The sequence below is a fragment of the Cyprinus carpio genome, chromosome B6, assembly GCF_018340385.1.
Source record: "Cyprinus carpio isolate SPL01 chromosome B6, ASM1834038v1, whole genome shotgun sequence".
Taxonomy (NCBI): domain Eukaryota; kingdom Metazoa; phylum Chordata; class Actinopteri; order Cypriniformes; family Cyprinidae; genus Cyprinus; species Cyprinus carpio.
The window spans coordinates 20664395-20808573 of NC_056602.1; the positions used below are offsets into that span (position 1 = coordinate 20664395).

The 144179-nt window shown below is 36.3% G+C and overlaps 6 protein-coding genes and 1 long non-coding RNA gene across 11 annotated transcripts in view; 5 read left to right on the plus strand and 2 right to left on the minus strand.

The window, feature by feature from the left end:
- Window positions 1-15885: 15885 nt before the first annotated feature.
- On the plus strand, window positions 15886-63528 carry LOC109075785 (phospholipid-transporting ATPase VA-like). 2 transcript variants are annotated; one of them, XM_042726145.1, is made up of 21 exons: window positions 15886-16661; window positions 26154-26358; window positions 28069-28154; window positions 33625-33731; window positions 34448-34579; window positions 35237-35367; window positions 35605-35857; window positions 36474-36691; window positions 36789-36983; window positions 38325-38886; window positions 43217-43320; window positions 44239-44365; window positions 44799-44983; window positions 46975-47326; window positions 50984-51060; window positions 53255-53380; window positions 54409-54609; window positions 55191-55271; window positions 55464-55568; window positions 56830-57017; window positions 59282-63528. In XM_042726145.1, exons 1-21 carry the CDS (start codon window positions 16234-16236, stop codon window positions 60006-60008), a joined length of 4590 nt encoding a protein of 1529 aa, XP_042582079.1. In that variant the 5' UTR covers window positions 15886-16233; the 3' UTR covers window positions 60009-63528. The 2 variants fall into 2 exon arrangements, with proteins under 2 accessions (XP_042582079.1, XP_042582080.1); XM_042726146.1 differs by having other exon boundaries at window positions 63068-63528.
- A 15055-nt stretch (window positions 63529-78583) lies between these two features.
- LOC109080785 (ubiquitin-protein ligase E3A-like) lies at window positions 78584-90799 on the plus strand. The gene is made up of 11 exons (XM_042726147.1): window positions 78584-78784; window positions 79739-79821; window positions 82032-82345; window positions 84722-85968; window positions 86076-86220; window positions 86439-86644; window positions 87805-87969; window positions 88084-88239; window positions 88338-88411; window positions 88836-88979; window positions 89371-90799. Coding segments are annotated over exons 2-11 (2574 nt in total). The 5' UTR covers window positions 78584-78784; window positions 79739-79819; the 3' UTR covers window positions 89492-90799.
- A 1008-nt stretch (window positions 90800-91807) lies between these two features.
- On the minus strand, window positions 91808-98420 carry LOC109080793 (cyclic nucleotide-gated channel cone photoreceptor subunit alpha-like). Of its 2 annotated transcripts, XM_042726149.1 has the most exons (9): window positions 98018-98420; window positions 96537-96674; window positions 95946-96062; window positions 95504-95679; window positions 95046-95106; window positions 94536-94700; window positions 94311-94412; window positions 94116-94222; window positions 91808-93534 (listed from the first exon to the last, which is right to left on the minus strand). In XM_042726149.1, the coding sequence occupies exons 2-9, from the start codon at window positions 96635-96637 to the stop codon at window positions 92129-92131; spliced, it is 2235 nt and encodes a 744-aa protein (XP_042582083.1). In that variant the 5' UTR covers window positions 96638-96674; window positions 98018-98420; the 3' UTR covers window positions 91808-92128. The 2 variants fall into 2 exon arrangements, with proteins under 2 accessions (XP_042582083.1, XP_042582082.1); XM_042726148.1 differs by lacking the exons at window positions 94536-94700; window positions 95046-95106 and having other exon boundaries at window positions 95503-95679; window positions 98018-98414.
- A 10728-nt stretch (window positions 98421-109148) lies between these two features.
- LOC109080780 (serine/threonine-protein kinase 35-like) lies at window positions 109149-119516 on the plus strand. Its single transcript, XM_042726150.1, has 3 exons — window positions 109149-109848; window positions 112378-113126; window positions 117175-119516. Exons 1-2 carry the CDS (start codon window positions 109386-109388, stop codon window positions 113100-113102), a joined length of 1188 nt encoding a protein of 395 aa, XP_042582084.1. The 5' UTR covers window positions 109149-109385; the 3' UTR covers window positions 113103-113126; window positions 117175-119516.
- Window positions 119517-123327: 3811 nt separating this feature from the next.
- Window positions 123328-132344, plus strand: LOC109080781 (bridging integrator 2-like). 3 transcript variants are annotated; one of them, XM_042726152.1, is made up of 13 exons: window positions 123329-123489; window positions 123594-123765; window positions 124342-124422; window positions 125283-125337; window positions 126235-126329; window positions 126416-126511; window positions 127621-127728; window positions 127814-127899; window positions 128031-128106; window positions 130043-130125; window positions 131002-131578; window positions 131667-131765; window positions 132008-132344. In XM_042726152.1, the coding sequence occupies exons 2-13, from the start codon at window positions 123661-123663 to the stop codon at window positions 132119-132121; spliced, it is 1575 nt and encodes a 524-aa protein (XP_042582086.1). In that variant the 5' UTR covers window positions 123329-123489; window positions 123594-123660; the 3' UTR covers window positions 132122-132344. The 3 variants fall into 3 exon arrangements, with proteins under 3 accessions (XP_018951339.2, XP_042582086.1, XP_042582087.1); XM_019095794.2 differs by having other exon boundaries at window positions 123328-123765; XM_042726153.1 differs by having other exon boundaries at window positions 123329-123769.
- A 1586-nt stretch (window positions 132345-133930) lies between these two features.
- Window positions 133931-137505, plus strand: LOC109080791. Its single transcript, XR_006155026.1, has 2 exons — window positions 133931-135895; window positions 136435-137505. It is a non-coding gene; the product is annotated as an uncharacterized LOC109080791 (long non-coding RNA).
- Window positions 137506-138524: 1019 nt separating this feature from the next.
- The window catches only part of LOC109080789 (histone deacetylase 7-like), an 11189-nt gene continuing 5534 nt past the window's right edge, over window positions 138525-144179 (minus strand). The window contains exons 9-20 of the mRNA XM_042726154.1: window positions 143663-144160; window positions 143187-143320; window positions 142883-143107; window positions 142730-142785; window positions 141992-142079; window positions 141606-141725; window positions 141297-141394; window positions 140990-141108; window positions 139394-139527; window positions 139233-139317; window positions 139006-139144; window positions 138525-138810 (exon numbers count right to left, since the gene is read on the minus strand). Coding sequence (XP_042582088.1) covers window positions 138765-138810; window positions 139006-139144; window positions 139233-139317; window positions 139394-139527; window positions 140990-141108; window positions 141297-141394; window positions 141606-141725; window positions 141992-142079; window positions 142730-142785; window positions 142883-143107; window positions 143187-143320; window positions 143663-144160 — 1742 coding nt within the window. The 3' untranslated portion in view covers window positions 138525-138764. The remainder of the gene's footprint in view (window positions 138811-139005; window positions 139145-139232; window positions 139318-139393; window positions 139528-140989; window positions 141109-141296; window positions 141395-141605; window positions 141726-141991; window positions 142080-142729; window positions 142786-142882; window positions 143108-143186; window positions 143321-143662; window positions 144161-144179) is intronic.

The following is a 144179-nucleotide window of genomic DNA, read 5'->3' on the forward strand; positions in this document are numbered from 1 at the left end:
AAGGTCCAGAAAAGTACGAAAGACATCGTCAGAATAGTCCATCTGCCATCAGTGGTTCAATCTGAATTTTATGAAGTGACGAGAATACTTTTTGTATGCGAAGAAAACAAAAATAATGACTTTATTCAACAATTCGTCCCCTCTGTGTCTCTCCCCATCACCGTAGTGCCATTTTGGAGAATATCCACTGAACGCAAACAGCGTACGCTCTTCTGTGTCAGCCGCGCTGCACAGATGTGCTGTTTTAATTCAAATCAAAGTGTAAAAACATGTAGAAAACGTATCCTTTTGTCCCGGATGACACAGAAGAGTAATCTATGTATCTATCTATCTATCTAGGAGAACTTTTTAGTATTAAAGGCCTTGGAGAACATAAGAAACTAAAAAACAAAAAAAACAAACAAACAAACAAATTGGGAACTTGTAAAAGGTTTTTTTTTTTACTATACATCTGCTAATAATAAAGAAGTTTGACTATGTACAATGATAGTGCTATGGTTATTGGATATAGTCTCATGGTATACTTTGAAATACTCCCAAGTGTCATATTAATACCATTGTTTATGGATATGGCAATAATAAGTGCCATAGTTTATATAAAAACACACTCCATTATTACCATTAGTAACTTTGTGAAGTTATGGGGGCTACATGATTCCAGTAATTTGGATGATCCAATAAAAAAGCACTGGAGAGGCATTAAGAATGTCTTTAAGGTAATGTTTAAAGTCAAAGCTTCAACATGGCTTCTAAAGACAGAAATCCATGCAGTGATAGTTATTTCTCCAGGCTGCATTTGATAAACATTGGCCATAAATCAGGGCCGCATCAATCTAGATTACCCTGACAGTGGCTGAAATACACCCAATAGCAATGATAACATGGATAGCTTCTCTCGTTTCTCTCTATATAAGAGCCAGCCCCGCTCACTTGGAGAAAGTGCGGAGGTGGGCGGAGCGGCTCTCACAGATGGATCTGTCTGAGAGAGCGAGTGGAGGAATGGAAGCTGAGAAAGAAAGCGGAAAAAGAGAGAGCAGATGTATTACCGCATGTCCGAGCACTTGCTTGGGGGAAAAAAATCACCTGTATTGATTGATCTGCTCTTTGCCGGTATGCTTCTTCCACCATATTGTTCTAATCTAATAATGCTCTTAACAGATGTGGCTGATACGGTCTCTCCATTCTGGATTCGGATCGTTTAATGTCTGGTTCATTCCTCCCATCAGTTCTGCTTTAATGGACTCTGAAATTCCATCAGTAAGGCTGTCCTTTCCCATGTTACAATCTAATCTGAAGTGGAGGCATTGTGATCTCAAAGACAGCTGAATACAACACTTAATGCTTTGAATTATATGTAGTGTCCTATTCATTATGTCCTAATAGTTGCTGTTGTTTTTAAGTACAGCTTTTATATTATTTACAGTAACTAATTGGGACATCAGTGGGGGGGAAACAGTTTAGCCTAATTTAAACTACTACCAACTTAAGCTTAATTTTGTTTTTTTATTTAATTATTATTAAATTATTATGATTACTTTTATGTTTTATTTTTCACTGTCATGAAAAGCTTTGGAAGTGTTGTACCATTTTAAAATGGTTATTTCAGGCCAAGAAAAGTTATGGAATAACATCTGAAAAAGTAAGTACAGATGATATTTCATCAGCTAGAAATTGCTCTTTGCAAGGGCAATCTCTGTAAAAGAATTTTTAAAATACTCACGAATGGCTGCAAGTTATGGAAACTAATTGGTCAAAAGTTGCGCAAGCCCCAAATTGTGCTGCTGTCAGGCCAAATATGTACTCTAAGCACATATGTAGGTGCTTCTACCTATCTATGCAAGCTTGATTTCATATGTTGTTTTATTCAAAATGTGTCAAAATGCATTTTTTTTCTGCAACTCTGTGCATGCATTGCATTATCATTGTTGACACAAAAATTGCCAACTTGAACATTAGCATTAACTATCTTCTTCTCCAGTCAGTGTTTTCTCTCATATAGGTGAACTACTCCCATTACAAAAACTCTGCAAGTTAGATAAAGTTAGTTTAACAGCTGGCATGTTTATCCAGCTTATTTTTACCATAAGAACCGACACAGCTATTTTTACCTTCAATATGTTTAGTGTCAGCTGCTTTTAGTTACTTTAGCTGCACAAAAATAGTATGTTATACTACTTGATATTGCAATTTGGTATTTGTTGTTATACACTGGTCTGTAGCACAAATACATTTTAACGTTTACTGCATTTTGTTTTCATTCTAGCTATTTACCTATAATGGCAAATAAATCAAAATTAATCACAGGAAATAGCTTACTTTTGCTTTGAAAAATAAGGTGGATAACTGGCTGAACAATTTGAATAAAAATACATTGTTTGAAATGACATTTAACTGTAATTAATTTACTATAACTAGTTGTTACTGCAAAGATAACGTTAAGTTAAGTAAAGTAAAGTTCAGTCACAAACTCACAATATGTTTGCTAACTTCACATACATTTCTGAGAGTATCGATAAAGTCTTGCAGTAAAAAGGAAACCCAATTCTGAAAAGTTTCAGAACCAACACGCCAAGTTCCAGACAATGCTGATGAACTACATGTTCTTGTCATCTGATGACCAGCTCAGTTGAACCCCACTGCTCATGGCTCACCTCACCCACCACATCCCTTCTCCTGAATGATTGCCCTCCTCTGGATGGAGTTTATTGGTAGGACTGTAATTAGCATGAGCGCGAGTGTAACTGCTGTGCTAATCGGTCTCAGAGCTGTTGTCCCGTTTCTAAGATGTTCTCTCTGGTCGGTTAGAGTGTGTTTGTTTTAATATTTGTGGCAGTGTGGGGCCTCAGATTCCCACACACAGGCAATCATCTGCTGAAGCCCACTCTCCTCAGTTTCTGGGGGTCTAAGATTGGGTTTCTCTTACTCTCTCTCTCTCTCTCTCTGTTTATTTTCTGTTTTCTTAAAGGTGCACTCAGTAATTCTTTTAATTTTAAAAGAGTTCTCTTAGGTCTCTTTTACACCAACCTGTGACCATAAACAGCTTAAATCTGGACTCAGTCAGGTTTAATTACTATGAAGTGCTGTTTGTGCGGCTGTCACTGCTTGTGGAACTTGCCTCAAGCCTAACAGACTTGTAATTTTTTCAAATAATGGGTGAGTTTTTTTTAATGTTTTTTATGTTACTTCATAAAAGCTGGTAGGTCCCAGCTATCACTTTACCAAAGCAGGCAATGTGAAACTGTGACCTGTTATTTATTTCCTACTTTCTCTGCCCCTCATGCCTCTCAGACTTGGAGTGCCTATCTTTGTGACAACAAGCTCAGATGTGTCGACGTGGGTGGTTTCGCATATGTCAGGGTGCAACAGTGGACTCTTCCTCACACTTCACACTCTACCTGAGATTCTGTAGTTTGTACTGTGGCAGTCTGCTTTCTAATATGACAGTGGCTCTGTTCCAAAACAGTGAGCTGCCTGTCTACAGTCTACATAGGCGCATACTTTCTTGAGGCGGCATCTGAAATGCTACCTTATAATGTTTTACATTGGCAGTTATGCTGGTACATGTTCACTCACAATTTTTCAAAGTCATAAATAAAACAAAGATTATTGGAGTATGGACTATTTCGGTATTTCTACTTCAAATTTAATATTTAATTTATTGTGTTTCTTATCAATTATTTGTAAAATTTACTTGCAATTCTGAGAGAAATTTTTTTTCTATACCAAATGTTGTTCAGTGAACCTATAAATCCTGTGGATAAAATATATCAGTGTTGTTGCTCTTAACTACAACTATTACAATTGTTTCCAGTAATTGAAATAAAACTGAAATAAAATAAAATCAATATTGGATGAAAAAGGTGCAATTACATGCATTTGAAACTGAAATAAATGTAGGTTTAAAAAAATGACAAAATCACATAAAATTACTAAAACTTACACTAAGTGGTTGTCTGGAGTATTTTAGAAAAGTTTAGAGGATTTAAGTTCATCTGTAAACATTATTTAATGTATGAAGTAAAAATAAGCTAGTAATATAGTAAAAATCAATAAACTCATTAGCTGGGTTAAATAAAACTTCCAAAAATAAATCTTAAAAAAATAATAATACTAAAATAACACTGAATTAAATTAAATATATGTATTTCAATTAGCTGTACGTCAAACATTCTGGGTTGTTTTTGTCCAAAATTAGTCATGTCTATTAGCCATTCTCAGTTTACTTTTATAAAGAAAGCATGGCTACTACAGTATATGTCTCGCAGAATGCTGAGTACCCATCTGTCAGTAGCCATTGAGTGTGTGTTAACCACATCAACGTGTTCCATGATTAGAACATATGACCAGATGGGAAGCCACTATAGCAGTTGATAATATGAAGATCGCCCACTGTTTGGATTAAAATAGACACCACATTCACCCAATGTGTCCACACAACACCTTCCAGTGGGTGGCACATGTCATATACGGGGCTTATGTCATTCTCATTTCCGAAGAGCCTTCCTTAGCAAGAAAAGGAAAAGAAGAAAATCAATTTACCATGCACTGTTCTGAACATCAGAGATTGTAGTAGTCATTTTAACACATAACCATATGGTTAAATCCTAGTTTACAGATGAGGAGGGGCAAGTGAACAGTAAGAAAAGTGCAAATCAGAGACCTCTAATGACAGAGAGCACAAAGGTCATAGGTCAACGGATAGTGCAGCAGCTTTTATTAATAAAATTAAAATTGCTTGTAGTTAAAGAAATAGTTCACCGCAAAAACCAATCATTATTTACTCACGCTCATGTAATTTATTTTCTTTTGATCAAAGAAAATAACAATTTAAATAAATTTAAATGTAACATGTACAAATGTACACAAATACAAATGTGTCTTGTTTTTAGAGTGTTCAGTATTGGAAAACAAGACAAAAGTACTGAGCAAGATATATTTTTTGTAATACATACAACATTTAATTCCATGACTTTATGAATTTAAGACTTTCCACTTTGATTTAAGATTTTTTTAAGGCCTTGAACTGTGGAAGGGTGAATTAAGAATTTTAAGATCTTTTTAAGGCCCGCATAAACTCTCAACAGCTTCAGTCCTCATTCACTGCAATGGTATGGAACAAAACAACCAGTACAATTCTTCAAAATATGGCGTGCATAGGAGAATTCTAAAAAGGAATTGGGGGGCAGGGGGTTAAGCTATCCCATTTATGTCCCTTATTCCAATGCATGTTAAAGTACTGGGGGGTTAGGACCCCATCAATCGTCTAATCGAATTATATTTCTCATTTCTCTATCATGATTGATGCGTATAGTACTCAATCTCATCAACAGCGTTTTAGAAATGGAAATCAGCACAGTTGATCAGATGCAGAGTGATGGTCACAAGAAAGTCATTAGCAAGCACCCTGCAGAGTGATGTATGAAAAAATATGAACTGCTTTTCCCCAGTGCAAAACTCTTCCTGACATTACTTCCAACTGGCTTTGGATGATGTTAATTGCATTTGGTGCCGAAATGCTCTGGGTGAATCTTGTGAAGCCATCAAATGTCTGCAGATGGCTGTGTGGGCTGATCGGTGGAGAGCGTTGTAAGATGATTTTATTTTTATTTGACTCTTTATCATTGTCTGAAAAGAAATGTTGCATGGTTAGGCACCAGAATAACGCAGTGTAGTTTGTCTCTTTTAAAGCACTGCTGTCAGTTAACCTGTTCTTCTGTGCACGGGGCTGAGTTGTTTGCCATCTCCTTACGATCAGAGTGAAAATAGATGTACGCTTGATATTTACAAGGGGAAGAAATAGCAGTGCGTTTTTCCCATGCCATTAGTCAATTTTATTATTTCATTAGTTTAAAGGGCATTTTCGAGCACCCTCAGATGATATTAGAGCTTCTCCGTGCAGGCAGAGAGTGGCACTTTGTCTCACATATCAACACCATCCAAATCATACTCCTGTCTCCAGGCAACCAGGACCAGATTTAGGAGGATGTTATCTAACTGTTCGGAACCGTTGTAAAGTGTCTGACAGGACCAATGTCCGATTGTGAACTTTCTGCTCCTCCTGGATCTTCCCCACCAGATTAATCTAATATCATAAGAGCTTGTCTCATTGCTGGCTATTACAATTGGCTTTTACCTAGCATTGATTGTTTCGGTAATATTCCCACAACAGCTTGTTGATCGTGGAAGCAGGAAAAGGAATGAGTGGTTTGGGGTTTTTGAAATGCGATGCCCCTTGCGGTGTAACACTTAAGGTGCCAATGGGTTCAAAATAACCTTGTTTCCCTCACTGCACCAAAATGGTCTGCAGCGAATGAGTGAGACAACATAGAATTGAATCTCGCTAAAGAGGTTAACACTTTAAGGTTTAAGACTATAAGAGGTATATTGCTCTGTCTCAAAGCACTCACACATGTACGCTACTAACTTGCTTCTTTTTTTCTTGCACACATGCAAGGGCTGCTTGGAATAGCATGCTAGCATACTAAGCATATTATTTATGCAGTCTATAGTATGTATACTGTGCATACTGCACAGCATATTAAAACCTGGAGGACATTCAGTATGTGTAGTATCCAACAGAAAAGATCTGCACGGAATATACTGTAATATACTATAGTATACTGTATAAACTATAAGTTACATCCATCACAGTCTGTTTTTTTTATTATAATTAATTATCAATAATCATTTTAGTATTCCTAAAATGTAAAATGTGTTACTCAAAATTGGATTAGAAATCAAATAAAAATAAAATAATAACAAATACAAACTTTACATTAAACTTTATTTTACTTTTTAAAAATAAATTTATTTTTAAAACAACATTTTAAAGGAATGTAATGTAAAACTACTTTATGCCTAAAATGTTTGTTGCAATATGCCTATAACAGTATTTTGAAGAAATAATAAACAACATTCAATATATACTGTGCAGTATGCAGTAAGCAGTATGCTAGTATTCTATTCTGCCAAACTCTACTGAGAAAGTGTTGAGTGTACTGGATGGAGTCTAGCTCCCTCTGCTGACTAGCCTTATATCTGTGTGCATAATATACTTGTTATTTCTACTAGACTGCAGCACAACTGAAGTCAGCTATACATCACTTAACCATGTTAGAATGTAAAATATAGAAAACATGGAACAAAAAGACTAATAGAAAAAACAAAACAAGAGTTTTTTTGCAGTATTTTTCTTGTAATTTATCCAAAATATTGAAAATTAATTATAATCATTATTATATTTCAAGCTTTTTTTCAAGGTAATCATGGGCAACCTGCTTTTTACTCGTTCTCTAGATCAAACCTCAGCATGCCTCTCTCTCCTGCTATTTTTGTTCTTGTCACCTGACCGCTCCCCGATAACTCATCTTTAACAGATACTGCTGCATCCTCTTGAGAAAGGCTCAGAAAGCACATCCCAGTGTTTCAAAGCTCTGCTTGTAAAAGAACAGTAGTGATTGGGATGTGAGTGTCCAACGATCAACACAGCCTGCCCTCTGTTACTCATTACAGCACAGCCACAGACAAATGATGAAAACAAAATATGCTCTCATGACACAAAAAAAGTATTGAATTTGTAGGATCATTTATCAAAAGAGCACTTCTGCTACACCACGCATGATACGAAGCCTGAGCTAGAGAAGACTATGATGAACCATGTTGAACTGTTGACTTTGCTGTCAGTGTGGAAAAATTAATGTGCTTGATGTTGTAGATATCTATTTTATAGAGTTTTTTCTCTTTTTCTCATTGTCAGGTAAATAAAAATGGCATTTATCATCTCTTAAGGGACAAATGTTTGCTTTTTGTTTGTGTGGTTCATGGTTTCCCTTATACCAATGTCCCCATAAGTACCATAAACATGAAACCTATTTTTCCTTGTATCTGTGAAATGTATTTTTGTAAAGGGACCTTGAGCTGCAGAAATATAATTAATCTATATAAATAAAACTACTTCTTCTACATTGTGAGGGCAGACAATAATCCTCACAAAGAAAACAGTAGTAAGCATAATAAATAAGGCAGCGGCTATTTGCACTAAGTGATAAGTAATGCTATTAATTGCTATTAAATGCTATTAAGTAATTAGATGCTATTTACACTAAGTGAAAATAGCATATTTTCTTAGCGATGGATGCTATTTACACAGTGCAAATAGCAGCATTTTTTTGTGATATTCTATTTACACTAAGTGCAAATAGCTATAGATTCTATTTAAACTTTTAAAATAGCAGGATTTCCTGCTATTTATACTACTTATTGCAAATAGTGGCAACTATCTGCACCTCAGTATTGTAGTACATTATAAAACACTATGCAATAGTAACTTATTGAATGTAAATTTTAATTTTAATTCAAATTATTTAATGGATGCCACCTTATTGGGACAATAAACCCCTCCCTACACCTACCCTAACCCTACCCGATACTTTATTTTCAACTTTTTGATTATTTCCTTCATTTTAACTTTTCTGATGTGATTTGAAATCTGAAAAGGGAGAAAAAAAGTTTGCCAAAAGGCAGATTCGAACCCAGGTCAATCGTGTCTATAGGTGAACACCACACATTTTACCATTTGCACCACCAAAGCTGACATGTGTCAACTGTCTTTTGTAATTTTCACTAGCCGAATCACACATTTGTGGGTGGAGTTAGTGTAAATAGCCTCTGCCAACAAGGCGGACTATTTGCACTTAGTGTAAATAGACACTCCGAATAAATAATGTCTTTAAAGGGATACTCCACCGCAAAATGAAAATTTTATCATTAATCACTTACCCCCATGTCGTTCCAAACCCGTAAAAGCTTTGTTCGTCTTCGGAACACAATTTACAAACCCGTTTTCAAAAAAGTTGGGACACTGTACAAATTGTGAGTAAAAAAGGAATGGAATAATTTACAAATCTCATAAACTTATATTTTATTCACAATAGAATAAAGATAACATATCAAATGTTGAAAGTGAGACATTTTGAAATCTCATGCCAAATATTGGCTCATTTTGGATTTCATGAGAGCTACACATTCCAAAAAAGTTGGGACAGGTAGCAATAAGAGGCCGGAAAAGTTAAATGTACATATAAGGAACAGCTGGAGGACCAATTTTCAATTTATTAGGTCAACTGGCAACATGATTGGGTATAAAAAGAGCCTCTCAGAGTGGCAGTGTCTCTCAGAAGTCAAGATGGGCAGAGGATCACCAATTCCCCCAATGCTGCGCCGAAAAATAGTGGAGCAATATCAGAAAGGAGTTTCTCAGAGAAAAACTCCAAAGAGTTTGAAGTTATCATCATCTACAGTGCATAATATCATCCAAAGATTCAGAGAATCTGGAACAATCTCTGTGCGCAAGGGCCAAGGCTGGAAAACCATACTGGATGCCCGTGATCTTCGGGCCCTAAGACGGCACTGCTTCACATACAGGAATGCTACTGTAATGGAAATCACAACATGGGCTCAGGAATACTTACAGAAAACATTGTCGGTGAACACAATCCACCGCGCCATTCGCTGTTGCCGGCTAAAACTCTATAGGTCAAAAAAGAAGCCATATCTAAACATGATCAAAAAGCGCAGGCGTTTTTTCTGGGCCAAGGCTCATTTAAAATGGACTGTGGCAAAGTGGAAAACTGTTCTGTGGTCAGACGAATCAAAATTTGAACTTCTTTTTGGAAAACTGGGACGCCGTGTCATCCGGACTAAAGAGGACAAGGACAACCCAAGTTGTTATCAGCGCTCAGTTCAGAAGCCTGCATCTCTGATGGTATGGGGTTGCATGAGTGCGTGTGGCATGAGCAGCTTACACATCTGGAAAGGCACCATCAATGCTGAAAGATACATCCAAGTTCTAGAACAACATATGCTCCCATCCAGATGTCGTCTCTTTCAGGGAAGACCTTGCATTTTCCAACATGACAATGTCAGACCACATACTGCATCAATTACAACATCATGGCTGTGTAGAAGAAGGATCGGGTACTGAAATGGCCAGCCTGCAGTCCAGATCTTTCACCCATAGAAAACATTTGGTGCATCATAAAGAGGAAGATGCGACAAAGAAGACCTAAGACAGTTGAGCAACTAGAAGCCTGTATTAGACAAGAATGGGACAACATTCCTATTCCTAAACTTGAGCAACTTGTCTCCTCAGTCCCCAGACGTTTGCAGACTGTTATAAAAAGAAGAGGAGATGCCCACAGTGGTAAACATGGCCTTGTCCCAACTTTTTGGAGATGTGTTGATGCCATGAAATTTAAAATCAACTTATTTTTCCCTTAAAATTATACATTTTCTCAGTTTAAACATTTGATATGTCATCTATGTTGCATTCTGAATAAAATATTGAAATTTGAAGATTCCATTGCATTGCATTCTGTTTTTATTCACAATTTGTACAGTGTCCCAAGAAGAGCGTATGCATTTTGCATTCAGCGGATATTCTCCAAAATGGCGCTACAGTGATGCGGAGAGACACAGAGGAGACAAATTGTTGCATAAAGTCATGTTTTTGTTTTCTTCGTGTACAAAAAGTATTATCATCGCTTCATAATGTTACGGTTGAACCACTGATGGCAGATGGACTATTCTGACGATGTCTTTCATACTTTTCTGGACCTTGACAGTGTAATTTACTTGGCAGTCTATGGGACAGTCACAAGCCTCCAGGTTTTCATCGAAAATATCTTAAATTGTGTTCTGAAGACGAATAAAGCTTTTATGGGTTTGGAACGACATGTGGGTAAGTGATTAATGGCAAAATTTCCATTTTGGGGTGGAGTATCCCTTTAAAAAAGAACATAAAAATGTGAGGTAAAGGTTTTAGGTTTTATAAAAATGTGATTAGCTCAGTATGCAAACAATAAAAGTTGACAGAAAGTCCTCACCAAGAAAGCAAAACTTTATTAGACACACTCACTTGCAGAATGAAATTAATCATGGCTGTCTGTGAATATAACATTTCTACTGGCATTGGTGAATAAAAATATGAAAAGTATCAAATAGACTACTATTACAACCTTTTCTCCACATGAGTCATCAGTCACATGACAAATGTTCATTAAAACCTGAGCACCAATTAACTAGTTTCTGGGAGTCCCTGCCCCAGCCAAGAGGCTGCTCTATACAATGAAAGTGAAAGGTGACCAAACTCCAAAAATGACAAAAAAACACTCTAAAAGTAGTCATCTACTCTGTCTAGAGTGAGTAAATGCTGACAGAATTTTCATTTTTGGATGGCCTAGCCCTTTAATTTAACAAAGAGTTGGTAGTTAGAGGTTTGAGGAGAGTGCGCATTGTTTTATTTGCTGAAAGGACAAAATCGCACATGCAGGACAAAAAAAAAAAGAAAAGAAAAAGAAAACCACCGTCTATACTGCAGATTCATTACTTGTGCTTAGATTGTGAGCTGCATGAAAGACCAAAATAGAGCTGAATAATATGTGCAAAGCAGTTTTTTGTAGTTGTGCTATATGCGCAATAAGGTGCCAGAGGATGGGACCTTTGTCTTGCCAGTACTTCTGTGTTTAGGACTCATCACAATGTCATCTGGTTCTCTTCACAAAACAGAAGGAGAGCTGAATATCCCCAAAAGGATAGTAAAACCTGAAACTACCTACACTGTGACTTGAGAAATGGCTTAATAAACATACTAAATGCCTTAATATCCATCATTTCTGCTCTGTTCTGAGCACATTAAAGTTAAGCTAACTCATTGATATCTCTCCTGAAAACATTGCAAAGCATCAAATGCATTCTGGTGTGAAATGTGGAGATATTCGCACCACTTACATAAATTTCATGGCTCACTGGTTCATTGTAATGGCTAATTATAATATTAAAAAGCAAATTATGATAAAAAAAAAAATATCAGATGTGAATGACAGTATGTGTAGACAGGTTGCCTGGAGAATTTGCCAAATATAATGGTGGTTAATTTGGAGGAAAATTGTATTCTTAGTAAATCGGGTGTGAATGAACAAATCTGCATTACAGCTAGACTTTTCCCGAGGTTTTTTTTTCCACTTAGGATCTTAAAAGGAAGCAAGTGATTCCCAAACTGTAAAATTGTTCCCTAATGAATAAGACTGAGCCTTAATAATGTGAATCAAGTTTGTGTTTTGTCTTCACCATTAAATCACGTTACCTTTAACGTCAGTCATCATGGTTATGGAGGTACATAGTTATGCTTCGCTGTGATTAGATGACTCAAATGAATCAAACAGCTTTCATTTTAATTAGCCTGTGCTCATACGATTGATGAATGATGTTATAATTTGTTAACACTGGTTATGTGTAAAACGATTAAATCATTGATGAGTGATACAAATGTTTTCAGTTGATGACAGCACAATCTCCAAAACTATCATCACGTGTAAAACAGGCTGTAAAAATGACAACAGCTGTACCACAAGGGGGCAGCTTCTTCAGACAGAACCCAAACACCATCAACAGCTAAATGTTCTAATTCAAGATTCATTCGATCTGCTAAATGAAAATACATAATCCACTTGCTAAGCACAATGATGTAGAGCAGCAAAACAGTGGCAAATGCTGAAACAGGTTTCAAAGGCAGCCGGCAGGCATGGACACTCTAAAGGTTTATTGAAAGTAGAGGCTGCATCTATCCAAAGCTCCAGATCTCAGCAGATTTGCGAGTGCTGGGTCATTTAGCCCTGAGCGCACAGGGCAGGGGGAGATCAATCAGGGCCCTATCCGGCCCACTGTCGTCCTTGATTTGCAGTACCAGCGTCCAGCTGTTGGGTTTGGGAAAAAATAATGGCTGATTGGACTCTGTGGCATCTTGGCATTGGGGAACAATTCAATTTCCCTGTGATGGATGGTCAAAGAGTGCCGGTCCTGAGACACTGCAGCATGCTGCTACAGACCCAACGCAGACATGAAAAACAGTAGCGAGACAAGGGAGCGTTTCCAGGCATTGGAGCTGACTGCCAAAAAGCCACTGCAATGAATCGCTTTTCCCAGATGAGAGAAAGCCATGTGCTGTTTTGACCACAAAAGCCTGGCGAAAGGTTGATTGTGATTCATCTAATTACATTTTCTGGACCTCTAAAAAAGCTTTCCCAAAAATTCTGACATAATTGACAGTAGCGACAAAAAAAAAAAAAAAAAACTCATATAGAGTAATGAATCTCCATCCAAAGCCAATTTCACATGACTTTTTTGAATAAAGCATCATGTTGATGGAGCTGACCTTGCAATTATTGCAATGTGAATGAAGTATTAAATGTTACTGCTTGCCTGTTTATTCAAACAAGAAAAATGTATGTATTCAGACAAATTCAAGCAATTCACATTGCAAAGTTAATTAAATTAATCAAAGCCAGCCATGCAAGCTTTAACTGAATTGGTGTTGAACTGGATTCCAAACAGCCTGTCCAAAGTAAAAATCAGATCCAGTCTATTACCAGCCAGCTATACATACAAGAAGTTTCAGAGTTATTCTAAATGCAATGCTGCTTTTTATTTACACCCAAGAGAGTATATAAAACACCCCAAGCTGAGTTTAAAAAGGCAAAGCATAGTACACTGAAATGCCCTTAAGATAAATAGTTTACAGACAGAATTTTAAAATCTCTGACTTTGCAGGCAGACACATAAATCACCATGTAGCCCAAGCCCTGCAGAAATATCCTTCATTTACACCAGCAGGTACTAAACAGAAGAAAGTATGGGGAAAAAACAATGACCTATGCTCAGAATTTTCATAAAAGAACAAAGAGACACACAGTTACTAATGTATTTGCCTTTGTTGATGTCAAAATGTATTTTTTCCACCTGATCAATAGTGATAGCAACTGGTTTATCTATTTAAACCTAGATGTTACCTCTTGATTTATCGCTTAGATTTTATAGATAACTAGAAATTCAATAGTGTATGCCGCAGACAGATGTCAGAACACAGGGACAACTTGTTTTGTTCCCTTCTCTGCTCAAGGGTATTAGTAGAAAAAAGTTGAAATATCCTGAATGGAATTTGAACCAGTTCTTCCCGTTCGTGGTGCAGAGCTTGTCCCATTATTAACCTACCTTTTCCCGTAATCAAACTTTGCCAATCTGCTTACGCATTTGCAACCGTCTTATATCCACTCACATTAAACAGCTATAATAATCCCCAGTTTGTCTGTCAGTTTGCAATGTGCAAGAAAATTCAGGCCTCAACATACAGTGTTATTGCAAAGTTGTTTTTCTGCATTCTTAAGACAGATGGTCTTATTCAGTCAGAAGATAACAAGGGATAAACAGATCAGAGAGTTTATTAAACTGCACTGGGAATCACGTTCACTTTCGTCTCACTGCAGGCTCCTGAGTCACAGGGAAGCTGATTAACTTGTTTGTGCAACGTTAATATAAACACAACGAATTGTTAATAGTTTCATGGCTACAGGGATCTCCACCAAACAAGGGCGTGGATTTGGTGTGGTCACTATATGTCATGAAACGTTCATGTGCTATTTTTAATTGTACTGAAATATCCACATTTTTGGTGTGGTCTGTTTAATAGTCCTGTGGGGAGGCAACCATCATAAAACCTACTCTACTACTACCAAGAATTTGCAATAGTAAACAATATATCAATCTCTCTATTTTGAGCTTTTTATTTCTATAAGTACATTTTTCAACCACATAAACAAATGTTGCCAATTTGTTCTTATAATTACTTTGAAAAAAATATTAATTTGAACAATTATGGCTCTTTAGAAAATGAATGGATGACAAAAGCACAAGAGTAACTGTAAATAGTGCACAAGACATCATGCAGTACCACATACAGAACACAATACAACTAATATTGTCTGGTCCCTGTGTTTTTGAGGTTCCATTTGTGCTTTGTATTCTATATTTGTCCTTATCTCAGACATTAGTCGATGTCATGTGTATGCTCTTTGTTTCTCGTCTTGTTCTGTCATTTATGGAAGGCTTTTTCAAAAAATTATGGCATTCAGTTTGTGCCAAAAAAAAGTCTTAACTGCTTTGTACAATACATTTGTCTTTGTCTGCTGTTATTGCTGTTGTTTTATCTGTGTCGTCTTCCCTGACTTGCATTCAGCTCGATTTTATGCTTTATAACTTAATGTTCACAGTGAACCTTCTGCAATACATATAACAGATATGAGGACAGGTAAACAAATACAATGTTTAGATATTTTCTCAGTAATGAGTTTTCTCAAACTTTTCAGATGTGTTTATGTTTTTTTTTTTCTATACACTTTAATAAAACTGTAGTCCTTAGGTTTTATATTTAAGCTTTGTCATATTCAGAGTTTTAGGAAGAAACTAAACAGAGATGACAGCGCAAGCAGATGACAGGGAAGATGACACAAATAAAACATAATGATATTGTTATTGCCATATTTGTTAGGTTCCACAGCTCTGTGTTGTCTTCCTCACACAGTAGTTTTTATGCAAATCTCTGTTTCAAATTGTTGCTGTTTCTTATTTTCAGTTTCATAATAGGTAAATTTCAACATCACTTGCCTAAGCAACAATGAATGCAGAAATCTGACTGCTAAAGGTCAGATCTTTAAAGCCAGACTATCTAGTGTCTAGTTCATTTCTGACCCTTCTGCTGTTTATACAGATGTCTACTAAATTAAATTGTGGTTTGCCTTATTCAAAAGGAAATGTTAGGCAAACTGATACTAACTGAGTGAATGAGAGCATATTTTTATCTGTACAATGAAAGTAGTGACTGACGCTGTCATTCTTACAGGTTTTGGTGAATTTACAAGGGGAAACACTTTTTCTCAATGGTAACGCGTGGCACTTCCAGTTAAGATGTTTCATTGGTAGGTGGGAGGAGCTTTATTTGCGTCGGCGGTGACGTTTTTTTTTGGACCTCCTGTGATTGGCTTGTTTTTTTCACCACGGCCTGCGTAAAACACGGCGTGTACAATCATATGGATGGACTTTAAACAAGAACTACTTGTCTGTAGGTTTTTCCTAATGATTTATAGAGCTAAAATGTCTATGTATACTCGCTCGGCCCTGCCTCAAAGCATCTTCAGCTACTGAGGGGGAAAAAAAAAAGATGCCGCTGTAAAACTTTTCAGTGCTACGAGAGAAAGGGAGAGAATTGACACGATGGGTGAGGACGATAAAACAGAGTGAAGAACTTTTCTTACGGGGCCTTCGTCATCAAGGAGGACCAGCATGATTACATAGAAACCATCTTTTATTGGTTCAAGGAAAAGAGACAAAAGTTCTGGGCGAAGTATGGCGCGAGAGACCGGAGAGTCTGGAGAAACGAAAAGTACCAAAGTGAAAAAGCATAAAAGAAGGAAAAGCAAAAAGGAGAGCAAAACCAGGATTGTACACGCCAACATTTTGTATGATCTTACCAAAGGGGGGGATAACCCCAACAGACACTATGCAAACAATAAGATAAAAACCACAAAATACACTCTGCTCTCTTTCCTACCGAAGAACCTCTTCGAGCAATTCCACCGATTTGCCAACGTGTATTTTGTTTTCATAGCCTTACTCAATTTCGTGCCTGTGGTCAATGCTTTTCAACCAGAGTTGGCTCTTGCCCCTGTGGTTTTTATTTTGTCCGTTACCGCTATTAAGGATTTATGGGAAGATTACAGACGACACCGCTCGGATAAAGAAATCAATCATTTGGACTGTCTCGTTTACTGCAGGTAAGCACGTGCTTGAAAACAGACTCGATACAAAGTGCCATAAAACCGTGTGTATGTTTGTTTAGTTTTCCTCATCGAGAAACACAAATGCACTTCTATGACATGATTTTGCCCTGCTGCTAAGGACCTCTGGGCCTGCCTACCTGTTGAACGAGGAGTCTCGGATGTGTCTCATATAGTTAATGCTTTGCCTACCTAAGCGACAACATTTTGAACAGGCACCTGTTGGGGGGTTTCCGCACTATAAAGTTGTAATTCCTGGGTTATTTCGTCTCTTTTTCGTCTCTGTGTGGTTCTTCTGAGATTTCACTCTGAAACGCGGGTTTATCGTTCTTATTTGCATATTTAGGATGTTAGCTATATGGACAAATACAGCACTGGACCACCTGCTTAATACCTGCTTGTCCATTTGTGGACGTGTTGCCACGTAAGTCTGCTGCTTTAGGCGTTTGACATGTATTTCCCATCGTACTTTGATTAAAGCAACATATAAAACTTTTCACTATTATGCGTAAATTGCGTAAATATTTACTGAATGAAGCATTGAGTCAGTTTCTGATTGGTTGTGTGTTGCTAAACAACTTTGAGTTACTTTCTAGCTTACTGTTTGTGTGCCTTTGGCCACTCAATTTAGACCCCGGGTTTAATTAACCCAGGGTTAAAGTGATGCTCACCCCCTTGAAAATGACAAGTGTGGAACGGTTTACCTAGGCGAGGGGGAGTTTAGTCCAGGGTTAAAGTGATGCTCACCCCCTTGAAAATGACAAGTGTGGAACGGTTTACCTAGGCGGGAGGGAGTTTAGTCCTGGGTTAAATGCTGTAAGAAAAACCCTTGGGTCCAAAAATGCGGTCTAGGTTGGCAACTCACTTGATGTAGTGGGGGCTTAGGTTGGGGAGTTTGGGTTGTGGTATTAGTGTGCTGCCTCTATTTTATATTTTGGTACATTTTGTTGTGTGAAACCTCTCACACCACAAAACACCCATACGCACATAGTATGTTACAAGCAAAAGAGAAGCAACAGTGATTGAAGTTTCACACTCTGGGTAAATGATTGCTCTCATAGTGGCTGATGTGGTTGTTCATTTCAGGCCTCAGTGTCACTCATGTATGTCTTCTCTGAATTCCAACGAGTTCCTTGAATATTCATCCACGATTGTCTTTGGAAAGAAGTATAGGCTTGTTGGTATTAGGCATGTTATTAAGTGTAGCTGATCACCTCGGATAAGGTCTTTTATTCACTTGTTGTGTTGAGTGCAGGGTTGTTTTAAGAGGACTTGTTTTATTTTCATTTAAAATGGAAAAAGAAAAATATCAAATTTAAAATATAAGTAAGATCTATAGTAGTATCTCAATTATAATACTATAACAACACTGAGTGAGGGTTTGCTAATTTGCTCATTCGGTCAATTAAGTCAAGGATTCAAACTTTCAAACCTTGAGTGAATGAAGTTCAGTCCTTTTACCTTGTTGGCGTTATGTGTCAAAAACATTACCCCTAATTGTGAAAGTGTGTGTCAGATTATCTAGCCCTGAAGATTAGCTTAGTTTCTGATTAAGTTAGATACTTTTTGCATGCTGTTCAAGTTCAGCTTTGTCCTTGGTGATAAACACAGTGTGCTCATAGTGTTCACCTCCATCAACATGAGCTACAGGTCCTTTAGCAGATAAAACTTGTCAGGAAATTTCATTTTGTACAGAAATGAAGGACGTTGTCATGCATTCTCCTGTATTGCCAGTAAAAAAAAAATAAATGGCCTTGTTTGGAGATCAGCCTGCCTCTCATCTGTGTTTTTGAGGGCTTCCACTTGTTTGTTTGTTTTTTGGAGTCAGAGAGTCAGTCTGGGGACTGTATTTCTTGATGAAAAGCGTCTCTGTCAGCCATGCTAAGGCCATGTATCAGCTCTGTCAAAAGCCACAGTGTTTCTCAGACTCCACAAGCTGAGCTTGTGCTGTATCAGTGTTGCTCTCAAGGCTGGGCTTGATTGAATTTTCTCAAGCAAATGACTATTTTGAAAACTGTTCCTGTTGCTAACAAAGCCACACTGAATTACTGCAGATTGAATTCGCAGTATGATGTCATCCCAGCTGAACCTGATTTGACCTTTTAATGTGATTGCAAAGTTTGTCATGGGAACTCACATATGAATTACTAGTCACTGGTTGGACTGTAAAGGACACATTTCCATTTAGTGCTAATGAGTCTTAATCATTCCAAGTGTGATTTGTACAATGTGACCAGACACTTTTCTTTCTCTAGCAACTCCTCTGGGTTGACAGGATGTTTTTGTGTCTGAAAAATGTTTTCCACGTGTGCGTGGTATCCAGGCACTACACTCTAACTACAGACATCTGGTGCAAGTGTCATGTTACCTGATGTAATGGAAATAACCAAGCGTTTTAATAGCTTGATATAAGAGAGAATTGATATAATTTCTGAATATAAAACGTTTTGATGTTTGACATTGCAGCGTTGTGTGCCTATGAAAATATTTGTTCAACATTTTTCCATTTTGTATTATGTTATTGCACAATGATGTAAAAGTGGATAAAATGATAAAGGAATGTGGACATTACAGAATTTCTTCTGTCTTTCATCGTGCCTTGCATCTTGCATCATCCATGGATTAAATGTTTGACTACACAACTTCAAAACAGCTGAGAAATTATAGAAGTCATTTATTTTAAGTCATGTGGATAATATTATGGATTGTTTTAAAAATATTTTCTCAAGCTTTCTAGGTTGTTGATTTGTCATTGTGTTTGACCTATGAGTTGTGTGTGTGTGTGTGTGTGTGTGTGCGTTTGTACATATACACTATCGTTCAAAAGTTTGAGGTCTGTAATATTTGTTAATGTTTTGTTAAAATCTTCTCTTATGTTTAGAAAGTCTACATTTATTTGATCAAAAATGTGAAATATTATTACAATTCAAAATAGCTGTTTTCTATTTAAAATGTAATTTATTTTTGTGATGGAAAGGCTGAATTTTCAACAGCCGTTACTCCTGTCTTCAGTGTAACATGATCCTTCAGAAATCATAATGTGCCGATTTAAAGGATAGCATTTATTTGAAACAAATATTTTGTAACAATGTCAAAGTCTTTACTATGACATGATCAATTTAATGAATCCTTGTTCTAAATTCCTTTAAAAAATATCAAATCTAAAAGCCTAAATGGAAGTGCATTACCTAATACTGTGTGTCTCATGCTTCTTATAATGTCAGTTTTATTCTAGTTTCAGTTCTCCCTTGCAGTGTGATTTCCAAAACCCTCAAACTTATAAGAAAATCATAAGTGGCCTATAGAAAAAGTATTTTTTCTTCTTATGGTCTCCCTTCATGGTCACCTCCATGTTAAGATTACATGACCAGCCATCTGATACTCTCTTTATCTTTTTCCAGTAATCATACACTTTTTTTTATTTTTATATTTTGTAGATTAAATTAATCAACTGCTAACAGGCCATTTCTACAATATCTTCCAGTGTAATATTGTATCAGCAGCAGCATCTTAAAAGTCCTTGGTTTCATTTTCGTAAGGAGTCTGTTGGTTAGGAAGGCCAAATGGCCAAATGTCACTGAATCTGATCCCTGATTGCTCATTTTTATAAGTTCAGGCTCAAGGTTTAGACTCTAGTCTCTGAGGGCCTTGACATTTTACTGTTGCATGAGACTCACAGAAGGCTGTTTGGCCTGAATGAATCCTGCAAGGTCAGCAAAAACTCTTCTGTATATGGTAGGATATGTATTGTATGCTAGTACAATCAATATGCCGATTGTTTTGTGTGTGCGTGTGAGTCTGTGTGTAGGAAAACCTCCACCTTTGGCCTTAGACATATTTATGAAGCGCAGAGGATGCAGGCACTGTCTGTGATTTCTTGTTATGAGTTGCTTTTCTGTTTTGACATGTTTATGTTCATATTTTCACCATCTTAAATATAAATTAGAGCCTTGTCTGCCAAGCCATAACATTTATCCTTTTGCTAATCGGCTGTGCACATGAAAGAACGTGCATTTCATTCTGACGGTCATCCTGTTCGGACAGAAAGGGCTATTTTGGGGGAGACCTGCACAAATTAAGTTCCTGTTTAGCTTGAGGGTAAACACTACTTGGAGACATATGGATGATTTGTTAACATTGCAGGGTCTCTGAGATGTCAGCACTCAAGGTAGATGCTCATGTAGGACGACAAGAGAAAGGGTTATGTAAGCTCAGGAGACACATAGTGTGGATGATGCACTGAAATGCCTGAAAATGTTTTTTATGTTACAGCAAAGACCAATTGTGAGCATTGTGATAGGGACATCTTGAATCAGTGCTGTTTTCCTTTTATTCATGAAAATTACTAAAACCTTCATAACCTGCCTTTCCAACATTTTGACGTGGCCTATTGTGTGTTTGAGAGCACTATCAAGTGTAACGCGTAAAATAATGCAAGTAATTTTTCAAGAGAGACAGAGGGATCAGGAAAACAATAGAAATGTCTAGAAAGCGAGTGCGTCCCCTCCTTTCCTGTGTTCGGCGGGCAGCAGCGGGATCAAAAGACTTTCTATTGTGTTTCCTGCTGCTCTTTTCAAATGCTTACAACAAAAATATCGCACTGTTTTTATGAAAATCTGTTTACATTGTGACATGGTTTCCTGGGGGATTTTGATATCAATGCTTGTTTTTTTCCTGCGAGAGTTGTTAGAGGACAGGAGGCAGGGATTCAAGGAATTTTGAGCTTTTGCAGGGTGAGATGATTCACGCTCTTTCAAATGGCTCAGGTTCACCTTGAATACTTGAAAATCTCTGGTTCAGGTTTAACATGGATATCTGTATCATAGAAGCCCTCAACGAAGACCTCGACTGTAGTATGAAGGTTGCTGTTTTTGTTTAATTTCCCGAGATTAAGTATTATTAGTCATAAAATTAGGGATGTAACCATATTAATTTCTTATCTTGATTATAGTGACCAAAATTATCATGGTTATCAGTGATCACGGTATATGTGCTGCTGGAAATGTTCAAAAACTACTGACACACAAATCGTTTCACCAAATGTTATATTTAAATTAAAATCAACAAACAACAAATAAAATGACTTTACGTAATCACTAAGATAAAAACATTACCAATGATGTCTGGATTTTTATAGTTAATATATTAGTTACTTATGAACAGTGCATGTTAACTGTTACATGACATTTTAATGTATGTTTTTATTAGTGGTCGACCGATATTGTTTTTTTGACTGCCAATGCCGATATCTTGGAAAGCAGCGGGACCAATATATTATTATTATTATTATTATTTAAGAAATTTGAAATCATTTGACAATGGAATAAAAAATAAATGTGTAAAATAAACACAGTTTTTATAAAAATACTGTATAATTAAAAGGGTAGTAAACACTGTAACTCAGTATTCAGTATTCTGGGATGTTTGTGTGCATTGGGAATCAAATTTTTCAAATAAAGAAAGGGTAACACTCATTTTACATACAGCACACAGTGAAAATGACATGAATATGACAATGGGCAAATGCATAAAGTGCAGCATAATTTGAAATCACGAGTTTAAAGTTCGACTGTCACACAGAGAACACGCGATCATGCTGGATAAAAATGCGCATTTCACAAGATCTCACAGCTGGATTCGACTAAGTTTGCAAGGTTTGTGAAATTAAATGTTCATTAGTTATTCAAAGATTTGTTTAAATTATATAAATGTGTATCTGCCTAATGCTGACGGAAAACGAGAAAGTATTAAAATGTATCCCTTCCTATTACTAATAATATAAAAGCAATCATTATAATACTTTCTGTATACATTAATTCCTTTGTTTAACCGTTCTATTGGATTATTAGACAGACTTTTATCCGTATTAGACAGAACCGTTAACAACGACAGGAAACGAGGGAGAATGTGAGCACTGTGTGAAAATAAAAGTCCCGCCTCGAACAAATCGGCCAAGCAGAAAAACGTATTGATAAGATCGATTTGAAAAATGCCAAATATCGGCCGATATATCGACCTTGGCGATATATATCATTTGACCACTACTTTTTATGTTTATATATGTTTGATAATTTGGTTAAAATATGGTCTTTCTGCAGCTTGTCACATTTTAGCATTGACTAAAATCAATATATATGATATGATGAAATCTTGACAACATTCTGAAGAACATTTTGAACTGAAAATGTGTAAAAAATTAAAACTTGTCAAATAATGATTGCTTTTGTTACAGCAGCAATTTGGCAACCACAGTTTGCCATTGAATTCTCTTCATCGGCTCCCATGAGACTTCTGTCCCACTCAGTTTTTCCATGCACACTAGTTTCTGTCAGTGGTTCGAAGGCTTGCTTTGGGTAGTCTGACTCTGTTCAATAATTGTTTTCTTTGATATTGGATCTTCAGCATTGGCTGTGATGCATTATTGGCTTGTATGCATGGGACAGTTTGGATTTGTAGGAACTGTGTAGACAAAGATCATCCAAAATCTGATCTGCCTTTCAGAGACCAACCTTTGCTTTCTGTTGACTAGATACACCCATAGAAGCCTGTATTCTGGTGAGCAGTTTGTTTTCTCTCGGAAGTCTTGTTGGCGGACCGTTTCCACATTGCGTCTCTGGAGGAAATTACTTTAAAGGGATAGTTCACCCAAAAATGAAAATTCTGTCATCATTTACTCACCCAGTTGGTGGTTACCATTGACTTCCATAGTAGGAAAATAAATACTATGGAAGTCAATGGGAACCACCAACTGTTTGATTACCAGCAATCTTCAAAATATCTTCTTTTATGTTCAACATAAGAAAGCAACTCATACAGGTTTGGAATGACATGAGGGTGAGTAAATGATGACAGAATTTTCATTTTTGGGTGTTAATAAAAATGATTATTGGTTGACCTTTTCTCTAAATGACTAGGGTATAAGGGTTAAATCATGTTCTATATTGTAGCTTTGTTACAGGTTTATAAATAACACAATCTCCTCTTAAAAGAGCACATAGTAGAGTTCATCCTCAGGGCTGAATGTGCTGTAACACGCTGGAAACAAAGCAAAGCCTTTCAAGACATCAGAGACACGATAAAGGCCATATTCTCCAGAATGCTCAAATTAACCTATGCAGCCAAGTGTATTGAAAATATGTGGCTTGGAGGGTTAAAGAAAGAATTTAAATTTCATTATGCATATAAATGCATGTTACAGATCTTATTGGGATCCATCCATTAATATGTTTCTTTTTAACTTTATTTTGTGCATTACATTTAAAAAAAATGCCAACTGGTGAAAATCACCCTGATCACCACCTATTTTTCTCTCTCAATAATCCAAACCTACACCTGAACCTACATCACAATACAGAAAAGGTCTGTCACTACTTCTTTTTTTTTTTTTATTGTGACTTTAAAACTAGATTTGTCATTATATTTATGAAGAGCAAGTTACTGGTACAGATCTATTTCGCTTGATGAAAAAAGTCACCTATATTATTTGAATGCTTATGGTTTCATGATGTCACATCAAAGAATTTAAAATTGGAGTTTGGTGACTTTTAGTTCATATTCCTGTAGCTTGTGTGCTCATGGTCATCCTTGTTTACAAATTTATTATCTCACTAAACTTAATTTTCTCTCTCTCTCGCCGCTCTTTTTTCCATCCATGTATCATTATCTGAGTTATGTATGTTTACAAGCCGCTGCCTCCTCCAAATCCTTAACTTTCAACAGTTTTTACAGTAACCAGAATAATTGATAAAATTAGCTAGATTGTGAATTGCATTATCAGTGTAACATCCTCATGTCCACTCTGGTCTGCCCCTGCTTCCTCTCAATGACATGTTTATATACTTACAGCTGGATGTTGTCCGACCTGTTTGACCCTCAAAGTCATGTGCCTGTAATCAGCAGTACAGTTAAACATAGGTTCAGAGTTGATTTTAAGGTGAAGTGTGTAATTCACATACCTCAAAATAACAGGTGAAAATATGAGTGGTTTTGGCAGTTTTTGTTATTTTGTCATTTATGCGACTTCCTCAAAAGCACTGCAGTGAGGGACATATCACCCTTTTGCCTTTGACAACAACCCTTATAGGATTTTTCCATTGGCTTGTAAGTAAGCTCGGTGACCAACAAAAGTTTATGATTCTCAAACGTTTTGTTCATTATGGTTATCTTGACAAATGAACACCACGTTAATGAATTTTGAAGCCTACAATCATCAGAAGTACACCAAGTTCACCATAATCAAATTACTTCAGTGTCACCACCTAGCCTCTGATAAATGCTTTATTAAAAAAAAAAAAAAGTGAGTAGATGACCTGTGTTAAGTGACTATCTAAGTTTAATGCTCCCAACAGCCTTTATAGTCCCATTTAGCCACTTTTTAGCAACCACATTTTTCAAGCCAAATACAAGCTCTAAAAATCACAAGATGGATGTATTTTTTCATAGAAAAAAAATGTAAAATATCTTGAGCTTGTGTTAACCACATACCTTATTTCAGACATTTAACCCAAAAACCATTCAAAAGACCCATTGATAAAACCGGCTTAAAAAAATACATTCCTGCAGCACTCTATTGTCTGCCAAGAGACTCAAAGAAACCTACTGGTGGCCATCGTTTCACCTCTCCTCCTTTGCCATCAGGTGAATCCTTCTCCTTCCTCTTAAACCATGGAGAATTAGTTCTTCCTATACTTTGTACAACTCTTGAAGCCAAGTTTGTGTAAGAGGTCACCCTACATTCCCGCATGGCAGTAAAAGAGTGCTCTTATGTGTAGAAGGGCGGGAAAAGAAACAGAAGGAAGGTTTGTTCAGCAGCGGCGCTCGAAGAGCCAGAGTCCCTGCAGCCATGTTTGCCAAAGCCCTGTAATATTATTTTTGTCCTCCTGAAATAGGCGTCATGTTGCCCATCATGTTAGGCCAGCACCATGAACACTAACCTCCCAGTTTTGAACACAGCACAGATGTGGTTTGTTTATTGTTCAGTCCTGTGTGGAGTTTGTTTGGTCTTGTTGTTTTTCACTTTGACTGCTTATGGATCCATTCACTGCTAATGCAGAAAACAACACGATCAGTAGAGGCAAGTGTCAAAATACATTTATGGTAAATAAAGCAAATTGAGAAAATTGAACATTTTTCTAGACAGTTATTTTTAAGAGCACAGTTCTCCAGTGGGTAAGAAAATCAGATTCATGTGTGTTGTTTAGTCTGTGCTGTTGAAGTTCCGAAATGTTTTCACCAACGTCTGACTCTGTTTTGTTTCTGTGTTATTATCTCAATCAGTGAATCTGAGGTTTTCTAGATTTCTGGAAAATTTCCATCCATCTTTCAATTGCAACTAAACTTGAACATTAAAATTAAATTAATGATTTAATGATTTGAATATTCAGTGTTAGAAGGCATTAGGATACAATGGCTTCTGTGAAGTAACAAAGCCTCTTTTCTTTGCAACATGATTAAGGGTAAGTTACATTTGTTTTCTTGTGCCGTTTGTAGGAGTGAGAAACGGTATGTGGAGAAATACTGGAAAGAGGTGCGGGTCGGAGACTTCATTCGTTTACGCTGCAACGAGATTCTCCCCGCGGATGTTCTGCTGCTCAGCAGCAGCGACCCTGACCGCCTGTGTCACATTGAGACGGCCACACTGGACGGTGAAACCAACCTCAAGCAGAGGCAGGTGGTGCGCAGCTTTATCGACCTGGTGAGTGTTCAGAACTGTGGTGTGTTTGTTGTGAAATCCCATAAGTTGAGTAAAGAAATGAATAGAAACATGCTGGTGTCAAGAACAGTTAATGTGAGGGTGTGTGTATTCAGATGGTCTGTACTTGCCCACTGAGATAACTTTAGTCATTTCACACCACTCACCAAAGTCAAATATTCATTTCCCTTACTGCTGTTTACCCTTTATGTGTTACGTCTCAAGATGTCAATAAGAGAGTTAATCTGAATAGTTTGACAACAGAAACCAAATTTTAAAGAGTGGTGCAGCCGAAAAATAGTGAATCGTGGAAAAAGTTCCTTCTGCTATTGCTTCATACAAAAATATTAGTTAATAAATCTTGTGCCTAAGCCTGGGCAATAAAACAGTATCGATATTTATTGACGTTACACCTTCTTCAAAAACGATATATAAAATGTTCGATATAGTGCACGATATAGGCACGTGCTATGAGGGACACAGACAGCACACACAAACACGAACATGAGTTCTGTGCCTGCCTGTGCTGAGGAGATTGTGAATAAAAAAATGAATATTAGTCGAATTTAAAATAAACATTTGCATTTGAATATAAAAATAGTACAATCGAATGTTAGGTGTGCGTCAGGGAGCGTCATCAGTGGAGCACGAGATGCGGTGATGATGATGTAAGTGACGTTATAGTTTAATGTTTTGTTAGTCTAGCTAGCCCACGAGATGCGCAGTTGCTGTGTTATTCATTCAAAATATTAGAGAAATATAGTAGCTCAATGCGTAGAAGATCTTGATTAGGTTAAAATCGAAACCAAGCCATTCACACGGAACACATTTTCTAGACAGACAAATATGACTACTGCACTCGCGTGTCACACAAGAGATGTATAGAAAGCCATGCAAAGTTAAAACAGTTGAAACTTTTAGAGAACACGTCACGAATTTGTGGAGTTTTATTCCTTTTCACTGCGTATCATATGCTTTTAACAAGCCAATTTTAAGGCAATCTGTGTGATGGGCGATTCATCTCTTTCGTCTTGTATTAAGCAATGCATAAATATGTGATGCTGTTTTGTTCATAATTGTTTATGCAATTTACAAAATTATATTTGATTTATAGGAGTTAATTTTTTATAGAGTTTTTTTATAGACAGTTATTCCCTTGCATTGACAATGTAATGTACTGCATTTTGCTCACTGCGCCCTTCTGTGGCCTCGGGAAACAAGCCAAATTTTTTTACCTATTTAATCTGCAAATAAAACATTAGAAATGGGATATTTATTAAATGTTTATTTTGTGTTTGACTGTTAAAACAAAAAAAAAAATTGTTGTTAGTCTCAAATTGAGTTAATTTTAAAATACAGTGGTTTAATGTAAACCATTTTTTTTCTAATGCTCTTTGTTTTAAAAAAGGTTATAAAAAATGTCAATAATTATCGATACCGAATGATATGAAACATTATATTGTTGATACTTTTTTTATTTTTTAATAAAAATAATTTTTTAATTAAATAATTTATTATATCGCCCAGCCCTACATGTGTCCTGTATATTCAGAGTCTTCCAAAAGATTTGTATGAGGAATAAACTGAAATTTTGCAACATGAGATTGATTAGATGTCAGGCTTTTCATTTTTGGGTGAACTGTCCATTAATCATTTAATTTTAAATATTTATATGTTCAGATCCCAAATTGCAAATCTGTTTTTCATTTGCAGGACTGTGAGTTTGACCCATTAAAATACAACAGTGTTATTGAATGTGAGAAGCCCAACAATGACCTCAACAGATTTCGTGGATACATGTAAGTATAATGCATTTATGTATTTTAAGTGTATTTACATTATTGCTTAGTTTATGGCCCAACCAACCAAAACCAATTAAACTTCATAGCTCTTCACTCTAAAATCTTCACTTGATCAAATGATTGTATTGTGAATTAGTTTGACCCTGTATATATTGCTAATAACGTAATAACCCATCTGGAAAATTGTACGCCTTCATTATATTCAATGATCATCATTACTATAAACCATTTAGATCTTTCCACTGTTTTGTTTTGCCGGCAGTGATTAAAATTCCATTAGCTGCCGAGATTCAAATAACGGGCTGGATGGTTATTTTGTGACCCACATAGATCCAGTTTAATATAGTTGTAATGGAGAGGCAGTGTGTATTTCCCTTACTCCAGCATTATTCTGGGGACTTTTCAACCTTGTTATTCTACCTAATTATTCTACTGTACCTTATACCACCTCTCACCAGCAGCGTTCTCTGCTGGAGTACTACAGGAATGAGTCTTTGTTTGTAAGTGTTAGGGTAGATGGAAAGAGGCTATAAATAATGCTTTCATGCTGCTGCTGAAGTGGAATGTTTTTCCACTTTTGTTGTAAACTGATGTGTTTAGATGCAAAATTTATTTTCTAAGGGCAAAAATGTGTGATCCTTTCTTATATTATTATTTTTCATATAATTGACTGTAACAATAATTGATGCCATATTTTACTAGGTGTTACTATAGACACTTTTCTAAATATATCAACAAAAATAGAGTACAATACAGTAACAATTTCCCCTCACCACTGTTTCTAACATCTCCTTGCTATATTAGTAAATATTAGGGCTGCCCCTAATAGTCAACTAATCGTTCACTTACGCTCACTTACTCCTGAAATACTACCTCATTTTTGGTCACACAGATAAGAGTAATGCAGCTTTCGAATCTGTAAAGACTTTTTTCTACATTTAATTGTGTGCACTCACAATAACAACAAAACGCGCTTTTGTAAAATAATGAAAGCAAACAGGATGCGCTTTCTGCCGTCTCGGTCTCTTTGAACTTGAGCGCGAAACTCCATGTATGAAATAAAAGCAAGCATATAGTCTTTGTTCTCCCTGTATATTTTATATTTCAGTAGATGCGTGTTATTAAAAAGACATGAAGTTATGTTCCCTAGGTTATGCATTTACACTGTTACAATTAGTGTTGTTTTTGGCGGCCTGTTTTAATTTTAGTTTTAGTCTAGTCTTTGTGTGAAGCTGTCATTTTAGTTTTTATTAGTTTTAGTCACGTTCATACTCTTTTTAGTCTAGTCTAGTTTTAGTCAACGAAAACTGATGACATTTTAGTAATGCCATTCTATTTTACCCAGTCAATATAGTACAAGTACCTAGAAGTATAGACGAAACCAACATTTTATTTTAGCCAAACCCATTTCAAACAAAGTTATCTTATTATATTATTGTTACCTTATAGACTCAAGAATACATCCATTCCAGACACGGAAGACGCTCTGATTTGAATTTACAACATTTATTTTACCAACCAAACATGTTAGAAGTACACACACATAAATTTAAATAAAATAAATAAAAACAATAAATAAAATAAAATCTGCTAATTTTTCTCCCAAAGATGAACCCCGGCTGGCTGGCCATTGGTCCCTTTCTCTGTGTCAAGGCTGATTTATACTCAACGCGTCCGCAAGTTTGCTTGGGTGAGCGCGGAAAATATGACGTCATCGCGGTGTTGCCGGAAGTTCGCTTTGAGTGCATGCTAACTAATTTCTTGTGGCGGAGTGCACAGCATTTTTTGTAACTTTCCGCATAACGCCGCATCCAAACATGCACGAGTTCAGGGCAATTCTAGCCGAACATGCACATCTGTTCCGGCGTTTGTGTGAAACAGAAGCAGTTTAATATGAAGTTCAAACTCGATAAGGTGAAGGGGACATTTTTTTTGTTGCATAGTTTGTCCAAGACTTCTTATTTGAAGTACGTTTTATTTTTATAGTATAAAATAGAATTAGAATTAATTTAGCATTAATCATACACTATTTGCTTAAAGTTGTCTTGTGTTTGATGCGAAATACAGCCAATAGTTTAAGATTGTTTTAAGTTTGTACATAAAGAAATTATTAATTCATCAACTCATTCAGCACAAGACTTGTACTGGCCATACTGGCAAATGACTTCTCACCGGTGATTCCCGATGGTTTTAGAGGACAGTTACTCCTCGTCACTCCCCTGTCGTTTCAAAGAATAGTACAACGGCGAACGCAACAAGTATAAAAGCCTCGTCCATTTGGGAAGCAGCGTTTGCAGTCAGCGGAGCCAGGCGAAAGTATAAATCCTGCTTAACTTTGTTTGTTGTCATCTTCTTAATAATGCCGCGAGGAAGTGACGTCGGTCGCGTCTTGGCAGTGCGACCTGATGCAGCCCTGAAGTGAGATGCAGGAAACAGAAATACTGGAAAATAATAATAACGCAACTAAACGAGACAAAATAATGTTATAACATTTTGTTTCATCTCGTTTTCGTCAACAAAAATGAAGAGACATTTTAGCATAGTTTTTACTTTGTAAACCACATTTAGTCACGTTTTTATTCATCAAAAATATTGCATTATACATTTAATTATAGTCATCGTCACATGACCAGCATTTACGTTGCGTCTCGTCTTGTTTTTGTCACGTGATAAAAGATCGTTGACCACGATATTTAGTCATCATTTTCATTGACAAAAGCAACACTAGTTACAACACTAACACTAGTTTTTTTTCTCTTTTAAAAGCATTATTTTAAAGTACAATTCTATAAATTTAACAAAGTACAAAGCTGAGAGATAAAATTATTATATTTTTAAAAAGTGAACTCTTCAAGGATAAGTTTTGCTGTATTTTTTAAGTTGTGTTCTGATTTAGAGTATGGGGTGGTCTTGATATTGGTCAATTACCAAGCTATAGTATATGCAATATGATAATTGAAAGTGGATATTTATAGAAGTAGCCTCATTAAATTCTAAGAAGCACCTTCTAATTTCTTGACCTTTAAGGTTTATAATGTCAAATTACATTCTAAAACTGTCAGTCATTTTACCATCAAGTCTGTATCTGACAGTATAGGTCAATTTATCTGATGGGATATTTAAAATCCTCCAAAATCTTCTTTAAATCACTTTTTCAAACTGGAAAATGCCCCTGTTTCATAAAGTGGTGCCAGGAATCCTTGTATTCTCACTTTTTAAAAAGGCTTGTTAATCTGGTATTTAGACTTTCAAAGTGATTGTATTGTCTTAAAGTCTTAAATTGTGGCTAATGCATACAGGTCAAAGGCTTGAGATTAGCATACATAATATATTTGAGCAGACTGCTGTAGCAGTAGTAAAACAAGTGCCTTAGCCAGGGCTGTGTAGGTTGAAGTATATGTCCCGTGTTTAGATGAAAACCTGCTGCACATGGTATGGTAATGACACCCGGGCCAGTGAGTCAGCTGACAGGAACAAGAAGGATTATGACATTTATTTCCCTGGATGATGGAGAACAGATGCTTCTGGTGTGCTGCCAGAATTTGTTTTTGTCAAAGTGGCTTACCGGAGCAAAAGGGGGTACATAATGCATGGTGGGCGCCAAGGACTGTGTCTTGTTGGAGCGACAGCTTATTGCGTTAAAATATCATCCCAGCTGGCGAATATTTGCAGTGCATGCTTAGGAGATGATACCTAAAGGGCATGGGCATGTTGTTTTGGTCCAGTCACCTTAATGGTAAATATTATGTAACTAATATGCCCTTCAAGTGGAGTAAAAAATATTGTAATTTTGATTTAAATTTTTAATTTAGTTGCAGTTATTTTGTTGTCTTGTTCACAATATATTTCTTTTGTTTTGTTTAGGCTACTTCTGTGTTACGTGTCTTGAATGCATGACATACCGTAATATAATGAATGCCTGAGATACTTGATGACTTTCTTCTGTAAAACAGAATAGAAGATGTTTTAAAGAATTGTGAATGCTGGCCCCAGTGACTTGCATTCAAGATCTATCTATCTATCTATCTATCTATCTATCTATCTATCTATCTATCTATCTGTCTATCTATCTATCTGTCTATCTATCTGTCTGTCTGTCTGTCTGTCTATCTGTCTATCTGTCTGTCTGTCTTTTTAATATTAAAATGTTATAACCAGTTTCTTATAATCACCAGGGTTGTTTATTTGTTTAAAAAAAAAAAAAACTTAATATTGCGAAATAAATACAACTGTTCTCCATTTTAATATATAAAAAATTCCAAATATTGTTAAAAAGTCAGCTTTGCCATCACAGGAACAAACTACATTTCACAACCAACTTAAACCGAAAAGTTATTTTAAATTGTAATAATATTTCACAATATTAGCTGTTTTACTGTGTTTTTAAATATAACAAATATATAATAAAAGCCTAAAAGATATAATAGTAAGACTTTTTTCAATTTTGAGTGAACTATGCTTGTACGAGCCCCCTAAAAAAATGAAATATGATGTATTATTTGCAGTTTAGATCTTGATTACAATACATTTTATTCCATCAGAATACATAAATTATATTTATATAAGAGAAAGATGCTTTTTGGAGGCATATGATATACAGTTATTACATTTACCATCAAGGCCTAACTGGACCATTCTTGACTGGCTATACTTTGAGCTAAGAAATAGGCAGATGGCTCTGAGGTAAACCAGAACTGTGATTGACAGCATGGGGTGTACATACAGCTTATATATCAGGTCTGGGTATGAACCAGGGCCAAGCTCAAAGATAAATGCACTACTATGGAATAAAAAACCAGAAACTTGCCAGAGACCTTGTCAGATAATTTGACAAAGGAAAAGTTCAGCAACAGCAAACAGCTTTTTAACTAAAGTTCAGCAACAGCAAACAGCTTTTTAACTAACAGATGTAATCCTGAATTTAGCACTAGGATTAGTGCTTGCATTAAAGCTTATTGAGCTCCCTCCACAGGTGTTTAGCATTCAGCGCTAAACATGCAATATCACTAGTTAATTTGCATTTTATCAGGAAGCTTAGCCCTGGGGCCTTTTGAACCTTTTCCTTTTCCCGATGTTGACCTTCAGATCGGAGGTCTCGTTGGATTTAAGATTTCATTCCCCGCAACTCCTTCGCTCTCATTTATCCTGCGAATCTTTTTACTTTGCTCGGTTCTTTTATGACACGGCTTTGGGATTTTACAAAAAGTGCTGCATTGACTGAATGTGAGATCCAGTTGGCCCTGTGGACTGTCAAATATGATGGATCGATGTGGTCATCAACAATAAGGGATGGAGAATTATGTGGATATCCCTTGGCAATATCCACATCATACGGTTGCTGTTAGCTTCCAGTCTAATGAAGTTCTAGCAAATGAGGAATTCAGATTGGAGGTAGATTATGTGTAATCCTCACAGATATGTTGTGTTACAAGTGTGATAAATGAAACCTGCATGGTGTATATGACAGAATCCATCGCAGTGGGAAGAGAGACGGGCTGTACAAAGACAATCTGCTGCTCAGGGGCTGCACCATCCGCAACACAGAGGAGGCTGTAGGAATCATCATTTATGCAGGTACGCTGCTTCTTTTCAAACCAGGACTGGAAATGTCCACTACGGTAGTTTAATTTGACATGCTGTCCACTAAAGTGTCATTTCCATCACATTTCAAATGATGTATTATGTCAAAAAGTGCTCTTTTATCTTAGTAATTTCATCACATCACAAAAGAGGGCAATTCATTTTTTTTTTTTATTTTTTTTTATAAATTTACAGTTATGGTTGATTGGGAAATGATGCTGTTTTATTGGAGATTACGTACTTGTAAATATTCTATTAAAAATTATTTACCATCTTTTTTTCTTTACATGCATCTCAAGTATGCAGTTTACTGACAAATTTGTTAAAAGTACACTAACTTTTGATTATGGATTGTGAAGGAAATAAAAACTGTTGGACAATTGTAATTTGTGTTAAATCATTTTCACACAATATCTATATTTTATCATTAGTATGTAATTATTTTTTATTTTTCCCTTATTTTGAAATTTTTCACATTTTCTCCAAGAATTTAAAAAAAAAAAAAAACTTTACAAATAGCATTTAGAAGGAATCAAAAAGGTATGGTAAATACTTAGTATTAAGACAAACAAAAAGAACAAAATTGCTAAATTTGTGTGATTTGTGATTTTCATGTTTACATAGAAATTGTTTGATGGCTGGTCATCTGACAGGTGCAGCTCATGTTAATATAACAAAAAGTGAGTGTTTTGCTTTGCACTGATTCTTAGGTCATGAAACAAAAGCAATGCTGAACAACAACGGCCCTCGTTATAAACGCAGCAAACTGGAGCGGCAGATGAACGTAGATGTGTTCTGGTGTGTCATCATACTTCTGGTCATGTGCCTCTTTTCCGCCATCGGTACGTAAAGCTTGGCATCTTGGCAGTTTTTCTTAAAAGTTATTAATGCTGTCATAACTGAAATTTTTGTGAGGTGTGCATATAATGGCTATTTTAAAATGTCATATGTGGCTCATCCAAACTATCCATATAATATTACTTACTATTGTGTTAGTTACTGTTTTAAGTTTTTTTTTTTTTTTTTTTTTTTTCTTTCTTCTTCTTCTTTTTCTGTAGCGGTTTTTAACTAAAGTGTTACGTAATGTGAAGCTCTTTTGCTGATTCATTTGTTATGAATAATCTTATATTTTGTATTAAGTCCCAAATTAAAACCAAAAAAAAATCAAACAAGATGAAGTTAAATTATTTAATGAAGCATTTGGAGATCTTGTTAACAATCTTGTTATTTTAATGTATAAACCATTTTTAATTCCTTTTTCAGTGAAAGATTTATATTTTTATACGTTTTACCACAATAAAAATACTTCTTCGGTGTCTGATTGAATGAATCTGATTTGAGGAAGCATTTTAGAGGAAGCAGTGATTTGTTTTGGTTTAATTCAACATTTTTAGATTCCTTACATCTTCAGTAAAAAAAAAAAAAAAAAAAAAAATAGATTCCATTTTATTTTACCATGCCTTATACAGTCAAGTGTTTGTCTCTGAAACCTCCTCTAGGACATGGCCTGTGGATGTTCCAGTATGGAGATAAGAGGCCTGTCTTTGACGTCCTGAGCCCAGAGGGAACAGAATTATCTCCAGTGGTCTCAGCCATTTATCTCTTCCTGACCATGATTATAGTTTTGCAGGTGAAAAGCAAGTGGTGTAAGGGGAATGTTACCATGTGCTTCAGATTAACATTGATTCTCTGTATGTAGAAGAAATCTAATTCTTTTAGATTTAAAGTCACCATGGAATTAAATAATGACTCCTTTTTAATTTTGGATGAACGTTTCCTTTAATTGCCATCTGGTTTGTAGGCTCAGCAGTAGTTGAAATGATGAACTTATAACAAACCTCTCTACTTCTCTTTTTCTCTGATGCAGGTGCTGATCCCAATCTCGCTCTTTGTTTCCATTGAAATAGTGAAGATATGCCAGGTGTACTTTATCCATCAGGACATGGAGCTGTACGATGAGGAAACAGACTCTCACCTCCAGTGCAGGGCTCTGAACATCACAGAAGACCTGGGCCAGATGCAGTACATTTTCTCTGATAAGACCGGCACGCTCACGGAAAACAAGATGGTGTTTCGCCGTTGTACTGTGGCAGGAGTCGAGTACTCGCATGATGCCAATGGTTAGGATTCTCAGCATCTGCAGTGCTAAAGCAAGGGCCAGTGTAGTTCGTTCCACACCATTAATTCTCTGTAAATGAGCAATATGTTGTATAAATAATAGGGCTGTCAATCATGTAAAATATTAATAGAGTTAATTACATGATATGCCAATTAATGTAATTAATCATAGTGATCACAATTAATGGCATATATCAAAAAGCCCGCAAATGTAGATCATTCAAATACATGTAGCAGAATTAGGTCACACTTTATTTCAGGGACCAATTCTCACTATTAACTGACTATTAACTATGACTTTTTCTCAATATATTCTCATTTATAGTTAGTAAGGTAGTTGTTAACTTTAGATATGGGTTAAATTATACTCATGCAGAATAAGGAATTAATATGTGTTTTATAATAATTATAAACCGCCAATACACTAGTATTACACATGCTAATAAGCAACCAATTAGTAGTGAGAGTGAATGAATTAATGTATATGTAGTTCACTTTGTCTATAGCCTGTGACCCAGTAAGGTAGCTCAGATTAAACAATAGCATGAGGAAAAAGTGCCTGAAGCCTTAGTTCTTCAATGTACAGCCCAAATGTTTCAAAGAATGTCTGTCCCACAGCGAGGAGGCTTGCTATGTACCAGGAAATGGATTCAGAGGAGGAGGAATGTACATCTCATGGTGGAACTCTCCCACGGCGGGACAGCGTCACCAGCCATCAGAGTGGAAAAGTGGTGTTGCGATCACAGAGCACCAAATCTCACCGTCGCACGGGAAGCAGAGCCGAAGCCAAACGGGCCAGCATTCTGTCCAAACACACTGCCTTCAGCAGTCCCATGGTTAGAAAATGTATCTTCTCCACCTTAAGCTGTACATGTATTGCTCAGTATCCCAATGCTTAATGATATTTGCTCTTTTATTTTATCGGTTTGACAGGAAAAGGACATTACTCCAGATCCCCAGCTCATGGATAAAGTCAATGAGTGCAGCAGTCAGATGGAGTTCATGCGTTTTCACAGTCAGTCCTTGAACCAGATCCCCCCTGACCTGTGTGACGTCTTCGACTTTTTCATTGCTCTCACTATCTGCAACACTGTGGTTGTGTCCTCACCCAATCAGCCCCGGCAGAAGGTAAGCAGACCGACCACCAGGAATTAACTGAGACTGACATTCGCAACCTACTTTACGTCAGTAATGTGACACAATTCAGGACATTCCCTTGAGAAGAAGTCAGTGCAGAAAGTAAATAGTTTTATAGTCATTTCAATCCTGTTGGCTTTTTTTCAGGTATCATGCTTCACTAACGGCTGTTGAGGTCATGGATATCGGTTAAATAGTGGTTTAAAATTGAGATTCGTTTTAATCTGAGGACAACTGAAGTGTCTCATGTCAGATTTTGATCACACAAATTTCTTAATGTCTTGTGTGTGGGTTGTGTCGTTTTTTTTTGGCCGCAGTTAACTTCCTTTGGTGGTTTTCTGCTATGAGAATTGGGGCAACTTCCTGTTTCTGTGTAAAAGATGTTTATGGTCTATCCTTGAAATGTGTAATGTTGCCCTCTACTAATTTATGGCATGAGATGCCCTCAAAATCCACCCTTTCTGTTTCCATTCCATGTGTATGTGAGATCAAGCAGATACTGCGATCAAAGATATGTCCTCCCTTCATAATACAAGTCTGATCTTGAGCCGAGTGATTTGCATTTGGTGTTTGATTAAATTGATGGCTGCCTGAAGTTCTGCCATAATTCTTTTGCATTAACTTGCAGTTTCTCTATCACAATTATTTTAATTAAACCTCTCTTCTGACAGTGATTGTGCATAAATTTGTTAAACACAAGCTAAATGAAATCTTTAATAAATAAATAGATAAATATATAAATAAGCTTGAATTAAAATGTAATGCATCAAACCAAATAGCATCTACAAACAAATTAATAGCTCTTCTTAGAACAAATTTCACTTTTCTTAAACCATTTTTGAGATTATTTTGAACCATTTGTTCGCAAGGTGATTATTAGTGGATTCTGTTCACACCAGTGTTCTTTTAGTGTCTAGTTGAAAATTAAATTTTATTTTAGTTTTCTGGTTTAATGTTAATTTTAGTTAATATTGTTGTTAATTTTGATCTCACGTTTGTGTTTTTGTCATTTTTATCTTATTTTTGTTGTTTTTAAATACGTCTATATGGTTTTTATTAATTAAAAAAATATATATTTTTTTATTTAGTCTTGTAAATCTTTCTTTTAAAATAAACGGCTCTTGGTTTGATATTTTATTTGAGTTCAAAGTGCAGTGTGCTTAAGTATTTAAAAAATTCTTGAGGTCATTGTATGTGCGATTAAAATTTTTTTTGCCTTGCCATCTATTATGGAATGATTTACAAATCATCCTCCTAGTTGGCTGCAGTATTAAATGCACACAAATATTTAAGGAGTTTTGTTTTGACAAATGTTCCTTGGATCTTATCAAGGTGCGTCGCTATGAGTTGAAGTCTCCAGTGAAGACCATTGAGGACTTCATCAAGCGCTTCACTCCGAGCCGCCTGACCTCTGGCTCCAACAACAGCAGCTCCTCCAGTCTGGCCACCAACCGCTCGTCCTCCCATAAAGTGGGCTGCAGCATGCTGTCCTCCCCCTCGGCCGAGAGCACACTCACAAAGCTGAAGGAGGAGAAGCGTCCGGAGCATGACCTGCAGCATGCCTTCAGCCCCGTCCCACCCAACTTTGATAAAACAAAAGCTTTGGCTCAGGATGAATGCGAGCTCAGATATGAGGCAGAGTCACCGGACGAGGCAGCGTTGGTTTATGCAGCCCGGGCCTATAAGTGTGCTCTTGTCGGCCGTTTACCGGATCAGGTGACCGTGGAGCTTCCACACTTGGGCAAGCTGAGCTTCGAGCTTCTGCACACACTGGGGTTTGATTCCACAAGAAAAAGGATGTCAGTGGTGGTAAAACACCCGCTGACTGAGCAAATCACAGTTTACACCAAGGGTGCCGATTCAGTCATCATGGATTTGATCAGACCAGCCACAGGTATGCTACCATTGATGAGCACATTGTTCCCACACTTATCTAGGGTTCAACATTTTAGCTGCTCTGATGCATAATACGGATGCATTGCAGTGTATATTTAAAATATGAAGTTTACATGCTTATAGTGATGCAGGTTTGAGTCTGGCTCATGTCATGTCCCAATCCCAATGCCCCTTTCTCTCCCTCCATTTCAAATACATGTACATGTTTATATACGTATATGTACATGTATTTTCATTTAAAAGATTGTGCTTATTGGAGTCGGTAAGATGCATTTATTTGATCAAAAAGTTTGTGAAATATTATGTCAAATATAATTTAAAAAAAAAATACAAATATAATTCTATAATTTAGAATAACTGTTTTCTGTTTTAATATATTTATGATGACAGCTGAATTTTTAACAGCCATTAAACTAGTCTTCAAGGTCTCATGATCCTTCAGAAATCATTCTAATATGCTAATTTAGTGCTTAAGTCAAGAAACATTTTTTATTAATATCAATGTTGAAAACAGCTGTGCTGCTTAATATTTTTGTTGGAAAAAATTGTGATACTTTGTTTTTTTTTTACTTTAGGATCTTAAGATGAAAAAAAAAAAAACTTAAGAAATGCTTTTGTCACTTTTGATCAATTTAAAGCATCCTTTCTTTAATAAAAGTATCCAGTATTTCTTTAAAAAGAAAAATAGTTTATAACTGCCTTGAGTGGTGTATTTTTTTCCCATTAATTCACCTACCCATTGTCAATTATTTCTTTATTATTTTTACAGATATGACAAAAGCAGCATAACTCATAACATCTTGTTGAAAAGTTCATCTTATTGAAAGTTTGAAGCTGTATCTTGTAGCTTCTAAAAGACACTTTCTGTGAATTTCACTTTTTGAATTATTCCTTTTATTTTTAATGGCTCTCCTCTTTTATATTTGGAATTCAGATTAACAAACGCCTGGCATGCTGTCAAACCTTCCCCCTTATGAAATGAATCAAATATTCTGGGTTAGTTTATTTTGATGTTCAGTGTTGATTATGCTTTAGAACGCTTGTTGATCATAATAAAGTTTTAATGAAGTCTGTTTTTTTCCCGTGCCCTAGTTAGACGGCGCATGAGGCCTATTCCAGCAGAATTAATGAATAACGGCTCACGGCCAAATGGCCAAAAGTCATCTGATTTCTTCAGAACACTGAATGGATATATTTTTTGTTTTCCAAGAAATTGAAAGAAAGATAGCCAACGTCTAGTAAGAGCAGACAGTGAGACAGTTTGATTTTTCAAGGAAATGTTTTGAATTTTTCATGTCTTTGGAGTGCTTAAAATGGCCTCTGGATTTTGATGTACACTGTTGATCTATGCTGGTAGACATAGTCAGCATGGTAAGGCCAATACGCCCCCTTCACCCAAACATCTTCTGGATGGCTTCCAGATTGTTCTTGGCTCTTGATGTATAGCCAAGGGTTTTAGTGGTAATAAACTATCCTAATGGCATAGGTAGACTGGCTTATTAGTATTCCAGGCACGAGAACAGCTCCAGTGGCAGTTTTCTCTAATGCTGTGTACATAAATGACTGAACAGAAGTACTACATGCACAGCCCTGTGCTTTATATCTAAATGGCATAGAATAGTTCAAATGCGGTCTGGTTGCTCATCTTTTTGGAGGAAAGAGCAGAATAAATCAGTAAATGGATTTTTTTCAGTGTTATTTCTTTCTTTAGCATTTTTTTCAGTATGTTACAGATTAGAAGAGAGAAATATTTGTCACTTGTTTCATAAAAACAAAAATCACATTGTTGTAATGTGTTTTTATTACCTTAATATAGCAATTGAAAAAGGTTTATAAGCAGTTTTTGTAAAATATGAACATAATTCTCATGTTCAAAAGTGTGTATATTTGAACAGTAATATTTGACTGTCATAGGCTACTGTTCTAAACAGACAAACGTATGGTTGTGTTACCAACACCCTTCCCTTGGGTGGAATTTTCTAGTTTCCTGGTGCATTTGAAAGATTGACTAATATTTTTCAAACCACAAAAAATTTAAATAAAAAAGAGGAATAAATAAGAATTTATTTGAAGCAACATTGCATAATCAGAATCAGAAAGAGCTTTATTGCCAAATATGCTTGCGCATACAAGGAATTTGTTTTAGTGACATAAGCTTCCAGTACAACAACAGCACACAGAGAAAAAAAAAATTGCAAATAAATAAATTGTATGAGCAGTTGTGCTATAGATGATAATGGAATAGAATAGAGTAAGATGCAGAGATGTACTTGGATGGAGGGGTAACAAATAAATATAAGGATATTGCACATTTAATATATTTAGTGTACCTCATCTTACTACTGCACTGACAGATTTTGTCCCTTGTGTTTAATTTGTTATATTTAAAATATGTTATGTATTTGCTGTATGAAAAGAAAACTGTAGAATAAGAAGTGGAGTAAGACAAAACAAATATTCAGGCAAAAGTATACAAGTACAAGTCTTAATAAAATACAATGTTGTTTCTCAAGTACATTCCTTTCCTTTCAAGGAGTTTTACATTGGTACCTGTAAATAATAAAATTAAAATACTTAAAACCTTAAAGTCAGCATGATACTTGTTTTAGATCTTATTGTGAGCGATTCATCCATGTTTTTTTTTTTTTTTTTAATGTCATAACTTTCTTTCAGCATTTAAAAACCTGCCTTACCACAATCTCCCAAGAGCTCACAATAATTTTTGGGTGCAATGCTCATATCTCAAAATCCAATCAACAACCAATGAATTGAAATCTCTAGTCTACTTTTTTTTCAAAAAAAAAAAAAAAAAAAAAATAGTCACAATACAGAAATAAATCTGTGGTTGAGTCTAATTTTTAACATGTTTAAGAATGGCTATACATGTTTGTTTGTTTGTTTGTTTGTTTGTTTGCTTCTAAGATTATAGCGAATATCTTGCCCCATAGATTTCCAATGAAAGTGCATTAAAGATTTGTGCAGTTGAGATTGAGACTTTTTCAGCTATATGGACAATAAGCTAGTGCCATTGCGAGTAGTTATGTCATTTCCTCTTTCTGCCATGTGTTTAGCTGGCAGCCTGGAAATATGTTTAAAAACCCCAGGTTTATTAGTGTCCAACCTATGTTAGCATGAAATTGCACGCACACACCCAGACTGTGCCTCACTACAGACTATGAACTGTTGTAAGTGTATATTCCCGTACTTTAGGCGCTAGAGTCACTGTTCACCTCTGGGTGTGGGCTTCCAATTAACACAGCAGACCAACTGAAGGAACAGTCACTCCATTCAGAAGCAGTGGGATGTTTGCCATGCTTGTCTAATGACACAATGCACAAAAAACAGACTACAGGTGCCAGCCTGAGCCACACCGCTTTCGAGTCTTTGACAAGAAAATGGTTACAACTTCATTGACATAAAGCGGTCTTGACCGGGCAACCATAAAGATTTGGAAAAACAAACAGTACCTTTGTGTTTCCAGTCATTATGTAACATGTTAAAATGAAGCACATATACAAAAAATATTCCAAAGTGTGCTCCATTACCAATGTTGGAAAGGACACCATGTTTTGCTAAGGGAATGGCAATCATTTCTGTTTCTGTGATCATTTTTGTTTCTGTGAGTAGCTGCCTCTCTGGTTAAATTCCAAGACATACTTTTACTTACTTTTGTACATACTTCATACTACTCCTTTTGTGTTGCTAGTGGTTTAAAAATTATGTTGCATATGTTATGAAAGACTTTAATACACTTTTCCTTTTCACTCTTTGAAGGGTCATGTCAGGGCATGATGTGGGGATTTACTTTATCTATAGGTTTATTAAGAACATTTAATACCTGAGTCTATGCATCAGTCTCTGGAAAAACACGTCCAGTCGTCCCACAGTTGCAGGGGTGGTGATGAATCATTCGGTGAAAATGTGAGGTTTGGCACTCTCGTCCCCTCGTCTTGGCTGATGGTCATCCATGTTGGGAAGTGATCATCTCAAACAGTTTGTTCTGCTCTACCTGCCAGGAAGCAATGCACTGAGCAATAACACAGGAGCGATAAACTTCAAAATGCTCCGTAGCCAGCTTATCCAGTCAACCTGTCAAAACACTCTGCCATCTTGATTAAATCTAATGGCCTTGTTCAGGAAGCCAATGGCAACATAGAGAACCATCCTTAAGGAGGCTGAAGTGATTAGTTTAGCTGTCTGCTAACAGTATGTGTTTTTCAAACTGTGTGTGTTTAATACTTGTTTAGGAAATCCTTCTCTAAATGTTAGAATATTTTGATGGATTGTCTAATTATCTTTTTGGTTTTCTTTGTGTTTTTGTATTGCAGATGATTGCAAAGGAAAACGACAAAGGAAAATCTTGTATAAAACTCAAAACTACTTAAATCTTTATGCTGCAGATGGTCTCAGGACACTCTGTATCGCCAAAAAGGTAACACGGACTCTCAGTAACAATTAGAATTTTTTTTATATATATGATATAATGTAATCTTACACAACTAATGTATTTGAATTACATTCATTCTGATATATATTTAATATGAATCTTTAATCAGTTGACAGCACTCATTTTTATTTTGTCATTTACACTTTTGGGTGGACTTTACTGGATAAAAACAAAGTGTTTGTGTTGAAAATGTACAAGTGTTTTTGCATCGATGGTTTACAAGTCTGTGAGATTTTTCCCAGAATGCTGATCTGTGTGACAGATCTCTCACTCTCTGTCCATCTTTTTCTCATCTCTCTTCTTTCTCCACATCTCATGGATAGTAATTTATGCTCTCGCGTTCTTCTCTGACTTGTTAACTCAGTGTCTTGAGCTCCTTATGGGAGTCTGGTTGCCATATGATGTGATAAGATGTGTTGTTCTTGTTTTTTTTTCCCCCAATTTTTCAACAAACCTTCACATGCTTCCTTAAATCTTCAGACACAGATTTCTGCTGCTGTGGTCTAACATTACCTATGTAATTTTAATAAAAGTATGAATTCTATCTTTTCTTCTTTTTGGCATGCTTCATTATCACTGTTGCTAAACAGTCACCTTAAAAGAAGGGAAGCCTTGAACAGCTTGCATACAATTATTTTTCACACAGCTAAGTGTGAATTCATACATAAATGGAGCTGCTTAAAGTTTAACAAGCCTCTTATTGTGTTAGTTTTATTTTCTCCACCTGCACCCAGAATACCTTATTGCATTGTTCTCTCTTTTTCCTTTTTTCACGCATCCCTTTGAAGCTAGAAAAATGTTTTGAAATATTGTGACAACCAGTGCCTTATCAAAACTCATTTATTGCAAATAATACTGATGTTGCACCTCTCTCAGTGATGTGATTGTATTTGTTTGGTCCAGGTTCTCAGTAAGGAGGAGTATGCCAGTTGGCTACAACTCCACCTGGAAGCCGAGACAGCCATACAGAGGAGGGAGGAGCTGCTTTTTGAGTCTGCATTACGACTAGAGACCAACCTCCAACTTCTGGGTAATAATAGTTCCTAAAACACTCTTAGTCCATCAAGGACTAATTTGCACCTGGTGTAAAAGGGATGGTCACCCAAGAATAAAAATTGTCATAATTTATGTCATTCCAAACCTGTATGAGTTTCTTTCTTCTTCTGAACACAAGAGAAGATACTTTGAAGAATGTAGGTAACCAAACAGTTGCTAGTCCCCATTGACTTTCATAGTAATTTTTCCATGGAATTCAATGGGGACCAGCAACTGTTTGGTTACCAGCATTCTTCAGGATATTTTCTTTTATGTTCAGCAAAAGAAAGCAAGTCATGCAAGCTTGAAACAACTTGACAGTCAGTAAACAATGACAGAATTTTCATTTTTGGGTGAACTATCCTATTAATATCTAGAGGTTCTTAAGAACAGACACTTAAAATCTTTCTGTCTGTCTTTTCAAAAAGGAGCAACTGGTGTTGAGGACAGACTTCAGGATGGGGTTCCCGAGACCATCGCCTCTCTGAGGAAAGCAGGCCTTCAGATCTGGGTGCTGACAGGAGATAAACAAGAGACTGCCATCAACATTGCTTATGCCTGCAAACTGCTGGACCCAGAGGAGGAGATAATCACTCTTAATGCTGACTCACAGGTATACCCAGCATGCACTGCTACAGTCTCTCTTCATGGGCTCTGCTATTTCTCCTCACTTCCTTCTCCCTCTGAATGCTGACTGAGTAAGACACAGTCTACATCTAATGACTGTTTTGATAAACAATTTATCTGTTGATTACTTCTGCAGTTAATCATTTGGTCAGATTACTCTTCTCCAAACAATATGAAGTTGAAGGCCACAAATAATCACTGAACTGAACTGAAAGATTTGATTTGCTTGAAGTGTTTCAGAATTCCCAACACTACAGGGAACTGTTTCTCACATGCCTTATTAAAACAGTAACTATTACTCTCAAGCTGCCCACTCCAGCTGACAACTTTCTTGCAACTACAGAGTTTGGAAGATGTTTGATATCAGTTCTCACAAGGGGTTAAAAAGCCTTTTATAATTATATTATATCTTTGGTGTAGATTCTGTTTGATCTTGTATTTAATAATTCATTCTCTGATTTGATTATTGTTCTTGTTTTGCTTTTTGCAACCAGGAATGACAGAAATGTCTGAAGGTATTGTCCATAACTTGTAGGTCTGATTGTTCCACTTTAAAATACAAACTGTAGTTCTATTTCTCCCACTATTGTACTATTTTTTTTTTTTTTTTCTTTTTTTTTTTTTTCCTCAGCCATCTACCATATGAGTGTTTTATGGGCACTTTAATCTCCCAAGGGCTGGTTACTTATTTTTTAAATATTATTATTATTATTATTATTAATAATAATAATAATAATATAACTAACCAATCCCAACACTTTTCTCTTGGGATGGCTCTGTTTATCCTTCTTTGTTATTTTTTTTGTCAAATGGCATCTTTAGTAAGTTTAATTATCGGCAACTGCTGTTAACATTTTCTGTTTTTACACTGACAGCACTGAGAACAAAAGCAGCAGGCACACAATAAATTATGCAAAAAATTAATGTTGATTAATTTTCAAGTTCTAATTAAGTATGTGTAACCTGTGTTATCTTCAAATTAAAGTCAGTCATGACCATTTTTATATTTATGGGATATTGCAGTGTTTATTATAAATAATTTGCCCATGCACAGATCTTTAATCATTACTTTAAATAGACTTTTTTAAATAGTGATATTGCATATATTGGCTTTTTATCAGCTAACCTGTTCTCTAAGATATCAGTTATCAAAAGTCCATATCTGGCCACCACAAATGAAAATATTTTGTAAGGTAATTTATTTCGACCTAAAGGACCAAAAGTGTCTATAGTTAAAAAAACACCCATATATCAAACTGTTTGCATATTCCCCTGCATGTCCACTATTAGACTGTTGATGTTTCCCTCACAGAACAGCTGAACTGTTTTGAATGAGCTCTCATGATGTTTCATGATTTTGTCTCCTTGGAGAACACGTGATGCATCCATGAGTTTTGTTTTGAAAAACCACACTGGCAAAGAGCTGTCATACTGGAATGTATTAATCACCGACTTGCTGTATTAGTAAGAACAAATGTTTATTTGCTTAAAGGGATAGTTCACCCAAAATAAAAATGGTCATCATCATAGTCTCGCCTTTGCATCATTACAAAGCTGTATGACTTTCTTTCTTTCTGTGGAACAAAAGAAGATATTTCGAAAAATGTTGGGAACCAAGCTGTTTGGATTACTTTTGAAGACATTTTGAGAATAACAGTCTCATTGATTTTTGTTTCACTTAAAGTCATAGAGGTTTGGAATCACATGAGGGTGACTAATCAATGACAACATTTTCATTTTTGGGTGGAGTATCCCTTTAATAAAAGTGATTTGGTACAGTAAATGTTATATAATTTATACCATAATTGTGATCTGTTTTGTTGCATTTCCGAGCAGAGGCATCTTCCTTTTTTTTTTTTTTTTTTTTTTTTAATGGGAATGGGGGTAATTTCTCTGTTTGCCAGATGTTGTTTAACTCTCGACGTCCTTTTATGACCTTCCAGATTTTTTTTTTGTTTGTTTGTGAACTCTTACTAGGAGGCCTGTGCTGTATTGCTCAAGAACAGTCTGCAGTACATCCAGAAGAAGTTCCTTTGCAACCCTCGACCAGATCCTCAAGCAACTAGAGACTATGCTGGCATCCACTTCTCTTCTCCAATGTGTTCCCCGGCCTCCTCTGGCCACTCCAGCCCCTTCCTGGTGCACCGGCTAGGGCTTGTGATCGACGGTCGAACCTTGGCCTACGCACTGGACAAGAGTTTGGAGGACGACTTCCTGGCTGTGGCTCGAAGTTGCAGGTCCGTTCTATGCTGTCGCTCGACGCCCCTGCAGAAGAGCATGGTGGTCAAGTTAGTGCGTAACAAGCTCAAGGTCATGACGCTGGCAATAGGTAAGTGGTTGGATGTGTTTGGTTGTTTTTTAATCTAGTGTTTTTTTGCAAATTCTTAATCTCAAGTGAGTTTTTAACAGTGTTTCATTTAGCTGAATTTGTTGCATGAAAAAAGTGCAAGTGATGACTCCCTAGTGGCCATAAACATCACACAACTGCAGCTAAGATAATACACACAAATGAACTTCACTGTGTTCCACAGTACTAATGCTAGTGACTGTGTTTAAAGGAATAGCTCCCCCAGAATTGAAGAGTCACCCTCACTGTCTTCCATGCAATTACATAACCAGAGCCTCGAGAAGCTCCAGAAAGGACACCAATGAGCACCATTAAAATAGTCTATGTGAGGAAAAATTGTCAATCCAACAAAGTCTATCCTAATAATTGAAAGATTTTTCTTTTAATCCCTACTTTCAAAAGAAAACATGAATAGTTTGGACACTACCTTTCAAAAGCTTTTTGAATTTTTTCTCAGAAAATGTGTTAAATTGATCAAAAGTGATGGTAAAGACATTTATATCACTAGGCAAATATTTTATTCAGAAGGTCCATTCATACATGTTTTAAAAAAGACTCATGAGGGGGAAAAAAGTATGAAATTTTGTCCGAACAAAATGGGTTTTCGCTTAAAATCTTTGAATGTGCCCAAGTTTGTCCTTGAGTGGTATGTTTTAAATGATTCACAAAGCTCATGTGAATGATTCCTTTCTGAATCTAGCAAAGGAGTTCCGCTCACTGATTCAGTGCATAATAATGTACCACTTTTCTGAAACGTTTGTATCTTTTTGAAGCTTGAAAGCTTGTCTCCATTCACTGTAATTGCATGGAAAATTGTGATCAGTACAAAACATGTCCTCAAACGGATTTGAGAAGACATGAGGGTGAGTAAAGGATGACTGAGTTCTCATTTTTGCCTGAACTGTCCCTTTAACTCTTTCCCCACCATTGATAGTTATCTCGTAATTTAGAAGACAACGCTTCCCCGCCAAAGACAAGTTTTTACAGCTTTTCATGTTTTCACTGTTATACACTAGGGGGTGCTATTACACATCTTCTGAACGAGTACAAAACCTCTCAAACAAAAAACATGTGAACAGGATGGAAAAACTAGCAATCTCTTATGTAAACAGATGCATTTGATAAATAATGTGATCAGCAATAGACAGCATATAAATGAAAACTGCATAATGTTACAAAGTAAAATGATGATCCAGGAAGTGGTATATGGCTGTGCAAGCTTTGGAGGTGTTGATGGAAGCGATTTACTGGATTTATGCTTTGATAATCCTACTGAATATTATCCAGGTGTAGTTTTTGATAAAAATTAGATTTTCTCACCATTTTGCTCAAAATTATAATTTTTTTTAAACCTACCTACCTATATGCCATTGTTGATATAAAAAAAAAGAATGCTTTAAGCTAGAATAAAACAGATTTTTTGTTTTAAAGTAGAGGCTTTGATCTTTATTTTGGTGTATTGCATTTTAAAATATTTATATAGCAAAATATACTGTAGGACATCAAATTTTAGTGAAAATCATCAAAATCACTGGCGGTGGCTGGCATGTTTTTTTTTTTTTTTTAAATGCTGGTGGGGAAAGAGTTAAACAATAACTGGTTGTTTCTTTATAAGATGCCCAAAATGGGTAAAATTGGTAGCATAGATGTTCTTTTTTTGGTTGTTTCTCGTACTTTTTGATTGACAAGTTGTATTTGGAAATTAATGGTCTCCGGTGTTGCCAAGTAAACATTTCAGTGGTGACTGGACAGCACATGTCTGTCCTTTCCCCAGCGCAAAATGCCACATTTACAAGCCTACGCAGCACTCTAGCTAATTATCCAGATGGCTTTAGGGAGAGAGAGAGAGATGCAAGGTGCATCAAGACTGAGCCACCTGCATGCAGAAAGAGCAGGTTACCTCAGGTCATTCCCTCCGCCTTGATAAAGATTTTGTAATTCATTTATGTCTCATGGAAAGACAGGAGCAGGTTTTTATTAAACATTAACACTGTCATTTTGGATGGGAATGAGAGAGGGAGTGCTCAAACGACCCTCAGTGGTGCTGTAAATAAACTCCTTAGCCCTGAAATTGACAGACTTCTTTACAGAAAAAAATAGAGCCTTGCCGTCTTCACCACATGACTCTAATGAATGGACATTTATGGTGTACAGACACGTTCGCAGCAGATGTTACCGGTTCTCACGCTAAGCATATTTGCTTTGTTGGTGTACTTCAAATAAAGGTGGTCTTGTTGAATTTGGCTGCCATGTTTGTTTGTTTCAGTTTGGACAAAGTCTCAGCAGGCTATTACTTTTCTATATACTTCAAAGCGTACTAGCTTTTTAGCTTGAAAGTCAGCTTTTGATGATAGCTTGGGGTCAAGTCAGCACTGTGCCTTATGCCTCAGGCAGCAGAGGATGATTTTAAAAACCTCCTCAAGGCAAATTCAAAGGTCCAAGATAAACATCTTTGAACACACATTATGTTATCTGAAGTACACTCTGCCTCTCACCAGACAGAATGTTGTCAGTTTGCAGTTCGTAATCATGTAATTGTGTTGTCACATTGCTGTCATAATGGCCACACCTTTCATTCTTATGTTTATATACAGGGGCGGTCAGACTAGATTTTAATTATTAAAAAAAAAAGGTAAATTTTTTTTGTGCTTATTTTTATTTTATTTCACTCTAACTGCTCCAGGAGCCCTTTTTTTTAGTGATATCCACCAAATTTGCTGTAGTTCTTCAATCTGTTTTAGCTCTGGGTTTTTTTTTTATGTCTAACTCAACTAAGTTTTCCTGTGATCAGATATTTTGAATATTATGTCTCTGTTTTGACTTGATTGCTTACTACTTCTAACTGTTTGGACTGAGGCTTTGCATGCAGCAGACAATCAGAAATATTCAAGAGTTATGAATGTTTTGAGTCTGTTTCATAATGTTAATGATTTCAAACTCCAGCAATCAAACACAAACAACCTTTTATCCCACTCTAACTAACTACTAGTCTGCTTACTGCTATATAACCATTAAAAGTGAAGGCTTTTTTTTTCTTTCTTTCAGATAGGTCTTAAAGCCAACATTTTTGTCTTTATGCCCTTTTCTGTTTGAGGTTTCAGTTTAATAGTTTAACAGTGTGCCTCATTTAGTTTAAGTAGGGCTTAATTGAAGTTTAAAACTTTAATTATATAGAACAAGATGAAACAAAGCCAACATATTTGATTTTCAGTCAAGAAGTTAATTTGAAGCGTTTAGATACTTTGCTAGTTGAGCATTCCTTTACCAATTTGCAGCTCAGACTTAAACTTGAACTGATGAATGAAATGCAGACTTTAGCATGACTGCCCCCTCTTTGGGTTCTTGTGTGATTTGAGTTTGTAGTAAGCATTTTTCAGATGTGTAAAAGGTGACACTGATGTAAAGTCATGTCACCCTGCTAATGCACTGTCATTCCAGTTAATTTCAGAAACCACAGCTTGTTTCTGGGCTCTTTTGTGGATAATTTATGTTGTTTGTTTTTGCCAGCAGAGCACTTTGCTGCTGACGCAATATTTGCATTAATGCAGGCTGACATTGTGCAGAGTGAAACAGAATTGATAACTCACTTGCCCCTCTTTCTCACACTCTTTTTGTGTCTGTTTTTCTCATTCATCCTAGGTGACGGAGCTAATGATGTTAGTATGATCCAAGTGGCTGATGTAGGGGTGGGGATCTCTGGACAGGAGGGCATGCAGGTAAGGAGAAACTAAAAAGATGGAAGTAATGCTGATAAAGGTGTTTGAAAGGGGATTGGGGAGGCATACATTGTGGCCACACTTTACGCTCTGCCTTAAGTGTAAAGTACAAGAGGAATGAACATTGCAAAGCAGGACTGCAGAGTTAATGCACCATGGTTCTGGATATACATAATTCATGTTTTATGAAGATGTTTTGGCCAAGATACAGAGACAGCCTGTACTCAGACAGTTAAGAAATGGTACCTTACACCAGTGGTTCACAACCCAATTATACAGCATAAATTATGCGTTTTACTGCATAAATTACAGAGTTTGAACACAATTTATGTTTTTGTTTTTATATTAATGTGCAGTGCTAAATAACAGCTATCACAATTTGATTTTATGTGCTTGACACATCTGACAAATGCTCTAGTCCTTATATAATATTATTTTTAATAGTCTTTTGCTCATCAAGTCTTCATTTATTTTAACAAAAATACAGTTTTAAAACTGCAATATTTTTTCAATTTAAAATAATTATTTAATTAATAAAGTTTTCTGTTTCAATATTTTTGAAAATGTTATTTATTTTGCTTAAGAAACATTTATAATCAGTGTCGAAGACCGTTAACTATTATTGACTGCTAACTATTTTATGGAAATTGATAAAAAAAAAAATCTGTATTTTTTGATCAATTGATTTTTCAAAAGAACAGAAGAATGTTAATTTTGTAATTATAATTGTCTTTATTCACTTTAGATGAGTTTAATGCATCCTTTTTGAAAAAGTATTATTTTCCTTAAAATTTTGAATGGTAGTGTTAAGTGTACATGTATTCAGTATAAATTGCATACAGTTACTTGTAGGTGAATTTTGAAACCGCTGTTAAAAAAAATAATAAAATAAAAAAGCTAGAAAGTTGCTTGATTTTAGCCAATATTTTTAGTTTTTACAATAAAGAAGTTTGGTGCTGTATTAAATTGCTACATGATTTGAAATCTGGGTTCTAAAGCAGAACTATTTGGAAAAACTGACTCTTCCCTTGATATATTGACCCATGCCTTTTCTTAAGGACAGTTTACCTAAATGTACTGTGTGCAGTGGCAGCAGTTTTGCTTTGTATGGGCCACATGCAGCATATGGTTCCTTCAGCAGATCATTTATAAAGCGCCCTCCTCTTGTTCATCTCTGGGAACAGCCTATCTCCTTCTGGTTTCTCAGAAAATCTCTACTTTGCCCGCAAATAGCTTACCCACCCCCCCCAGCTCTGTTCTTAGTGGCATGCCTACATAATACACATTCTGTTAAGGTGAGAAGAGGGACAGGAAGCGCCATGAGATCATCTGTTTGACACACTGTCTCATGCGCCACGCAGATTAATTAATTCAGCGAAAGATCTGGACGTAATGAGGCACCACTCTTCACTGTGTGCCAAAGTGCTCTTCTTATCTGAGATCATGTTGAGGTCAGCGCTTGGTATTAACAACCCTAATGAGAATCTGTTTATGACTCTGTCCCATAGACCATAATTTACCAAACATAGTAGGGTAACAACTGATCTCACCTGTTGTTTTTTTTTTTTTTTTTTTTTTTTGCTTTCATGATGTGGAAAGAATGACAACGAGGATGGAGAACATTGCTGATGGTGGTGTCAGGCCTATCGTAACTGATTAAAATCCCAAACGCAATTAGAGGCGACAAAGCAGTATCTGTCATTCTGATAGATGACATGTTAACTGCCTGACGCATGCAACTGTCGAAAACATATGATAAAGAATAGATGGGTGATGGACGGGGGATCATTTTCACCAGATTCCAGTCAGAAAGGCTTTTCATAATTCTTTTATGCAAAAATGTGTTTTGTCACCAGGCTGATGTTAATCTTTTGTCTTATGAATGTATATGGATGCCATGCCACCATGTTTGTGTGTCTCACTTGATAGATCTTGGGCCTCAAGGCAGATGTCATATGAATGTGGTTGAATGCTTTAACTCAATGGGACAACATGTAACATTATAGGAAAGGAGTGCATTTTTTTACCTTCCTGATTATTTAACATGTATACTTTTGCACAATCATAACATACTTTTGTACAAGCCTATTCATGCACTAGTGTGGTCCATTGCTATGTTAAAATAGTTTTAATTGTAAAGAAACTTGTATTAACATTTATTGTCTTCACTGTTCTGTTCACATTGTTTTCATAGGCAGTAATGGCCAGTGACTTTGCCCTGCCACGGTTTCGATACCTGCAGAAGCTGCTCTTGGTTCACGGCCATTGGTGTTACTCTCGTCTCGCCAACATGATCCTCTACTTCTTCTACAAAAATGCTGTGAGACCCTGCTAATTTCTGATTATAGTTAGCATTATTATACAGGTTATTAGCTACTGTAAAAGGACTTTGAAAAACAATATGGCAGGAATAATACATATATGTACAAAAATAAACTCTCAGACGGTGATCAGTATTGTATCATACTGAATTAAGGTTTATTTTGTAGTAATGACAAGCTTGCTGGATATTATCATGCTTACTGCATGGCTAAGAGATACATAAATAGGAATTAAACATTGATTTGATTTGGAAATATTTGATTATTTGAAAAAGAGAATGAGTGCTAGAAGTTAAATTCACTTTTTTTTGAATATCTTAAATCTTTGTCATCTGTATCATCCAGCGCTAATCACAATTAGTAAAGTTCAAATGAACATTCTGATGTGTTAAAATTTTGTTTAACGTTAAATTGTTTAACATTACTTTTATACTGTTTAACCATTAAACATTAAATTACACAATTAAACAATTACACCATACATGAACAGCATAAATTAAATTATTATTGTGACCGAAAAGGCTATTAAAAGTGTAATGTAAATGGTAAATAAATACCCATGAACAGCCAATGTTTAATAATTAAATATGAGTTTATATATTTGGTTTGTTAATGAATTTGTCTTATGTTCTTTAAAATATAACTTATGTTGCTAAAAGTATTAATGCTTCAAACCTACAGATACTTCAGCCATTATATTAAAAAAATTTTTTGGCTCAATCTTTATTCAAATAGAGTATTCCAGAGAGCCGTGTAATAATGCATCCAGTTTAACAGGTTGAAATTTCATGATGTGAATAGTTTATCGCTAGAAGCTCTTAAACGTTGTTGTCTGTTCTTCATATACTTTTTGATTAATGAAGATCTATTCTTGGGGAGGTCCTAGAACTGTCTTGGACATAATGAAGATGCATGACTTATAATGAGGCAACAGCTGCCGACCTCATTGTAGAATTTTTTTTTTTTTTTTGTCTTTTCTCACCTTTTTTTCTCCTCTATTGTCTTTTGTCTTTCTCTCTTACCCTAGATGTTCGTTGCCCTCATCTTCTGGTATCAGTTCTACTGTGGGTTCTCTGGGTCATCCATGGTTGATCAGTGGTACCTGATCTTCTTCAACCTGATGTTCTCCGCATTCCCTCAGCTCGTCACCGGCACCCTGGACAAAGATGTGTCAGCAGAAACCCTGCAGGAGTTGCCGCAGCTCTACATGAATGGACAAAACTCAGAGGTACATGCTGATTGGATAGAACATAATTACACCATCCGTGAACTGCATAAATTCAATTATAATTGGGAGCGAAAAGGCTATTGAAAGTGTAATGTAAATGGTAAATAAAAACCCATGAACAGCGTTTTGCCATGTGTATTCACACATGAGTTGCCTGCGGTTTGCACCGTCAGCGCTTCCTATATAAGCAGATGAAGTATATTACCCTTGCAGCGCTTGCCATAGTTATTGCTTTGATTGTTTTTTGCTGACTGGTTTCAAAATGGGTCTTTTATTCTGTGCTGAGTTTCATGAGGGAGAAAACAGCACAAGCAAGAGCAAACATTTTATAAAAACCACTAATCGTCTTGAGAGTGATGAAATTTTGCAACCTGGGATAATTAAACTGCAGCGGTTGCCTCTGCTTTGCTAACCATACGCCTCTGCAGAGGTCTTCCTTTGACTTGATTTATTCAGAAACCATTTATTTGCGTTCAGTGACTACATTAATGGAACATCTAATGACATTATAACAAGACATGGTTGTCTGGAATAGTGGAATGGTTTGTGCCTGGATCTGATTGTTTGAATTTCTTTTACAGGAATATAAACCCTACATGTTCTGGATGAACATGATTGATGCCTTCTACCAAAGCCTCATCTGTTTCTTCATCCCTTACTTTGTAAGTGTGATTAGAATGTTCTGAGTATTCGCTAAAATTTCCATGCAAAATCCATGGCTCTTCAAGTAAAATAAAAAATTAAGGTAACCAAATAATTAAAATATTTAAATTCATGGCACAATTTAGAAATCTAAAGAACTACAGAATTCTGTAAGTAATCAACAGTGTTGTGTGCATGTCATATATTTGCAGACTTACGTTGACTCTGATGTGGATTTGTTTACATGGGGCACTCCCATCACCACCTTGGCACTCTTCACCATTTTGCTGCACTTAGGCATAGAAACCAAAACCTGGGTGAGTCTTGTTTTATATTATGCTAAATGTAATAGGATGTAGTGGCTAAAACTCAGTCATACTCACTCCTAAAACTCAATCTTCATGGTTCTTCTGCACTAACCCATTTACTTCATACGTCATTGTTGCTTAAACTTCCTCTAAAACAATCTGTTAGGGTGTCGCAGTATGTATGAGTATATATACATCTTGTGTACGAATCATCTGACAATGGTTAGGATTTGGAAATGATGAAGTGCTTTAGATTTGCTGAAATCAAAAACCCATCTCACACACATGTACAAGGGGATAGAGAAAGCGAGCCTTTCCTTTCTTTCTCCAAGTACAAAATGAGGGTGAACTCTGTGGCGAGGAAGACCAGAATGATGCTGACACGACCAGAGTCATTTATGCAGGGAGCCTCCATGATTGTTTTGAACCCGGAGATACTGCGCCATCAGGAGCCATACATCAGCCTGACAGCCGGTGCAGACTCACCACGGTGGTGTACACTTGGCCTTCACACACAGGGTGGCCAAAGCTCATAGTTGATTTTTCTGACGCATGTCCTGTGGCGTATTGCAAACTGCATTTATGTATGTGTGCAGCCTTTACCTGATTCTCCTCTATTTTTCCCTCTTTTCTTGAGTCGCTGTTTTAGATTTATGACCGTGAATTGGATTAGAGCTTTTTCCATTACACCGGCGCTGTAAATTTTCAGATGACAAGTTTCGGTGCGTGAAAAATGTCCTCTGCAGCATCGCTGTCTTTTCGGACATGATGATGGCTTCTGGTGTGAAAGAAGCTGTTCTTCACAGTAAACGGCTCAAGTACAGAGTAAATGTTTCCAAGTAGCTGGGCTAGCAGCTTCATCGTTCCACGTGCTGCATGGGAAAATGAACACATGTACTGAAGAGAGTGAGTGAACGCCTATTAGGTTATTTGAGGTGAGGGCAACGTTGAGGCCAAAGTACATGTGCAAGGTTGTCGCCCTTTGCGCATTCGAAGTGAAAGTGCATTTCCATGCACAGCCCATTTCAGTTCCAAAATGTGACTGACTGGGAAAAGCAGGATTGAAACAACAAGCTTTACTTTTGTTAAAGCTTTGCTTTTGTACAGCAGAAGATCATAAACTTGGAGATGGAATTATGTAATGGAAATGACTAGAAACACGTTTGATCCAGTGTTCTTAGGTTTCTTAGTTCTCACTTATAAAATATCTACTTCAGGCAATTTAGCAACTCTTTGTTAACCCTGCCTTGATTGTCTAATTATTTCACAGACGTGGATGAACTGGGTGTCGATTGGCTTCAGTATAGCTCTCTTCTTTATTGTGGCACTGTGCTACAATGCTTCCTGCCCAGCCTGTTTCTCTCCCTCCAATCCTTATTGGACCATGCAGAGGCTGCTGGGAGAACCTATATTCTACCTGCTGTGTGTTGTCACACCTATTGCCGCACTTCTTCCCAGGTATCTATAACCGTTATTAAACCCTGTTGGAAGTATTTTATTTAAATGAAGTTAATTGAACCAAACATTTTTTGCACACCAATTTATATATTTGCATTCAAATGAGGAATATTTATGCCAATATATTTCTATAAGTTGAATTTGGTCCAGTAATGTTTTGCAGTTTAGTTCAAAGTGCTTTAGAATTTAGAATTAGAATTAGAAAACACTTTCCTATTAATTTAGTGTTGTATATTATATTATATATAGTTAATAATTAAGTTGATAATTAAATAATTTAAAAAAACTAAATTAAAGGAGATATTTATAAAATATTTTTAAATAAATGTTTCACATTTTTAAAAAATGAAAATTAAATGTTAAAAATGTGAAATTGTTGAAATATTAAAATCTCATTTGTGTATATACAAACCCGATTCCAAAAAAGTTGGGACACTGCACAAATTGTGAGTAAAAAAGGAATGGAATAATTTACAAATCTCATAAACTTATATTTTATTCACAATAGAATACAGATAACATAATGTTGAAAGTGAGACATTTTGAAATGTCATGCCAAATTTTGGCTCATTTTGGATTTCATGAGAGCTACACATTCCAAAAAAGTTGGGACAGGTAGCAATAAGAGGCCGGAAAAGTTAAATGTACATATAAGAAACAGCTGGAGGACCAGTTTGCAACTTATTAGGTCAACTGGCAACATGATTGGGTATAAAAAGAGCCTCTCAGAGTGGCAGTGTCTCTCAGAAGTAAAGATGGGCAGAGGATCACCAATTCCCCCAATGCTGCGCCGAAAAATAGTGGAGCAATATCAGAAAGGAGTTTCTCAGAGAAAAATTGCAAAGAGTTTGAAGTTATCATCATCTACAGTGCATAATATCATCCAAATATTAAGAGAATCTGGAACAATCTCCGTGCGTAAGGGTCAAGGCCGGAAAACCATACTGGATGCCCGTGATCTTCAGGCCCTTAGACGACACTGCATCACATACAGGAATGCTACTGTAATGGAAATCACAACATGGGCTCAGGAATACTTCCAGAAAACATTGTCGGTGAACACAATCCACCGTGCCATTCGCCATTGCCAGATAAAACTCTATAGGTCAAAAAAAGAAGCCATATCTAAACATGATCCAGAAGCGCAGGCGTTTTCTCTGGGCCAAGGCTCATTTAAAATGGACTGTGGCAAAGTGGAAAACTGTTCTGTGGTCAGACGAATCAAATTTTGAAGTTCTTTTCAGAAAACTGGGACACCATGTCATCTGGAATAAGGGGACAAGGACAACCCAAGATGTTATCAGCGCTCAGTTCAGAAGCCTGCATCTCTGATGGTATGGGGTTGCATGAGTGCACCATCAATGCTGAAAGGTATATCCAAGTTCTAGAACAACATATGCTCCCATCCAGACGTCGTCTCTTTCAGGGAAGACCTTGCATTTTCCAACATGACAATGCCAGACCACATACTGCATCGATTACAACATCATGGCTCCGTAGAAGAAGGATCTGGGTAGTGAAATGGCCAGCCTGCAGTCCAGATCTTTCACCCATAGAAAACATTTGACGCATCATAAAGAGGAAGATGCGACAAAGAAGACCTAAGACAGTTGAACAACTAGAAGCCTGTATTAGACAAGAATGGGACAACATTCCTATTCCTAAACTTGAGCAACTTGTCTCCTCAGTCCCCAGACGTTTATAAAAAGAAGAGGGGATGCCACACAGTGGTAAACATGGCCTTGTCCCAACTTTTTTCAGATGTGTTGATGCCATGAAATTTTAAATCAACTTATTTTTCCCTTAAAAATTATAAATTTTCTCAGTTTAAACATTTGATATGTCATCTATGTTGTATTCTCAATAAAATATTGAAAATTTGAAACTTCCACATCATTGCACTCTGTTTTTTATTCACAATTTGTACAGGGTCCCAACTTTTTTGATATATATATTATATGTATGTATGTGTATATATATATATATATATATATATATATATATATATATATATATATATATATATATATATATATATATATATATATATATATATATATATATATATATATATATATATGTATATATATGGTATATATATATATATGTGTGTGTGTCATTAAAACAATGTTATTTTTGTGCTTTCTAAGACGCAAATCATATTGTTGGGGCTGGTGTCTGCTGCCAGTGGCCATGTAACTGCAGTGCTCATGGGTCATGGGAGTTTTAGTTTTTACTGACTCTTTGTTGTTTTCATGTCTCAGATACTTTTATAGAGCTTGTCAGGGAAATCTATTCCCAAACCCTGTCCACGTGGGAAGACAACTGGACAAACTGCCAATGGACATGCGCAGGATCTTCCTGAGTCAGATGAAGCTGGGCTCCCTCGGGTCACTGTTTCCCCCCCGTGCCCCATTTTTCCCTCTCTGCAGGCCCCTTCAGAAGGACTACAGGCCCAGGGTAAAGCAAGCCCACATGAGTAGCACCAAACAGAAGGAGAAAGCTATATCCAGCCCCATCCCATCAAAGAGCATGGAGATGCGGGACACACCTTTAAGCTCAAAAAACTCTGAAAACCATATCACACTCAACTTGAGAATGCAGGGAAAAGTTCAGTCCTGCAGACAGGGCTCAGATGGCCCTCTATCGGAGAACTTACACTGCGTGAAGGAACCTTCGTGTCCCGCTGCAGGCACTCTGCCGTACACCAAAGACACTCCAGCCTCCAGGACTATTTTGGATAGCACAGGCTTGGAGGTCCCGCTGAGCCCGACAGACCTCTGTCAGGTCGAGTTGCTCACCTCCACTCCCTTGCTTCCTCAAACAGAGACTATGCACCTCATGACACCACCCAGCTTTTTTTTGGGGCAAAAGCTGGAAGACGAGGACCATTCAAACCAAAAGTCTCTACTGAAACAGGCCGGGGATGTGGATCACAACCAGTCAACTTGCTGCCTACAAGAACATTCACTCAAAACAACATTTCTATGATGCTTTCTACCTGTTACGCTTATTCAAATTTGCACGTTAGCTTTAAGAAATATTATATATTCAATATTATTTTATGAAGATATAGGTTGGTACTACATATATATATATTTTTAGATGTATAAAGGTTAGATTTTTTTTTTTTTTTTTTTTTTTTGGAGAGCGAGTGGCCAGCATATGCAAACTGGATGGTCTTATGATTAATGACTGAATTTTTATTTTGTTTTTTAAAAACATCTCAAAAGTGGAGGAGGTTTGTATCTCAAAGCAGAGGCAGTCCAGAGACATCCCTTTATCTGTTTATTTGAACCTGGATGTTTAACCTGGGCGCACTTTAAAAACCTTTCTGTCCTACCATTAGACACTGCTGATAGCACTACATTCCCATCCCAGAACGAAAAAATTATGGTACCCTTCAGTGTCATTAGCTAGAGGAATTTTGGTAACTCTTTACAAAAAGTGTACATGAGAAGTCCTGATCGAATAAAGGCATGAACTAATCAAGAACTAATAATTTTAGACAGGAGTCACTAAAAACTGCTTTTACATCATCAAAGAATGTGAAGTGGCAAAACCTGCTCTGACTTTTATTAAAGATGCATGATTTTAACGCCTGAGTAACATTTGCTTCACGTACACATCTTTAGTTTCATTAAGAACATTATTGTATCATTTAAATGAATAATCCCATTTAAAATCTAATTAAGGTTTTTTTGCTACTTCAAATTCTTTGTCATACAGCCAATCTAATGCATTAACTATCAAACATGTAGTTAAAGTGGCCATTATTCACATGACTCCCTCTGATTCCAGTCATATCTCATTCTAGCTCTTAATTGGTTCTTAACTAGTCTGTGAGTACATTCCCCATTAGTTCAAGTATTAGTACATGATTTATGTACCCTATTTGTAAAGTATTAGTGGAATTCCTTAAATACTCCTTGAAGTGTTGTGTTTGTTGTTAGGTCCCCTGATGACTTTAGTGCTGAGCAAGAGATGCACTCTACATTTGTTGATGCTGTCCAAAGGACTATGCATGACACTTAGACAAGCTCTTAGACACCTACCAGATGTTAAAATGTCAGTATCTCACACCAACATCATTACTGACTTACTAGGGTCAAGTATTATCGTGTAAAAGAAAACTGTCCTCTGGCGCAGTTGAGCTTTGCACGCATATACAGATGGTGCTTATGGCAGGTTCCAGCTCAAGTATCTGTCTTTTTCTTTACTTTTTGCTGCTGCTTTTGTTTCTACACGCATTCCTGCAGGATAGGATTTCACTTTTGCTTTTTTATATATAGTTCTATTCATTCAGTCATAGTGCAGAGTGCTTAAGGAAATAGAGGCCGATGCATCAAGCTGATTTGACAGTTAAGGATCCTGGGAGGTGGCCTGATTCAGTACATGTGCGAACAGAAAGGCCACTTTACGCTATTTGTTTTAGGCCTTTTTTTAAAGACCTGATCTGTTGAGATTATATATATGCTGCATCTGCTATTTGCTATGATTGTATTTTTCTACTGTTTACTCTATACATGATCCTTGACCAAAGATGCAAGAAGCACATGACCGCTGGAGCATTTGTACTGTAACCGCTTGCTCAGGCTGATCACTTTATTGATTAGCAATTTAACTGGCTCAGGGCGGGCTACTCTGTTATTAAAGGTATATTTCAGGCAAAATGACACCTTTTTTTTATTATTGTTTACTCACTCTTGTGTCATTCCAAATCTCTTTGAATTTCCTCTGTTTGACACAAAATAACTTTTTTTCCCATGCAGTGAAAGTCAATGGGGTCTAATACAATTTGGACCCTATTGAGTTTCATTGCATGGACAAAAAATAGTTTTTTGGTATTCCACAGAAGAAAGTAAGTCATATTCGTTTGGAATGTCATTGAGGGTGAGTACACAATAATAGAAATATCATTTTTGGCTGAACTATCTCTTTAAGTGTCTTTTTGCCCTCACCGCTCAAGTTTCTATTCCCAAACCATGACAGGAATCATGTTTTGTATGCAATAGTGTTTTGCTCGCCCTCAGGAACGCCAGCATGCGTTCTGGAAAACATTCCATTTTGATCAGTCTGTTCTAAGGGAATTAACGGACTGACTTTGTGACTTATTGTTTTAAAGCTGTAATATGTGTAATGAACGGTTCTGACGAGCACATGGGTGGTTATCCGTTTGTTCCGTAAGAGAATATTCCACAATTCCGCAAATGTCAGGGGTGTGGCGTATTATAGAGTCCCTTAGAGAGATGCTAAAATAGTTTTTATGAGATGATTTGTCATGCTGTGCTCGCATAACCTCAAGGCCTCGCCAATCTGTTCATTCGGGATCTCATTTGGGCAGTCGCTATCAAAACCGCTGATTTATGAACAGCCTACCAGGAGGATTATGAGATATTTTGTGTTCATTACACAACAAATGGTGTGAACAGAATGTGCTCAGACCAAAAATACAGGGGTGTTACATTAGAAAGCATCTCAATTGTAGTTTCCTGTCATTCATAAACACAAAAACTCATGTTTTTTGAGGTGTATCTAGAGGCTGATGCAGTATTAAGCTGGGTGTGAGGGGGGAAAAATTGACTGGTTCTCTCTGTATGTGTATGTGGATACTACAGTAAAACCCTAAAGAAGCTAATATAAAGCACACAAGTACTTTGTCCATTCAGTTTTTCTTCTGCACAGCTCAGGTTCAGCGTTTGCCGCTTTGAGCAATATTTTCGTTTCATTGAAAGTGTAATGTTTATAGCATCCGAAATTATTTTATTTTCGTAGTTTGATAAAGGCAATGTTTGTATGTGCCGAAGTGCTTTAGTATACACAAGAAAACCGTTTTATACAATGTGGAATATATGTTATGTGCCTTAACACTGGAGAACGCATATGTAGACGGCAATACATACAGTGACTTTTATATATGTGCAGTATATGTAAAGGTATTTGGAGTTATATTAATAAATGAGGTTTAAGAAAACAAAATCCTTTTGGTTTTTAACAGATTGAAGAGATCATGCTGTATTTTTTTCCATGCTATTTTTGTTTGATTTTAGATTGGAATGTGCCAGTACTTGGATCCCAGGTTTCAGGTCTGTCAAGTTCTTGGCCAAGCATCACATGCTGCAATAGAATCCATTCACAGCTGCATTCCAGAGCCTTTCTTTAACTTCAGGGCAGATCACCAGCAGGAATTCCGTCCTTCAGAGTTTGTCATAGCACACATGTAATAGTTGGGAGGACTTTTTGATACCCAGCATGACTTTTATCACTGTCACTGCCATGACTGTTCCTGGCTTATTGTACTGTAATTGCTGTTTGTTATGGTCACACAAAGGTTCAGTTTGTTCTCACTGTAGACTCACTACGTTGCCAGCCCTTCATGAAAACACCTGTTTCAAGTGCTTCTCTAACATTTTGGAGGGGTTTGTTCAATTGTTCAATCGTTCTGTGTTTGTTTCCTGACCAAGAATAACTCTTTATGTCATAAAACTGAAATAAATTGTAAGAAAATGTTTCTTGGGCTCTCATTCTCTTGTTCGGTTTTCTTACTGAACACTTTAACAGTACTGTTTTGGAGCCTGTGTGTGAGGAAAATGCAGTATTGTTTAGTATTGTTGCAATACTATTGTAGTTTTTGATTAATGTTTTTCATTTCCTTTTTCAATGTAAAAATAAATCCATAAAATAACAGAAAAGGTACTGGCAGCTCATTACACACAACATTATCCATTAATTTTACAGACATTTCTCTTAACTCTAAAACACAATGCAATGAAGTGTAAAATTCAAAATACTGGTAAAAAAAAAAAAAATACGGAAAAATCCCTTTAAATTATACAGTATATTGTGCCCTATTTTTTAGAGTGTAATTTTAGTTACAGTTTTAACTATATAATTGTGTTTTTATTAGTTTTTTTTTAAATATCTAAAAATAACTAATACATAGTTTTTATTATTTTTTGTTACAGTTTTTGTTATTTTAATACATCACACACTAGTGAATAGTAAACAAAATGAGAAATGCTGTCCTGGTAACTAGATTAAAAAACAAATTAATTTACTTCATTTTAATTAACAAAATATATGATTTTTATTATATAATTTAATAATCTATGGTTTTAGTTGACTATAATGACCCTGGGAATAAGCCAAATTTAGGTCATTATTCACAGATTTATTATTCTCATGATGAGACTCATTGACATTTGTTGCATTTTGATGCACATCTGATCATGTTAATTGATCATTTTTGCACTCACAGTCTTGGTACCCATTGTTTTCTGTTTTATCACTCAGAAATAAAGGTACAAAAGCTGTCACTGGGGCGGTACCTTTTCAAAAGGTACATATTTGTACCTTAAGGGTCCATTTTGGTACCTTAAAGGTACATATTAGTACTTAAAGTGTACATATTAGAACCCAGTAGGTACAAAAGTGTACCTTTTGAAAAGGTACCACCCCAGTGACAGCTTTTGTACCTTTATTCTGTAAAATAAGTCATATGGGTTTGGAACAAGTGAGTAAAACTGCGTTGGGTGAGCCAATTCCTCTCAGCCCTGAATTGCACAAAACACCTCAGAGACTCTTGTTTTATTGTTTGTTTTTTCACTGGTATTCCAGCACATTGTAATTGCTCCCTCACAATAGGATCTGCAGGAGGGCTATTGCACGTGACCGCTGAGTGGATGCGTTCACCCCAGGGAACAGCTGGAGACATTTCCCTTGGGAATGATATACACAACTAGCAGTGGCTGGAAGCACTAAAGTGCTTGGTCACCCAAAGGCCTGATGGCATTTAGTGATTTTATTTTATTTTTTTTAATGCTTTTTATGGTGTTAGACAATGGCTGAGTTATGACACTTGATGTTCACCCAGCTTATCAAGGCTTGATAGACAACACCCAATATATCTCGTTTTTTTTTTTTCTTATCACACTTAGATATTTGTAGAATTAGCCACACCTACATCCAAGCCGTTTGTGGTTTGTTTGTTTGTTTGTTTGTTTATGTTTTTTTGTTTGTTTGATTTTTTTTTTAGTTTGTGTTTTATTTTAAAGTTTGGTTTGTTTTTTGTTTTGTTGTTTGTTTGTTTGTTTGTTTGTTTGTTTGTTTTTGTAGTTTGTTTATGGTTCAGTTTTTGCTTTAGTTTGTGTTTTGTTTTTAGTTTGGTTTGTTTTTGGTTTATTTGGGTTTATTTTTGTGTTTTTGTGTTGTGTAAATGTCAAACGTTTATCAAATTTTGGTTGCTTGATTAATTTTTTTAAAAAAATGTTCATTTTAATACATGGTTTTAATTTTTTTTGTGCTTTGGACAAAATGAAATGAGTTAAGTGGAATGAACATAAGGTGTGTTTGAATTTGCTCACTTATAATTAATTAGACATAAATAAAACATTAGTAAGCAAATTCTATTTTTTTTATGTTTACAATGGCCTGAGCATTTGTCCAAAACAACCTGATTTTTATTCTCTGTTTTTTGCTGAACCAACATTTCTCTCATGACTCAAGATATGTATTTACATGGGAGAAAACTCTATACAGTTTTATCCTAAGCAGGACTTGGCAACGCCTTCAGAGCTGAAGATGGAAGATGGTGATATCTGGCCCAGAGTTGCTCTTGCTTTTCGTTGGGTGGTACGTTTAGCTTCTGTGGTCCCTCTTCAGGAGTAAGGAAAGTGGTTATTAATAAATTTCCTTTAAAGCACAAAGCAGTGAAGGTTGTGCTGATGCTGCCATACAGAGCTTCCCTCCAGACAAGGAGATAATAGTCTTCCTTTACTTGCTAACGTGGTCTCTTTTCAGAGGTTAGCACAGCACACTAGAGATCTTACCTCTGTCTTTTCCTTCATTCTCTCTTGTGCACTGTCTGTTGGTGGTGATGAAGTTTGTTTTGCTTTGCACCACTATTATTTGTCCCTCAGAGACCAGCCATCACGTAGTTTGTCATAAACAGCCACTAAACTCTTAAGCAAGGGTAAAGTACAGTCGGCTGATTATTATTGCAAAATAAACCCCAAAAGACAGATCAGCAACCTGAGGTGAAGCACAGGTGTCTTTTATTGTCCTAAAAGGGTTTATTTTGCAATAATGACTTGCTAGCTTACTGTTACAATTTTTTTATAATTACTTACCAAACAAGGTAACACTTTATAATAACTTTAATTAATAAATCATTAACAAACGTTATATAATGCTTAATAGGATTCTTAACGCATGTCCAATTGTTGAATAAAGTTATTTTTGTTTTCTTTGCACACAAAAAGTATTGTAGATTCATAAAAATACGGTTGAACCACTGATGTCACATGGACTATTTTAATGATGTCCTTACTATCTTTCTGGGCCTTCATTTTATCATTTGTGTTGCTGCAGGATCAGAAAGCTCTCAGATTTCATTAGAAATATCTTAATTTGTATTCTGAAGATGAACGAGGGTCTTCTAGGTTTGGAACTTCATGAAGGCAGGGGTGCCGCTAGGGTTTCTGGGCCCCTGGACAGCATATCCACTCGGGCCCACACTTTCCAGGGGTGTTTTCCCCGCTGTACAAATCGTGTTCTGCATTCCCCTCTGGAAATCACGTTCCGGGGGGGGTCCCCCTTGGTAAAAATTGCGATTGTATTTCCCTCGGTAGAAATCGCATTTCCCCCTCAGGGGGGCCCCCTCCATCGTCGGGACCTTAGAGTCATCCTAACCATCCTAAAGTTGCTAGTACTTTTCATTAGACTATTAGCTTCTGTAACATAATTTGGGTAAAGGGTGGTAAGTTAAGTTTAGCTAAATGCTTGTTAAAGATATAACACGGCAATGAAAAGGAGATAGATGTTGCAGTTTTTCTGTTCCGGAGGTAACTGAGGGTTTGCTGTGAAATGAGGTTTAAATGCAATGTGATTTATTATTCATCACTTTTACAGGTGTGAATCTTCAATTCCTTATGCAGCCTTGTAAAACAAGGTACTGCGCAGTGTCTTCTTCACAGAATACGCTGCAGTGTAGACCAGACCTTCTTGCATTTATCTCATGGCCTGCTACTCCAGACTAGTTACTGTGCTGCACTGCATTGTAACTCAAGGGTGTGAGAGTCCCCAAAGAATTGCCTTGAAACGTGGCAGTGAGTATGTTTTAAGCTTAAAATGAGATTGCAATTAGACAAATGAGACAGGACACCCGCTGAGTGACAGCCTGCCTCCGGTATGTGGAAGGAAAGGTCTTATTAAGATCATGACACACGCTGACACTCTCCTAATTGCCTCTTTGTCCCTCACCACACTCTCTCTAACTGTAACTGTGGCACATTTCCAAAATTCACTTAATGATCAGAAGAGCTGTTAATATTTTCTAAGCCCATTTGGCAACCTTCATTAACACTCCTCTGCCGTACCCCACCCCTGGGGGTGGAGCATGATGGGCAGGCTCATGAATATTCATTAGATGCATGCAGGGACATTTGGCTCTTTAGTGTTTAATGTGCATCCTGCATCTGGGAGGTCAATGCATCAGGTTGTGTGATGGGTGATGGACATTCTCAGTAAATAATACATGAACGTAGTATTTGAAAGGGTTGTTCTGAAAGATCATAAATCAAATCCCTGTTAGACTTATGTACAGCAAGGATTAGTCCTCATTGCAGTTCATTCTTATCAAGAACTGAGAATTTGGAATTGTGATCTGGGCATTGCTAACTGATTGAGAAACTAATTTATATTTTTGCAAATTACTCAGGAACTATACTGATTATAATGCAAAAGAATTCTCTGAATCAATCCAATAAATCAACAAAAATTACTGCCAAAGTTGGTAAATTAAATTATGGATCATCATGAAGGTTTGTGTGCAGGCTCTCCTCCTCAATTTATATACCAAATTTAGTCAGAATTAGCCATATGGTGGCGCTATAATAAGTGAATCTATGGTTTGTGTAAAGGAACTACACAGACTTTTTTAAATCTAAAAATTGCATGTTATTGGACTGTTATTGTATCTACAGCATTTGTTTTGCCACAACTGGCAAAACTGCACATTTTCTGCACTTTTCTACTTGGACCCTGCTGCTTGTATGTGTTTTTATCAAATATTTATTATTTTGTAAAACTGTGCTGAACAGACACATGACATTCATAACAAACTGAATGGCTCATGCTGTTTGAATCAATGTTTTCAAGGACAGACCATGCACTTACAGCATATACAATGGACCATCATATTTTGCTGGCAGTTTAACTCCAGGTTAGCATCTGCTTTTTTTTTCTCCCCTCCCATGAGTTGTTTTGTTGTTTTACTAAATCCTGCATTTGCTTGCTTACTTTACAACACATAGCTCATGAAAATAACCAAACAAGTTGTAACAATCTATTAATGCCTGATTTTAGAAATATGGGAAATTTTGTTTAAAACTATTTGTCCATTTTTGTCATGCTTTCCCAAATTTATTTTATTTTATATTTTATTTTATATTATTTTATTTATTTTCTATATATTTTTTTAATTATTTTATTTTATTTTGCAATTACAAAAGCTATACAAGTACCAGCACTCACATTACAAAGCTATGCAATATAGTTACTATGTAAGAATATATAAGCAAAAAAAAAATGTAATTATACCTAATAATGTTTTTTTTTTCCTTCTGTTCTCTCTGTGTTAAAAGAAAAGAAATACAAAGTCAGTTTTAAAGGAGCATAAAACTTAAAAGTAGACACTGAGTAAAGGAATGTTGGCTTTATAATGCATCAGTGAGATTACAGAGACTCCCAGTGTTCATCTGAGTGATAGCAGAAACACCAGCGTTCTGCAGTTTGATGAAATATGCAAAGGCATCTCTTCACTCTTCATGCACACTGCATTCAACTATACTCTGTATATCTATTCATTTTGTTCACTATAAATTCAGTTGCGGTCATAGATCACAGCAGCGGCCAGCAGTAATTCATCTGTATGTGATTTAATATACCATGCTGTTAGTCTGCTTCTTTTTTGATGGAGATATCTGTCTTTGAGAATGTGTATGAGCTGCAGCTCACATCAGGGTTCAGCAGTCCCCACTTCTGTAATATATAACTCAAATCTTATGATTTCTGTCTTTGATTTAAAGTCTACAGCCTTTCAGCCACAAATACAAATGACAGCGGCCTAAACCAAATGGTGCGGTGAATGTACAACTCCATTTCCAATTCAATACAATCAGAATAATGACACTCTCAAGGCCACATGGGAACTGCATACATCAGCGTAGAGTAGGTATGTTCTCCTCAGTGTGCTTACATGAGATGATAAACAAAATTCAGACTGAAATACATTAGATGAATATAAATTATCAATGGTGCTGGTACAGTCTGGATTCACAAATGTATTTTTGCACAAGTATCTAGCTCAATATCTGTGAATCTTTGTTTTTTTTCTGTTGACATTCACAGTTTATCTAGCTCTAAAACATATATAGGTGCATCTCAAAAAATTAGAATATACGGAAAAAGTTCTTTTTTTGTAACATTTAAAAAAGTCAAAATTTCATATATTCTAGATTCATTACATGTAAAGTAAAACATTTCAAAAGTTTTTTTGTTTTAATTTTGATGATTAGAGCTACAGCTCATGAAAGTCAAAAATCCATTATTTCAAAACATTAGAATATTTCCTAAGATCAAAAAAAAAAAAAGGATTTGCTAAACAGAAAAGTTCAAGTTCTTTAAAGTATGTTCATTTATGCACTCAATACTTGGTCGGGGCTCCTTTATCACAAACTCCAGCATCAGAGGTGTGGCATGAAGCGATCAGCCTGTGGCACTGCTGAGAGCTCGTCTGTATTGTTGAATCGACTGTTCCTCATCTTTCTCTTGAAAATATCCCATAGAGTCCACATGGGTTCAGGTCAGACATGTTGGCTGGCCAATCAAGCACAGTAATATCATGGTCAGCAAACCACTTGGAAGTGGTTTTGGCACTGTGTGCAGGTGCTAAAGTCCTGCTGGAAAAGGAAATCAGCATCTCCATAAAGCTTGTCAGCAGATGGAAGCATAAAGTGCTCCAAAATCTCCTGGTAGACACAGCTGCATTGACATTGGAGTTGATAAAACACAATAGACCAACACCAGCAAATCATCACTGACTTCGGAAGCTTCACACTGGACTTCAAGCAGCTTGGATTCTGTGCCTCTCCAGTCTTCCTCCAGACTCAGACCTTGATTTCCAAATGAAATGCAAAATTTACTTTTATCTGAAAAGAGGACTTTGGACCACTGAGCAACAGTCCAGTTCTTTTTTTCCTTAACCCAGGTAAGATGCTTCTGACGTTGTTTCTGTTTCAGAAGTGGCTTGGTAGCCCTTTTCCTGAAGACGTCTGAGCGTGGTGACTCCAGCTTCAGTCCATTCCTTGTGAAGCTTCAGTCCGTGTTTCAGTGATTGTCTTCTGGACCATTGCCAAGTCAGCAGTCTTCCCCATTATTGTGGTTTCAAAAAACAAGAGATGCCCAGAATTGAGACTGTAGGGATGGTCATTTAATGACACTCAAATGTAAATATTCTAATATTTTGAGATACTAGATTTCAGACTTTCATGAGCTGTAAGCTCTAATCATCAAAATAAAAAAAAAACTTTTGAAATCTTTTACTTTAATGAATGTAATGAATCTAGAATATATGAAAGTTTCACTTTTTGAAATAAGTTAAAAAAAAAAAAAAAAAGAACTAGATGCTTTTTAGATGCACCTAGATGTTGGTGAAATGCCAGTGTATAAAACCACGTAAATAATTTTGCTAAAGATCAGCCTTTAATTCTTAATTAATGTGTACATACTATTAATTAACCATATGTTTTTCCAAAATCACAGTGCCAATGCCCAACTATGATAGCGAGCTTTGCCACCAAATGTAATTACAAAAAACCAAAACAAAAACTAAAAATTTTGACGCTTGATTTTACTAAATTAAAATTTATGAAAATATGAAAATGTATAAAAATTAAGGAATAATGTGCAGCAAAACAAGACTTTAAATTGAGATTGGGCATTCATAAATTGCATTCATTTTTATGTTAATTGTTCACATATTCCCCAGTGATTCATCTTGTGTTAATCTTTTTTTCATTTGATAGCAGGCATCCTGAAATATAATTAAACGCATTAGTTTTACCTCATTTCTCCTTGCCTAGAGGACAGCTTAAGTAAAAATTGTCACTACTTCTCCCTTATATTAACACAGACAAGGGACACATAAAGAATCAACACTTTTCCTTCTCACTCAGCTGATTACAACAACAGTATCATTCTGCCTTTGAAAAAGGTCTTGTGCTGATCTTAGCAAAGTTGTTTGCCCATTAGGCCTTTGAGAAAGTGACTTTGATGGCTTCCGTCCAAGATTAAAATGAATTGTTAAGACAGAGAGGCTCAGGGGCTGGCTGATTGATGAGTGGTTCTTCGTCAGTGCCATTTAACCAGATTCTAAAGCTGATGAGAAGGAAAGCACTGAGCGATGAGCTATCATGTGCACGCTAAAGACTGCTTCTCGCTGCTTCTGCTTGAACAATGTCAACTATAGCCATTCATTAATCTTATTAGACGATTATTAGAACTCTTGAGTCTCCTCTTACCTTCGTAGACACAAAGAGAAGGAAGGAGACATGAGTTAACTGCTTCTGTTTTGAGGTTTCAGCAGAGGAAGAGAGGACAGATGTTGCTTAAAGTGTTCATCCATAATTTGTCATGTTCAGGTATCAAATGTCAATTAAGCCATGCTGAGAACACTATAAAGTACCTTTTAGTATCTTGCCAAATGAATTATGATGATGTCTACAAGTATATCTGTTCTGAGACTGGATAAAATGGCTTTCGCTGCAATCACTCAAGCTGATGCTTTCTCTTAAGAAGAAGCAGTTACCACCAAAGCAGGAATATTTACTTACGGTTTCCTCTGGAAGACTAAATCCATTTAAATACAGCAAAAACACTAAGTGAGTTAAAACAGTAAACCTGAAGTGATGTCTTTGCTGTCAAAACAGAGACAAGAAACCTTTGTTGTTAATGCGTGCTTGCTTTAATAGTTGTTGGAGGCCAATAAATAAAACTCTGCCACACTTCACTGCCTTAATGTCGATCTGACATTGAAATTTTGCTTGTTTTTTGCTCATTGTGAAAATGTGAATTGTGGGGGGGAAAAAAACAGCAAGTTGGTAATGAAATGTTGAAATTATCTCTGTAGATTTTACAATGCCACAAGACTTCAAGAACAGCTGGACTTAAAAAATTAAAAAATTGGTGTAGAAACAATTTGAACTCATAAATTGCTAGTAAATTAAAAAAAAACTATAAATAAGCAGCAAAACATTGAATTTAAATTTTGAAGCAGAAAGACATATTTCAATAATCTTTGTTTTATTTACAACTTAAAAAAAAAACACTTTTCACAGTGTAGAATCAAGTAGTTAATCAGTTTATCTGTAGAAGCGAGGCGGTACATTTTAATTCGGATGTCAGACTGTAAAGAAAATGCAGTAATATTCTCCAGCACCCTTTCTCTCCACTCTTTATCATTTCAAAATGATTTCCGAGTCCAGCGATAGCAGCTAGCATTACTCCTAATGCTGCAGTTTATCACCCTGTTAAACAGGCCTGCTGAAAAGGTCACGAGGAGCGAGGCGCTGAGGGGACAGCTATATGACAAATATAACTGGACCTTCTTGCTCTTCCAAAGGTCAACGGAAACATATTCCTTATGAATTTTAAACATGGCGGGAGAGGAAGATTGAGTCCCAAGGGTACTTTATAGAGCGGTCAGTGGGAGTGGGATGTATAATATATAAAAATTATATTACATATGATTATTTCAACATTATTTATATTAATATAAAATGTATATTATACGTTTGGATATTATATTATATTATATTATATTATATTATATTATATTATATTATATTATATTATATTATATTATATTATATTATATTTTGGGGATAGAGGTATCCAGAATTTGTGTATGTTAGCATGTTCTGAATAGAATCTAAAAATATAATATAATATAATATAATATAATATAATATAATATAATATAATATAATATAATATAACAGTATGTTTTTTATCTGAAAATGTATTTTTTTATCTTTTTATTTCTGTGTATTTGGTTTTGCAGATTACTTAAATACAGTAATATGTGACAAATGCACTGTTCTGTTTCCCAACAGAAGACATAGTTTGACATATTGATGGTTAAATCTGAACTGTTACCACACAGTTTTCTTCATTTGCTCGGCCATCACACTTGCTGCAAATCCAGTTTGTTCTCAGTCTTTTTATGTGCGTGACTCAAGGGTACAGGTTGAAAGATTGATGCTATTTGCACACATAGAGAGGTAAAGGAGAGAACCCCTCAGACACTGAGAATTCACTTACTGTTTGTTTATTGGTTTGTGGGAGCTATAATGTCTCTTTCTCCTTGAAATGAAATCATTCAAGGTATGTGGCCATTCATTCCATGATGTCCTTTAAGATTATGTGACTTTTTTCTCCACAGCAACAGAATTTTCCCCCAGCATTCCATTTTGTTATGAATTACTTGAAAAATCTAATTCAACAACGCATAGCAGAGTCGTGAATTTTTTTAGACCTCGGGTATTTGAAAAGGGTAATTTTTCTTCAGTGTGGAGATAAACCATTCTGTTGAGATTGTTTTTCAATAAGGTCTTTGTATGTATACTTAAGAACACATGAGTCTGGTTTAAAATAAATATTTTAAATGATTGTGATCCTGCATTTCCAAACCCACAAATCAGTGCGTTCAACAACTCCATCAGCTATATATTTCTCAAATCTTTAGTACAGACATCTCATGCTAGTTTCATGCATATTTTGTGAACATATGCAGAATTTGCATGTTAAAAAATATGAATAGTTTTGTCTTCTTGTTTTCAATAGAATTGCTGCACGACAGCTGCACACTTTAGATTAGTTCAGTCTTTCCATCTAATAATGTTTCAGCAGATTTGTACGAGTGGTGTGGGATCTCAAACCGTGTTGACTCCAGGCTAAACAGCTGTCTATATTCATGAGATCCTCATTCTCCACAGCTGCATCATTATAAACAGTCACCTTTTCCATTATTCAAGCCCACAAGAGCTTCTTCTGAATTTACAGGATGTCTCTTGTCTCTTTCAGAAGAAAATTGTGCTTTTCTTGCAGGTCTGTGAGATAAGCAAACCACACAGTGGGATGCATGTGTAATCTAACGCATGATGTTCACGCATTTTACAGTGATGAAAAGCTTGGAATAAGATTCAGATGTTCAAAGATCTAACAAACAAATTTCCCATGTTGCACTGTAGCAGTGCTGACTCTAAAATATTCCCAGTCACTGCTGTCATACCATCATGTTATTGTGATACACAGATCTTGCATTCAGGAATGGCTTGTGTCACATGCTTTGCATTTTTTGTTAAAGGGGTCATCGGATGCCCATTTTCCACAAGTTGATATGATTCTTTAGGGTCTTAATGAAAAGTCTGTAACATAGTTTGGTTAAAATTTCTCAAAGGTAGTGTAAAACAACACCGTTTTTACCCTGTCAAAAATAGCTCTGTCTACAGTAAGCCGTTTTATTGCATGTCACTTTATATGCAGATGAGCTCTGCTCACCTCACCCCCCTCTTCCATGCCGCTCTCTGAGAGATGGTAAACTTTAGCCGCATTCATCAATTCCCTTCAAAAACAAAGGTAATAAAAGATGGACGATGCATCTCCACTTCCTTCCACTATAGAAATGTGAAGTCAAAGCATCTCAGTATGGCCGCTGCCATCTTGAGTAAATTACGTCTTCTCAGTAGTGTTGTGAGGTGGAGCTGCGGTATCAAACTCCCGCCCAAACTCCTGCAGACCAAATCAACCATAACGACACGCCCCGTTTTTATAACAACAAATTACTAGCTAAAATCAAACTTATCATGAAACCTAACAATTTAACATATATCAGCGTGATAACTACCTTAAATTACCAAAACCATCGTTCGAAAAATTGCACTGGAAGTGTAATTTATTTTGTTATTTTGACTCAAGTCCCATTCGTTTACACGGAGAGGGCAGGGTTTATGACCTTCACTGCAGCCAGCCACCAGGGGGCGATCAAAGAGCCCACAGCTTGGCTTTTCAGGATGTGTTAGGCCAGAGCCCGTCTACGGAGAGCCTTCCCACTCTCTATTAAGTCCTATTGTACCGAATTTTGGTTGCAGTTCCACCAGAGTTCCACTGGGGGCGATTGCCATGAGTGCAAAATGAATGGGAGTCTATGGGGCTAGAGGGCTAAATTTGTCCCTTTCACCCGATTGCCGTTGAGAAATCTCAGATCTGATTGTAGGTTTTGCAAGTTCAACATGGGTTATAGGTTGAAAGTTGAATGAACGAGTACTTATGTCCTTTCGATTTCTTACAGGTTGAGTTGTTGTTGCCCATATCACGCTAGCATTCTGCTAATGAACGTATAACGTATGATGTCATTGACATTTTAAAAGACTTTTTAAAGCAAATAAGTGACTATCTAACATGTGTAAACTACTAGACAAAAAATAATATCCTGAGAAAAGTGGATTTTGAGGGGTATACCGCCATTGACCTCCATTCATTCTGCACTCGTCCTGTGAGCGCCCTCATATGGAATCAGAGTGGAACTGCAACCAGTTCAGAAGCCGGAAGTGTAGTGAGAGTGAAACTTCTCGCCATATTAGACATTCTCTGGTTAGGCTCACCCATAGACAGTAAAAGAAATGGACACAGCGACCCCATTGGAACTCAACTGAGACAAGTGAAGCCCATTTTTAGCAATTTTTAGCACTTCCGTTTCTGACGCGCAGACTCAAACTAAGCTTGATGACGTCAGCAACCTGTCTGACAGATGTAAACCTTCTAGTAGCTGTGCGTGCAAACTGCCATCGTTAATCTTGCAGAGACGGCGAGTTTGAGCGGGGAGTTCTTTGGCGTGAGTGAGCAGGAGTAAGTATTCTGATTAATTATTTTGTATAGTATTTTAAAATGTAACGCCAGTACGCCATATCTCTTGACGTCTCCCCGATTGCCTGCGAGCTTCTCCTCCTGTCTGTACAGTAATTTCTCTACTGTGCGACAGAGAGTCGAGTGGTTATGACGCAATCGTTAGCCTATTTTTACAAAAACTGTTTCTACGTGGCCATAATGTAACATAGAAGGTAATGGAGCCCTTTATACATTGTCGTGTATCTTTAGAAATAAATAATGGACAAATGGAGTCTTTAAACGCCTCAAATGTAAAGTTATTCGCTAAGTGACGCCAAAATGAATGGGATTCAATGGGATGCTAACGCAAGTGAAGTTCTGCTACAAGATGGCGGCACGCGGCCGACTTCAACTTCCGGCTCACCCGGTCGGGAGTAAATGACGACTGCTTTGTTCATTATTACATCCAACAACAAAACACCTCAATCGCTTAGGAGACATTCTTGTCTACATCTGCTCCAGCAGTAAGACAATGGTGGACTGATGACAGCTCACTCAGGGTGGGTCTAAAGTAAGACACCAGTCCAGTCTGAAACGCTACTGTCAATCAAACAATCGTGGGAGGGGCCTGTCAGTGTGACGTCACACTGACAGGCACGTGAGATCGGGAAATAATTTAACGAGACTAAAAAAAAAAAAAAAAAAAACACTGGGTGGATCTTTATCTTTATAGGGAGGTTGTGTACACACACTGCCAACACACATTTCACTTCAAACGACTTGTAAAAGTGCATGTCGTATCCGATGACCCCATTGAGAAAAGGAGATTTTTCTTGCGCGTCTGAGCAAATTGATAAATCAGTGTTACACCGTTAGGTAAAGAACAAAAGTTTAGATCAATAAATGGTAATCATGTATTTTACAGCTGCTGCTGCTTCTTGCAACTGCAATAGAGTCTTGACATGATAGGCTGTCAATACCGGAACAGGCTTCAGTGTCTCGGATACCAGTTTGTGCTTCCATTATTCAAGCTGGGTTGTTCACAGCTATTTTATTACAGTGCTTGCAATGCAGTACAGTATTGATATTTTTCAAACATTCTGGTTAGGCTTTTTTTTCCCTCCCTAAACCCCTAAACATAAGCATTAAACTCCTGCAATAGATTCAGCCCAAACCATGGAGTTTTTTTATTCATTTAAAAAAAATATGTATTTAATTTTCACACCAAGGACCATGATTTTAACAGTAATAATAGCTATAAAGTTTTAGTAATCATTATGTTTATGAGGAAGCAAGCACACACTACAACTATAACGATAACAACACAAATGATCAATATTGTTGAAATCACTTTCAGGAGTTAGGACCATTTTTTCCCAAGATGATAAACATTAAAAACATTGGCAGCCAATCAGAATCCACCTAAGCATTTAAAGCTGCAGATGACATAACTGCAGCACAACAGTTAGGCTATAATAAACAATATAGTTTTCCTTTATAATGTTCTTGGTTTGAACACGTCTTTATACTGTCAGAATGCTCAATATTCAAAATTTATATAACAGCAATGATAGCATTGCAGTATTTGTGAAGTTTCTCACTATTTTTGCAGAAACACAAAGACTTCTTTTTCTTGTGAACGACTCAGTGTTTTTAGCGAAAAGTTTGAATAACTGATACAGTAACTCACTAAAGAGCTGTTACCAAGAACAATAAACATAACATCATAAGGATGTTCCGAGAATGTTGTTCAGAGAATATTTTCTTCTGAACATTACGTATTATTATTCATTAAGTACAAATCACATTTTTTTAAAAAATGGCATGCCGAAAATGTTGTTTGGAAAATGATTTCTCACAACATCACAAGAACATATAAAACATAATGAAGTTATAAGAATCCCTTATAAAAATTAACCGTTTACTACAAATAAAACCAAAAATAAAATAGGCTAAGTTAAATCATGGTAACCACACATTAAGCTTTGTTCTTCTAGACTAACCATTGTTTAACCATGGTATTTGTAGTAATATTACAACTGGTGTACAAATGGTAATCAATACATCAAAAAACATGCATGTTACTACACTTGCAGTTGTGTCTGTCATTTTAAATGCTTCTTTGGGGTTGGGTGGATTTTGATTGGCTGTCAGTGGTTTTATCATTCATCAGCTACAAAAAAATAAATAAATAAATAAATAAAATTCTAAAAGTGATTCCACCAACATTATAGCTGTGATGTGGACATTACTCTCATATGATTGACAAAACGTTGACCCTTGCCCCCTACTGGCGTAACATGTAACCTGCAGGTCTCACAGAACACAATCAATAAATGGTTAATATTTGGGTGAACTGACTAAAAAAGATTCAAATCACTGAGATAAAACAAAATCCCACTGCTAAGACAAGCACTGGTATTTTCTTCAGCGAATGCATAGCTATATTCCTTAAGTATTCCTTTCGGATCCTGCCATCTGCTGATGAACATTATTGTTACAATTGTTTCTTTTGATATGCATGTATTAAAAAGAAAGAAATGTGGTACGTGTTTTAAAGCTTTGTTTATTTGATCTCATACAAATACAACTTTCAGGGTTTCATCACATCTCAGATCTTGACGGACTGCCAGAAGAACGCTGTGCCGATGGTCGTCCTCGTGCCGCGGTGCATTGTGGGATCGCTCTCCGTGTTTGCCTCGGTTGATCAAGATGGCCGCGAATATTTTGTGGAGGGGTTGGAGTTGAATACACGCCGCACTCGGAGCGATTGTGATGTTGAGAGACCAGATTCATTCGTCCGCATCAGAACATCTTCACAAGTAAGCTGTCAAAACATGAATCACGCGTCTCCCGCCCCGATCGCGCTTGATCGAAGCCGTAATAAGCGCTGTTAGGCCAGTTAGCAGCTCCGGGGAGGGACGGAAAGGGTTTCTGGTAAACAAGCGAAATCAGTGCAGTCCCGATATCCTAAATACATCCTCGCCTTTGATTGTGCAACAACAACCGTTAAGTAAAATCCGTCCGTGTCTTCGAAATAGCAGACTGTGGCTAGCTGCAGCTAGGCTTTCTACTTACTCAGCTCTTTCCTGCTATTAACGTTACTCCCCATGAAAGTTACTGCAAGGTTACACGCTTTGCTGCTCTCATTCTGCCTTAAACGCATCGACCATCAGCACACTTTATAACTGACCATTAGGTCTGTGTTCGTTCGTTTTAAAATCACCCGTAGGAGATTGGCTATGTGTGTGTGCAAGGCTGAAGTTGTTTGTGCACTGTCATACCCCCCGCCTGCCCCTCTGCGGCCTCAGATCCTTCCGCTCGGGGTAAACCACTGTTTACCGGTACACGGGATGTTTCGGTTGCGAAAGCACATGGTATGTTTTTAATTCGGGCCTCTGTTTAGGTTTATGTTGCTGCTCTTCTTGCTGTCACGTGGGCTTTGTGTCAAAAACTAGTGGGCTGACTACCCGGACCGCATTTTTGGACATCGTAGGGTTCTAGAATACTGTCTAGGTAGGCAGCTTACTTGGTTTTTAAGTCGCTCTGCATGGTGACATTCTCTCCGGTGATGCACGTTAGGTTCGTGTTTACCAACACTACAGTGTTTCTCAATCATCTTGAGCACTCATGATCAGTAGTTGATAGGGACGTTTTTATTTTTGGAAGAACTATCCTTTTTATCAGTCATTACTACGTGAACTGTTCCCATTCCTCTGTGGATATTGTTTGTATATCTGTATGTATATGAGTGACCGTTCTCTGTTCATCTGCAGGATTGCTACCTGACCAACTTTTGGTCTCTCAGAGTTCAGAGCCGCAGAAGAGTGTGATATTGGAAACTTTAAGCAAGTCTAATGTAAGTTTTTTTTTTTTTTATTTATACCTGTGTTAAATGTCTGTTTTCATGGGTATCCTTACTTGTCTTGACTGTCTGTTGTTTGTTACACACAAAAAAAAAAAAAAAAAAATATATATGTAAATAAAATATATATATATATATATATATATATATATACAGTTAATATATTTCTAATTCTTTTTTGCAGTTTGCATTAAAGGGATAGTTTACCAAAAAAAAAATAACATTCTGTCATCATTTACTCACCCTTCACTTGTTCCTGTATGAGGTTCTTGGTTGACAGTAGCCATTGACTTCCATAGTATTTTTGTCGGTTGACAGTAGCCATTGACTTCCATAGTATTTTTGTCCATTGAAGTCAATTGCTATCATCCACTGTTTGGTTACCAGCATTCTACAGAATATCATCTTTTGTGTTCAACAGAAAAAAATAAATTCATACAGGTTTGGGAGGGTGAGTAATTGATGACAGAATTTTCAGTTTTGGTTGAACTGTCACTTTAAGAATAAGCAAATTCTTGATTATCCTGAAGGTGTGGTCACATATACCATTGCTAGGCAGCATTTTGCTGGAGAAATCCATTCATTTCAACAGGAATCCACACAATCAAGATGGCCACGTGATGGCAAAAAAGTTCCCCCAGTTTTGGTCACGTGAATTTGTCACTTTGACCAACAGGAAGCTGCTTGGTTTGAAAGTGTGAACAGTGATTTATGCGTTTCTGCACTATTCACAGTGCACTTTTTCCCCTGCATAATTGTGCAGATCTTTTGCTAATGTGACCGCACCTTAAGAGTTCTTCAAAAAGGAATAATTACTGGTTTGAAAAGCACTGTTAATTTTATAATTTTTTAAATAAAATCATGTTTACAGTAAAACACTTGGAAGTACACAATGAGCATGAAGTATGCATTATTTTAAAAGATCTCAACATTATTGTGTTGACATTAATTACATTGGTGACATATAACCAGAAGTTCATCCACATAGAAAAGTCTTATTCCAAAAAGCATAATTTAATTATTACCGGTCAAATAATAAGCAGTTTTTGTTAAATAATCATGTTAAAGCTGTAATAAATATATACGTTTCAAATATGATTTTAAACCCCAAGAAAAGCGGACTCCATTTAATTCTTATGTTTTGTAAGTGTTACTATAACTGATTTGTATTTATTTTAGTGTGTCAAATGATTAACCACGATTAATCACATCCAAAATAAGTTTTTGTTTACATAATATGTGTGTACTGTCTATATTTATTATGTACATATAACACCTGCATGTTTATATTTAAGAAAAATGTTACGTCTATATATTAAATATATTTATATATGATATAAATTATATTATATAAATATTTACATGTAAATATTTTTAAAATATATGCTGTATGTGTGTATTTATATATACATAATAAATATACACAATACACACACATCATGTAAACAAAAACTCTTATTTTTGATGTGATTAATCGCGATTAATCATTTGACAACACTAATTTATTTATTATAATTTTTTGTAAACTGAAAGATGTTACTTATTTTGTTCTTTGTTCAATGTTATGGCACAAATTCCGCCAAAAGAGCAACTTGTTGAACCTGAAACATTTTGGAAGCCTTTATATTGGAATGACATCACATGAATGGTTTTGATGTGAAGACACAAATGTGCATTAAATGTTTTCTATTGTGACAGATCAGTGCATGGTATTTTATTTTCCATGCATAAAGAATTTTGCAGGCATGGCCTAACAATGAGTAGCCGCATTATATATAAATATATAAATATATATATATATTCAAATCAGTTTCAGATGAATAATTCTCTTTAAAAAAATGTATATATAATGCTTGCTTTTTACATAATGTGCACATGCAAAAGTCAATGTTTTGATGACTGTTGAGAAATTCAAATAGATGGTTTTATTTGAGATAGAAAAGTATTGAAATATTTGCGCTATTGTGAACTTAAGCAAGGCACAAAACCCACAACTTAACCCCTGCTGCAGCATAAAAAACTGCCCACCACTCCTCTTGTTTTTTCACTTCACTTTTTTTCTCACCTCACATTTGATGTATTAAATGCAGAGCACAAATTCTGAGTGTGGGTCACAATACTTGGCTGTATGTCACGTCACTTTCATGTTCTTTTGTCACTTTTTCACTAATACCCCTGCTGTCCTGTTTGAATGTCTGATACAGGAAGCGAGCGGCTGCCAAGCATTTAATTGAGCGCTACTACCACCAGTTAACAGAGGGCTGTGGAAATGAGGCCTGCACGAATGAGGCTTGTGGCTCTTCTCCGGGTTTCCAGCGCATGGATAACAATGCAGCGGCCATCAAGGCCCTGGAGTTATATAAGAATAATGCCAAACTGTGTGATCCTCATCCCTCTAAGAAAGGAGCCAGTTCAGCCTTCCCAGAGAACAGTGCCAAAGGAGCTCACAACTTCTCTGCTTGCAGCAACGGGAAGATGAACCTTAAGGACCTACAGCCCACAAGGGAGGACTTTAGAGGTGAACAGCATTGTCACAATTGCAGATTTATTTGTATTTTTTTTAGGAAATAATCATGAATGGAACAAACAACAATTCTTATATACACAATGCAATTTCCAAATGTGACCCTGGACCACATAACTTTTAAAGTTGTACAAATGAAGTTCTTAGCAATGCATATTACTAATCAAAAATTAAGTTTTGATATATTTACGGTAGGACATTTACAAAATATCTTTATAGAACATGATCTTTACTTAATATCCTAATGATTTTTGAAATAAACGAAAAATCGATAATTTTGACCCATACAATGTATTGTTGGCTATTGCTACAAATATACCCCAGCGACTTATGTCTGATTTTGTGGTCCAGGGTCACAAATGCTTTGTTAAGAGAAAAAAATTAAATAGAGAAAATAAAAATACTAAAACATGTAACACTATAATTTTTGAAACCACAAATGTGCTACTGTATACACATTTAAACCTTGAATATTAATACGTATTTAATATATATCACAAATTGAATTAACAGTCATTAAAGGGATAGTTCACCCAAAAATCAAAATTATGTCATTAATGACTCACCCTCATGTCGTTCCAAACCCGTGAGACCTCCGTTCATCTTCGGAACACAGTATAAGATATTTTAGATTTAGTCCGAGAGCTTTCTGTCCCTCCATTGAGAATGTATGTACGGTATACTGTCCACGTCCAGAAAGGTAATAAAAACATCTTCAAAGTAGTCCATGTGACATCAGAGGGTCCGTTAGAATTTTTTGAAGCATCGAAAAATACATTTTGATCCAAAAATATCAAAAACTACGACTTTATTCAGCATTGACTTCTCTCTCGGGTCTGTTATCAGCCCGTTCACAGCACATCCGGTTCGCGAACGAATCACTCGATGTAACCGGATCTTCTTGAACCAGTTCACCAAATCGAACTGAATCGTTTGAAACAGTTCGCGTCAACAATAAGCATTAATCCACAAATGACTTAAGCTGTTAACTTTTTTAACATGGCTGACACTCCCTCTGAGTTCAAATAAACCAATATACCGGAGTAATTCATTTACTCAAACAGTACACTGACTGAACCGAGCCAGATAACGAACAAAACATTGACTCGTTCTCGAGTCAAGAACCGTTTCTGTCGGACGCGTCCGATTCGAGAACCGAGGAGCTGATGATACTGCGCATGCGTGAAGCAGACTGACACAAAGCGCGTCTGAACTGAACTGGTTCTTTTGGTGATTGATTCTGAACTGATTCTGTGCTAATGTTATGAGCGCGTATAAACCGAAGGCTTGAATCAAGGGCAATCATCGCCAATGAAGTCATAACGTCGAGCGCAAAAGAACTGGTGAACCGTTTTAGGCAACCGGTTTATTGAATCAAACTGTCCGAAAGAACCGGTTCGCGGAGAAGAACAGAACTTCCCATCACTACCGGTGATCCGAAAACCGATGCAACCGGTTCTTGACTCGAGAACGAGTCAATGTTTCGTTCGTTATCTGGCTCGGTTCAGTCAGTGTACTGTTTGAGTAAATGAATTACTCCGGGATATTGATTTATTTGAACTCAGAGGGAGTGTCAGCCATGTTAAAAAAGTTAACAGCTTAAGTCATTTGTGGATTAATTGCTTATTGTTGACGCGAACCGTTTCAAACGATTCAGTTCGATTTGGTGAACTGGTTCAAGAAGATCCGGTTACATCGAGTGATTCGTTCGCGAACCGGATGTGCTGTGAACGCGCTCATAACAGACCCGGGAGAGAAGTCAATGCTGAATAAAGTCGTAGTTTTTGATATTTTTGGACCAAAATGTATTTTCGATGCTTCAAAAAATTCTAACAGACCCTCTGATGTCACATGGGCTACTTTGAAGATGTTTTTATTACCTTTCTGGACGTGGACAGTATACCGTACATACATTCTCAATGGAGGGACAGAAAGCTCTCGGACTAAATCTAAAATATCTTAAACTGTGTTCCGAAGATGAACGGAGGTCTCACGGGTTTGGAACGACATGAGGGTGAGTCATTAATGACAAAATTTTGATTTTTGGGTGAACTATCCCTTTAAGTATTTCTCAATTAGATAAATAGCGCGTCACATTTTTCAAGTTAATATTCAGGATTGAAGAACAAAGCAATTAAATTAGAAGTTTTAGAACTGAAAAGTTGCAAAAAAAAGAGGAGTGCACACTGTGAAGGTGGGAAAAAAAAGCTAGTTTGACATTAAAAAAAAAAAGCAACTTCACTGAGCAACAGCTGATGTTTCTATCACAACATGTTCTTCTTCCTGAATCCAATTTCAAACTACTTTCTGAATCATACCATTGACTTTCCAAGCAAATGTTTACATATTCTTTACCATATTCTTCGGCAGATCTGAATTACTTGACAGAGGAGAAGGTGTATGAAATCCTGAGCCTCTGCAGTGAGACCGAGGACTATTCTCCTCTAATCCGTGTCATCGGTAGGGTTTTCTCAAGCGCGGAGAGTCTGGTCCAGAGTTTCTGCAAGGAGAAACAACACACCAAGGAAGAGCTCAAGTCCCTTCAGGCCAAGGATGAGGACAAAGATGAAGATGAGAAAGAAACGGCCTCTGGTTCGTCCACAGCCATGGAGGTGGAACCCGAAGCCTCGGCGTCAAGCGGAGACGGGTCATCCAACGGAGAAAACAACATCCAAAAGTTTGGTCCTGTTGAAGTTTCTGTAGACATTGATGCAGTAAGAAGAGTGTACGACAGACTATTATCAAACGAGAAGATCGAAGCAGCATTCCTCAACGCGTTAGTCTACCTGTCGCCCAACGTAGAGTGTGACCTCACCTATCACAACGTGTATGCCGCCGACCCTAATTACCTGAACGTCTTCATCATCATCATGGAGAACAGTAACCTCCACAGTCCAGAATACTTAGAAATCGCCCTGCCGCAATTCTGCAAGGCAATGAGCAAGCTACCTCTTCCGGCTCTGGCCAAGCTTGCGCGGTTGTGGTCGCAGTACGGCGCAGACCAGATCCGACGTCTGGTCGAGACTTTCCAGCAGCTTATTACCTACACGGTCATCAGCAACGAGTTCAGCAGCGACAACCTGGTCAACGAGGATGATGGTGTGGTGGCAGCCACCAAGAGCTTGAAAATCGTCTACTATGCAAATGTGCTGGGCGGCGACCTAGACATGGATCACAACGAGGAGGAGGACGACGAACCGATCCCGGAGTCCAGTGAGCTGACCCTGCAGGAGCTGCTCGGCGAGGAACGGCGCAATAAGAAAGGCCCTCGAGTGGATCCGCTAGAGACGGAACTGGGCATTCGTGCCTGGGACTGTCGAAAACCCCTCATCCCCTACGAGGATTTCATCAACGAACCGCTCAATGAGGTTCTTGAAATGGACAAAGACTACACTTTCTTCAAGGTGGAGACAGAAAGCAAGTTCTCCTTTATGACCTGCCCGTTCATTCTTAACGCTGTGACTAAGAATCTAGGCCTGTACTACGACAACCGGATCCGGATGTACAGCGAGCGCAGGATTACTGCCCTCTACAGTTTAGTGCAGGGACAACAGCTGAACCCGTATCTGCGACTCAAAGTGCGCAGAGACCACATCATAGATGATGCTCTTGTCAGGGTAGGTGCCAAAGAGCTTGCAGAGATGAATGTTGTTTCATAGTGATCTCTTGTGTATTATTTATCATTTGTTAAGATCGTTCGTGATGAATATGTGATTGGTTTTAGCTGGAGATGATTGCCATGGAAAACCCAGCAGACCTGAAGAAACAGCTGTATGTGGAGTTTGAGGGAGAGCAGGGAGTAGATGAAGGAGGAGTATCCAAAGAGTTCTTTCAGCTGGTCGTAGAGGAGATCTTTAATCCAGATATAGGTAATTATCATCAATTATTTCCTACTTGACTTATTTAATATACTCTTTGGCTTTTTTTTACCCATCCTAATGTGAAGCTTAATCAGTTTAATTTATATTCATTGATACTGGAATGGATATGCGCTAGTTGGCTTAATGTTCCTCTCAGAACTTGTTTGTGAGATATTGATATGTTGTGCACCCATGTCTTACACTTTATCTTTCTGTTTCACCCTCAGGCATGTTTACCTATGATGAAAGCACAAAACTGTTCTGGTTTAACCCTTCATCGTTTGAAAATGAAGGCCAGTTCACCTTGATAGGCATCGTCCTGGGCTTAGCCATCTACAATAATTGTATTCTCGATGTGCACTTCCCTATGGTGGTTTACAGAAAACTAATGGGAAAGAAAGGAATGTTTAGAGACCTTGCGGACTCTCATCCGGTAATACTTGCCTGGTTACATTTATTCATGTTAATCAGCATGTCTAGTCTAAAAAAAAAAATTCTATATATGAAATATAAATATAACAGATTGCAGATTGTATTATCATTCAAAAGGTTTTTTGTTTGTTTGTTTGAAAGAAGTCTCTTATGCTCACCACGTCTTCATTTATTTCATCAAAAAATAAAGTGAAATTGCAATTTAAAATAGTATTTTTTTTAAAAATATATATTTACTTAGTTTTGTTTTTAATATATTTTTAAATGTAATTTATTCCTGTGAAGTCAAAGGTGGCTTTCAGCAGACATTATTTCAGTCTTCAGTGCCACATCATTCTTCATAAATCATTCTAATATGCTGATTTGGTGCTTTGGTGCTCAAGAAACATTTCTTATTGTTATCAATGTTGAAAACAGCCATGCTGCTTGATGTTTTTATGGAAACCGTGATACTTTCTTTGAGGATTCTTTGATTATTTTTTGTTACAATGTTAAAAGTCTTAGAGACTACCAAACTTTTGAACAGTAGTGTAGATTTTTAAAGTTTCCACTTGTGTAAACAGTTAAACTACACTTTAGAAATAGTGGCTGTACATTTTTCACATGCAGTCAAACTTAATTATAGATTCAAATCCTGCTGAATCAAACAAGACAGTATGTAATGCCTTTCCAAACAAGAGCTTTTTCAAGAGCTTGTCTTATGTTAACATGGCTTTATATTAACGATAAAGGATTTTTGGCTTGGTTGTTGAAACATAAGCTCATTTTCCCCACAGCATTTCAACATCATGTTGTATGTTGACAATGAAATAATGTTTTTACAAAGAACATCATTTCAGCTTTATTGCAAATGGGAGTGCATGTCCTGTTCTCATATTGGAGGCATGCTGCGAAGGCAGCTGTCTGATTGCACTTGTACACATACAGATGGATTTAGGGCAGAGATTGTGTCTAGGGGGAGATTTAGGCAGGTACATCAGTACTTTAGTGGCAGACCCTGTTATTATGACTTTAGCACATGGTGACTGCTTATCAAAATATTCAGGGCGAGTTGATTCATGCTCTCTCATATAGCAATTATACAGGATTAGCAAAAAACCTAGTAGTATCAGTGCACCTCTACATATTCTCTATAATGGTTCTGATCATCTGTTTCTTCAGGTTCTTTTTCAGAGTCTGAAGGATCTGCTGGAGTATGAAGGTAATGTGGAAGAAGATATGATGATTACCTTCCAGATCTCACAAACAGACCTGTTTGGAAACCCACTAATGTATGATTTGAAGGAAGGAGGAGATAAAATCCCAGTTACCAATGAGAACAGAAAGGTTAGTCCACTTTAAGCAGAAGAGTCCGGCATTGCATTCATTCATTCAACATTTTAAAACACAAACATGTACGTATCTGCTAGTATACACATAACACAAAGTGGGTCTCTGCAGGATTTTGTGGCACTCTATGCAGAGTACATGCTGAACAAAAGTGTGGAGAAACAGTTCAAGGCCTTCAGAAGAGGATTCCACATGGTCACTAATGAATCTCCGCTGAAGTATCTGTTTCGACCGGAGGAAATTGAGCTGCTTATATGTGGTAGCAGGGTGAGTTAGCTATACATTATTGCCTACTTCCAGGCTGTTCTTACACATGTGGCACAGCCATAGATATAAACCCATAACTTTGTGTTTTTCTCATGCAGAATCTTGACTTCCTAGCACTTGAAGAGAGTACAGAATATGATGGTGGATACAACAAAGATTCTCACATTATTAAGTAAGTGGATGCTTATTAAAATAATTACATTATGTGAATAATGTTGTGTGGGTAATTATTTTCTTCATGACGTAATAGTTACTAGTTGTGATCAGCTGATATTTGACCATTTGAGGTTTTTAGCAGTTTGTTTCTCCATGTCAATGGATAATAAATCTTCTGTTTTCAGGTGCTTCAGGACTAAATGTTGTGCAAGATGAGAATTAAGTTAATGATTCATTTTTATGTGAGCAATTAATTTGTCATGATATAATTAATTTAGTTTGTCTTGTTGTCATTTAATTATGGGTGTTGCATTATGCATCAGCCATCCTGATCTCCAGATAGTCTTATCAGCATTTACAAGCACAATATCAGTCGACTGCTAGTTGTAAATACTACTTCCTGTGTGAGAATAAAAGTGTATATTTTTGACACTCATCAGGGATTTCTGGGAGACTGTGCACTCATTTGGGCAGGAGCAGAAGAGGCTGTTTCTTCAGTTCACCACGGGCACAGATAGAGCTCCAGTTGGAGGTTTAGGCAAACTCAAGATGATTATTGCCAAAAATGGCCCTGACTCAGACAGGTAAACTCAAATACACTTTTGTTTAATAATGAGTTCAGGTTTTTTTGACATCATACCATGTTTAAATAGATCATGTTTCAGATCTAATTAATTTTGAATCACCCAGTGCTTTTTTGTAGCAATTTTTAATTTTGTAAAATAATTAATGGGATCAAATCAAGTAAACTTGTTTCTTAGTGTTTTTTAAAAATACATCAACTAGCATAGTTATGCATATTCGTAAGTTGCAATGATGTATTACATTCTCTTTATTAACTAGCATTCAAGCATATGTATGTAACTACACTTTTACCACATATAACTGACATTATACATTTATATACATCTCAACAGCAATAAATATGCAAAGTCTTCTCAAAGTAATGCACTCTTCCTCTCCTCCTGTGGTCAGGTTACCCACATCTCATACTTGCTTCAATGTGCTGCTCCTCCCTGAATACTCCACCAAGGAGAAACTTAGAGAGAGACTCCTTAAAGCCATCACTTACGCCAAAGGCTTCGGCATGCTCTGAGGCACCAGGATCCGCAAAAGAACTCGCTCGTCCTCAGAGCTCTCATTTGTGTGTCAAAGGAGCATTCAGCTACAACGACAAATAAAAGTAAATATCAAGTTTAAATGTAAGGCAAGGTGAAATGGGGTAAAATGGAAAAGTTCTGGTGACCGTGTGCCTGTGCCTAAATAGTAGATAAAACCACACTGGACTCTTGGCTCTCTCTCTCCCTCTTATGTAAGTGTTAAGGTTCCCTTTTTGTATGCACTGAGAAATAGCGTTATTTATTTGAAGGGATGAAATCTCTTGTCATGTCTGCCAGGAAATCCACTCACTTTTTTGCTTTCGTAGTCATGAAAAGGAGAGACGGTTAGAAGTTTTCAACACCTGCAGGACTGATCACCATCTAAACTTAACAAGATCAAAGGGAGGAAGTGGAACTTTATTGATGTGTTATGGTTGAACTGTGAAAGTGCACTTAAATCAAAATTCAGAATGTTTCTTAGGGTTGTTTATTTTATTTCTTTTTCCGTTTTGGGTCTGCCCTTTGACATTTTTTGGCTTGTTTCATAGGTCTTCCCTAGTCCATTTGCATGTGCAGCAGTGCTTTCAAAGGTACAGAGCAGCTCCAGTCTCAATTTCGTGTCAAGGAATCTGTATTTATTGAGGAGCTGCATTGTTTGTAATGCCGCTTGGCGAGTTGTGCTGCTCTTTTATGGCCAGTGTTCTGCATTTCGCTTCAGAGCCGGCTTTTTCTCTCTCGTACAGAATTGATCTGTTTGTTAAAATCAATCCACACTCATGGTGCACTCCTGACAAAAACGAGTAGTGTTACAAAAGAGAGATCTAACCTTCCCATAAACCTCTCTCTAAAGCTTTCTTCAAGTGTTTTGTTTCGTTATCTGTCTTGTTTTAATTCAGGATGGCAGACTTTTAGTCAGTGAATGCTAATTGACAGTGCCCCATGAAGAAACCGTTTCTGTTTTAGTTGCTTTGTTTGTTTCTTTTGCTCTGCACAGTGTCTGGCCCTATACTGTTGGATGAAAATGAGAGGAAATTGGCACAAATTGTACCACTATCTTGTCGTGCCAAACATTTATGCTGAGAATTGCCGCTCGGGTTTGTCCAGACATAGCTGGAAACCAACTTTAGCGATGCCCTCTACACTTTTTGTTTTTCCTTTTTCCCTCTTGCATATTAAATGTGACTGTGGTTTGTTCCACTGCTGATGGCGCTAACATAAAAGGGGGAAACAGAACTTGATATTGAGAATGACAACATTTGATTGTTTCAAGTTATTCTTAAATAAATTCAAAACTGAAAAACAAACCAAGTGTGGAAATGTGATGAGATTGTGTGATTTCTACTTTTGGGTCTTTTGTAATGGTGTCACACGATTAAGGAGTTTACACAAAACCATTTATAATGTAAAATACACACAAAATTAATATGTACAGGTATGTCTGTTTCAACATTCAATACAAAATACTCCATAAACTTAGCTTTTAATAAACTAAGTAAAACTATGTTTTGGTTGCCTGGTGTTTGGCTTCAAAATGGTACTTAGTTTATAAAAATATTGTTATATACAATTTAGACATACACTGTTTCACCTTTTCTATATCATATTTTCTATTCGAGTACAGTTTATGGTCCCTAACATGACATACACACACAATACAGAATTTTGAGTCTATCTTCGAGTCCAACAAGCAAACAACATTTGTTAGAACGTTTATTAAAGAACATATTTGGGTACTCTTGGATAGTATAGTAAAATGTTTTGGCTTGTGTTTGGGATGATTTTACTTTGTCCATGTTAAGTTGTTTTTCGAACAACACTATTAGCCATATTATTGAAATAATGTAATTGTTTAATGAGCAGAATCAGAACATCGTCAAAGTAACTGAATATTAATTTAGAATATATGTTTTCATACTTATGCCAAATCAACAATTAGAGTATTATTCCAAGTCTGACCTACAAATGTAGACCTCATTCATTATAAAGTGCCTTTTGGCCACGTTTTTGACATGCGCCACAAAGATACACTACTGTTCATAAGTAGTCATAGATATAAACCAAGTACATTTATTCAGCAATGATGAATTACATTTATCAATAAATGTAAAGACATTTATATTGTTTATGAATTGGCATATAACAGCACAGAAATGTTTCTTGAGCACCAAATCAGTATATGAGAATGATTTCTGAAGGATCGTGACACTGAAGTCTATGGTAATGATGCTGAAAAATCAGCGCTGCATCACTGGAATAAATTACATTTTAAAGTAAATTCAAATAGAAAAGTTTTTTTTTTATATTTTAGGGTATTACTATTTTTACTGTAACTATAAATACAGCCTGGGTAAGCATAAGAAACTTTTTTTTAAAATACTAAATCATTTTAAAACCCCAAACCTTTGAATGGTAGTGTATCTCTCTCCTCAATTCTGTCGTCTGAGCTGTTCTTACTGCACATATTGAATAAATACAACATCAGCTTTACATTTCAACACACATATATGGCAATTAGTACAACATTGTCATGTAAAACTTATAAACAAGTATAAACAGTTTAAAAGTAATGTACTATGTTAAGAAATGTGTCCATGGATAGGAAACCCCATTAACTCCAATGTCTATTCTGTTAACTATTTGGTCTTCTTCTCTTCTTCTTTTTTGTCCTCAACAACCTCAGACAGATCTTCTACCCGTAGTGTTTTCACTTTGTTCTCCATGTTGGTGATCCTCTGTTTTATCTTGCTCTGGTAGGATGTGTATTCTCCCATAAGCTTGGCAAACTTGCCAGTCATGACTTCAAGGTTGCTCTCTAGGCGGTGAATCTTCTCTTCCAGATCTTTGGGATCAGCACCGGCGCTTGCAGCCACCTCATCAAGAAGGTTGTCCTTCCTTAAGATGGCCTTCCCTTTCTCCTCCAGGGCTTTTTTGGCATCTGGGTATTCAGTAAGCGCTTCCACAAGGTCATCTTTAGACAGTGCGAAGAGGTCCGAATAGCCGACGCTACGAATGTTCGCCGTTCTTCTGTTTCCGGCTTTACTGCCTTTGATTCCAAGAATACTGATCTCTCCGAAGTAAGCGCCATCACTGAGCACCACAAACTGCGTGATGCCATCATCGGCCACTACGGCAAGCTTTCCTTCTTTGATGATGTACATTTCTCGACCAATGTCACCCTTTTTACATATATAATCTCCAGGACTGAACACCTGAGGCTGCAGCTTCAACACCAACTCGATGAGAAGTCCAGCTTCACAATCCTGGAAGATTCGCACCTTCTTCAGTGTATCTAAATGGACATTGATGGCTATTTCAGCTTTGAGCTTGTCTGGAAGGTTCTTCAGGACCTCCTTCTCATCGCAAGTTTTCTTCTCCGTCCAAAGGTAGTCAAACCATTTGATGACCCTGGCCTCCAGGTCTTTGCTGACCTTACGGAACTGCATGTACTGCTTGATGGAGTCGATCTTGGCCTGAAATTCAGCACGAGAAGCATTCATGTTGGAGATCATGGCACCGACGTTACCGACGATGGTAGCGAAAATCAACACTCCGATGAGGAAGTCCATAACGACAAACAAGTATTCAATGTCTCTAACAGGAGGTGGCGTTTCTCCGATTGTGGTGAGAGTCAGAGTGGACCAGTACAGACAGTAGATGTACTTTCTGGCCAAGCGGCCGTATTCTGGATGGCTGATGTTTGGATATACCCATGTGTCAGTCCCAAAACCAATCGTTTTGGAAATAGCGAAGAAAATGCAAGCGTTCCAGTGAATAATAATCAGGATGTAAAGTACGAGGTTGCTGATGCGAAAAATGTTGGGGTAGTTTGTTCGGGTTTCTGTGCGGTCGAAGAACTCGAAGAGACGTGCCATTTTGAAAAGGCGGTTGAAGCGAAGTTCAGGGTTGTTGAAGCCCACTTGGAGCATTATTAAATCCGTCGGGATCATTGAAATCATGTCATATTTAAACTGTGGGATTTTCCTGTAATGATCCATCAGCTTCTTTGAGTCTTTGACAAGGAGACCCTGCTCCAAGAAGCCTGAAAAAGACAGAATAAAAATTTAACCAGCTTGTAGTATCTAGTAGAATAGTTTGTTCGTATTTGATCATGTTTTTGAAAGAAGTCTCTCATGCTCACCAAGTCTCCATCTATTTACATTTATGCATTTAGCAGACGCTTTTATACAAAGCGACTTACAGTGCATTCAGGCTACACATTTTTTTTTTTACCAGTATGTACCAGTATTTAATTACAAATACAGTAGAACAGTGATTATTGAGAAATTTTCAAATGTAATTTATTCCTTAAATTTCACAGTGTCACATGATCCTTCAAAACATCATTCTAATATGCTGATTTGGTGCTCAAGAAACGTATTATCGTTATTATTATCAGCATTGAAAAGTTGTGCTTTCACACTTTGTGGAAACTGTAATACATTTTTATTTTTCATGATTCTTTGATAAATAGAAATTTCATGAAACCATTTATTTTAACATAATTGAATGGTATTGCACTGATATTTAATTTAAAAATATATAATGGATGTATTGAATCAGTACTATTTACAATAGTGTTAATAATAAAATATTTGAACTCTTTCTGAGAAATCACCATACCTGTTCTTGATCTGACAAACGTGTCTACAAAATAGATTACATCTGAGGTATAGTCCATGATGATCCAAAGCATTGTGTAAGAGTTCTGAAGCTCATTGAAACAGGCCCTAAAGAAATATATACAGTGAAGCACATGCCACATCGCTCTCCACATCTGAAGTTATTGATTTCATGAGAGATTCTGCATGAACAGACCTTGTCACCAGCATCATCAGGTTGTAAAACACTGGGGCTGCTATGACTGAAAGCCATCTGTAATACTTGTCTGAGGCTGGGTCCATGATCCACACTTCTTTCCTAAAACACATATTAGATGAACACCCACTGAATCACAACATTCATCTGTGAATAATCAATATCAATATCTGATTATTAGTACTAAAACTGCTATCTTTGAAATTTCATTTGTGGCATACTCACGGTGGAGGAGGAGCATCTTTCTTTTTATCATCTTTCTTATCATCCTTCTTTTCGTCCTTTTTCTCATCTTTTTTCTCATCCTTTTTCTCATCTTTTTTCTCTTCCTTCTTGTCTTCATCTTTTTTCTCATCTTTTTTTATTTCTTCCTTTTTGTCTTCCTTTTTGCTAAAGGTAACATTTAGTGTTGATTTTATTTGAATTAGCTTGTGAACTAGTCTGGTATCTAAGGGTCACTACTGGTGTGAACTAACACTAGTGAGCTCTCATGTTAACCTGCAGAGGGCAGCATTAACGCTACCAATATTCACTGAACAATAACTATTAAGGCAATGTACTAATCATGTTGTTATTAATTTAATAATTGAGATCAATTCTTTTTAGTATTCATTTGTTTTTAGGATTCTAAAATCTAGTATCTATCACATCCACTTAATTAATTTCTTTTCACTCATTTACAAAGCACTTTATAGGGGTTTATATCTGGAGGAGCTGTTTCTACATGGTACTTACTCATCTGTGTTGTTGCAGTTGTTCATATTGTAAGCTGCCAGAGGCCAGTGATTGGCTTTTTAATGAGCAAAATGCATTCATTTTTGTTATTATTGTGGAGTACATTTTGAGGGATCTGATTCTAGGACAACTACTATAGATCATCACTACTGCTGATTTATTATCTATATTTATAGTGAACAGCTGTTTCCATTAGTTTCTGTTCTACAAGTTATTGTGAAATACTGTTTTACCTAAAGGAGGATTTCTACATGGAAATCTACATACTGTTTTTGGATTTTGATTTGTTTACATGAATCCTCATCTCTGTGATCTGTTTTATGAATCATCTGGACACAATACGGATATATTGCATGATTCTCTACATGATTCTTTCATTTTTAAGGCCTCTATATTATACCAAAGGCGTCTCTGCCTGTTTAAAGAAACCATACAGAAAATCTTTTTCTTGACTTACTTCCTCTTATGAGGCCTGTCAGGAAGACCTATAGAGGATCGGGCATTACTTCCTCGGCTAGATAAGTCTTTGAGGTCAGGTCCACGGAATCGCTCTAAAAAGGAGTCGGGACGCTCAACCTCTCTGCGAAGCCTGTGTGATGCCCAGTTCCTCAGCATTACCAGAAACCGAGTGAGCCTGGGAGACCGAAAGATGTCAAACAGTAACACTTCCAAGCACTTTATACAGTATGTAGCTTTCTGTTCAAGCCATGTCAAACGCACACTTAACATGTTTAAATTTTGCACAGTTTTGTTGATGAGTGTGGATCAAACTTCTCTGTATGGTAAAATCAGATGTGTTAATGACTGATGCTGAGTGTGCAGTTGACTTGGCTTTAGAGTTAATCACGGTTCACATGGTAAACTACGTTAGAGCTTTGGTTTGGAGGGACTTGATGTTACCTTGCCATAGCCCCAGCACCTGTGAAAGAGCTTCTCCTGGATTCCTGAAACTGGCTGGTTGCAGAAGAAATGATCCCCTGCATGTCAGAGGAGTTGTTCTCACTTAGAGAATGTGCCCTAAGAAAAGTGAGGTTTTAATTATGTTTCAAAAATACCTTTTCTATTGACACTAAGCTGCAGAAATGCAAAACACCAGAACTTAAAATAAAATGCAAGAACATTCTACAAATTACGAAGTGTAGTACTTGCAGCTCCATATATTTTTCTGAAGAATCCAAACATTCAGATTTTTAGGTAAGTTTATTTTTTTAACAAAATACCAAACTCTTTTAGCTGAATTTTTCAGCATATACTGTTTTGCGAACTTGTCACAATGTAATGCAGATTTACAAAAAAAGGGAGTCATTTGACCTGACAACAAACATGCATCCTGTGCTTGACAGCTTCCCGATTCATTGGCGAATTGTTTCAGAAAAATTACAGTTTGGAACAAGTCTTTTTAAAAAAACTAAATCTTTTGGTGCAAAGATCCTTATCACTGTAAGTGATGAAAAAAAAAGATTAAAAATTTACAATATGACCCCCTCTTACCTGCTTGCACAATTTTCAGTCTGGTCCAGTTCCTCTTCAGGGGCTCGGACTGAAAGCACGTGTCTGGATGGGTAGGATTGCTTTGTACAAATCTTCGCCATTCTCTTTCTTCTCTTCAGCTATTCTAGGCATCCAGCACTTGATAGAACATGTCAAACAAAGGACAACACCATAACAAAAAACATAAATTATTACAAATTTAAAACATGCATTTGATCCTAGAAATTATGCTCAAAAGCATAATGCAATGAGGCTTTCAATGATCTGCCATTATTTCAGATAATAACGTTGTATCAGCTGAACCCAAGGTTCAATGGAATTAAAATCTGAAGAGATTACAAGAACCTGTTATTGACTTGATCTCTGCAAACCCCTTTTCACACTGACAGCACTGCCATCTGAACACATCGCCTAAAAATACTTGCTGCTTAAACACTAAACAAGATCAGTGGCCCATCTCACTGGTAGATTTTGACCCAGATGTACTTTAAAGGCAACTCAATCCACCATGTAGACAGAACTCTTAGAAAGTGTGACTGTATATAGCAAGAATTGGTTGTAGACTAATATTTAGTTAAACAGAGTGGCAATTTGATTTTAATTTTTATTTTTTTATTTTTTTTGTTCATATGGCAAGAAATTTAACAAAAATGACAACAAATTTCCTAAACCAGTTATACACCACATCTTACAGGGTTTTGACCAAAAGGCTGATGCTGCGCTTTCTCTATCTAATGATGTTTAGTGTTATGAATTGTTGAGTGAAGATTATAGTAATTAGACTAACACCACCAACGCTATTTGTGTAATCTATTTCAAATCCAGAACGATGCTAATGCTGAGGACACACAGCAACTTGATTTCCCAAAAGGTTCTGTCGTCTGAGGACATGAAGACCCCAATGCCCACATTAAAAAATAAATCAACACCCTGACATGCCCAATGTAGTCTTTCTTTCAATTTGTACTGTAGTCTTTCTTTTTAATTTGTACTGTCAAAGTTAACAGAGAAAAAAAACTCTGTTCATCATTTTGCTTTAAATGCTTAGTGTTTATGCTAAATCATGTAAATTAAGAGTAAATTAACTGTGCATTTCTTTCATTTAAGATTAATATTTATAAAGGTGGCTAGTTTTTACAGTATATGTATATACATTGGCACTGTAATGTAAAGTGTCACTATTGCATCGACAATTGAAAATCTGGACTGGTCTGTTTTCATTAAACGGTTTAGAAACGCCAGAAACGCTCTGACCAGAGGGAATCCTGTTAACTCATTTGCATTTCTTACGAACCTTAGTTATTATTAATACATTATGTAATGTTTCAATGTCTTCTTGTCGACTTATTTATCGTCTCATTGACAAATTCTTTCGCAAACACGGACAACAAATAAGTATTCATATGGGGAATTAACAGCACATAGATTTTTTATATTTATATCATTTACACTATAGTAACCATGTAATCTATTAAACTTACCTGCGAAGCAACAATATTTAGTAGTCCAACAGATTTAGGGCACCAGATTCAGAGAGAATTCCTGTTCAAGTTGCTCTTTGGTTGAAGCAGTTAGTGATCCTGCTCAATGTTCTGTAAAATCCCATCTTTAAAGAACTAATTCGAGTTTGCATTTTTGGCCATCAGTTTTCACCCACTTTTGCTGTCATCGCCAGTTTTATTTAGACTGAGATGATGTGTGATTCTTAGATGTCCAAATTTTTAATTGGCTGCTAAAGGATGCGTTCAGAAGTCCTCAGCTCCTCGGATGACTGACAGCTCCGAGCTTTCGATGTGGACGTGGGCGGAGCTTAGGGCTCGTCTGGTCATTAATATTCATTAGCAATGATAAATGGCTAATAGCTCTGCCATTTTTACAACCGACTGAAACATAATGTTCATTTTTGAAATTCTTTTATTTATTTATTTATCTATCTTTAGTGCAAAATTTATGGAATCGATAGCAGATTTATTTCTTTTTATAATTATTTATTCTAATTGACACATTTACATTCTTGATTTGACCTTTTTCTGAAAATAATTTTAAAGCGTCTTATTATTAGGGCTGGTAATTTAACGTGTTAATTAGATAACATTATGCTTCATGTCATGCATAATGTTATCTAATTAACTTACGGTGAAAAATAACGCCTTAAAATTATTAAAGCATTTAACGCACTTGTCCGGACCCAGACATGGGTCATCTTACATTTCATACAGCTGACTGATGACAAATATGACAAGAGGGGATGCCACACAGTGGTAAACATGGCCTTGTCCCAACTTTTTTGAGACGTGTTGATGCCATGAAATTTCAAATCAATTTATTTTTCCCTTAAAATGATACATTTTCTCAGTTTAAACATTTGATATGTCATCTATATGTTGTATTCTGAATAAAATATTGAAATTTGAAACTTCCACATCATTGCATTCTGTTTTTATTCAAAAAAATTTACAGTGTCCCAACTTTTATGGAATCGGGTTCGTAATATATATATATATTTTAAATGTTGTAGATTTAATTGGTAAACGCAAATCGCTAAAATTAATGCATATATTTCGAGACAAAGGTCTTTATGATTTTCAGTTTTGTTTAAGATAATTAAAACAACAGTCTTTAAATAACGAAATAATATGTAAAATTATGGTATCTGGGGTAAAAAGCGCCCCTGCTTGGGGCTAAAGGCGCACAGTAACATGATAATTAATAGATGGCTAACTTTTCCATTTGTTGACATGACATGGTTAAATTCAGATGGTAAATATCATATATTATATTGGGTGTCCATATTAGAGATAATCACCATGTTTAGAATGAAACCCGTCATATTTAAAAACATGATATCAATCATATCATATCATTAAATATAATTTGTTACTACGTAAATATATATTAAATTATTATTGGATCTCCTTCAATACTTTCAGAATCTCTACTTATTAAAACGATTTTGTTTCTGTATCTTAAAATATATTGTTTTATATTAAAATATTTTAATGACAGTATATTTATTGAAAAAAAATAATAGTTCTTTTATTTTTCAAAATAAGCAGAAAATAGTACAAACTTTCCTAAAGTGATTGTTTTGAACAGGTATTAACTTAGACATTATTTATAAAAAAAATAAATAAAAAATAAATAAAAAAACTTATTTTAGCTGAAGTATCTGTATCAATACCGTGTGCCTTTTACCCCATGCTGGTGAGCCTTTTACCCCGTGTGTGGGGTAGTAATAACTACAGCCCTTGTTATTATCTTTTTTTATATTTGCATAATTGCATTGTGAGAACACCTTTTCTATACTGCCAGGCAGTATTTTTGTCCTGATGAACCAGCACTTTCAGAGATTAGGGATCCAATGAAAAAAGTGGCTAGTGTTGGTGGCACTATACCGATATCACCAACTCTGGCATCAACATGGTTGTCCCAGCCATGCTAATGAGACCTGAGAAATCCTTAAGGCAATCTTCAGAGCTGCATCGTTAATCCCAGATTAGGCCTGAGCGCCTATCTGAGCCACCTAATAATCTTTCTTGGCCTCAGCCCTCGAAATACTATGTGTGCACCAGTTAAACTGGGCTGACCTCATGTAGCACATGTTTAGTACATAGTTTTGCATTTTTTTTAAACTGGACTGGGACCAAAGAGTACAGTAGCTAAAGGCAGAATGAAAACTCAGACATTATCTGAAGGGAGCTCTGTGGGTCTTGAGTGGGTCTGAGACGAGGCAGAAAGAGTAAAAGAGAAACCAATATATCAAAAATACAAACAAGTAATATGAATTATGGAAGCATTTGCAAACATAATTTTCAATGCCATGTCACCTGCCAAAAGCATATTATTAAGTTCCCCTAATAAGGACTAAGCTGCCCTTTAACATCTGCCATCTGTTACAGATCTCCATAAGATTTGTACTTAAGTGAATACAAAATCTGAATTCCAGCTAAAGGTTTGTCATTCAATTTTTCTTAATGAAAAATAACCTTTTCTAGTTGGTTCCAATAGATAATAAACTGTAATTGTCTTATTATCCTATTATTATTATATAGGTTTGCCTTTGCCCCATTTGTAATAACTTGATAGAAGACAACACTGAATATGTTTATATAGGCTATTTGTATGTGGGATTCAGATATGAATTTTATATATGTGTTTTTAGAAGCAGCACTATAGATCCCTAATTCATAACGTAATTCATAACTTTCAAAAGAATACTAGTTATGAATATCAGTCTTTGTACCCTCATGGAAATCTAGGAAGACACACTTTTGAGCCCTGAGTGATTGAGCTATTATTTTTTTCCCATTTTTACTTATTTCATAATTTATTTACATCACTCAACATTCTTTATACAAACAGAAACACTTCTTTTGAGACGAAGAATATAGTATAAAGTATACAGAATATAGTATAATATCTGACACAGCCTTTCAATCAGAAACCAATCAATTTTCAGCTAAATGTTTTTCTGACATTCCACCAATCTGTTTACTGCAGTGCAGGCCTTATGCACAGTCCTTTTTTTTCTCTTTCATCTCAGGGGAAGTTAAGTGTCTTCGGCTCAGCTGCTTTAAAGCTCTTCATGTGATTGGGACATTGAGTGGCAGAGGCAAAACCTCACTGCTGCAGCCTTTGGGGAAATGCCATGATGTAACACTCTGTAATACAAACCTACAAAAATAAAGAAATTATATTAAAACAATCTCTCTATAGTCACACAACTTTGACTGATTATGTCATTGTATTGTAGATTATGAGTTAATGCCTATTTGTTTTTCACACAGGTTCCATAATTAGCTGGCTAACTTTGGGGTGGATTATCACTTTAAGGTAATAATTGTGAATTTATTTAATAATGATAATACAGAGTCTCATAGTGTTTGTTTGGAATCATGTACAGAAACGTTCAGCTCAATTAAAAGCCTCTTAGCTCACACAGCCAGAAGGCAAAGGTAATCACTGTTTCTAAACACAGCTTCCTCCTCGGCCTGCCTATCTTTGTCTCTCTCTCTTTCTCGCCCACTCACTCATCATAGTTACAAGATGTCACCTTTCACCCTATGTGCTGCTGTAACTTTTTTACCAGTGTGCTCCATGCATACATGCAACCAGAAAACAGAATCTGACAGTATTGTGTAACCAGCTTCACTCAAAATCATTACAAATGACAGCGATACACCCACATACCTGCTGCAATCAACAGATTTAAAACCCCATGTGAACTGAACCTGTGCAAAAAAAGTTTGATTTGAAACCTGTGCATTTTTGGAAATTGTAATAATGCAAAAAAAAATTAGTTGAATATTTCAAGGGGGAAAAAAAAAACTATGAGGCAATACTAGACTTGAGTTTCTAATAAATAGAGTAGAACGCAACCTTATCCCAGCTAACAAAAATATGTAAAAAAACATGTTTTAAAAAAATGTTTCAGAAAAACGTTCCATAAACAATGCATAAATAATGTTTTTGTGCTGATACTAAAGACATTAAAGCTTACAAAGCTCTGAGAACGTTTCCTGTTAGCTGAAATCATCTTTGTGATTGGATTTCAAAAGGTTTTTAAAAACCCTACACTTCACATGAAGAGAAAACCACTTCCTTTATAATCACTGCAGTGGTCACTATACTTAAGGTCAGCAGGAGGTCACCGAACCAATATATTTATTTGATGTGTGCTCTTTTGTTTCCTGATTTCTCTCAGTAAGATTAACTGATAACAAATAGATCCATTAAACAGCTGCATTGTGGAGCTGTTTACAATACCATTGTACATTTCAGTATACTGCATAACACTGCATTAATTAGAAACACGGTGTCGCACAAACACAGCATAAATTAGAAAGAGTGTGCTGTAAACACTGTTAATTAGAGTCACTAATAATCAGATACTGTAATATGGCTGGCAGAGACGACAAGCAGAGATGTGGATCTAAATGAATGAGACAAAACAACTAACACAAAAAACAGGGAACACGAGAGACAGGAGCATGACATAAAGCATTGTTGTAAGTTTAATACAACCAATATTCAATGTTAGCATCTGCCTTTCAAATGCACATCTTTCCTTTACCCTGATCACCTGCTCTGATTGTCTCTGTTAATGACTCAGTGTTGCTAGTCTTTTGAAGAGAACAGCTTTGACCCGAAGCATTAAACACTGTTATCCTGTTCTGCTCTACATCTCCTACAGAATCAGATCATCCATCAGTCTGTTCTTTTCTAGTGATTCTCTGAATGCACAGCTCACAACATTTTACAGTTCACATCTGTGTACTGCTTGAACATTTATTCTAAAACCACAATTAGAATATTCCTTTATACATGTTAAGCAGCAAATTCATGTTTTTGCTGTTGTCTCCGTGTGGAAATGCTGGAATTGCTTATTGTTCTTCTTTTATTTCAGTTTTTCTTTTAAATAATTGATTCATGTGGACATGCAAAGATTTTAACTTTTCTATTAAAGTGGATATTTTACATCCTATTGATCAAAAATAGAATATTGGGTACCTTTTGTTTACATTATTCATACATCACTGGAATATGAACAATTTCCAGTATTAGTTCCATGTGCACAAGATGTTAAGCAGCTGTATATATTATATAATAATAATATAATACTGATAATTAAAATAAAAAGTTCACAATAATCCAAAAGTAAAGTCTACATGACTTCAGTCTATCAATTAACATTTTGTGAAGTGAAAAGCTGCATGTTTGTAAGAAACAAATTGGACAAAATATGAGTCATAATCAATAATAATGCTTCCTCCAGTGAAAAAGCTCCATCCCCTGTTGTCCTTTCAACTCAAAATCCAACAACATATTTATTTAGAATAAATAAACTTTATCTGAGTATATTTACCTGACGAGAGAACTTGTTCACTGGAGAAAGCTATTGGTTGCCAGATAAAATGGTCTTACGTTAGAAAACGTCTTATGATGGATTTGTTTATTACAAACACATGGCTTTTCACTTCCCAAGACATTAATTGATCAACTGGAGTTGTGCTGAGTACTTGTAAAATATTGCAACATATTTATCAGTTGTTTGGACTGTCATTCTGACAGCACCCATTCACTGCAGAGGATCTGTTGGTGAAGAAGTGATGTAACCAGAAATTTCTCCAAATCCAATGAAGTTACTTCAAGTTCTGATGAAGAAACAAATTTATCTACTGATGGCCTGAGGGTGAATATATTTTTATTTTCAGCAAATTTTCATTTTTGGCAAATTATCCCTTTGAATCTTTCACTGAATTAGGAGATCTAATATGATTATACCTATGTGTTTTGGTGTTTCTATGCAAACCTCAATGTGACAGCTTTCCCCCATTTGACAGACTTGCTGATTACAACAACAGCGTTCTTAGGGTGATGAGAGGTTGCCATGGCAACCATAAGGCTTGTGTGCTCACCTGCTTCAACCTTCGCAACCCATCACAGGAATTCATTTCAGCTAGGCTGATTAGAGGGCTGCAGTTAAGGCTTTGAAAATATATTGAATTTCACAACACTGAGAATGAATATCTAGATTATAATGACATTTAGGAGACCTTAGCATCAATGGATTGTAACTTCTAAAATTAAATAAATCCCATGCTGTGTATGCTTGTTTAAGAAATATAGTATTAAAATATCACATACTGACATGACGTCAAGTGAAAAAAGAGGGGGTCTGTTTCAGACTTTACACTCAAACTACACAATATAATTGTTGTAATTAAAAAAAATGACCAACAAGCACCCCCAACCCCGTGAAATGAAGAAGGAATTCATGTGATCATTCCAATCACTCTGCATTTCAAATTCAAGTGGACAGTAATTGCAGTGAAGTGTTGTGTGTGTGGAGGTGGGTGTATGTGTAACCCTAATCCTAGCCTCTCTCTTCTTCTTGGGTCCTGATTACTCCTGCGGTAACTGTGTTTTGAACAGTCTCTCAGAGGAGCGCTGAAGTGGTGGACAGAGGCAAGAGCAATGTCAGATCCCTTAACATCCAACTGCGCCACTTATTTCCATTGTCATTACATTCCAATGCCATTACATTACTTGTTCAACAATGGATCCTCTTAAGTGAAAGGGTGGTGTCAAAATGAGAGTTCAAACAGCTGATAAAAAAAAAAATCACATCTTGTGAAAAGTGAAAAGCCATCCCCTGTTGTCCTCTCACATCAAAATTATTTCAACATATTATTTAGAACTGTGTCAAACTGTTTTCAATTGTAAACACTTCTCTCCTGATTCAGATAAGACAACTTTATTACTGGAGAAAGCAATATGGATAGAGGATGTAATTCTGAATGAATCCAAATGTCATGTACATCTTGTATGGCCCTTAAAAAGCTGATCTTAAAAAGCAGTTGCCTACAGTACGAAATCCCACAGACAGCGGTAAGCCCTTTTGGTTTAAAAATAATCCAAATGTATTCAAATTAATTATTTATGAGTGAATAATAAAAACAGGATATTGCCATTATTATGTCATTAGAATACACTGAACTATTTTTATTTTATTATTTTACTCAAGAGGTTAGCATTCACATAAACATGCACAAATGTAGCTGGACTTTATAATTGTTAAGTTGCCATGGCAGCCACACAAAAGCATGGAAGACTGTACCCTATTGCCTACTTCAGAGCAGCATACACCATCCTATTGTACCACACACTCATTTTCTACGCCACTTGTTCTCGTGGGTCTTCAAGGCTGCACTACACACATGACAGCCAAATGTTTCCAATGTCTCTGCATTTTAATGAATCACACATAATGTAATCCAGTATTTTCTTTCAAATAGAGATGCAAAACAATTTAGAGCTGTTTTTCCCCCTATGCATCCTTTGCATAATAACACATATTTTAGCTGTAGCTGTGTAAAAAAAAAAAAATAATAAAAAATAAAAAAAACTACAACCTTGCATCTTTTTTTTACTGCTTAAAGACATGATCCTTAAACACATTACAGTTCACTAAACGGGAGAGTCACATTTATAACTATAACAGTAAAGTCTGTTCTAGCCTTTTAAGTCTCTTTTAACATGTTTGGTGTAATCTTACAAATATGTATTATTCATATGTAAAGGTCCAAGGTTTATTGAATGTCTACGCATTCAAGTGCAGTACTTACTGTCTATGGTGCAGTAGCACTTCTTCAGAAGAACCAGCTGTACAAAAATAACGTCACTGCCATCTACAGGATGCTCTGCAAAATAATAAAAGGGCATGGAAGAAAACTACAACTTATGATGATGCAGTATACAGTGTATTTTTTTTTTTTTTTTTTTTTTTTTTTTTGCTATTGTTGAAGCCGTTCCACATAACCACTCTTTATGCCATTTTTATTAAGATATTTCATTTAAAACCTGACTATAAAGTTGATTTAATATAAAACATATCTCGACTGTATCCAACAATTAAATCATCCAACGTCATATCTGACATAATCTTTTTCATTAATAGTGAGTTATTTATAGTAAATATTTATTTTATTTGTTTTACAAAATTTGTTCACAAAGTACTCACTGGGATGGTACCCTAAGGTACAAAACCTAAAAGTACCTTATTTGGGCAACTTTGTACCTTATTTATCCCTAAACAGTACATATTAGTGCCTGAAATGTGAATAGTATTGCTTTAAAAGCACATTTTAGTACTAGTGGTACCCTTATTCCTTAAAGTAGAGAGTTTATTCCTTTTTTTTGTTGTTGTTGTTGTTGTTGTTGTTGTTTTTTAATGTAATTAAATTTTATTCAGACTACATCTATATTAGCCATATACATTTAAACATAAATTTATGCATTATGAAGATATGCAACTAAAGTTTTTTACTTCAGTAGGTGGTGCAAGAGACTAAGTAGTATAACTCAGTCTCATCACTCTTTTACTCATTATCACTCGTTCCCACTGATTTGCTCAAACCACAGTGCATTCTTTCTTTTCTTTAATCATGTCATTTTTCTTTCTCCACTACATTTATTAACTTGGACTTTTAAAGGGAGTCCAAAAAGGGATAAAATCAATTCCCTTTTTAAAAAATGGGTTGTAAAGGCCATGTTGACTTCAGATCAGTTCAGATTTCTCTCTGCCTGCTCAGAAAAGGTTTGGTGTGGTCAGATCTCCATCAGGGATCAACAATAAGCACTGCCAGCTGCCAAAGAACATAAGTTATATTATATCTGCTTAACTGTTTGTGTGTGTGTGTGTGTGTGTGTGTGTGTGTGTGTGTGTGTGTGTGTGTGTGTGTGTGTGTGTGTGTGTGTGTGTGTGTGTTTTTAAAAGCTGCAAATTAATGTTCTAGAAGTGTGTGTGTGTGTGTGTGTGTGTGTGTGTGAGAGAGAGAGAGAGAGAGAGAAGAACACTTAAATGAAACATTTAAATGAAAACATTTATTGAAAAACATGCATTCTCCTTAGGGGCAAGCTGCAAGTTTCAAGAAGAACAGCCAAAAGAAAGAATCAGCTTTGTTTAGCTAGCTAGCCCATATAAAGTACAGTTTCAGACTTTCCTCACTGTATGGAGACAAATAAAACAATGACCCATGTAAGCAGTGAGCCATTGATATTGGCAGCATTTTCAGACATGCCCTCATGCCTGTATGTGAATGTGGATGAATGATGACAATTGAGGTTTGTTTTAGGATGTTTTTTAACCAAATCACTGTTATATGCAGGAGCATATAAATATCTAACTATACAAATATTTGTAGAATTTATTACTGAAAAAGACAGTGGGACAGTGTTTCTTCTAAAGCAAGATAGTGAGCAGCAACAGCTGCCACCTCATAATGCTGTCATCTTATGTAATCCATGTAAATCCTGTCCATTAATATCTGAATGTTGATGTCCTCGCTCTACAAATTCTACCCTCTTTAATAACCAGCAAATTAAAATAATAATAAAATAATAATATAAATCAAAAAATGTATGCTAGTAATGGGCTGATTCTCCCTTGCTGGTCACACATTTTAATTGTAATTTTTTATTTATGATTATGAAAATAAAAATAATTTTAATGTGTATGAATCAAATGGATATAACGGTGGAATAAATAAATAATAGCAATATTAAACCATATTAAATTGACAAAAAATCTAATTTATGCTCTACTGATGGGTGACCTCAGAAACCCCAGATGCTCTCCATCGTGTCAGACCACGTGTGTGCGCTGAGCTTTACAGAGCACATGCACGCTCATGCTGCAGGGACTAAACCATTCTAGTCCACAACATGGGTGACAGCAGTCTACGTATGTAGCCTACATGTATTTATAGGTTTTCTACAGTGACATAGTTGATCCTTGTTGACATTACTTAAACAAGTTTTGATGGGAAAATACAAGTATGTTGTAATATGTTAATATGTATCAATTTACATATTACTGTTGTAGCCCATGCTGAGTAGGCTATTACTAGAAATCTAAAGGTCAATGAAATGACGCATTTTTTCCTATATATTCAAAATACATAAAAAAAAGTTATTCAACAGGTTGTGTTAAATAGGCCTACACATTAATTTATTATGTTTTTAATTTCTAAATTTAATTATATATATATATATATATATATATATATATATATATATATATATATATATATATATATATATATATATATATATATGTATGTATGTATGTATATATGTATGTATAGTATAGTATAGTATATTATAGTATAGTATAGTATAGTATAGTATAGTCAAAGTTGTCTGTTGGTATTCAGTCCAAGGTGGTCGGTCCATGTGTCTTTTGGTCATATGATTTTCTACTTAAAAAGAAATAAAGACATATAAACGATATAAAAAAAACCCCGAAACTAAAAAAAAAAAAACGAAACTTTAGCTAGATTTTTTTGTAATTTTGTTTATGGGTAAAAATGAGATTATGCTTTAATATTTGTTTTGAATGTGAAAACGCCCCTTTCATCCTTTCTGTACTGCACCGATACGGGGCAACCGCGAGCTCAGTTCATTTTCAACAAGATAGAAGCAGCAGGCGAGCCGAGTTTATTATTCCTGCGGATTATTATATATATTATTATTATTATATATATTATTATATTATTATATTATCTCATATATATATATATATATATATATATATATATATATATATATATATATATATATATATATATATATATATATATATATATGTATGTATAGGCTGTTATCTTGTAAGCGCCTCTAGCAAAGAATCCGCAGGAATAATAAACTCGGCTCACTTGCTGCTTCTATCTTGTCGAAAATGAACTGAGCTCGCGGATACATCCTATCTCTTCATAACAAAAAAAACAAAAGACCAAAAGATACATTCAAAACAAATATTAAAGCATAATCTCATTTTTGACCCATGATTTCCGTTTCTTAAAACGAAAATCAAACCGTTTCTCATTTCTCTTTATTTCTTTTTAAGTAGAACATCAAAGGACCAAAATATTGACGTGTAAATTGTCGTTCATACAATTTCGATAAATAACACAAAGTTATTTTTATTTAAAAACAAATGATCACACCATTTCTCATATTTGGGTCACCTTACCACGTTAGCAACAGTGATTTAACGTAATTTAAAGCCACAAGAGGCGTACCGTGTACGTGTGTCCTCATAGGTCAAGAATCCCCCCTGTACAGGAAAGTGGGACGATCCAGTCAAGTTCTCACTTGACTTCATTCAAGGTTCATTCAGTTCAGTTCAGACTAGAAGCTCATTGTTGATTGAATCCCACTATCCCACTGAATGAAATCAAATGCACATGTCAACGAATATTTAAGCGCTGCGAAACTTCCTCAAGCTCTAGAATTATGAACACGGAAGGTGTTTCCAAGCGCACGCACAAAACGTGAGGAGGCGCGATGGATGCAAAGGACAGAGAGCGGCAGCGGACACGGAACGCTTGCAAAAGAACCGAAAGCGCCAGTGTCCTGCGCTCGCTCAGCGTCGACAACATAAATGATAATGAGGCAATGGCAGGCGACTCGGACCTGGTTAAACATGGCAGTCTTGAACAGCGACTCCTCGCACCGAGATACAGCTTGCTCCGTGAAGTTGGCAGGGGCAGTTATGGCGTTGTGTACGAAGCCGTTGCCCGTAAATCAGGTGCGAGAGTGGCGGTGAAGAAGCTGCGCTGTGACGCGCCTGAGAACGTGGAGCTGGCGCTGGCGGAGTTTTGGGCTTTGACCAGTCTGGAGAAACGCCATGAGAATGTGGTGCAGCTGGAGGAGTGTGTGCTCCAAAGGAACGGGATGGCCCAGAAAATGAGCCATGGCAATAAGCGTTCAAAGCAGTATTTGAGGTTGGTCGAGACCTCATTGAAAGGTGAGATGTTTTTATTCAAGCCCTGGCATTTTTCTGGAAGGTCAGCGGTGGGAGAATGCTTTGTCACGAGCTCAAACAGTGGCTTTTGTTTGTGACAGTTCACGCATTTGGTAGCAATACCATATTAGCCATTTAAAGTCTAAGCAATGTCCATTTTTATTAGTTTTTCCATTGTAATCTGAAACAAAACGGTGAAGACTCCATTGTTTGGAAGTGAGTAATGTGGCGTTTCACTGATGACACCGGACGTCGATATTGCGCATGTCTATGTTCTACATTAAGATTGTTTACATTTTATGTCAAAATGTGGCAACTGTCGGTCAGATTTGCCATCCCCCACCCTCCTCCACCCTCCTCTCGGTTATGAAACTCTGAGGTTTGAGGTGGGGGAGGTGCTGTGCTGGGGTCAAACCTTCTCCACACCCGCTATACCAAGTTATAACAATGAAGGAAGTGTTTCCTTACATGACAACTGTGTAAATTATCTTTAATAATTAAAGGTGAAAAAGAGAGACAATGGTGATTTAGTACAGACATTCGAGGCCAATTTGATGTCATTCATCTTAATGTCTTCTTTGTGTGACTGCTTTAACATGCGGATCTTCTGAATTATGAGGGGTTTTTTTTTTACTGTATGATATTTAAAGTGTTGCTAAAAGCATTTGCTTAAAAGCTTTTGGTCTGGTCTATATTTAGTGTAAATGGAAGTGAAATTAGTGTTCAGCTTTTATATGGGTGATATGTTATGAATGAATGATTTTAAGTGTTTCAAACACCTAATCTCTGGTGGGAACACAAGACAGTAGTGACAAAGTCTCTGGTTATGTGGAAATAACTGAAAAAGTCTTTTCAATCATGTGAGCAACCATGTCATGTGATGACAAAGTTAATAAAAACAGTAATGGCAAATCAACTTAAACTTAGCCCTTGCATAGCATGAACACAAAACCAACATCATACATTCAGGCCAAAATGCATTAGCATAAAGTTTAAAACCACTGGAATTAGAGCCAGTTAAAACCTAAACAAGAGTGCAATTCTAGGAGTGTATGAAAATGAAACTGCTTTATTGCATATTTAAATGATTTTCAAGCAATTTCCTTGATGTTAAAGTATTTTTCATAGTGTGAATAAAAACATCAACTTGATAAAGTCTTTAGACTGTTTTGTGGTGTTATGGTAATAACCTGTGACATTCAAAGTATGTGCTATATTTACAGCAGATGTGCAGATTCACATAGTGCTTGCTCAAAAAGAAAAAACTGGGAAAGTGATAAAAATAACGCCCATGAAAGCACAGGACCATGCTTATTAATCAGACTAAGGCATTTTGGCTTGTGTCAGGGGAAACAAGCCGCTGATTGTTGTTCTTATGGGAGCTAGTCCAGTCCTGTGAGAAGAAAACTCAACAGTTCAAACTGGTTCCACAGCAATCCAGCCTCTGAAACTGATGACAAAGCAATTCTTCTTTTAACTCTTTTCATTGCATTAACTGCTCGTTTTATCTGGTGCACTCATTCTCTCACCTTTTAAAACGTTTACTTGCTATAGCACACAAATATATGTTATGTGGAATGTTTTCCTATAGTTTTCGCTCCCATGCTGATGTTTTTCTCTCTTTTCCTAAACAGAAGGTTGGGGTGTGACATAATGAAGGGCCAAACCCTTTTTTAAAAAAAGACTTTAGTTTACCTCATAGTCCCTTTAAGGCAAGTTGGTACACTTGACAGCCATTTGTAAGCTATTTCCAGGCATGCATGTACAGCTCATGTTTACTTGAATGAGGAAAGACCAAAACCTATGTAACAGTAGCATATTTCAAATCAGCAATGAAATTTGACAACAGAGGATTCATAAATGGTGCTAATGTGCATGCATTCTATGGTAAACAAATTAATTTAAACTTCAAATCAGGATTTCCATTGCTGTAAATGACGATTGGTACTTTTAACTGTAAGGCAAAACTAAAGCTGCCATATTATGTGGTACAATTTATCTACAAATAGACCTTCTCTGCCTTATACAGTCTCTGGTTTACATTATAGCCGTGATTTAATACTTGCTATTAGTCAGAGGCAACTGATTGTTAGTGGAAAGGACATTCTCATTTTATTGAGCGCTTTATTTCATCAGTATTTTTGGTCTGTTTTTCCATATAGACTGACTTGTAGGAGTGCGCTAGCATATCATCGAAATCAAAGCCAAAAATCATACACTAAAACCCACAAATCTCTAATTTGATTTCATGCTGCCTTTAAACATCATAAATAATCTAACTAGGTTAAGTTAAGGTCATTAAGCATCAACTGGTAGTTTAAACCATAGTATTTCTGTTGAAGGTGAAGTCATGTAAGAATTTTATTAGACAACAACAGTGTTGAGTAGGTTCTGCGAAAGTTGCATTATAATCCTTACTTTTGAAATCATGGTTGTTGTTTATTAAAGTTTCATACCAATGCAAATATCTCCTAAACATTCAAATTTAAGTATATTCATGTCTGCATCTTTTGTGTGTGTGTGTTCTTTTAGGTGAGCGTGTATTGTCGTGTCCTGATGAGCCCTGCTACCTGTGGTTTGTTATGGAGTTTTGCGAGTTAGGGGATCTGAATCAGTTCATCTTGTCGCGACGGCCTGATCCCCGAACCAATGCCAGTTTCATGATGCAGCTGAGTAGTGCTGTGGCGTTCCTGCATGAAAACAACATTGTTCACAGAGACCTTAAACCAGATAATATCCTCATCTCAGAGCGTTCTGGTGCACCTGTGTTGAAAGTGGCAGATTTCGGACTGAGCAAAGTGTGTGCTGGTCTGAGTGCCGGAGTACGAGACTCGGAGGAGGGACAGGACAAAATCAAGAACAGTGTTAACATCAACAAGTTCTGGCTCTCATCGGCATGCGGCTCGGACTTTTACATGGCACCGGAGGTTTGGGAAGGACATTACACAGCCAAAGCAGACATTTTTGCTGTAGGCATTATCATCTGGGCCATGATAGAGAGAATCACATTCATTGACGCCGAGTCGAAACGGGAGCTTCTCGGGACGTATGTGCGGCAAGGTTCTGACATCGTCCCGGTTGGAGAGGCGCTGTTGGAGAACCCAAAGATGGTGTTGAGTATTCCCCAGCGCAGGCGCTCGCACATGCCTGAGGCACTCCGGAAACTTTTGCAGGACATGCTGGCCGTCAATCCTCAGGACCGACCAGACGCACTAGAACTGCACAGCAGGATGGGACAGGTCACTTGCGCAGCGTGAACTCTGATCTGAATGCACACACAGGTAAGCCTTTGCCAGTGTAGTTTCCATAAATGTTGTTTTTGTGTGAAGACTCATGTGTCCAGTGGCAGTAATCGCAGCCGGTAACAGATAATCGCAGAAATGCTGTGAATTCTTATGTTATCTCTTTAAGGACAAATCCATTTGCAGTATAAATTTGACAGCCGATAGAAAATTTGTATTCATTTGTCCTCCTGCTTGCAATTAATTTCTTTGTTCTCATTACCATTTACTTGCTTATTACATTTGACTTATTTTGTCTAGTAATAGTTTTTGCTGTGATATTGAAATTTGTATTAAGAATTGTGAAGTTTCAATGGGATTTTATTACAATACCTTTCTCCTCAGCCTGGCACAAATGGCTCGATTAGTTCCAGGTTTGATGAAGGCCCGCCTTCCAAAATACGAATTATGTTGTGATTGGTTAGCTGTTCCAGTGCGTTGTGATTGGCGAACAGCTTAGGCGGTGTTTTAGTACTGCCACGCCCCTTGCCGAAGCAGCAAGTTCTGTCTGCTCCGGTATAGTTAAGGATGGCATCAATTAGGGTTTGGCGATGTCTACAAAATTGGCATCGGACGATGTCTACAGTGAAACATCACGATGGATGAAGACATCGGGGGGAGGAGTTAGGGGATGTGCCCGAAGCGTGAATGCGTAGGCTATTCAGAAAGACAAGGGAAACACGTAACAATTGCTAACGGTTGCCTGTTGCATTACAGTACATAAAATTTCACTTACCATATAAACAGAGAAAGGAGAGATGACTGAGGATGATGGTGAATGATTTGCAGATCCTCAGCACCACTGACAAACATCGAATCTTGTAAAATTTGTGGCAAGTACTTCTGCTCCAGAGTACAAACAGAGTACGTGCAATCGCGAATCTCGAAAGTGAAACTAAAAAGCGATCGTGCATTCAAAAGCAGTTTCAATGCTAGGAATAATAGTGGCTCCCTGATGCCTGCAATTATATACAGAATAATTAACCAATGATATAACTGCGAGAGAACGTATTGAAATATGTATTTTCCTCTCATCTAAAAATTAATCCCCCGAACACGTTCTGTTGTCATTTTGTTTCCGAACACGGTATTGGGTTGCAGCAGAATGCGGGCAGGGGATCACAATGTCGGCTCAACATCGCAATGTCCATCAGCTATCGGCGATGGACGATGGCATTGTCTATCGGCCCAACCCTAGCGTCAATATTGGCATATCAATTTGAGCTGGATTCAGACCCCAGAAATATTGAGCAAGAGGAACGTGCAGAACCTTTGCACGTACAGATATTGCCAGACATATTAGAGTGATAACATTCTTATTGTTGGTGTTTTTTTTTTTTTTTTTTTTTGGCTAAATCACATTTTAGATACGATGTCAAAACTGCTTAAAAATAACTGCATTTACTATGTACAGATAAGTGCAATGGTAATATGTATTATGTTTATTGTTCTTTAATTCTAACATTAGAACATGAATTGCAGTGAAACCATTATACAGTTGAATTTATTTATACCATAGTCTGATAATTGAAGTGTAAATTCTGCAGATTGCATCATTGTCCAGTATTGTACTGTCAGCAATTTATAAAACGTTTTCATAACTGTAACATACATGTGTACATACATAATTATTCAGCTGCATGTGTAATAACTGCATTAAAATGCCCAGCGAGGTAGAAAATATCTGCTGCAAGAAAATTCAAAAGGCATAGGGGTGAAAAAAAAAAAGTGTTTCTTCAACATGGCAAAAACTTGACGCTACAGTAGCACTTCTTTGTCGTCGTAGTCTTGTCTGATGCATTCAGCCAAATGTTCTAAGCACTCAACCATTCGAATTTCCGTAGGCGGGAATTTATTTTGAATGAAACATTCTAATGGGCCGCTTTGTGACATCATAAAACCCGGAAAACAATGCTGTAGTCCAAACGAACCGTTCGTTGTAGTTCTTGAAAGGGTTTTTTTTTTTTTATCACATTATTGCTAGTGTCTATTTTGACCATATCAGTTTCACAGTGGTTTTGACAGCTCTGCTAGGACTCTATCAGGATGTGATTTGTTTAATGAGATGACTTTCAGAGAGCTTCTGTTTCGCATGCTATAACAGCCTCTTTTGTTTTTAAAAGTGCATGCTGGGATAGCTGTTATACAACCGCACCCATTCACCACCACCCCTCCTTTAACACTCTCCATCCCTTCTTCTCTCTCTATTTTCCATACTCTTTGCCCTGGGGGACAATGCTCATCATGCAGACCAGGTGACTGGAAGTTCTTCCTAGTCCTGAAATGGAAAGATTTTTTTGTTTTTTTTTTTTGTTTTAAAATGCCACACACAACTGACAGTTCCTTGCAAGGACCAGTTTAGTCTAAAAGTATTACAGCATTAGGGTGCATAATGTACTGTCACAGTTTCAGTTATTAACCAAAATTAAAGTTTTTTTTTTTTTTTTTTTTATAAATGTTAATATTTAATATAGGTATCGATATAGAACATTTAATGAAAAAAAAAAAGAAAATTGTCATCAATTACTCACCCTCATGTTATTCCAAATCCATATGACTTTAAATCACAAATTAGGATATTTTTAATGTAAACTGAGAGATTTCTGTCCCTCCATTGAAAGTTCAGGTGACCAAAACGTAAAAGAGTAAAATTGAGTGGTTTAATTCAAGTCTTGTGAAGAGAAATGATTGCTTTATATGATGAACAGGTTTAATTTAGGCTTTTATTCACAAAGATACATAGAGCAAATTAAACACGGAAACTCATGCGTGTGTCCCATGCTATAGCAAACCTCTTATGTGTATGTGCTGCATGAAAACAATGCTATTATGATCTTTTTGAATCTTCTAAGTTTTGGTTACCTGGACTTTCAATGGAGATACAGAATCTTCTCAGATTCCATTCAAAAGTTAGTGTTTCGTTGAGAAACGAAAGTCTTATGGGTTTAAAACAACATGAGGGTGAGTAAACGATAACAGAATTTTGATTTTAGGTGAAATATCCCTTTAGGAGAATGATCTTTCAACATTTGACCTAGTATTTTAAATTGTTCAAAAACACTAAGAATTTAATGTGACAGCTTAAAAAGGCAATCTTAAGCAAATCTCAAAATGAATGTTTTTCTAACAGTGAAATAAATGTTGTAATGACCAACTCATGCTGTAGCATTGATTCATTTTAGTTTTTAGTGTTTTAATTTTCATTAATTTAGGAAAATAGTACATTATTTAATATTGCATTCCTAAAATCAATGTTTTCTTTTTGAATATTGGATTAGTTCAGCAGAGCATTTAAAGTGATGTATTTTAGGGCTGAATGTCAATCACTAAAATTGTATTTGTGTGCTCAAAAAGAGTATGAATGCATATGAAAGGGCTCATGAGTTCCCCAGCCATTATGAGGACATTACAGCTGTCTGCTACTCCAGTCGTCTTTGTTCACCATCCCCCTCTCCTTCTCTTTCTGCTGCTACTTTCAGACAGGAAAAGAAAACTGCATGGAGCCTCTTGGTTAATTTGCTCTCTTTCTGGTCTGTATTTGTGGGACGTGAGAGAGGGTGGGTTTGCACCCGAAACAGCATGTGTGGTGTAGTTTGAGTGACTGCAGCGGGGCGTTTAGTAGCTCTTCCTGACTCAGCACATAGTTTGAGCTGCAGGATATGAGGAGGGGTGAGCTCTTTATACTTTATGCAGCTGAGATCAAGCGGATAGACAGATAATAGATAGCCTGCAAAGATTTGTCTATTTTAGATGGTTTTTAATGCTTGTAAATCTGATTACTTATCAAGCAATCTGAGATTTGGACCCATTTAAGTCATGCATTATGCAACAGCACCAGCCATCATGACATCATTTCAGCCTGTCATTCAACCTCTTTTCTTTTCAATTTGTATGTCTAGTGCTGTTTTCTGTCTTCCCATGATCAGTGGAAAATGTATTATATTGGCTATTAATTGCATTTTTAGTGGTTTATGGTAAAAGTCTGTGTAAAATGTGTGACTATTTCAGGTACTAATCCCCATGTCTTGTATTTTTTATTCTGTTTCAGGTTTTCCCTTTCCATAACAGACCAGAAGGGACAGTGTGGCTTGGAAAACTGTGAATCTTCCATTGCTGATTTAATGTGAAGAGTACAAAGTACTCAACTTCAACACCAATACAAAGTTTGCCACAAAGAGATTTTCAACTGACCGTTCACTTTTTTGTTTACAGTAGTAATTTAAACAAATCATTCATTAAGCCCAGAAATGTTCAGTCTAAATCAATCATCAATTATGTCACTAAGAGTGAAGTATAGCTAAAAACGATGTTATGATGCAGTAAGTACAATCAAGCTAAAACAAGCAAGCTCTTTATTAGTCTTACTGAGGGACTGGGACTTTAAAATTCTGTTCTCAGAGCCTCTCTGCTCGCTCATCTTCTCAAAACAATCATTTGCCATAAAAACAGACAAAAAGAAAAGTATTTCAGTTATTCTATTCAGTTTTATGAGTAGTGAAGCCTTCAGCTTTAGTAAGCTAGAAATTCACAATTTATTTTTTATTTTTATTTTTTGGGGAAAAGGAAATCCAAATACAAACAATTGTCACAAACCATGTCATTACCATAGTCTTACACTTAGGTCTTACTTAAGTTAAACGTACAACTCCACAAAACTGTCACAACAAAATAGCTGAAATCACGAGAATTAAAGACCAACTTTTAGAATTTGGTTTTCATTTGCCATTAAAATGCTCATGATCTTAAGCCTAAACCCAATATTGAGATATTTTGTTCTCCTTGAATGCAGATTTATCCTGGTGCCTTGAAGTCTAGTGATATAAGTGAGATTTCTTGTAGGGTTTTGTTTTGTTTTACAGCTTTATCTTTTAAACATGCAGTATGTTTTGCAAGCTTTTAATATTTAAACACTTTACATATTAGGCATGTGCAGTTTAACCATTTAGGTGCTTGCTTGTACATCGTGTGAGAAGTTTTTCTTTGGCCAAAAATTGATTAATTCTGGTGCCCCATTTACAATGATGCTGTCACTTATGAAAAAAAACGTGTGAACAACCCTTCTACATGGACACGCACACTTCTACAGTTTCACAGTTTAGTTGTTTTGGAATCTGGTAGATTAAAATATGGATTTGATTATGATTAAAGGGAGCAGTTAAAGACTGTGTGAGTTTTATTTGTGTTTTATATAAGAAATACTACTTATGCATTTCCAGTATAGAACAGATGATTATTATTATTTTTTTTTTTTGATTTGTCAAAAATCCAATATTTCTTTTTTGTTAACAACTACTTGATGTTCTCAAAAACAGGATGGGAGCTCAGTGTACTATTGCTCTTTTTCATCTATAACCTGAATGCTTCATAGAGAAGAAATTGGTGTGGTTTTGCCTGACAGTTTGTGTGTGCTTAGTTCTACCTCAGCACTCTTGTGTTTTAGTATCTAATTCACTAAATTAACTAACAGTGCTTTCTGTTTTTTGGTGAGGCTAGTAATAAATGTTTTTCAGATGGAATTATTTATTTATTTTTTGTTGTTTTTTTGAATAATAAATCTATAGTGTCAAGCTTTTTTTAGTACTTTTAACTTCTTTTATTCCCTTTTCTCTGTTTGTGACTGTTTTATTGCTGTCTGCTGTGGAAGAAACTTGAGGTGAGATCTTTTTTTTTTTTCTGTTTTAGATTAAATCAGCCTCAGGTTCAAGGTATTTTGTGATATTCTGGACTGTGTGGTTTTTCACGTGGGAACAAAAAGTGTTCTGTTACTTTTTATATGTTCATTTATGTTTTCATTTTGTCAGCTAATCCTATTTGGTTTTATTGGGAACATTCTTTCTGATTCTTTTAAATCCACATTTTTCCCGAATAGCAATTTAAATGATTGTGTCTTTAACAAGGGTCAGTTAATCCTGGAAAAAGTTGGTAAATGTTTTTGCATTTGCTTTTTTGTCCTTTTAATTATGGCTCTTTCAGTTTGAATGTTTCCGAGATCATAAACCCAGAGAAATTTGTCTTAGCAGTCATACGGACCACAGTATTAGACTGCACTTGCACTGAGGAGAGTGAACCGAGTTTAACAGAAGCTCACATATTGTTCTATAATCTCTTTTACTCAAATTCTATTTTTCTTTGTATTCCTTGTGCTCCAACTTTGACTGTACAGCGCACACTATGCAACCTCTCCTTTTCTGACACTGTATGATGCTGCTCTGCTCAGACCTTGGCAATTTGTTGCTTCGTTGTGCTCATTTTAAGACTTTTTTTAATGGAGCACTTTCTGCTTTTTGTGTTCCTTTGTGTAGAGCACACCAGAGCTGTTGGACGCTTCACTCACTCGGGTGTCATCCCTTATTGTTTTGTTTTTGTTCAATAAACCATGTAAAACCATAACCTATATGTGTTTTCAATGTTTGTTACACTAAAGAAATATTGTTACAGAAACCGTTTTCATAATTACAAAGAAATGGCAAGTAACACATTAAATTAAATGTGACATTTTGAAGTAGAAAGTCATGTCACTGTGACCAGACTTTAGTTTGATTACCACAGTTCGACTACTAAATACTCTTTTTGATTTTTGTTGTTGTATACCCCAAACAGCCACACTACACTAATCAGTTCAGACAAGATAAATCCCCTCTTAAAACAAAGTGATCACCCTCCATAGACTGCTGTTATCCACTGAATTAGGCAGCCGTGCGGGAGAGGTATTGTTCTCATACACCAGCACCCAAACACCTGCCTGGGTTTATAACCTGACTCTATCAGTTCTGCCAATTTAGGACCTAACCTTGTGTCAGATCTCACAATTAAAGCCATTGCCATGGTCATGAATAATGCTGTGTATATCAGCTGCACCAGAGAAGGAAATGATGTCTAATTGCTACATATTTAAGCTGGGAATAAGGTGGTGGACAGAAAGAGTCTTGAAAAGCGAGGAGACATGGGGGATGGGAATGTGCAGTCTATGGTGATGGTGTGTACTGGGGGAGGGTCTTTCCCCTTCTGTAGGATAAAATTGTATGACGGAGTAATCTTTGTACTCACTGACCCTGAGGATGGAGGGAAACAGCTTTGTAATCAGGCCATTACATAACACAGTATGTGCATCTTAGAAAGACAATGTGGGGTTGTACTTTTCCAGGTTTTTAGGCATCATTCATACATTTCAGGGACTGTTGAATAACATTTTCTTTGATAGTTTTGATCTGCATAGTTTTAGTGGTCACACTATGAGCTTTTCTGAAAGCTTGCAGTAGAATGCAGCATCATGAGTGATGCGTCACTGGATTTAGGTCACTCTAAATGGAGCATAAGTGCGTCAGAGTCAGACAAAAAGGCTCGGTCATTAACTGGACGGATACTGTTTCAGAGATGAGCATTTTGACAATAATCTGAATTATTATATGCTTGTGAGTTTTGTCCACATGCAATCACAGAACAAGATTCCACTTTATGTTGTTTCTAGTTGAAGTAGACTCTGCACCTAACATTTTTGTTTTAACTCTTGAAAGTCTATGATGAAACATATTTCAATCAAACAACTGACTAAAGGCGGGCCTACTTACTAACTTCAGATTTCTAAATAGCAACATTAAATATTTTCTGGGATATGAATGAACACAAACTCTGATTTAGGCTTCAGGCAGAGAATGATTTATGTGTGCTATTTATGAGAGCTGTAAGCCTCATGGAAACATAAAGGAGTGGTGAAACCAGCTGTGCACAGTGAAATATCTGATACACCGCCCTGAGTCATCACCTCTCTGTCGCAGATCTTGAAAGCTTCTACGTAGAGGGAACAGATCATCTAATTAGCAAATGGAAACTGTACACTGTACTGTACTGTTAAATCAGATCTTAAATACAACCAAACATACAGCCAGTGAATAATTAGAGAGAGTGCACAAGAGAGTAAAAATGTGCGATTTGTCAATTAAATGATTTGTAGATTATGTAAATTCAAAAAAATCGCATTGACGTTACAGTAAACAAACATATAATTCAATTAAAGATGGCCATCACTGCCACCTTGTGGTCACTTCAAAATTTCTATAGTATAGTAAATATAGGGTTACAGATCTGCTGTGCTATGTCATATTGAATTTAAGATATAAGCCCTGAGCAGTTTAAACAACGGGTGGGGAGCTGACTATGCTTAAAGCTTATATAACGCTGCTTATGTAGTTGTGAGACACAAGCAGAACTCGCCTGCCACTATTAATAGCCACTCTCAAACAAATATGTTTTTATTTGTACTGATATGGTACAATAGGAGTCTATGTTTAACAATGAGTTTGTTTTTATCTGGCTGTTATATTTTAACACAATGACTGATGTAATATATTCATAATTAAATTTAAAGCGTTATGATGCAGTGAAGCGGAATCTAATTCAATGTGACACCAAATGATTTACAATGCAAATATATTGTTTGTTCCCACACCTTTGGCATAACAGTAAAATATTGTTGTATGGGGATATAGTGTAAACAGTAAAACAGAAACTGAGAACATTACAGCCTGCAAATGACAGCTGAAATTATGTCTGCTTCTTGTAGATTACAACAAATATTTTAATGAGGCTCTCATCTCAGTGTTGGCGTGTTATTTGCATATGGAGTGGTAAAATGGGATTTAGCATATGGGATTTGTAATGATTTAATACAATTGTGTAGTGTTCGTATCTTGTACAACAAAACAGGAGAACTTATAAAACATACTGTGTGGGTCTGTAAAAAAAAAAAACACTCCACAATTAAAACAAACATATTTAATAATTTATTTTAAATGTTTTAAATCCGATACTATTTAAATTTAGATCATAATTTAAAAACTCTACCATACTAAACTAGTTTTCAATTTTAAAATAAAAGCTTATCATTTTTATGCCGATGACATCCAATTGTATATTTCCTTTAGTCCTGACAGACTAGACAAACTGTCCCTTTTGCAAAATTGTTTAGTCTGCATTAACAAATGGATGGCAGACAGTTCTTTGCAACTCAATACTGATAAAACTGAGCCGATGATTATTGCCTCTGACAACACTACCCCTAAGATTAGGCAGGTTATTAGGGGTCTATCATCCTCTGACCGCAGTGACATAAGAAATTTGGGTGTCATTTTTGACAAATCTTTATGTTTTAACAAAGTCTGTAGTTCAATAACGTCATTCACAACACTGTAACATTTCAAATATTACAAAAACTGTTTCAAAAAAAAAAAAAAAGAGAGAGAGAGAGAGAGAGAGAGAGAGAGAGAGCTGGAGATGCTAGTTCATGCCTTTATCTCTTCTCCTCTCAATGTTCTGTACACTGTTAGAACAAATCTACCATGGATCAATTACAAGTTGTACAGAATGTGGCTGGCTGCAAGGCTTTTGACTATAGGACCAGCCGGAGGTACCACATTACTCTCATTCTTAAAGCCCTTCATTGGCTTCCTATTGATTTTAGAGTGCATTTTAAAATTTTGGTTATTGCTTATAGAGCTCTGCATGGTCAGGCACCCATTTATATCCAGACCAGAATCTATTACATGCACACTCCCCTAGCCGGTCTTTTGGCCTAGACCATTAAATTATTCCTGGAACATGTACGTCTTAAGACAAAAGTAGACCGTGCTTTTTGTGTTGTGGCTCTAAGGCTCTGGAACTTACTTCCTTTAACATTGAAAACGACGTGTTCTGTAGAATGTTTTTTTTTTTCTTTTTTTTTTTAAATACTTAAAAATACATCTTTTTGGACAAGTTTTTAATTAACAACATGGTTTGGCTGTTATTGAATTTTGTGGTATTTGTACAGCTGGTATTTAATTTGTTTTGATGTTATTTTTTACTGTAAACCACTTTGTGACGACTCCTTGTCTGTGAAAGTTGCTATATAGCCTAGGCTTAAATTTTACTCACTTAACTGCTACAAATTTATATGGTAGAAAAAATAATAGTAGCCTAGTATTCTAGTATGCTCTTCCGAATTCTGTTTAGTCATTAACACTCTATTTTCCCACTAAATAAATAAATAAATAACCCATTGGCAGAAAGCCGCTCCAAACTGACAAGGTTATAGACTAGCCTATATCAGCGGTATACTCAATTAATGCAGGGTTTTATGTTGTTTATATTTATTTGTGATAAAACCCATTAAAAGTGTCCAGCAGACATAGAACCACTCTCTGTGCAGAGGTTTTTAGTTTGACATGAATTTATCCAAATGTAACCGTCACGTTTATTAGGAAACACTGATGACTAGTTGAGTTCTTGATGATGCCGTCGCACGTCGATGACAATATACCAGACACGTTGGAGCAAGACGGTGGAATGTTGCACAATCGGTTAGTGTACCGCCGTGACGCGAGGTCCCGTAAGTTTCAGTGTTTAAAACTAATATACGCAACAAACTAACTACCAGGCTGTGCTTTCACACCCACTCACGCTGCTCACTCCGCCCATGCCATGAACCGTCAGTTATAGAAGGAAGCTCTGAGACAGCAGAGAGAAGGATCGCTTGTGTGCCAGCTGATCAGAAGTGAAGATGGCTGAGGGAAAACAAGGTGCCAACATTGGGGGCAACATTGGCGCGGGAGCTGGCATCCTGGCCAAACGCTTTCAGAAATCAATGAACCGAGCACAAGAGAAGGTAGGTGGGTGTTTTTTTGTTGTCGTTTTTTTGTTTTTTGGGAGCTCAGGACCTTCGCTCTCATGTCATGCTGTCCTGGGGTGTGTATTTTATGTGTGGGAATCCAACGTATTTGCTCCAAAATGTTTAGAGGCCTACGGAAAACTGGTACAAATGTTCACAAGATATGTAAATATTGTGTCAGTTGCTATAGCTGTTTCAAATGAAATTGTGTGAACACAAAGACTACCACTTCCTGCCCTCAATCACTTCCTCCCTAGGCTCACCTCCTCTTCTAGAGTTTACTATATAGAAGACTGCACACTTTAGTGTTAAAACACCACATTTCTTACATTTTGGAACTTTTATGTTTGCTAAACACTTCCTTTGAACATTTCTGATATTTCCTCATCGCAAGCACCAATCGCTGCAACTGATATTTCAAGAACTGATGTGGAACTGCTTGGCGAGTCGTATTTCAGTGGCCATATACAATGACAACTTTTGTTCCTCTGCCTGATATCATGTCTGGCAGTTCTTGTCTGAAATGATTGACCAGTAGAGTGGGTCTTCTCAGTGTGATTGTGTTGTTTGTAGGTCCTGCAGAAGCTGGGGAAAACAATGGAGACAAGAGATGAGCAGTTTGAGGAGTGCTCTGCCAACTTGAACAAACAGCAGGTACTTCAACAGTACATGTCTGAGAGAACGATAAGCATGCACCCACACATTGGCTGTAGGTTACAATAGATTTTGTTACCTCAAGCAAGTCACAGACTGTCAACTCAATATTGGACACTGCTGTTTTTTAAAGGGACTGCATTGGAAGAGTGGTGTTGTATGAACATGGACAGAATCGTCATTGAAAGTAGCACAGGAAACTCCACCTTAAGAACATGTCAATATCTGACTTGCTGTACAGTAGCAGAGACTGACATTTTCTGCCTCTTTTCTGTACCGTTTGTACTGTCAGCCAGCCCAGGAAGCCCTTTTAAAATGCTATTTTAGTTTAGTATTAGTACCACATTTCAATATGAACACTAACAAACTTAATCATATTAGACTAGTGTTGACCTAGTTTCTCACTTATCATCTTTCCATCCTATTCCATGTCCTGGATGCATCATACCACTGAACATATATTGTATTTGTTCAATGATGGTAGATAGTTTTACACTCTATAGATACAAGCAAGTTAACACAATGATTTAATACATTTCTTCTTTTAATCATAAATAAAAAAACTTTTTTCAAAATATTGAATGTTTTTAGATTAAAAATAAAACAACCTACAACAGCTTTAAAGACTCTCATTAGCAATATCTATGGCTTTCGAAAGTACTTAAACATGTAAAGGAAGTAATTTCCTTAACACCTGCACATTTTCTTTTTTGATTCAGAAAATTTTCCATTTCCCAAAAGCTGCCTGTTAAGGTCTTTAATACACATTTAAAAATGCACTTATTTAAAAAATGCAAATATTTAAAATAATGATATTCAAACCTTTTGCCTTTAGACAACACAATATTTTTTTTTTCCAGGCAGATGGCATCAGACTCTATAAGGATGTTAAATCTTACTACAATGCTGTTAAAGGTACTGTCACACTCAAATGATCAAGTACAGTCATTTATTTTATTTTAATAATACATTTCTTTAAATTGACAGTTACTGATTGAATCTTGATATTTGCTTCAAGAAGGATTTAGAGAATAGCACAATTTATAGCCTAATTGCTTGCTAATTGTGCTAAGGTGTCATTGTGGTTAGCCTGTAGGCTGCTGGGTAAGTGTAAAAGTGAGTGTCTCGTTCTGAGCATGAGAAGACAAGTGGACAAAAATAGTCCTGGTTGTGTTTCTCTGATTCAACATTTGGGAAGTGAATGTCTCTTATTAATGGAAGGGAAAATGCTTATTGTGTAAATGTCTACAAGAATAGTTGACACTCCCACTTGAATTGGCCAGATGTCAGTTTGCAGAGGCTTATGAAAATATGAAGAAGAGATTAAGGAAGACTCAAGATGTTTGTGGTCTTCTTGCTTAAACCAGATGCATAGTTTTGGTGGAAACCATCAAGTCACTGCTTGTGTTTTTAGCCCCCAGGTGTTCTAAAAGGAATTTATGCTAAATCTCAGATTTTTGCTATCTATTTTAAGCTACTATACAAATGCATTTTTCCTCCTTATACTAAACCATATAGGTTTCGTTTTCAGAGAATGTATATGAAGATAAAAAAAATGTTTATCTGGACTGTACATTGAATATAATTATGAATCTAATAAATTTCCATCAAATTATGTATGTTTTTCAGTGCTTGATGAATACTTCAGATACTCATGGGTGGATTTCATCATTTCTTGCTAATACAGTCTTATCTCTGTAACTTGTAATGACTTGTCATGGACAGATACAGAGCTTTGGGACTACTGCCAAATTGTGTAACAGTTTAAAAAGAATTTGTCACATGTTGTTTTGTACACTCCTTGTTTCTTAGTGATGCATGAATCATCCAAACGCCTGTCACAGACTCTTAAAGATATCTATGAACCAGACTGGCTTGGTGTAGAAGACCTGACTGTTATAATGGAGGTAAGCTAGGCCTTTTTTGTGATATTTCATAGTAAAAATCTCTCTACTCTCCTTGTTTTCCTCATCTATCTGGCTTCATATTGCAGAGTGAGGATCTCCTGTGGAATGACTATGAGGAAAAGCTGAGCGATCAAGTTGTTCGAACGATGGAGAATTATACCGGACAGTTCCAAGATGTGAAAGTTCGTAAAATTGCCTCATTATGGACCTGGATAGTCTAAAATGACTGCAATTATTTATTCACTATCTATAGTCTAGGTCTCTTCAGTGTGCTTTTGCAAAGTTGTCAGGGTTAGTTTTTAAAGGGTTACTCCATCCCAAAATGAAAATTTGGTCATTAATACCTTACCCCCATGTCGTTCCAATCCCATAAAAGCTTCATTCGTCTTCGGAACACAATTTAAGATATTTTGGATGAGAACCGGGAGGCTTGAGACTGTCCCATAGACTGGCAAATAAATAACAGTGTCAAGGTCCAGGAAAGTATGAAAAGCATCATCAGAATAGTCCATCTGCCATCAGTGATTTACTTCTATGAAGTATCTAAGCACAGCTAACCGGAACGTCTGATACAATGTGACTAGTCTGATGTATTTTTAATTGTTTGAAGATGTAAATGAAATGCTTGGATAAGGGTACGGCCTCTGAAAGAAAGTTTTTGAAACGTAACGTTATGAAGCGACGAGAATACTTTTTGTACACAAAGAAAACAAAAATAACGACTTTATTCAACAATTCCTCTCCTCTGTGTCTCACCAAATCAGCGTAGAGCCATTTTGGCAAATCTGAGCTGTACGCAGGCAGCTTACGCTCTTCTGTGTCAGCCGCGCCACAAGGATATGTTTTTTTTTATGTGTATTCACTGATGGCAGATGGACTTGACGATGCTTTTCATACTTATTTATTTGGCAGTCTATGGGACAGTCTCAAGCCTCCCTGTTTTCATCCAAAATATCTTAAATTGTGTTCCGAGGACAAACAAAACTTTTATGGGTTTGGAACGACATGGAGGTAAGTGAATAATGACAAAATTTTCATTTTGGGATGGAGTATCCCTTTAAGGAGTATTTTTAACATTGCCAAGTTAGGTGTTAGTTGCATTTGAATACTGAAGATACTTAATAATAGTTATATATATTCATTAGTTACAGCTTTAATTTACAGTGATAACACCTTGGAACTTTGATGTATATCATGGTTTTGATCATGTGGTTTTTACATAGAACTTGAAAATCAATTCTTAAAAAGTTACTGTAGCTTTAATTTTTTTTCTAATATTGTGATCTTGCAGGAAAGAGTGGCAAAACGAGGAAGGAAGCTGGTTGACTACGATTCAGCTCGACATCATCTGGAGGCACTGCAGAACTCCAAGAAGAGAGATGATGCCAAAATATCAAAGGCCAGCTCACATTTGATCATTTTAAATATCCCATTTTATAATTGTTTATGGTTATAGTTCAACTAAATTGTATGTTTCTTTTCAGGCTGAGGAGGAGTTCAATAAAGCACAGGAGGTATTTGAAGACATTAACAAGGAGTTGAGAGAAGAGCTGCCTGTTCTTTATCAAAGGTTAATACAGCTTTATTAACAAAAATGAAACTTAAAGGAGATAAATGCAAATTCCTTCCTGTCACTGAGGTGCTGTGGTGGTACAGATGATAATGTAACTTCTTTTGGCTACGTTCTCTTCCTGCTTTCAGCCGTATAAGCTGTTACGTCACCATGTTCCAGAACATCTCAAACCTACGTGATGTCTTCTACAAGGAAATGAGTACGGTAAGACTGTAACATTTGTGTTTGTGAGTTGTTACTGTATACTTCTAAGATGGACATTCACATGCATGTTGTGCTCTTAATCCTTGAGCCATTTAACTAGCAGGGTTTTAGAAATTACATTAACTCATTAAACTAAAAGGGGTCATATGATGCTTTTTTTAAGATCATTATTTTGTGTATTTGGTGTAACAGAATATGTTGACATGCTTTAATGTTAAAAAAAACCACATTATTTTTCAAATACTGTACATTATTGTAGGTCCTCTATGGCCCGCTTCTCTCAAACGCGTCGTTTTCTACAAAGTCCTTCCTTCTGACAAGCGCAGTCTGCTCTGATTGGCCAACTGACCCAGTGCATTGTGATTGGCCGAACATCGCAACCACTTGTTGGAAATGTAACGCCCCTTTCCATAATCGCAAGCTTCATCTTTTAAAATAAATGTAAAGACAGTTAGTAATGTCCTTAGTTTTACCATCAGTTCAAGCCTGAAAGGGGAACAGAGTCGTGTGACAGACACAGTGATGAAGCTCGTATGTGTTTGCAGAACACAAGCCATGGACGGTTAAGAAAGCTGACTCCACTATGTGTCTCTTTCTCTCTCCCTCTCTCTCTCTCTCTCTCTCTCTCACTCACTCACTCACTCACTCACTCACTCACACATCGTGCAAAACTCCACATTAGAACAGTCAATAGCAAATACTTTAATAATAAAAGATACTTACAGTAGCTGATTCAGAAGTGCCAGATTGTCGCCGCAAAGTCAGAATTTCATCCTCTTACATCCTCATCCCGTCATCCACGGTGCGTTGCTGTTCTGTTGTAAGTAATCTTAAAGATTCCTATATGCATCTACTTTCGGAAGGCCAAATGAAGTGCTTTTGCTTTCACCTAGATACACACAGCATCTCCCTGACATGGCTGCTTCAACACTTACTGTGGTTACTGAAACCACGCCTTCTTTCTTTGCGTGAACATTTGGGTGGCATTACGCAAATATTTCCACATATTGATGTAGATGTGGGGGCGTGTTTGAATCAGCCATTTTATGGGGGTGTGGCAGAGTCTTAACTTTGATAAAGAATATCTCTTTGGATTTGAGACTTTACTTCAACTTTACAGATCTTCTTCATGCACCAAGAGCTTGTAACACTCCAAAGAGAAAGGAAAGATATAAATCGCATCATATGACCCCTTTAAAGGGATAGTTCACCCAAAAATAAAAATCCTGTCATTGATTACTCACCATCATGTCATTCCAAACCCATAAGACCTTTGTCCATCTTGGGAACACAAATGAAGATATTTTTGATGAAATCCGAGAGCTTTCTGACCCTTGATAGACAGCAATGAAACTGCCACGTTCAAGTCCCAGAAAGGTAGTAACGACATCCTTAAAATAGTCCATGTGACTTCAGTGGTCCAACCTTAAGTATATGAAGCTACAAGAATACTTTTTGTGTGCAAAGAAAACAGAAATAACTTTATTCAACAATTTCTTCTCTTCCGTGTCAGTCTTCGCCTCACGTTCACAAGAGTACCATGACACGTGTGTGGTGCTGTTAATGCAGAAGCTGCATGGTCTATATTAAAGAAAGTGGAAAGTGAAAGTGACGTGACATACAGCCGAGTATGGTAACCCATACTTGGAATTTGTGCTCTGCATTTAACTCATCCAAAGTGCACACACACAGCTGTGAACACACACACACCCAGAGCAGTGGCCAGCCATTTTATGCTGCGGCGCCTGGGGAGCAGTGAAGGTCTTACAGGTTTGGAACAACATGAGTATGAGTAACTAATGACAGAATTTTCATTTTTGGGTGAACTATCCCTTTTAAAAAGTCAGTGTGACTCACAAGATTTCTTTTCAAGTAAAATTGTTTAATGTTTAATAAGTTCATTGTTGCTGAGTGACAATTTAATATCATGTTTCAGTTGAATCATAACATTTATAATATGATGAAGAATCTTGAAGATCAGCACTCCACCAAACCCTTCATCATCAAAGGCCTTAACAGGTAATGTCTGTATTTGCAAATAATTCATTTCTATAAAGATCTAGAGTGGCCTTAAAGTTTAACCTGTTGAGCCATATTTACAATGTATAAATGACATTCTATAAAATAAAAGCAAAAGCACTTTTCCAGAAAAACATTTCACAAAATATTTGTGAGTAAAGTATTTGTACAATTTGTTGTCCCCAGCTTAATGGAACATGATGAATATCATACATCTATGATTACTCGCCAAATCAATGAAAAAAAATGTAGATGTTAAATTAATCAAAAGGACAGGGAAGATGTTTATATTGTAATAAAACATTTGTGTTTCAAATAAATGCTGTTTTTTTGTTTGTTTGTTTTTTACTTTAAAAGAATCTTGAAAAAATGTTTTTTTTTAACATGATGATGATGATAATAATAATAAATGTTTCTTGAATGTTTCTCAAATCCGCATATTAGCTTTGCCATCACAGGAATAAATTATATTTGAAAGCATTTAAATAGTTAATAGTAAAACAGTTATTTTAAATTGTAAAAACATTTCACAGTATTACTGTTTTTGATAAAATAAATACAGCTTCTTAAGCCTAAGAGATTTCTTAAAAACTTTCTTAAAATCTTACTGACCCCAAACTTTTGAATGCTAGTGTACTTCATACATCCTTTAAAATTACACTGGCACAAGTTGGTTAGATCAAATGATTAAAGATTTCCCCTTTGGGAAATAATGTGTATTTAATTGAATAGAATTTTCTTTGTTTAGAGATACCACTTGATTGTAAGTGTAGATTAAGTGCTCAAATACATTTTGTGGCCACTGTATATTGCATGTGAGCAGGAAGACATTGTATGACTTTTTATGTGCCTTGTTTTTCTTCCTCTTGGGACTAGTTCGAAGTCAAAGAAGAGAAAGTCTGTTACGATCTCTGCCCCCATCCCCTGTAACACCGCCTTCCCTCCTGATCATCCGGCCATGAGCAAGCTCAGCATGCCCAACACCCTCACACACACAGACACTCCCTCAAAGAGCACAGGAAGCACAGCGTCTGAAATGTCAGACTCGGAGTCTTTTAACTCTTTTGACAGTGAACCCAACACACCCAATCGGCAGTCTTTGTGTTCTGAGGGTGAAGGGGTTCGGTCTGAGGGAGCCACTGAAAACACATCAGAAACTACCAATGATGAGTCTGTGCAAGCGAACGGCCAGGAACATCAAGATTCAGTGTCAGAAGAGGAAACTAAATCAGCAGCAGCATCAGAAGAAACCCATCATGCATCTACAGATGGAGACAATGAGGATAAGCCCTTATCAGATGTCCAAGACAAAACCGCACCAGTCCCAACTCCTCGAAGATCCAGCACCTCCAAGAAAGATGAAGGAGAGACTGATCAAAATGCATCAGGATGCAGCGAAGATGTAAAAGTCCAAAAGATAGATTATGAAAATCCTCCTGGCTTCCTGTATAAGGTACAGTGTCTTTGGGAGTGTTGAGACAGTCATTGATTTGTATTTGTGTAGATAATCATTTGTATTTGTTTTGAATTTTTTTTTTCAGGCTGTTGCTCTGCAGGATCAGGACTCTGATGAAGGTGTGCTTCTACTGTTTGAAAAGGGAGATGTGATCCTTACATTTGTCGATGAAGAAGAAGAAAAGGTGAGTTATATATAGAATAGACATAAGGATGTATGGCACAGCAGTTTAAGGGTTTTTCTAACTTGAGCTTCTTGCACAGCTAATAACAGGGCTTGTCCTTTTTTTTTTCTTTTTGTTGATATTATTTATTTTATTATTATTAACTTTTATGAATAATTCATTGTTCATTCTAAGATATCATTACATTTGCATTTTATTGCTCATCAACATTTTTGTAATGTTGTGGAAATATTATATTGCAGCCGGAGGGCACTGTATGGGGCGTGAAGGAGCAGGACTGGATCCAGTACAAGGATCTAACACTTCTCTCGGGCATTGTCGAGGAGTCCATGATCCAGCGCATCACCTCTGATTAAGACATGTCATGAAGTGGGGGACGCAGGATGGCATATGAACCAGAGGTCCCTTAAGTTCCTGTTTGAGGCCCTCATGACTGGATGTTGTAATATGAACTCCGTCTGCCCTTTCCTCTAGACATGAAAGACACTCTGACTTTTCCAGTAGACGGTGTCTTTGCAACTTCCTGATGCAGGCTTAAGACTGCAGACAGCTGCATAGTCTTTGTTCTGTCATAATATTCCACCACTTCTATAAAACATAATAATAATCACCAAACAAATAAAATAATAATATTTCAGCAGTATCATCACCACTCATCATCATGAATGTACCCACATATTGTGTATCAGTAAAAATAGTTTATGTATTAAAACACCTTTTATGTGGCTGTTCCAATGGTCTCTTCTTTGTTTGTTAACCATGTAATGTTGATGTCTGTTGTTTCTCACATATCTCAGTGTTAAGATTGACTAACCAAGAATTTCACAATGTTTACAGGACCCAAAAAAGTGTGAGTATTACTGTGAAACTTCTTTCTTAAATGTATAGAGAGCATATTGTTTTTCTACAATAAAATTTACAGCTGAAAAAAAAAAAGTTCTATATTGATTTATTGTATGTCCAGTGCTCAAAGGGAAAAAAAATGCAATGCAAATGCAATGCATTTTTTTTAGTTACAAATAAAATACAACAGGCAATGTTACTATTACACAAGTAGCAGTTAAACTAAAATGTATTGACTATTAGTATACTGACACTACTAAACCGCTATAATAAATTAGAATGAGAAACCGTTTATGACCGTACCGAATTTCCATAAACGATGTTTTGTGTGTGTGTGTGTGTGTGTTAAGTGAACAGGTGTAAAACTACTGACAAAACACGCTGTACACATCTGTCTGAACAAAAACTATTGTTTAACATTTTAGTGACATCTAGTGGACGCTAGCAGAATTTGCTTAATTTTTGCTTAAAAACGTTTTATGGAGTCTATAGATGAAAAAAAATAATTGCATTGAATAGAATAAATATAAGCTTGCATAAACCTGAAGCTTCTATTAAAATACTACCACTAGCTCTATTTCGAAATCCAACAAAATGAATATTTAATACCACTACAATTTTTACTTTCATCACTAACGTTACCGCATTTACTGTCACTGATAGAAGTACGACTAATAAAGAAAATATACTTAGATAATAAACTAAATCTTACACGAACGCACTGTTTCTCACATTACATCATTTCGCATCATTCTAATCTTAAGATTCGCTTGATGTTACGTATAATTTTTGGAACATTATATAGTTCGTCGAGTCTTTTTAAGAGACGTATCGTTTTCATCCATACCCGTAGGGGTCGCTGTTCTCTGTTAAACGGGCGCATAATTTCACTTTTTCGCTCTTGAGCTGTACCTCGGCGAAGAGCAACAATAACACACGGCGGATTATGGCGCAGTAAATGACAGTAAATGTGTATTGATCGTTTGAGGCGGTCTTACTGTCTTTCATAAAACCTCGGTGAATGACATTTCATCACTAGTTGCTGTAACTGCAGCTGGATCAACGCTGTTTGCAGGTCAAAAGAGCGGATGCTCCAGAACTATTTTTAGTAACGTTTACTGGATAGTTCTTTGTTGTTTTGGGATTTCTAAATACTATTTTCCTTATTCATTCAGGTGTGGAATTGACTGCAAAAATGGTGATCAAAAAAACCTACATAAGCGTGGGCTACTCGTGTGTCGGGGTGTTGGTGGGATTTTCGGCGTTTCTGGTGTGGAACATCGCTTACAAACAGCCGTACACACCCGATATGTGTATAATAACATACACATTTTTTTGGCCGTGTTTCAAATGCAGGTGAGTTGCCTACCTAGATAGCATTTTTGGCCATCATAGGCTGACTTGGAACGCGCCCTTGATGCCTAAATATTTTCTAGGTGGGCAAATCTCCAGTTTTAGGAAATAAATGGATTTAAGAAATGGATTTAAAGTAAACATTGCTGCTAATTTTCCCTTTTTTGAGCCTTTAATCGGGGAGTACGTTGGGACACTTAAAATTTTTGTAACCTTCTTTGTTCTGAGATGGGAACTTTACAAACACCTCAGTTAAAGTGTTTATTGCTGCATAATGCATAGAAGAATAATATCATTCCGGTTTTTTTCTGTAAGGTAACTATATATTTTTTTATTTAATTGTCAAGCTGCGCGAATCTATAAAATCTTCTGTTTTTTATTTTTTTTATCAGTTTTAGTGCAAAGGTTAAAAACTGTGTCCACTGTATAAAATATGAACATGTTTGTTTGATAAAGTATTAATAGATGCAGGTTTAATACACTAAATGTTTAACAAGTTAATTTTCTTGGAGCAGTGTTATTGTTAGGCCAAAAGTAGTTATCAAACATTGTGTGTAATATGGACAATGTTGCATAAAATGCTACACCAAACTTTTTTTCATAACAGTAAGACATTTTATAATGAAAAATGTACCCACAATTTTTAGATGAAAAAGGTGGGATCTCTAAAAGTTAAATACATGACATACACAAAAAGTTTGGAGCCAGTAAGATTTTTACTTTTACTCATTAAATTGATCAAAAGTGACAGTTAATACTTTTACATTGTTAAAAAAAAGGCTGCACAACTGTAAAAACATTAAAACACCCACTGAGCCCAGATTTTGAAAGGCATTTCACACAAATCCTTCCACAAATGCCCATTCAACATGTTCAGTGAGTTGTGTAGAAACACGCAGAAGCTGGCCTGACAATCTAAATTATATTTGTCTGATATATTGGTGTTTGGTATGAGAAGGGTATGACACCTTTAACTTAACAAATACAGGCAAAAGCTTTAAGATGTCTGTTCCTCAGTGCACTTTGATCCGTGGCTGTGCTCTTTGAGTTTGTGTTGTGCAAGAGAGTCATAGTTTCGTAGTCTTTGCTGTACTTTTAGAAGTACACTTTGGTCGGTCTACTTCTGCTGCTAAAGAATGGCATGATTTTGCAGATTTTTGGTCTGTTCCGGTATTAGACGGTTGACCAATCACATGTCCATTAACTATTTCAACACATTGTAGGTTAAAAATGATAAAACAAAGTATATTTCAGAACTGGTCACTGCTATAAATCACCATTTTTGCAGTTCACTTAAATGGACCTGCAGTGTGTAATATTCCTCTCATGTGTGAGGGCACAAAAACAGCATTTATAATAATTATACAACAATTATTAAGCATGTCACATTGAAAGGCACTGCTTGAAATGTCACAAGAACTAACCTGTTATTTATAGTGTTATTGTATGAGAGCCAGTGAAAAGTGTGACTATAGTAAACACCCTACCCATGTACACCGCTATGTTTAAAATGGAAATACGGTGGTGTTGGTCAGGGAGAGTCTACTTTGTTGTGTAATATCATAAAACGCTCTTCTGCAGTACTGGAGTACATTTTACCTGAAAATACAATTTCAGTTTTTCTAATTCAAAATGGCACTTTTAATTCAATGTTACTTGTCGTTTCTTTTTAGTTGTTTAATATTTACCTGTAATTTCTGTTTGAAAATGGTCAGTTTATGTGTTTTGAATTTTCTGTTGCTCATTGTGTTTATGTATTTCTTCAGGTGTTTTGGCACTATGGGCTCTGGTCACACACATAATGTACCTTCAGGACTTCTGGAGAACATGGTTAAAGGGACTGAAGTTCTTCCTGGTCATAGGTGTCATTTTCTCAGTGTTGTCCATCGTGGCATTCATCTCTTTCCTCTGTGTCGCCATCTCCCGCAAACAATGTGAGTGGAGATCTGTTCTGAAACTCATGAATGCTTGACTTTAAATTGTATTTGTAGCATTTAGGTGTGAAGTAAAGTGTTTATCATTAGTGGTCGACCAATATATCGGCCGATATTTGGCATTTTTCAAATACTGGCATTGACCAATAAGGTTTTCTGCTTGGCCAATGTGTTCGAGGCGGGACTTTTATTTCAAAAATATATTTTGAATTATATTTTTATTAAATATTTATTTGTGAAAAATACTTTGTCATCTAAAGAATAGAAAAAGAATATGTTTATTTTACACATGTATTTTTTTAATCCATTGTCAAATGATTTCAAATTTCTTAAATATTAATAAATATTTAAGTGAATATTTAAGCTATCGGCCACCCTGCTTTCCAAGGCATCGGCTTTCAAAAAAACCAATATCGGTGGACCACTATTTATCATATCAGTCTCATATGATGTGGTTGTCAGGACATTAAACTGACAGTTTTTTGTTGAAGTTTTTAAAAACTGTTTTTCTCTCTCCTTGTGTGTGTGTGTGTCTACAGCTCTCAAAGATCCCACCAGTCTGTACCTGTCATGTGTGTGGAGCTTCATGAGTTTAAAGTGGGCGTTTCTCCTGGCCCTCTATTCTCATCGATATCGCAAAGAATTCGCAGACATCTCTATCCTCAGTGACTTTTAAATGTACACACAATAACACGCTCGTGCCCACAGACAAACAAGTAAATAAGTGTACAACATGCTTGGCTGTCACCATTTAAAATGGACCAGGAACACTCGACGAGGAGAGTTTGTCTTTTTAGTAAATCAAGACATTAGTGTACCACTTCTCTCTCTTTCTGCTATAGTCTGTCCTGGATGAAAGATCTCATCAGTGATTTTAAATTTTGGACTTTTTAATATCCATGATCAAAATCAACATTTCGGAACCTTTTCACTTTTCAGTATGTATGGTTTATACTTTGCATTTCTGAATGAGGTATTAAGAGGAGTCTTTTGTCTTTCTCCTGGCTGCTGTTCTTTTGAATGTCTCGCTATGGGATTAGGATAAGTGACAGATTTTTGTTAAGCTGGTGCGTTTTCTCCTGCTATTGCATAGCATTTAGGTTACTCTCTATTGGTTTTTAAAATAAGCACTTTATTGTCTATAAAATGTGGTATAACCAATCACGAACCTTGTTCATGTGGGAATCTTTGAGGCTTTACTGGCAAGGGTTGTTATGTGGAAAGCCCAAATTCTCTTCTTGTTTGTACTTTTATGACCCCAATTCATTAGAGAGCAACATCCAGCACACATTTGAATGACATGAATGATTTTTGTAGCATTTTTTTTTTCCACAAGACAAACAGGGTTAGCGGTTTTTATGTCTGTCAACTGTTATATGGCTGGGTGTTGGTTAGTATAATTTCACTCAGATAATACTGCATGCATTTGTCTTGTATTAAGTTGAGCTTTTTATATTTACATAAAACATTATACTGTTAGAATGTGATTTTTGATTTTGCCTGATATATCAGGCAATTTTGTGAACATATCCATTATAATGTATTGTATATGAAATCAGTAACTTTATGTATTTGTCAGTGACCCATTAATAAAATTACCTGATACATTACATATGCTTCTTGATTTCAAAACTGTTACAAAAAAAAGTAAGAACAGCAAAACATTTTGAAGACAACTAAGTGAAATTAAAAGACTTAAAAACATGACTATATATATATATATATAAAAAAACAGACAAATGAAAAATATGCAAGTTCTGTCAAGGTATTTCTCAAAAAAAAATCAAATGTAACAGTAGACCAGCTTGGTAATAAAAAAAAAAATATTCTCAGAAATTAATATCATCCTAACTGACACAGCAAGGCACAAAGTACTTTGTACCCTTTTCTTTATGCTTGCTATATAAATACCTGACATACAAGGAAACATATTCATCGAGGGAAATCTGTCACTATTAATAATGGCAAAAACTTAGCTTGAACGCAATGCAAAATGTCTCAGGATTTTTTCTTTTTAAATTTGTTATGACTGATGAATATAAAGTGCAATTAACAAAAGCTTTTATAATTCAAATGCCAAGACCATTTTAAAGTTATCAAGGACTACTGATCATTTCAAAGATTTGAATGTAAAACTAACAGATGACTAAAACATTTAAACAGTAACAATTTACACTACAGTTCAAAAGTTTGGGGTCGTTTTTGAAAGAAGCCTCATGCACTTCAAAGCTGCATTTATTTGATCAAAAATACAGAAAAAACAGTAATATTGTGAAATATTATTACAACTGTTTTCTATATATATATATATATATATATATATATATATATATATATATATATATAGTAATTTATTCCTGTGATGGCAAAGTTGAATTTTCAGCAGCCATTCTAATATATGCTGATTTGGTGTTTAAGAAACATTAGTTACTGTCAGTCAAAGTTTAAAACAGTTTTTTTTTTTTTAATTTTATTCCTTGGCTAATTAAAATTTCAAAAGATCAGCAATGCATCCTTGCTGAATGTTTGAAAAAATGACTGACCCCAAATGTTTGAAAGGTAGTGTATTAACCAAATGTTTACACCCCCCAAAAAATCCATCATAAAAACCTTTCTCATAAATATTCACATCCTTACTTTACAATACCCATATTCTACATCACCAAAACCTTTGTCGCTGTCAAACAAATGACTCAGCATTTCAAAAAATCACTCACGAGATGTGACAGTGAATTTCTTTTGTTCAGCAAAGTTCCTGAGGATTGTCTCCTGTCTCAACACTGCAGTCATCATAGTAATATCACAGTCTGTTGCAGCACTGGATGTACGACTTCTGCTTGGAGAGGAATAAAGTCTTCCAGACTGGCTTCTACAATGAATCAGCTTCATCATGCTCCATAGGCTCATTAGGGAAACTATAGAGCAGAGAACATCAAAAGATTCAATAGTCAGGTCACTTCATATTTAGCCATGTAATTCCATCAATATGCTAATACTTAAAGCTATTACAGTGCAACAGTGCTAGCCCACTTTTTCTGCAATGTTGGATCTGGAAGATTTTTTTGCCATTAATTTTTCATTTGTATTTTCTTTCTATACTGCTGTCTTACCGGCTGCTGCTTGGAACAGTCATACGAAGGCCATCCAGGACTGAAGCAGCTTCACTGCCTGCCGAGTATCTCCTCTCCGCATTCACGTAGGACAGAAACACAGTGTTTACCATAGACCTCACTGAATGCCAGTATCTGCCTGAGAGAGTAGTATGAAGAGAAAAGATTAAAAAAAAACACAGAAAACAGACATGGACAACGCTTCTCAGACATGGATCGGTTCTCACTCTGAACATGTAGAACTGTCTTCAGAGACTCGACTGCATTGGTACAGGGTTTCCTCACTAATTCCTCCTCGGCTAAAGGCTCAGGCTGTAAAAACATGCAAACATTCACATAATACTCAAGGTGTTGATGTGTGCATGTGGGCAATCGTAAACACACACACCTCATTTCCCATGAGAGCGCCGACACAGGCTTGCAACGCGTCGCAGAGAGATGTGAGACTAGAACCTCCCTCTAACACCAACACCACTCGACCTTCAGCCAACTCCATTAACTTCCGGGTCAAGAATCCAAAACCTGAGACATATCACATCAAATCAAACCCTTCAAATGATCATTTGCATATTCAGTCAGTGGCACACGTCATACTGACACTAATGGCATTCACAGAAACCTCCAGGATCCATTATAGTGGTTCTTGATTTAACAGTTTATGATAGCTGCAGCTAAATCAGGACTATAATACTGCCATAACTTTCGAGTTCATCAAAAATGCCAAGTCATTATAAGCTCTTCTGCTTTCCATCTCAAGTATTTGAAGGACTTTCCTAAGGGGAAACCCTACAGAGCAAGAAAAATCCAGAAACAACACAAAAACTCTCAGGCTCAGATAATATAATTAAATGCTCTTGCAAAACCCAGTGAGTTAAGGAAATTTAAAAATGCATTTTACCAAGTATTTATTTGTATGTGTTGTCTATCTTAATGCTTATTGAATATGAACAATATTTAAAAAATATTGTAGACTTTTTGGGGCCAGGGCAGAAAATTTTCCAAGGACCCCATAATTATAACAGCATTTAAGCAAATGTTTACTACAATTTGTACTCTTAGATGCCATTGGAACTTCCATTTTTCTGGAATATTTCATTTTTCTGGATTACGTTAAATTTAACTGGATAATTTTTTTGTTTTGTTTATCATTTTCTAGGCTCTTTTTATTTATTTTTTGCAATGGTTAAATTAAATTGTAATCAAAAATTACAGTATGTCTAATTATTTGAAATTATACAACTTTAACAACTAAAAAATATTAAATGTTTTCCATTTACATTTTTCTGGATACCATTTTAATGGTTTAATTAAATTTTAATAATCTAAAAGCATGTCTGTAATGTAATGAATGTAACTTAATATTTTATTTAAATTTTTTTACAAAGATATTGCGATATGAAATGTTTTCTTTTCTTCAGAAATTCGGTGTAGTTGTGTTTTCATCTTCCTGAATTTATAATTTAATACATATTTATTATCAGAAATGGTGGTAATCAAATGAAAGGCATAAAACGTTGAAATACAAATTTAAAAACTCCTTTAAATATTTAGCAAAAAAGTGCTGTACAGAAGAGGTTTGCTGTAAAAATGAAAGCATGGAATAAAATAGTGTGATTATTCCTAAAAAAAAAAATTTAAAAAAATCATTATTATTACAACATTAATAATACTATTATAATTTAAAACAACAATACAATAGTAATATATTTCTGTCACAATTTCAAGTTGAACTGAACTATTATTTTGGCATTTCTGTGTGTGTATATGATGTGACTGTAGTTATTCTCAATTAAAATGGTAAAATGCGCATGAAGTGATTTTGTGTTCATTGTCAGTTCTTGTGTTCATATCCTCGTATAGTGAGAGGACAAACACTGAAAACACTGCAAGCCTCATGCGCTTGAGTTTGTGAAATGGTCCCTGTTGTAAACAGCTTGGAAACTGTAGACACTCTATGGTCACAGGATATATTTCTAATACATACAGTTTGCTGAGACTCTGTATCCACCCAGAGCCTCTGAGTGACCCTCTGCAGCATCAAAACCAGCTGAAACCAGGACCACATCTGGGGAAAACTCATGAGCAATTGGCATCACTACCATTCTATAAAGAGAGACAGAATATGTAGCTATTTAGTTCATGTAGACTAAAGAGTGGCACCAGACAGTATTGCAAACAGGTTTCCTGAAGGAAAAAAAAAGTCTCACAGGTTTGAGGGTTTGTAAATGAAAAATACATTTTTAATTTGTGCAAATGATACTAGACACACTAAAATTACATCAAAAGAGTACCTGAATGCAGCTAGGTATTCTGCATCTCCCATTGGAGGATTCAGGCCTCCTAACCACGCCACATTTACATTATAGCCTATCCCTCTATCTGATCCTACCTGTAACACATACATACAGCTCAAATTTACATACAGACAGAGTAATCTGTTAGAATGCACACTCATGCTCAAATCTCAAACACGCTCCCCAGACAGCATGCAGTGTCGGCCCACATCCGGCCTGCATGGGTCAGATGTGGGCCGAATCTGGGCCAACACTATGTTGCTGTCTGGGTCAGTAGTTTCATAAAGGGATGTACACAAAACTAACCCTGGTGGGTTGTCCATTTCCAAACAAGAAAGAACCATTTTCATAGCGATGCAGGGATATATAGAGGACACTAGGATCTGAGTAGAATATCTCCTCAGTTCCATTACCATGATGAACATCCTGACAAAATCCAGAGGAACACAATGATTAATGAAGAAAAAAACACACAAAAAACAAATCTTTTGGAAACTTTTAATACAAAAATCATACAAAACAAACAAGCAAAAAAGCTTATAAATCCGGGGTAGGTTTAGGTGTAGGGTTGGTTTAGGGTGATAGAAAATACATTTTGTACAGTATAAAAAACCATTATGCCTATGCAATATCCCCGTAAAACCTGTGTGTGTGTGTGTGTGTGTGTGTGTGTGTGTGTGTGTGTGTCTTACCCAATCTACTATAAGGATCTTTTTAACCTTCAATCGCTCCTGAAGCTGTTTAGCAGCAATGGCCACAGTGTTAAAGATACTGGAACCACTGTTAGAGAGAGAATGACAGAGGATAAAAATATAAAAAAACATACATAGAAATACACAGCATTATTTACCTGCATACACTACCAATGAAAAGTTTGGGGTTTGTAATAATTGTTTAGTTTTTTTTTAATTTGAAAAAAAGTCTCTTTTGCTCACCAAGGCTGCATTTATTTGAAACAATAATATTATGAAATATTATTAAAAATTTTAATAACAGTTTTATTTTAATATATTTTTTAAATGTAATTTATTACTGTGATTCCAAAGTTGAATTTTCAGCAGCCTTTAGTCTTTAATGTCACACGATCCTTTAGAAATCATGTTATGCTAATTTGGAGCTCAAAAAACATTTAATTTTTTATCAATTTGAAAACAGTTGTCCTACTTAATATATAATCAAATAAAATAATATAAAATATATATTTTTGTAACAATGTAAGTCTTTACTGTCACTTTTGTTCAATTTAATGTGTCTTTGTGGCATACATTTATTAATTTCTTTAAAAACTTTCAAGCAGTATGTGTGTTTTTCAGTTTCTCGGTATTAATGTGGCATCCCAAGAAAAGGAACGCCAATGAAATTATGGTTATTATATGCTAACATTCTATTCTGAACATCACGTGTGCGCAGTTGTATTAAGTGCAACTCACTTTGTTTGAGTACGTGATGCATGGTGTCCTGGAGGTGTGACCACAGCAAACCCATTCTGAGGATAAGTCAGAAAAAGGAGGAGTAAGAATCTGAACTGGTTCTCAAAGCTCTGTGGTTATAGGAGACAGAATAATAGACTATGTGAATCTCACCCTTAGCTCTCCTCTAGCCACACGGAAAGCCAGCTCAATCACACTGCCCACTGACATTTTCAGTATTGTTGCACTGTAGGGATTTTTCAATACCATATCATGGTCTGTTTGAATTTGATATGGTATGGAAGATGTTCTTTCTGAGAACCCAGCGTACGAAAGAATAAGCTGTTCTGAATGGACCGACAGAAGCTCCTGAAACGTGGCCGGGCTGCCTTTAACCAACTAAGACACACACACAGAGGTTAAATTCTCACCACTGCTATAATAGTCAGAGCTTCATGAGCTGTTCAGCATTGTTTACCTTACACTGATTCCTGAACCCACATTCCTGTAGTCTTGACCAGATACTCATAATTCTGCCAGCATACCCAGGATCAAAGCTGGTATCTTTACAGTCCTGCTCATGTTTCAGCATCTGAGAGTCAAACACCAAACCTACACACACAAATATACTTTAAAATGAAAATATCAACAAAAAAAACAAAAAAAATCAATTTCTTAGAATGTACTGTTTTGCATTTAGCGTGTCCTTCTTTTGCTTTAATGACAGCAGTGCTTGAGCTGCATGAAGTTTGTGGGAATAAATCCAAGTGATCATGGTATTCAACATGATTTGAGAATGATATAAATCACATGATTCAGTGAAAGCTAGAACATCCAATATGAAAGCTCATTTACCCAAATTGACTTATTTGAGAAGTGACTTAGAAATTGTGCACAAACATTTAATTATTTCTTATGTTTTTTTTTTTTTTTTAAACACTTAAAACTGTCTACCTGTTTTATACTTTGATGTGCTCCTGACATCCCGGGCTAGAGGTGAGGATAAATGTAAAGGCAGACTTCTGTTAAAGGTGCCTGGAGAGGAATTCACACGTGTAAGGTTCTGGTGATATATTGTTTTCCGTACATCACAGCATTCACTGCACTGCAGCACTCCCAGTTGATCACTGCATCGGTCATCAAGAGGCAATTGAGACTGCATATATAAGTCCTCTCTTATTCTCTCTCTGTTTTTTCTCAGCGATCCAGAGGACACAGGCCGCACCGTGTGAAGAGGTACCTTACAATGAGCTTGTGAAAAAGAGCTCTGTGTGTTTGCGTGCAAATGTACATTTGTCTCAGTGTGTTGCTGGAATGTCTCCTGTGGCCATTGCTGTTGGTACATGGGGTGTGTTATCATAACAGTCTGAGTGTGGATGTGCTGGAAGAAAGCAGGTGCCGACTGGGATTTGCTCAAAGGCTTATGAGACATCACCGCCCACTGCCCAGGAACTGTGAGAGAAAAAGAGCA

What these genes read in the sequence shown, in the direction of transcription:
- LOC109080780 (XM_042726150.1), top strand. Translation starts at nt 109,386, where the DNA reads ATGGATGCAAAGGACAGAGAGCGGCAGCGGACACGGAACGCTTGCAAA. An exon ending in GGTCGAGACCTCATTGAAAG is followed by an intron (nt 109,849 to 112,377) that starts GTGAGATGTTTT and finishes GTGTTCTTTTAG; the next exon opens with GTGAGCGTGTATTGTCGTGT.
- LOC109080785 (XM_042726147.1), top strand. An exon ending in CACAAGGGAGGACTTTAGAG is followed by an intron (nt 82,346 to 84,721) that starts GTGAACAGCATT and finishes ATTCTTCGGCAG; the next exon opens with ATCTGAATTACTTGACAGAG. An exon ending in ACCTTGCGGACTCTCATCCG is followed by an intron (nt 86,645 to 87,804) that starts GTAATACTTGCC and finishes CTGTTTCTTCAG; the next exon opens with GTTCTTTTTCAGAGTCTGAA.
- LOC109080781 (XM_019095794.2), top strand. Translation starts at nt 123,661, where the DNA reads ATGGCTGAGGGAAAACAAGGTGCCAACATTGGGGGCAACATTGGCGCG. An exon ending in TGAACCGAGCACAAGAGAAG is followed by an intron (nt 123,766 to 124,341) that starts GTAGGTGGGTGT and finishes TGTTGTTTGTAG; the next exon opens with GTCCTGCAGAAGCTGGGGAA. An exon ending in ATCATCAAAGGCCTTAACAG is followed by an intron (nt 130,126 to 131,001) that starts GTAATGTCTGTA and finishes TCTTGGGACTAG; the next exon opens with TTCGAAGTCAAAGAAGAGAA.
- LOC109075785 (XM_042726145.1), top strand. Translation starts at nt 16,234, where the DNA reads ATGGCGCGAGAGACCGGAGAGTCTGGAGAAACGAAAAGTACCAAAGTG. An exon ending in GACCAACCTCCAACTTCTGG is followed by an intron (nt 44,366 to 44,798) that starts GTAATAATAGTT and finishes CTTTTCAAAAAG; the next exon opens with GAGCAACTGGTGTTGAGGAC. An exon ending in CTCTTAATGCTGACTCACAG is followed by an intron (nt 44,984 to 46,974) that starts GTATACCCAGCA and finishes AACTCTTACTAG; the next exon opens with GAGGCCTGTGCTGTATTGCT.
- LOC109080793 (XM_042726149.1), bottom strand. Translation starts at nt 96,637, where the DNA reads ATGGCGAAGATTTGTACAAAGCAATCCTACCCATCCAGACACGTGCTT. An exon ending in ACTGAAAATTGTGCAAGCAG is followed by an intron (nt 96,063 to 96,536) that starts GTAAGAGGGGGT and finishes CACTTTTCTTAG; the next exon opens with GGCACATTCTCTAAGTGAGA. An exon ending in TGACAGGCCTCATAAGAGGA is followed by an intron (nt 95,107 to 95,503) that starts AGTAAGTCAAGA and finishes ATTTTGCTCATT; the next exon opens with AAAAAGCCAATCACTGGCCT.